Genomic DNA, 122173 nt, shown 5'->3' with positions numbered 1-122173 from the left:
TGACAGAAAGGCAGTCAAAAAGACAGCAGACTACAACCTGAATTTTTTATTAGACTAGGAAATATAATTTATTTCATAAAAATTAATTTTGTTACAATAGGAATGCTAAATGTTATTTACAGGTTGTAGTACAGAATAAACAGAGGTGGGACTGGGGCCAGCCCGGCAGCCCTCGGGCATATAACCATGTCCACTGCCCAGGCGGGTGGTACAGCCCTTGGCCCGCAGGAGAGCTGCTCCCTGCACCCAGGCTCCTGGTCACCTCTCCCCAGAGGGCCTGTTACGGGAACTGGCTCAGCTGCCTGGTTGCTGGGGGAAGGAGACCAGAGGGCCCTGGAGCATCCAGGAGAGGGGAGGGCCCCTCTGGAGCCCAGAACCCTGCGAGAGAAGGCAGAGGAGAGGCACGTAGAAGAGACACCGACTGACCCTGTGTACTCAGAGGGCAACCTCCAGGCGGCCCAGTGGACTCGAGTAGGGCACACACGCACACACGGGTGGGGGCACGTTCCCGGAGAGGCACGCTGATGTGCCCACAGATAGAAGCACATGCATACACGCACAGATGTGCCAGCACACCCCAGAGACAAGAGACGTCAACACAGCACGTAGGCCCTGCAGCGGCACTTAATCTGTGGCTCTCAAGGTACTCGGGCTGCGTGGGGCTGCCTCTCAGGCCTGAATAAGCCGAGAGACCTCCATGCCACCCCGAGGCGGGCAGTCTGCAGACACAGTCACAGTAGCCCAAGCAGATTGATGGTGCCAGCAAATCCTTTCCAGGCTTTTCTTACAAAGCTGGACAGTTTGAGCCCTCCCAGGAGGCTTTAGCCAATTGGTTCTGTGCTCCAGGCCCTGGTACACAATTTCTGGAAATCAGGTCAGAAATGGCACCTGGGTGGCTGGCCTGGCCTCATCCAACAAGAGCTCCGGTCCTGGGGCTAAGGAAGCAGGTTTCTCAGGGTAGGGCAGGGAGGAGGGGCAGGGAGAGAGGAGAGGAAGGGAGGAGAGGAGGGAAGGGAGGGAGGAGGGGCAGGGAGGAGGTACAGGCAAGAGAGGAGGGAAGGGAGGGAAGAGGGGCAGGGAGGAGAGGAGGGAAGGGAGGGAGGAGGGGCAGGGAGGAGGGCCATGGCAGACCACAGTCAACTTCAACCCACCAGGATTCACCTCAGAAGCCTAGAATGATGTATCAGAGACCAAAGGGCCTCAGACAGCAGTTGTGGAGCCTTCTGGGTCTAAAAAGGAAAAGAGGCCTTGAGAAGGCAGTCAGATGCCTTAAGTCACAGAGAGGCCTCATAGCAAAGCTGGAGCTTGAATGCTGGTCCTTCGACTCCAGACTGCCCTCATGTGACCACACAGGCCCACACAGCTCAGACTAGGAGTGGGCAGGGAGACTGAGCCCGAGGCGGACAGCCCCTTCGGCAGGGAAGGCTCGCTGCTTTTGTTGAGGCAACGTCCACACAGGCACTGGGATAAAAGTAAAAGGCTGTGGTCTCAGCCTCAGGGGCTTGAGCCTGATGCAGGCCTGGCCCCTTGAGCAGCCTTGATAAAAAGGAACCTCTCTCAAACCCAGCAGGCCCTCGATGGCCGGCCGGCAGCCTGATCCCCAGGGCGCTGGGGGGTGGTAAAAATCTCACTGTCCCCACATGCCCCCGAGTACATGGCTGGGATGCCAGGCTTAGGACACTGGCTGGGACTACAGCCCCCTAACCTGCTTTTCTCCCAGGAGATCAGACTTTCAAAGGCCAGGATATGCCCAGGCTGGTGCCAGCAGCTGCTCCTGGACCTGCTGGGGCAAGCCCTGGGGTGAGTGCCCAGAGCTGGCACTTGCTTTGGCCTGGGTGCCAAGGAGGAAAGGCCTTTGATGTGGCCTCTGTGCCAGCTCAAGAGTCTGGTTCCACCTATCACCAGACGGCTGGAAAGGGACCTTGATGGCCCCTCGGAACCTCCTGGAACAGGCAGGCTGGAGAGGGGGTGCCACACCCCCCCCACCCCGCTGGTCAAAGCTTCTTTCAGACTCTCCCAGACAGCAGAAGGTGTGAGAAGAGGGTTGCAGGGAAGTGCCTGGGGAGATCAGAGCTGGGAAAATGGCCCTCCACCCCTCCTCCTCCACTCCGGGCAGGTGTGCAAAGTACAGCCAGACCAGCCGCCTCCCTGCCTCCCACGCCACCCACAGGGCTGGCTGCTCACATGTTCCTCAAAGCCACACCAACCCCAGGAGCTCAGGCTTCTGAAGCAGGAGAGCCTGTCCTATCCTCCCCTTCTGTTTTACAGAAGGGGAAATGGAAGGGAATCTGCTAGGGAAGGGCAGATCCTGGATTCCTGGGCATTAAGAGAAGGCCCACCTGCTCCAGCCCACCTGGTCTAGAGGCTGGGGTGTCCCAGCTGGCCCCGCCTTGGGGTAGGGGAAGAGAGGTGTCCACAGGGGATTCTCATCCCTGACTCCTTTCTCTGTGAGGACCCTCTCTGGGCCATGCCCCCTCTCCAGGAGCCCCCAGATCATAGTACTCCCTGGCTGGGCTGGCCCACCCACATTTTCCATCCCAGGTCCTTTTAATCTGGATTCCTGGGAACCTGAAGGAGCCATGGGGGCACCTGCCTGGGGCTGTGAGAGGGAGGCAGGACCCCACCCCACACCAGACCTCAGGCCTCCTTGGCTTTACTGATTCAGCATCTGTTTAAGATTTCAGAAACACGGGACCACGGCTCAGACCTCATCTGACCCTGTAGAAGTACGGAAGCTGAGGGCTTGTTAGAATTTAGTCTAAGATGGAATCATTAGCAGCAAAGGGTTTCCTATTCAGTCTCTCTCTCCCTGATTCTCTCTCTCTCTTACACACATACACACGCACAGGCTGCTGGCCAGAATCAGAAGCACGCCCACACCCACACTCAAGAAAAGCGTTTTCTATTTTTGTGTGTTATTTTTTCATTTTCTTTTTTTTCTTAAAAAGAACTTATCCAAATATCTGGATAATAAATCATTTGCGTTTCCTAAGAAACTGGGTTTTCTTTTCCCTTGTGGTTTTGGTGTTTTTCTTTTTTTTTTTTTTTGAGCCTTACTAGTGGTTGGAAGCTTTCTTTCTTTCCTTTTCCTTTTCACGTATGGACAGGAGAAAGCAGTTTCTCTGAATTGTACTTGACTCTTCAAAGAGGAAAACGGTGTGAATGGAGATGGAGGAGGGAGAATCAATGACTGAGGAAGAGAATAAAGAACACAACTAAAACAGATGCCCCGAGACTTCCCGGGGCTGAGGCTGGGAGGGCCACCTCCTTGCTCCCCTAGCTGCCTCCAGAGGGCCTGGCCCCTCCCGCTTCCTGCACAGAGGTCTGAGGTCAGGAGAGACAGCATGGGGTGGAGAAGGACCGCTGAGTCCTCCCAACAACGAAGTCCATGGATCTCCTAAGGCTGGTTGTGGTCTGCAGGTGGGGCAAGGAGCGGGGGAGGAGGAGGAGAGGCGACTCTGGCTGTGAGCTCGGGGGCAGAGGAGGCCCAATGGCCCCCCAGGAGGCTTCCCCGGGCCTGCCTGTGCCCGCCTCCTGCTGGTCCCTCCCAGCCCGCAGGTGCAGGTCAGCTCAGCACTCCCCGTCGGTGGCCATGGCCACCAGCATCTCGCTCTTGCCCATCTCCTCCAAGGCACTCGCCAGGCTGTTGAGGTCCCCGTCGTCCTGCTGCAGAGCTTCCCAAAGGTCCAGGATCACACCCGTGGGGCTTGCTTTGGTGGCAAAGTAGTTCAGGTACCTGACGGAGGGAAGGAGAAGAACCCTGGGCTCCCCAGACGCTCAGCCCCTCCCAGGGCCGGTGGGTTGAGGGGCTCCTGGGAGGACCTCCCCAGAGCACCGGGACTGTGGGCTCTGGACCCCGACAATCCTGGGTCTGAGTCCCAGCCCCTCTGCTTGCAGGCTGTATGGCCCCAGGCCATACACTGCTCCTCTTTGAGCCCCAGTGAGGATGATTATTGCCATTATATTTATCCAGCATTTTAAGCTCTCCAGAAGAGTTCTGACACCAGGATGGATTCTGTCACCCAGCAAGCATTTCCAGAACACCTGATGTCCTGGGCACAAGGCTGCTGCTGCTGATCACACCTGGCTGGTATCCTGGCTCCACCTGTTCTCACGGGCTGGCATCTGAGCATGATGCTCTTCAAGGAACTACTATCAGGCTGCCTGCCCCGTGGGGACACCGGGAGGGGGGCGGCTGTGGTCCCAGCCTGGTAGACCATCCCCACACTCACCGGTCCATGGACAGCTTCTGTGCCAATAGCCGCCAGTCATTGCCACGTGAGTTGGGGGCATCTAGGCTGTTGCATATCTTCTGGCGGATGGACAGGGGTATCTTGAAGGCGTAGGGTCCCAGTTGGGTGGTGACCACACTGCTGGGGGCAGAGCAGAGGGCGTCTAGGGAGCCAGCAGGCGTCTGGAAGGACAGGGAGCAAGGGTGAGATGGGCAGAGGGCTCCCTGTGTGCGATGCCACTGGGCATCTGTCCCTCCAGCCTCCCTGCCCAGGGACTGTGAGCTCGGGTAGACTCTGGCATCTCTCTGTGCTCTGGGTGGGTTCCAGCTGCTCAAAGGCCCCTGGAAGGTGAGCTCTCCAGGACCGCGGTGGCACACCCTTCCCCAGCCTCAGGGCACATGTTAATGCATGGCCCCAGCCAATTCTCATGCTGTCTCGTGATTACAAAGCCACGAGGGCCTCAGCCACAGTCTCACCCACGTGGACCCACTTTTACACAAGCAAAAATGAAGTCTAGAAAGGGGAAGTGACTATCCATGGTCACGTGGTGAGTCAGTGACAGGGCTGGGTCTAGACTGCATCCAGCACCCTCTCCACTGCACTGCAGGGAGGCCCGGCACTGTCCCCCGGGTGCCTCGGGTTTTATAAACCTCAGTCTGGGTTATAGTGCTGGAGAACTGCAATCTGGGTTATCATGGAGATACAAGAGCCACGATCCCTGCCCGCCATTAAATCTTTTTTCTCATCTCCCAGGTGGGGATCCTCGTATCTGTCTCCCTGGTGGTTGTGAAGATCTGGTGAGATTTGGTACAGGTCAGGCCCAGGCTTGCACTCAGTAAGTCACAGCTGTTGGCCAAGAGTGAGCACATTCCAGCTCAGACATGGGAGGTGAGGGGTTTCCCAGGTGGTGCCAGTGGTAAAGAACCCACCTGCCAATGCAGGAGACATAAGAGATGCGGGTTCAATCCCTGGGCTGGGAAGATCCCCTGGAGGAGGGCATGACAACCCACTCCAGTATTCTTGCCTGGAGAATCCCATAGACCGAGGAGCCTGGCAGGCTACAGTCCATGGGGTCACAAAGAGTCAGACACGACTGAAGCGACTGAGCACGCACGTTGGCCAAAAATGAGCACGTCCCAGCTCAGACATGGGAGGTGAGGGCACAGTTCTGTGGGAGGTGGCCCTTCCCCCAGATGAGGGGGAGCCTCGGGTCTGCGCCCTGCAGCGCCCAGCCCCACGGGGTGTCCGAGCTCTGGCCCTCACCTCTGCCAGCGTGGTATGCAGCTGGAATATCTGGCCCTCCCCCTCCACCTGCCGCACGCAGATCTTGCAGGTGAGCTCCGTGGAGGCCAGGCTGTGCCTCTCCAGCGTGAAGGTGCAGTGCAGGGCCTTCTGGCTGCCACTCCAAATGTGACAGAAGGGGATCTCCTGGGGGAGGCAGCCAGGGTTAAGGAGGTGAGGCCAGCTGGCCCTGCCCTCAGGGAATGGAGGCGTGGGCAGGGAAGGGGGCCAGCTCAGGGAAGGCTAGGACCTTCCCATCCAGGTAGGCAGAGAAGAGGAGCTGGGCAAGGGCCCTCCAACTGAGAAAGGGAGCATACAGGCAAGAAGGCACGAGTCTGAGTATATGACTCTGTGTGTGTGTGTGTGTGTGTGTGTGTGTGTGAAGGCACGAGTCTGAGTATATGACTGTGTGTGTGTGTGTGTGTGTGTGTGTGTGTGTGTGAAGGCACGAGTCTGAGTATATGACTGTGTGTGTGTGTGTGTGTGTGTGTGTGTGTGTGTACTTATGTGTGTATGACTCTGTGGGACTGGGAAGCCTTGTGGATTCAATAGTTTCACACAGATGGGCATGGGCAGAGGGATGTGACCATCAGAGATTAGTCTGGACAATCTGGCAGGCATGAATGCTCTTAGAGATGGTACGACCTCTTTAAAGATAATGTATACAGATAGTGTGTGTGGGAGTGTATGACCGGGGTACCAGGGGAGAAAGAGAGAGACACAAGGGTGGGTGTGGGGACCAAGGCTGCGGACAGAGAGGGAAGGTGGGGAGATGGGATAGGTCATCTCTGGGCAGCCCCCGCCCCAGCCCCACCCCTCCCCCTCCTTTGGCCCAGCCCTCACCTGGTACTTGGCCAGCAGCTTGCTCCTCCAGTGGGCATGGGGGATGTCGTGGAGGGAGAGGCGCAGGTTATGGTAACTGTCCTTAAACAGCAAGGGTTTTGGCTCCTCCACTAGGTAGCCACCCAGGGTCCGTTCCAGCTCGAGTACCTCCTGTGGGCCAGGGAGCAATGAGAAAGGGGAGCCCATCACATTGGGCCAACAGGCTCTTTCTCGCTGCAGGTTTGAGACTTGGGGACACATGCGGACAGAGGGAACCAGGCTGTAACATTGAGAGCAGGGTCCATCTGAGGCACAGGACTGGACATTTGGTAAGTGCTCAAAGAAAACTTACTGAGTGGGTGGATGTATGGGTGGATAGACAGAAAAATGGATTAATAAATGGACAGATAGTGGGACAAGTGGATGGATGAATGGATTTATAGGTGACCAAATAGACACATGGATGGCTCAATAGACGGACTGACAAATGGATGGGTGGATAGATACAGACAGACAAAATGATGTTTAGATGAAAACACAAATGGATGGGTGTGTAAACAGAAGGTCAGATGGAAGAAAAGATAAATGGATGGGTGAGTGATGGCTGGATGACTGCATGGATGGACAGAGACTGAATAAACAAAGAATGACATCAAACCAACATGGGCCACTTCCCCCTTGATCTCCATCCTATTCTCTGACCATAACTGGATGTTAGCCAGTGCCCTAGTACCAAGAGATCCAGGCCCTCTAACCCATTATGGGCCTCCTGGAATTTCAGGTCAGCCTGGTCTCAGGAGGACACTCTCTCCCACGAGGCCTTTGCACCTGTGTTGCATCAGTCCGCAACTTGGAGTCTGAGACAAGTCACATGAGACCGGGAAGCTAAGGAGCTGGAAGAGCCCACAGACCAGGGGTGGAAGAAAGCCACAGGAAGGGAGGAGGCTTCACAGAGCCGGGAGACGGAAAGATGGAAAAGGAAGAGGGGTTGAAACAGGGCCAAGCGTCTGTGCTCTCCCACTGTTTGTCAGGATGAGACAGAAGTCCTGGGAGCCGGCGGGAGCGTGAGCAGAGAATGGACAGGGTCTTAGAGGCTCAGGAAACAGGGAGGTACCAACACCTGCTGTTATCAGGTTGCAGGTGCTAAAATCCTTCTCTCTCTACCTGCCCTGAACCCCTCCTCATCTGCCATGGCCCCCCCTCACTCAGGGGCACTATCCACAGTTCTGCACACACTAGGAGCTTGGTTGTCAGTCCTGACCCTTCCTTACTTCCCCTTACTCTTTCCATTGGTCACTGCTTCTGTCCATTCTACTAAAAACTAAACAGAGTTTAGCCCCCTTGCCTGCCTGTTGTCCGGGGTCCAGCTCAAGGTCTGGCTGCAGCCTCCCAGTCGTTTGTCTATCCATCCCCACAGCGTAGCTTTCAAGAGAGCCCCTGTGAATAGGTGTCCACCAGGTCTCTGCCCCCACCCACTGGCTGGCTTCCAAATTCCTTGGCATGACCCCAAGGCTGTCGGGAGGCCGAGCCCTGCCATCTCTCGAGCCCCGCCTCTCACACCCCAGCACGCTTTGGCACACAGACCACCACACTTGCCTCTGCATAAACGTCTCCGTCTCCCGGAATGCCCTTCTCCCTTCTCTGCCTGGAGCTCCCACCTGTCCTTGGGAGCTTAGGGCTAAGGTCAGCTCTGAGAAGGCCCCAACGACCAAGCCCCGCCAGCCCGCATCCCCAGGCTGATGCTCCCGCAGCCCTGCATCAGTGATCCTCAGGTCTGGCTCCACCTCTAGCCCACAGCTTGGTGAGGGCAGAACTGTGCCCGACTCATCTCTGTATCGCCAGGCTCTGATGCCATTTCAATGTTTGAGGAATGAAGGAATGACTGGATGAGGCTGAGGGTGGTGGAGGGTGCCTGGCAGGTGCCATGATCCCGGGGAGGGAGTACTGGAAGGTACCATGCATGGGCTGGCTGTGGGCGAGGCACCCGCAGTGTGTGGGCCTGTGCTGGCGTCCATGGTCTGGCCTTACCTTCAGTGCTACAGGCGTGTCCTCTAGGCAGTAGACTCTGAGGCTGTACTCCAGCGAGGTGCAGAGGGCCGGGGCAAAGATGGCCAGCTGGAGCCGCTTGACTGCCGAGCGGGAGTAAGACTCACCCGTGAACACGTAGGTGCCCAGCTGGTCCAGCAGGATGTGGCAGGACCTGGCCTCCAGCTGGCAGTAGCAAGGGGTATTCAGGGTCTCCTCATCCAGGGTCACCACTTCCTGTAGGGTCACGGAGAGGGGGCGGTGAAGTGGCGGGTCAGCCAAGGCCCTGGAGGGGGTCCATCCAGGTTGGGCCAGGATGAAAGGGGCTTTCAGATCCCAAGGTCCCCCAGCCTTGCCTCCTCACCTCCCAGTGGCCCTGGTGGGCCTGGGTCTTGAGCTGGAAAATCCAGTTGCCGGCACTGACTTCTGCGCAGTGGGGCACCGTGAGGATGACGGGGCGGCATAGCAGGAGGCCCGTGGGCCCGCAGGTCACTGCGGGGCTCAATACTGTCTGGGTCCCTTCTGAAAGCGGGCTGGGGCAAGGTGGAGGGGAGAGGGAGGCAGTGAGGAAGTGGGGCTGGGCTCCCCCCGCCCTGGCTGCTGGGGTGAGAGAAGGCAGTTCTGTACCCCTGGGGCTCCCAGAGTTAAGGAAAAATGGCACAGGCCTTGAAATCGTTTCTATATTTTTGCTATTACATCACAACATTCTCGTAGCCAAATCTTTGCTCCCATTTTCAAAGGTTCTGCACTCTGCAGATGCTGTGCATAGGTACTGCTAAAAAGCCCTCTGGAAAACTGGTACCCATCCACACTCCCACCAACGCGCCATGGGAAGGCTGTGTTCCCACACTCTTGCCAGCATGAAGGTACTATGGCATTTGAAAATATCTTTGCAAATTCATGAGCAGGGAAACTTCCGGTGCCTCATAGCTCTTTCTTTTACTATTTCTTTGATTTCAAATTAAGTCAAACATTTTCTCATAACCTACTGGCCACTGTGTGACTGCGTGCATGGATCTGTATGTATGACAGTGTGTGTGTGAATCACTCGTTCATATCCTTTGCCCATTTTTGTACTGAGATATTCAGTTTTTCTTACTGGTCTCCCAAACCTCTTCATATAGTTAGGATATTAGCTCTCTGTCATATTGTAGCCAGCTGGTCATCTGGCTTTCAGCTTTATGAATTGTTGAGCTGGTTTTGCATGACTTAAATGGGAACAAATATCGAGCAATGTCTTCCTTGGAGAACTGTCTCTGGTCTTGGCACTGGGCTTAGAAGGGGATATACTTGAGCCCAAGGTGGGCAAGCAGCAGGGAGACAGGCCAAGCAGGGGGCAGCCAGGCTGGGGCTGGGTCTGTCTACTCACAGGGTGTTTTCTGCCTTGTTGATGAGGAGGTACATCTCGTAGAACTTGCCCTGGGGGATGGCTCCATTGGGCACCAGCAGGCTGACCCCTAGCGGGAGAGAGAGGTCAGTAGGGAGGGGCTAGGAGTCCAGGAGCTTAGCACAGGGGATGGGGGGTTGGCCTCCCGCTTGGAATAGGGAAAAAAAGACATCTTCTGAGATCCTGGTGGTCACCAGCAGGGCATGGGGAGAGCGGTTGGGTGCCAGGAAAGGCCAGATCACTGGCCACGGCAGGGCTGTCCAGAGGGACCGCACAGGGGAGGCATTGCAATGGGATATAGAGATAGGCCAAAGTCCTGGAGGCTGAAAGGGTGGTTCCAGCCCCAGCCTAGCTCAGGGTATGACACGGGGAAACTCATCTGCTGGCTGTGCAACCTGAGCTGGGCGGCCCTGTCTTTTCAACAGCACCCTTTGGTTTCTTGACTACATGGCAGTATTCTTTCCCACTTACTCGAGAGTGAAATTGAGGTTTAGAGAGTTCCCCTCCCCTAGCGAGGCAGAGGCAGGCCTGGACCCCAGGTCTTCATTTTATCATCACTTTATCCCTTTGGGCCTCACTTCCCATGTCTGTGAAATGGGACCAGGAAGTCCTATTTTCAGCTGGGTGAGTGTTGGACTACCTAGAGGGGAACATGCCGAGGCCAGGCTGACAGGCAAGCAGAGCAGGGACCCACCTGTGCCGGGGATGCTGAGCCTCCCGCCCAGGCAGCCAAAGGTGCCGCTGACACTGCTCCCCGGGTCACGGGGCAGGCCCAGGAGCTGCTGGGAGCCGAGGCTGGCACTGCGCAGGTGCAGGAAGTGGGTGTCCCGGGCAAAGTCACCAGGGTACGTGCCGGGAGGCAGGACTCCCAGCAGGTCAGCCCCGTCTGCCAGGCCTGGCCCAGAGCCAGTGGTGCCGGAGCTGTAGACCTTGATCTTGAGGTTGGGCAGTGGGTCCAGCAGTGGCGAGTTGGTCATGGGGATCTTGTCGGCTGAGTCCTGCAGGGCATACTTTGGCCCGCGGTAGATGCTGGCGCTGGCAGTGAGGTCAGGAGGCACGGATGGGTGCAGGAGCTGTGGGTTGTCTGCAGGGCGGGGCTGCAGTCAGACTCAGCCTGCGGTGCCTCCCTGGCCCCATCCCACCCTCTGCTACTGTTGGGGGCCCTTCTTTTACAAAATCCCACCCAAATTCCAGCTCTGAAAGGTTCCACTGCCAACTAAGGCAGGAAGCTTAGGGACTTGCCACCTGAGTTATTTCTTCTCTTTCCTGCATCGCTCTCATCCATACTTGTCCAATGTTCCTTATTAAAAAAAACTCTAGAGAAACCTCAGGAGGGAATCAGGCACCTCTGCTCTGGTCTGGCTGCCAAGCCCCCTGGGGACCCTGCCCGCACCCACCACCCCAGGTGTCCCCAGGTCCTTACTGGGCCTTGCAGTCTTGAAGTTGACTGGGTGGAAGCCGCCGGTGAGGGCGGCGGATGAGTCGGTGATGTCGGTGTCAAAGTCCCGGCAGTTGCGGCGGTACACCACCACCGCCACCACTATGAGGACGGCCACCACCACGAAGATGGACACCACGAGGCCCGCATACAGCGCCATGTCCCCCGAGGTCTCCAGGACTGTGGGGACAGGAGGGCTGAGTGAGGGGCAGGGGGCAGAGACCCAGGCCTTGGGGGAGCCAGAGACTCCCTTGGTCCCCGGGGAGAGGCAGGGCCTGGGATAGACTGGCGCTGTCCTGGGTTTAAATCTTAGCTCTGCCAGACAGGCTGGCGACCTCAGGCAAGCCTTGAACCTCTCTGAGCATCAGTCTCTATAAGTTTACCGATCTAAATGCCCCTGTCCCCATGCTCTGCTTCCTTCCCAGTGTAGTAAGGAGAGGCACAGGCACTCTTGAGGTGGACACTTCCAAGAGTGAAGTCACTGCTCTCTGCTCAGGAGGTGACAGGGCCTGTGGCTCAAAATCAGGAGGCCACAGAGTGTCCTGTCCAAGGTGGGAGTAAACCCAGGGCCTCACTTGCAGCCTGCAGCAATCTCCGTAGGACCCAAGGTCCTGGTTCCCAGAAATCTCTGCAAGTAGCCACTCTGAGCTCATTTCCATTCTGGGCTGAGGGCGGGAGGGGGAGGGAAAGCAGGAGGAGGAGAATGAGATGCATGGTAATGGATGGAGAGGAGGGAAGGGAAGGGAGAGCTAGAAGGGAAGGAAGGGGCTCAGGGAGGCAACCCCAGGTTACACTCCCCACCCCAGACAGGCTGCTAGGCTGGAGGACACCCCGCCCTGGACAGTGGGCAGGGCAGGCTGCTGCACAGCTCGAATCAGCTCCACACGGCCAGGCAGAGAGGTGTTCTGTCCAGCAGAACTTTCTAGGAAGATGGTGAATCCCATGTCTATGCTGTTTTCCATGACAGCTGCCAGCCACGTGCGGTTATTAAACAACTAAAATGTGGCTGGCTGGGCTGAGGAAAAGTTTTTGGACATATTTATTTTCAGCTAAGATAAATAGAATTTTCAAGCCACACACGTCTAGCGGCTACTATGCTGGACAGCGCAGTAGAGCCAAGACGGCTGCCCCCACCCCACCCCATTTCCTCTGGGAGCTCGGGGAAGGCCCTGTCTACTCTCCCCCAACCCCCAGGGGCCCTCAGAGAGGGAGGCCAGCTTTCCTGCCTGAACTGGCGGGAGGCCTGAGCTTCAGCAAGGTCAGGCAGGGCCCTCAGCCCTGAGGTTTGGCTGATTCCATCACCTGCTAGACCTCCATCTCTCCTCATTCTTGGGCTCCCATCTCTCTGGGGACTCTGCCTCATCACGTCATCACTATCATGGGGGGTGGTCACTTGCCTGGTGATTTACAATATCTAATCAGTCACCAGTCTGCCCCCGCTGTGAGCTGCATTCAGGGCCTCACTACTGATTTTATAATTCTGGAATTATTTGGAAATTGTGGCTTAATTACCACAGGCCAATCTGCCCAAGCTGCAGCACAGCCCCGGGGGGCTGACGCAGGGCAGCGGGTGTCCCAGGGACCCAGGAGGTGTCCGTTGGCTGCTGGGGGGAACAGTGAGAGGCACTGGGAGGGGTAGGTGTGGGCTTGCCTGCTGGCCCCACCCCGCAGAGGAAAACCGAGGGGTGGGGCTAGGAGCAGAAGCTCTAGCCAAATATTTAGGTTCCAATCCTAACTGGATCCTTGGGTAAGTCCCTTCTCTCTGAGACTCAGTTTCTTCTCCTAAATGGGAAGGCCAAGACAGTCCCTGGGGGCCCTTCTTTCAGCTTAGGGTCTGCCTGTCTGACGGTGATGGAGACCATGCCACATGCAGGGTTGGGCGCCGGGAACCCCACAGAGCTTGTAGGGGGGCACCTTCAACTCTCCCTGCCCCTTGCCCTGCCCTGCACTCCACCCCTTGAAAAAACCGGTCAAGGAAAACCAGGGGTCCCCCCAGAGGAAAGAGGACAGCCATGAAATGGGACTTACGGTGGCTTTTGGGGTCACTTAGAGTTTTCTTATCTGTCGAGGGAAATAAAGGGAAAGAAAGACAATGACACAGATGACGGAGAGGGTGGTAGAGAGGGTGCTGGGGAGATGCGTGGATGAGATGAGAGCCTGGCGGGCGGGCAGGGCCCCAAGGGACTGCTTCACTGCAGGCCAGGCGGTGGGGGCTGGGCGGGGGGCTTCTCTGGCTCCAGAGCCACCACCCTGGGCCCCGCCCTCTGAAGACTCACTTTGTACGCACAGCCCATCAGTGCAGTTCTTGGAGTCGAGCAGGGTCCCGCTGCAGTCCCGGCCTCCGTTCTGGGGTGGGGGTGCCATGCACTCGCGGCTGCGCCAGTGCGCACACTCGGTGCTACAGGCTGACCACTTGCTCCACTCCGTCCACCCGCCGTCGACTGTGGGGACACAGCGTGTGGTCCATGGGGACGTGGGCACGCACGGGCGCCTGCACACACGATTACATGTGCACAACACAGCAGAGCATGCACACACAGAGTACAGCAGGGGAAGAGGAGTCCAAGACATACACAGGCCGTCCGGAGAAATCACACCACGGGCCAGATGAGAGTCAGGGAGCTCAGGTGGGCAACGGTAGCTCCAGACACACACATAAGATCACCGGCGCAGACTTGCACAGGGTTCAGCAGAGGCACAAACCCAGGTGAAAAACACCACACATTCACATAAACACGCCACCAGAGAGAGAGAGCACAGACCCACTGATGGGGATACAGAGCGAGACACAAGGAAAAGAGGACTGCAGCAAGATGGCGGTCAGCGGCCAGGTGTGCCGAGCAGTCAAGGGCAGGAGCACAGGCACTCTGACGCCGGGTGCCTCTGGGACCCTGGCCTGGGGGCTGACACGGAGAACCCCCAGCCCAGAGGGCAGGGAGCCTACCCCCAAGAGCCTCTGCCTCCGTCTCTCCCACAGCACAGGGCGGAACAAGAGGTCAGAGGTCACAGCACCTGGTCCAGCAGGGTCAGCCAGCCGTGGGTCCCAGGACAAGCCCAGAAGGGGAGAAGTCAGTGGTCCTGACTCTGTGACCCCACAGCACAGAAGGCAGGGCTGGGCGCGAGTGCGGTGCCACCTGGCTTGTGGCCTTACCTGGGCACACGGTGGTGCAGGCAGTCTTCTGGAAGGCCTGGCCCTCGCAGAAGGCACCTCCGTTGAGCGGGGCAGGGTTGGTGCAGGTCCGCGTGCGCTTCTGCCAGCCGCGGCCACAGCGGTTAGAGCAGGGCGACCACTCTGCCCAGCTGGACCAGCCACCATTCACTGCGAGGGTAGTAGGTGTCACCCAGCTGGCCTGGCTCTTCACCCTGTGGGGCCCCCAGGCCCCATCCCACAGCCCTGAGGAGGCCCCTCTGCTGGGGACTGGCCCTCTGGAGTTGGACCCCCTCTGCCATCAAGGCTGGGGACTCAGACACCGGAGGGCAGACCTGGGTTGCATTCAGCACCAGATGGCAACCAATGACTCCCTGCCTTTCTGTACAATGGCAAGTAGAGGTCCAGAGAGGGCTGGCACCCTGGGTCTCCCCGTGAGGAATAGGGGGAGGTCTATAACTGGAGCTACAACACTCATCTCAGCCATGGCTCCGCCCTCCCACCCACGGGGACAGCAAGGAATTGCTGAGCGGCCCAAGCAGCAGTCCCGAACTCTGCTAGAATAATACGCTTGGGGATGGGGATCCCAAGTGGGCCCTGCCTCAGCCCCGACTCCCAGAGAACTGGGTCTTCTTCAGGGACAAGCAAAGGGCTTGAGAAGGGGCGAGTGCTCCTGGCTGGGGGCCCAGGAGTGCCTGGCCTCACCACTAAATTTGCTGTGTGACCTTGGAGAAGCTACCTCTCCTCTCTTGGGCCTCCTCCTCCCCACCTGTTCACCAGGTGCTGGCTTTTGGGTAGAACAGGGTCAGGTGGGCTATACCGCCCCAGGTCCCCGCCCACCTCCACCACGTGTCCCCTCCCCACCGCCCACTCTGGGCCACACCGTAGACAATGACGGTGGCCGTGGTGCTGCGGCGCTTTGCCACGATGTTCTTGGCCACGCAGGTGTAGTTGGCCGTGTCCGACAGGCGGGCCTGGCGGATGATGAGGTTGTGGTCGATGGTGAGCAGGAAGTTGGTGTCCTGGGTGGGGTCGATGACGTCCTCATTCTTGAGCCATTCCACCTGCAGGGGAGGGGTTGGGGATGTGAGGGCCCAGTGCGTGATCCCTGCACCCCAGAGTGTGGGCCCTCTGCAGGGGGTTGGTGGGGAAGGCCGAGCTAAACAGGACAGTTCTGTCCCTGTCCAAGCTTGGTGGTGACCCAGGATGCAGGGCCTCTACAGGCCAGGCACTGTGCTGGGCACTGCAGAACACAGTGGTTAAGATGACCACCCACCAGCTGGCAGCCTTGGGAAGGGACTTCCACTCAGCCCCAGTTTCATCAACTATAAGTTGATATTCAGTAGCACTATCCAAAGGGCTACTGTGAGGATGAAATGAATCCGTATGTAGAAAGTGTGGAGCACATGCCTGGCTCACAGTAAGTACTAAATAAATGCGTGTCTTCATCATTAACTCTGTAAACCGACTCCCTTAGTCAGGGTAAGAGATCTGGCAGGTGATTAAAAACAGGGTCCCCATTTTAGCAGCTCTGGGTGTGCAAATCCCAGCTCCGCCACTCACTAGCTGGGTGACCCTGGTTGACCGCTTCCCTTGGCCCAGTGCTGTGCTCCCAGCCATAAGATGGGATGACGTGGTTGCCATGAGGACTATTCTGCCAGGTGCTGGGCACATGTGGGAGCCCCACGAGGCTACCTGTCATGAAGGGAGTCTGAGCTCATTTCCAGATGGAGGCCTGGGCTGGGGGCAGTGACTAGAGCCAAGATTCTGATGTCTGATTCTGAGCTGGAAGTCCAGGGGACCATCTTCCCCAACCCTGTGCTACTAAGGTCCCTGGCGGCAAAGCTGAGATGTTTCCCCATGCCCTGCTCTGACTCCAGGACCACCAGTACGGCCAGTGGGAGAGAGGAAGCAGGTCTGGGATACAAGCAGGGCAGTGAGGGGACAGGAGGGCATCACCCAGGGACGCACATGTGGTACCAGAAGGTGTGATGAGCTCAGACACACGCATTGTGAGACTCTTTGGTCTCCATAAAGCTGGGTTCTTGGGTTCTGGGAGACGGTGTGTGCAGCCACTTCCCTTGCAGGAGACCGAGCCTGGGGTCAGCCCAAGGAGTCCTGGGGGTTCCTTCCCCAGTTCTGCCCCATCCATGAGGTTAGATGATGCCTGGGGAGGGCCCAGCTGGGATCTGGGATGTGCCGAGTTCTAAAGAGATGGCAGTTCTTTCCTCTGTAAAATGGGAGGGCTCTGGGAGGCTGAGTTACCATGGCTGGTGGTAAATACCACACCTGGGTGGCCTCTGCCATGCCCAGTATTCCCCATGTCCTCACTCACCTCAGCCACAGGCACCCCCTCTGGTGGGCGGCACTGCAGGAGAACTTCATGGTCCAGGGGCACTTCCTTGCCCAGAGGCTCCTGATCAAAGTTCTTGCGCAGGTCTGGGAGAAGGGAAAGGGTTCCAAGGCACCGTCAGGCCAGGGCCGGGAGGAGGCCAGTCAGGCAGAGCTGGATCCTGAAGTGTTCCCTTCTAGCCACGAGGTGGCAGTGCACACCAAGGAAATTTTACCAGGACTCCTGGCCTTTACCAGGGGAATCTCTTCTTCAAGACAGGGGCCTTACCAGGTGGACTGAGGGGAACAAAGTTCCCTCCCTAGCTCTGGGATCCTATGCACATGATGACTAGGGAAGCTGATGGGTTTGTTATATAAATAAGTAGGTAAAAAGGGGCCATTAGAAATTCTGGCACCAAAGGTGGCACAGGCTCTGGGTCTTGGAGCCTTCTTCTGAGCTGGTGGCCCCTGTGCCCTCATGTCTATGTGTAGAACTCTCCCTCCAGGATCCATGGGGAAAGGGGAAAGGGCCCAAGGGAACGGGGTTGGGGCGTCCGGGCAGCGTACATGCGATGCGGACGTAGGCCCGGCGACTCTTGGTGGTGCCTGCAGAGCTCCAGGCTACACACTGGCACCAGTAATCCTCCAGCCCGAACAGCTCCTCTACCTGCTGCCGCGACACCTCGATCTGCACCTCTCGCACCTGCAGGCCTGGGAGGAGGAGAGAGATTCCGTTGGTGGGGGGGCAGGAGACACAGGATATGGGACCATGATATCCTGTGTCCTTTTCACCCCTCCCCACCCTCCAGTCCTGGGGGCTCCTCTCCCACTGCCTCCCGTTTCCCTTTTTCTCATCTCTTCTGCTTTGAGCCTGGCCCAAGCCACCACCACAGCTCACCTGGAAACAATAATGGCTAACCCAAGCCCTCTGCCCTCATTCAATCCACTTGCCACCCTGCAGACAATGTGTGCTCTTTGAAAGGTCCAAGTGGCATCCATCCCCCTGCTATGTCCCTGTCATCCTGGTGTAAAGACCCCGACCCTCCACGTGGCCTCCAGGCCCTGTAAGATCTATCCACTGCAGCCTCACTGGGCGTCTCTGAGGGCCTCATGCTCCCCCAGCCTCTCTAGTCACAGGGCCTTTGCACATGCAGTCCTTTGCCTGGGACTCTTCTTCTGTCCTTTCTGCGTCCAGTGAACTCCCAGTGACCATCCGCTTTGCGCTAGGTCTCGCTTCGGAGGGCAGCCCCTCAATGCTGGCCCACCCCCACCAGCTCTCAGAGAGCCACTCAGCACTCCCATAGGTGCACTGGACACTGGTCTGCAGAGTTATCACTCCCCACCCAGCCCGATTCCCTCATGGCACTACCATGGTCTGAAACTGCATTATTTATTGCCATGTTCATGTAGGAACTGCATCTCCTGCAGGAGAATGAGGTGGGGTTTTGCCCTGTTCACTGCTGTGGCCCAGGGTCTGAGACAGTCAGCGAGCTCAACCAATACGAGGTAAGCGTGTGATCTCTGGCCATTGCTCAGGAGACTGTAGGGCTGAAGCTAAGAGGAGGCCCCTTTTCCTGGGAACCCTCCAACCTCTCAATGGCTCCTTGTTGGGGCCCGAGGGGTTCCCTGGATAACTGGGTGCACTAGCACACACAAAAGGAACCATTTACTCTTTTGCCTTCACTCCCTCAATGACAAAATGCTCTACGTTCAAGTAAGGGATGAAGCCTCCTGGATGAGGGTGTCCATCTGAAGCTCCTCCCAAAGCCTGTGAAAGAACTGAGACTGCCTCCTCCAGGAAGCCCTCCCTGACTGCCCTGTCTCTCCTCCTTGACATCAGGTATCTCAGTTCATCCTCTCCTGGTTGCACGTGGGTTCTGATAAGCCCCTCGAGGGCAGGAATGTTGAGTGTACACCTCGTGGTACCATGGCATGCTGGTTAGGTGGAGGACTGGACAGGTTCTGGACAGGTTTGAATCCTAGCCCCACCCTCACTCCCCATCTGTGTGACCTTAGTTAAGTTATGGATACTTAGCCTCTCCAAACCTTGGTTCCCTCATCAGAGTAAAACACTCAAGGTAAATTCTAAATGAGTCATGGCAATTACAGCACCCAGACCATGCTGGACACACATCTACTCTGGCAGCTCATATGGATCTCATTCAATTCTAGGGAGAACTTGAAACGCAGAGATGGTAGGTGGCAGGCCCAAAGTCCCACAGCAAGTTGCCAGCAAAGCTGAGATCAGCTACTAGGCATCTTGCCCCAGTTAGAGCTCTGCCTGGTAATAAATGATACCTCTCTGGACCTCTCCCGGTGAAATCATTGCCTTAACTCTCCTGCATCCTAAGCGAGGGGGGCCCTTACACTGGGAGTTGAGGCAGTAAGGAATCCCCTCCTGATGGCAGGGGATCTAAGTTGGGGGTGGGGGCTGGGAGTTTGCTAGCAGGGAGCACCAGGAGGGAAGAGGCTTCTTGCAGAAGGTTTTGTGGGGGGTGGGGGTGGGGTGCGGTGCCTGGCCCACAAGCAGCAGGGGCTGCCTGGAGTGCTTGCTCCCGAGAGATGCTGCATGGTCTGGGGTAGGACAGTGGGCTCTGCCCTTTACTTGCCAGGCTGTGAGCCTGGAGGAATGGCCTCTCTCAAGGGGGCCATCCATCCAGAAGGTTTCGGGAGCACCACCTTGGCAGTGGTCACCAGCAGGCAGACAGGAGGCTAGGGCCTTCAGTCTTTCCGGACTTGGGCCCAGATGAGGTGTCCCCCAGCGCAACAGACAGTGCCTGACCAGGACACCCAGGGTTGGGCTGCCTGCCTCGATCTGGAGTGAGCTAATGGGTGGGCTTGCCCTGCCTCTGTCGGCCCCCTCTGTCATCCTCTGTGTTTCCAGGGCTTCAGAGAGGGCCAGGGAGGGCCAGGGGTGGGAGCAGGAGGAACCAGCCGCAGTGCTGCCAAGGGTGTGGCCTGCTGGACCATTGTCCATTCTTTGTAGCTAACGGGGACAACGGTGCCTTGATTTCTAGGATGGGCAGGGCTTGTGTGCCTGGCAGCCGGGGACTAAGAGCCACCCTGTTACCAGCAGTCACAGGGTCTGAGAGGGGCCCCAGCAGGATACGCTGTCTCCTTGCTCTTCAGGGCCAGAGCGGGTCGGGGGACAGAGGAGTAACAACAAGTTTCCAGAGGAAAGAGGCCAACAAAAACCCAGAAGGAAGATGGAGGGAATGGGCATTTATTAAGCACCCGCCGAGCCCCGGCAGCGTGCTCAATGCTGTGCAGGCACCACCTTGCTCCAGCCTCACTAGGACCTTCTGTTAATATCCCAGTTTATCAGGAGAGGAACTGAGGCACAGAGAGGTTGAATGACTTCCTCATGGTCACACAGCCAGAGAGCATGGAGGCAGCTGGGACACAGGTTATTTTTGCTTTTTAAAAATTCTTCTTCTAACTTTAAGATTTTGGGTGAGAATGGGATTCCAAATCTAACTTTTTAAATTCTTGAGATTCTTTAAAAAATTTTGGTAAAATATACATAACCTACAACTTACCATTTTAACCAATTTTTAGGATATAGTGTTGAGTGGCATGAAGTACATTCTGGGGTATGATTTTAAGCCTGAATGGTTCTGAAATGTCAGCTTTTCATAGAAAAATAGAAGTTGAAAAAGGAGAGAGAACGAAAGAGAGTATGTCAGGGGAGAGACACAAGAATGAAAAAAGAGAGAGACACAAAAAAAGAGAGAGGCATAAAGAAAAAAGACAATGTGTAAAATATAGAACTAACGAGAATCTGTAGTACAGCTCAGGGAGCTCTACTCAGTGCTCTGTGGTGACCTAAATGGGAAGGAAATCCAAAAAAGAGGGGATATATGTATACATATAACTGATTCACTTTGCTATACAGTAGAAACTAACACATTATAAAGCAACTATACTCCAATAAAAGTTAGTTAAAGAAGAAAAGGCAGACACAAAAGGAGACAGGGATGAGAAGGGAGAGGCAGAAGAGACAGAAGGAAGGAGGGAAGGGATGAATAAGGAGGAGAAAGAAAAGGTCAGGGAAGAGAGGTTAAAAATGAAATCAAAGACAAGGCAGGATCTGGGGTGAAGGAACCACCTGGAGGCTGGGGTTGGCTGGGATTGCACAAAGCCGGCTGCCCACAGGTGACCAGAGTAGACGGCCCCCATTGCTGGCCTGAGTCTGGGAAAGGCTTTCCACTCCCAAGGGTCCTGTACTGTAAACAGAGGCTGGACTCGTGAGATGAGAGGAGCCCGGGGCGCTGCCTCCTGCCTGGAGTTGGGGGTTGCCCGGGGAACCGCACACACCTCACTCTTCCTCCTTGTTTCCCACGCTTCTGTCACCCTCCCTTCCTGCAGGACTCGGGTGAGTCCTAGCACCACCTCTATGGTTATTTACTTAGTATTATTAACCTGTTTGTTTGTTTGTTTGTTTATTGAAGGATAATTGCTTTACAGAATTTTGTTCTTTTCTGTTGAACCTCAGCATGAATCAGCCATAGGTATATATATACCCCCTCTTTTTTGAAGCTCCCTCCCATCTCCCGCCCCATCCCACCCCTCTAGGTTGATACACAGCCCCCATTTGAGTTTGCTGAGTCATACAGCAAATTCCCGTGGCCATCTATTTTCCATATGGTAATGCAAGTTTCCATGTTACTCTTTCCATACATCTCACCCTCTCCTCCCCTCTCCACATGACCATAAGTCTATTCTCTACGTCTGTTTCTCCATTGCTGCCCTGTAAATAAGTTCTTCAGTACCATTTTTCTAGATTCCGTTTATATGCATTAGAATACGATATTTATCTTTCTCTTTCTGACTCACTTCACTCTGTACAACAGATTCTAGGTTCATCCACCTCATCAGAACTGACTCAACTGTGTTCCTTTGTATGACTGAGCAATATTCCACTGTGTGTATGTACCACAACTTCTTTATCCACTTATCTGTTGATGAACATCTAGGTTGCCTCCATGTTCTGGCTATTGTAACTAGTGCTTCAGTGAACAATGGGATACATGTGTCTTTTTCAATTTTGGTTTCCTCAGGTACATGCCTGGGAGTGGGATTGCTGGGTCATATGGTGGTTTTATTCCTAGTTTTTTAAGGAGTCTCTATACCGTCTTCCATAGTGGCTGTATCGATTTACATTCCCACCAACAGTGCAAGAGCGTTCCCTTTTCTCCAGCATGTATTGTTTGTAGACTTTTTGATGATGGCCATTCTGACCAGTGTGAGGTGTTATCTCGTTGTGGTTTTGATTTGCATTTCTCTAATAATGAGGGATGTTGAGCATCTTTTCATGTGTTTGTTAGCCATCTGTATGTCTTCTTTGGAGAAATGTCTGTTTAGGTCTTTTTCCCACTTTTTGATTGGGTTGTTTTGAATGGGCAATATACAATTGCCCCATTGTATATTCTTGCCTCCTTTGTCGAAAATAAGGTACCCATAGGTGCATGGGTTCATTTCTGGGCTTTCTATCTTGTTCCATTGGTCTCTATTTCTGTTTTTGTGCCAGGACCATACTGTCTTGATGACTGTAGTTTTGCCTATTTCCTCATTGAGTTGTACGAGCTGCTTGTATATTTTGGAAATTAATCCTTTGTCAGTAGCTTCATTTGCTCTTATTTTCTCCCATTCGGAGGGTTGTCTTTTCACCTTGCTTACAGTTTCCTTTGCTGTGCAAAAGCTTTTAATCAGGTCCCACTTGTTTACTTTTGTTTTTATTTCCCTTACCCTAGGAGGTGGGTCATAGACGATCTTGCTTTATGTCATCGAGTGTTCTGTCTATGTTTTCCTCTAAGAGTTTTATAGTTTCTGGTCTTCCATTTAGGTCTTTAGTCCATTTTGAGTTTATCTTTGTGTGTGGTGTTTGGAAGTGTTCTAACTTCATTCTTTTACATGTAGCTGTCCAGATTTCCCAGCACCATTTATTGAAGAGGCTGTCTTTGTCCCATTGTATATTCTTGCCTCCTTTGTCGAAAATAAGGTACCCATAGGAGCATGGGTTCATTTCTGGGCTTTCTATCTTGTTCCATTGGTCTCTACTCCTGTTTTTTTGCCAGTACCATGCTGTCTTGATGACTGTAGTTTTGCCTATTTCCTCTTCATTTATTTGGATTCTCTGTTTCTAGTTTGTTCCTTCATTTGTGTAGTATTTCTCTGCCTTTTCATTATTTTTTTTAACTTATTGTGTTTGAGGTCTCCTTTTCCCAGGCTTCAAGGTTGAATTCTTTCTTCCTTTTGGCTTCTGCCCTCCTAAGGTTGGTCCGGTGGTTTGTGTGAGCTTAGGGTGAGATTTGTGCTGAGTGTTGGTTTGTTTTTCCTCTGATGGGCAGGGCTGAGTGAGGTGGTGATCCTGTCTGCTGATGATTGGGTTTGTATTTTTGTTTTGTTTGTGGTTTAGCACCCTGGCATCCTGCACAGGGAGCTACTGGTGGTTGGGTGATGCCTGGTCTTGTATTCAAGTGGTTTCCACTGTGTGAGTTCTCATTATCTGATACTCCCTAGGGTTAGTTCTCCGGAGAAGGCAATGGCACCCCACTCCAGTACTCTCGCCTGGAGAATCCCATGGACGGAGGAGCCTGGTGGGCTGCAGTCCATGGGGTCGATAAGAGTCGGGCACGACTGAGCAACTTCACTTTCACTTTTCATGCATTGGAGAAGGAAATGGCAATCCACTCCAGTGTTCTTGCCTGGAGAATCCCAGGGACGGGGAAGCCTGGTGGGCTGCCGTCTATGGGGTCGCACAGAGTCGGACACGACTGAAGCGATTTAGCAGTAGCAGTAGTCTAGGGTCTTGGAGTCAGTGCTCCCACTCTAAAGGCTCAGGGCTTGATCTCCTTAATTTTCCCTTCTCCTCCTCTTTCACTTCCTGCTACCCTTTTACCTAAGGACACCTGCACCACTGCACTTGCCAGGCCTCTCTGCGCCTAACCTGTTTTTTTTTTTTTAAAAAAAACCCTAAACCAATTAATTTCTATGAATGAAGTACTGCATCATTATCATGAAAAGAAAACACTATCACTTCTCACAGACCCAGAGGACCTGGTCGAGAATTTTGGTTGGGGCTGGGGGCAGGGCTGTGAGATAGGACCAGCTCCTCTCTCTCGACAGGGAGCAGAGCAGGTGCCGGGGAGAGGGGGGAAGAACCTGTGCTGGACTGGACCTGCCCTCTGATGCAAGCAGAGGATGGAAAGAAACTGGGAAAGGGAACAAGCACGCAGAAAGCGATGTGGTGCTGTTTCACCCGGTCACCCAAAGTCAGACGGGGCAAGAGGCCAAGTCTTGGGAAGACACTGATCCAGGGTGAACCCGAGGGGAAACTGAGGCCCTGGGGGGACCATGGCTGTGTGAGGGCTCACACAGAGCCAGTGTGGAGCCAGGCCCAGAGCCCTCTGGGCTCGGAGTGACCTGGGGGTGCGGGTGGGGGTGGGGTGGCGTGGGCTCACCGGTGGCCTCGTCCAGGCCCTCTTGGGTGACGTGGTCACTCTGGCTGACCCACTCGCCGTTGCACTTGAAGTAGATCTGTGTGGCAGGGAAGGCACGGCAGCCCAGCTCCACGGGCTTGTTCTTCACGATGTAGGCGTCCTGTGGCTCCTGCAGGAAGTGGGGCAGCGTCTCTGCTGGAGCCGATGGGAAGGAGTCGGGGAGCTCTTCCCTGCCCGAGTCAGTGCCTGTGGAGAGTGGAGGGCTCTGTGAGGCCACGGGTGGGAGGTCCCAGGTCCTTTCCATCCCCTGGGGGCTGTGACAAAGAGAGGAGGTCGGGGGAGGCAGAGGGGTGGGCAGCTGGAGGAGACCTGCCAGGACACTTGCTGTGACCTAGGCAAGGCCTGGCACTTCTGGGGCCTCAGTTTCCCCACTGTGCCCTGCTTTTAGGATTTTGTATTTTGGAGCCAGTCCCAGCTCTATGATGCTATGCGAGTCTACTTCTTTACAGATGGAGGAGGCAGGGGAGCCCAGGGAGGTGAGGCAATCCAGCAGGGCAAGGACACTCCTCTCCAGTCCTCTCCAGGATCCCCTGCACTGGCCTTCCAGGGCCTCCCTCCAGTTTCCCGTGGTGATGCCACAGCATGTGAAGAGCTGGAAATGGGCCTGAGGCTGGAGCACAAACTCGGCCAGCTCTGCCCTGAAGCCACAGTTGCCCTTTGCAGCCCCAGCCTGGCAGGCTGATGGACATGGGAAGACGAGCCAGGTCCCACAGGGGTGAGGTGAGGTGGCAACGTCAGGCTGGGCTCCCCAAAGCTCACTCCCAGAGGGCCTCCTCTTCCCGGAAGTCCAAGGCAGGCAGCAACGTGGAAGGGCAGACCACGTTCGCTGCAGCCTCCCCCCCAGCCCCTCCCCTCCCCTGGTCTGTGGCTCTGATCCACCCACTTCAGCCAAATCCACACCCTTGGCCTATGGATGAGGACACGGGGAGGCTGGGAAGTCAGTGAGGCTGTGCTGGCAGCCATCTCCTCCCCCAAAGGGGCCAAATGGAAACCCGGGCCCTGCCCGCGTCCCTGGAAAGAACAGCACCTCAGGAGGCGAGACAAACAGGAAGAGAGAGGGGCCTGGCCACCACCAGCGTGGGGAGGGAGGGAAACCAGGCCGGGCCAGGCTACTGGTTTACAATCCACTTAGGAAAATTGACTTTCCAGTGCCAAGCGCCAAACAATCAGTTGGCTGGGGACAAGCGGTGGGGGGGCTTGTCCTCCTCTGCTAACTGCTCCCGAGGAAACAGCAAATTAAGCTGCAAGGGTGTGTGTCTGCCTAGCCCCTTGCCAGCCTTCCGCACGCTTGTCCCTGTCCCAGCGCTCCAGTCCCTCAAGTGCAGCTGGGGTCCCAGGAGGCCAAGGGTGGGACACACTCTAGGGAGTCCCCCTATGGGTAGAGGTGCCAAAGGGACACCTAGTTCTTCAAGAGCAGAATGAACAACATATGTCCGCCATGTCATCTCCTGGGGAACCATGAGCTCCTGCTAAGATGTGGGCTCTGAGAAAACGCACAGGTTGTCACTGGCTCTCAGCTCTGGGCCCTGGGCAGGGTGTGTGTGCATGGCCTGGGGGAGCGAAGGGGAAGCCAGCAAGGAGGAGGAGGACTCCAGCTCCATCTGGCATGTTCTGTGTGACCCAAGGAGAGACTGTATTACTCTGTCTCTGAAGTGAACGGACAAATGGACACACTTCCTCTCTCTGGGCTCTTTTGAGGATCACGGGAGATAAATGAGCATGAGCGCCTCGGAGAGGTCTAGCACCATACAAGTTGCTGCATCAAAATAGCAACGAATGCTTCTCTGGAATTAGCTGCTATGTTTTCAGTTACACAGTTAACTTACCGAATTCTTGCAACAACTTTGTAAGGTATGATATATTGGTCCCCAGTTTACTGATGGGGGAAGCTGAGGTTCAGAGCACTTAAGCAACCTGCCCAAGGTCACACAGTTAGTGAGAGGCAGAGCCAAGGTCTGAACCCAGGAAATCAGACTTCAATGTTTGGGATGCTGCCTATCCCAAACAGGGATAGGCAAAACAGGACTCCACACTGCCTATCCCTGGAGTAGCTTCATAACACTCTAAGTGTCCCCACACCTGAGAATCCTAATAGACCCTGACACTGGCCAGGTCTCTACAATTATGGGACTCTCTCACAAAAAGACTGGGCTTCTCCAGTGGCTCAGCGGTGAAGAATCCACCTGCAATGCAGGAGACACAGGTTTGATGTCCGGGTCAGGAAGATCCCCTGGAGGAAGGCATGGCAACCCACTCCAGTATTCTCGCCTGGAGAAATCCATGGACAGAGGAGCCTCGTGGGCTACTGTCCATAACATTGCACAGAGTCGGATGCAACTGGGCATGCACACATGCACACCAAAGGGCTAGTAAGGCTAGGACTTGTTTTTCTTGTTTCAAAGCTGGGGAAATTGAAGTCCATCCAAACTAATGTATGGTCACTTGGTTAGTGGGCATCTAAGCTGTGGATTCCGAAGGCCAGGCCAGGACTCCCCCACACCTGCTTCCCTCTGCCAGACAGGGAGACACCTTCTTTGTAGGTAAACTGGCAGTCTAGGGTCTAGGAGTGTGAACATCTGATGGTGAGATGACACAGTGCCCAGGGAGCTGGACACTGTGGCCCTTCCACCAGGCCAGGCAGTTTTAGGGAGAGCAGGGTGGAGCCAAGAGGACTCCACACCCACCTCAGGCCACAGCATTCTGCATCAGTCTTGGGACTGAGGAGTGTAGGACAGGGCTCAGGCTTCAGACCCAGACACCCCTTGGTCTCAACCAGTCCTTACTGGCCTCAGGCACCTCATCTGTGAAATGGGGGGAATGGGCCTCCCTCTGGGGATGGTGGCCACAAGGGCAGCTCATGGGTGCAGTTACAGACTTGCCCTACCTTCTAACCAGGCAGCCCCCAGCCTCCAGGTGACAGAGCCCTGACTCTAGGTGGCACTGTGGGGTGCATTTATGACTTTGTTTTATAACCCTAATGCAGCTCATTTATAAAGCAGGTGCAGACTCGACTGAGGAAGTAAACATAAGCGATCCATTAGGGCAGCAGGCCTGAGTCTGGTGGCCCTGGGCCCCCGCCCTGCCTGCCCCACCCCTCCTGTCAACCCTGGCTCCAAGACTCCGCTCTAGTCTCGGCAGGAGGATGCCTGGGTTTTCTCGTTACTGCCTCCCAGTCATTCAGGGCAGTGCCAGCGACGTAGCCGCTGCCCACTTGTCAAGGTCCCTAGCCCCCAGGCGTCCTGCAGGAGACAAAGAAGAACCAAGGGCAACCTGAGATTCCTACCCCCAGGGCCCCATCAGCAGACTAGGTGCTGGCTGGCACACAGCAGGTGCTCAGTGAACACAAATGAAAGGGGTGTGTGTGGGGGGTGCTGCCAGCCCCGGGTAGTGGCTGAGTTGGGCCCCAGTCCCGACCAGTGGACACATCACCTCCTCCTTGGCCCTGGCTTGGGCCAAGGGCTTGTTGGCCCTTAGTGGCTGAGGAAGGCTCCTTAGGGGTCCTCGGGAGGGCCACCTGAGCCTGCCCTCTCCAGCTTAGAGGGAAAAGAAGAATAAAGTCTTGGAGCTCCTGGGTGCTTCCTCTACCAGAGGCTTTTAGAAGGTATTTTCAATTAACTTACCGAGCCCCTCAACAATCCTAGACAGCACTTCCCAAACTTTTTTGGGAAGTTCTGTGTTTTGATCATTTTTCAGTGTTTTGGTCATTTTTACCCAGTAATTTTATCCCAAAGCCAAAAGAAATTCCTAATGGTTCTGTTTATTAAGTAGTTAAATCCAACCAGCTTACGTGTCTGTGTGAGGGTGTGATCTCCTAATAACTCAGTAGCATTGGCAGGCGGATTCTTTACCACTAATGCCACCTGGGAAGCCTATTAGAAAAAATAATACTCATAAATTAAAAGCAAAAATAATATTAGTATTCCATTTCTAAATGGCCACACTGACTTATAATGAGGATGTATGTGTGCCTGTTGGACGTGGCACAATACCTCAAATCTTAGAATCACAGCGGACACTGCTACCCTCATAATTTGCCTTGGGGTACTCCCAAATGCCAAAATTCCCAGCTTTGCAAAGGCATGGTGCCATGGAAAGGAAAGAAGTGTGATGTGGTGCTAAAATTGTAAGCTATCTTGAGCTAGTAGTCGTTGCAGTACCTGGCAGCTGTCCAGCATTGCTGTGTTTCTTTGAAGATTAAAAATAGCCCACAGTACCCCTGTGAATTTGCTGTACCATCCTAAGGTGCCTAAGCACACGATTTGAGAACCACATCCCTATGGTAATTACATCTCTATCAGATAGGTACTATTATTATCCCCATACTACAGATGAGGAAACTGAGACCAAGAGAGTTTATAAGTAACTGGCACAGGGCTGTAAAACTATATAGCTGAGTTGGGAAGCACATTCAGGCAGCTGGATACCTGAATCTGACTTCTACACTGGGAACTGGCATTTATGTCCACTATTTGGGGGATGTTGCAAATAGTTTTGGAGAAGGCAATGGCATCCCACTCCAATACTCTTGCCTGGAAAATCCCATGGATGGAGGAGCCTGGTAGGCTGCAGTCCATGGGGTCTCGAAGAATTGGACATGACTGAGCGACTTCACTTTCACTTTTCACTTTTATGCATTGGAGAAGGAAATGGCAACCCACTCCAATGTTCTTGCCTGGAGAATCCCAGGGATGGGAAAGCCTGGTGGGCTGCCGCCTGTGGGGTTGCACAGAGTCGGACACGACTGAAGCGACTTAGCAGCAGCAGCAAATAGTTTGCCTAGGTGAGCATTATCTTCCCGTGTTACAGATGAAGACATGGGGCATCAGGGACTTGCCTGAGTCACCTGGTCAGTGGGAGGAAGCCACTGCTGCAGGCTCAGAGCCGTGGCCTTTGGTCACCATCTCCCTGGCTTCACTACCTCTCTCCCCACTGCCCCATCTTCACAGGGGAGAATAAAACACCTTTAAGAGGAGGCCCCTGAGGAGGAGGCTTTGCCACTGCCAGGCCCCTGAGGAGGAGGCTTTGCCACTGCCAGGCCAGATCTGAATTTCCTCCTGGTGGGAAAACGACTCATAAAGTGTAGTTTTCTAATAGCAGAACGCATTTGAACCTACAGTTGCAGAAGTGCAACCTGTGTACAGCTGCATCCACAAATGGCCCAGCCGATCCAAAACGAAGGTATGCAAGAGGAAGCATCCTTACACAGATGTAACCAGAGACAGCCAGACACAGGACAAGAAAAACCACCGAAGTCAGGAGCCCTGGGTTTGCAGCCCAGCTGGGGACTGGCACTGCCACGTGGCCTTCCTCTCAGGCCTCAGGAGCCCCGTCTGTAAAATCAGGAAGTTGGTTGAGTCCACTTCCTGAGTTGCAATCTGGTTCCCACATTTTGATATTTGAAGATGGCCTGATGGGGAATCTGTTAATGGAGGACACGGCCCTGTTGGGTAAAGTTTTTCTCATGAAGCAAATTTGCTTAAAGTGGGGTCAACTTTCTTGCCGTTGTTATTCCGGCTCAAAGACCCAGCACCTACTGGGGCCCTAAGGCACAATGTTGTGGGGAGGCCAGGGAGGGAGGAGGAGGAACTATTTGTTGGTGGTGGGTACCGTTCAAACCCCCACTTCTCATTTACCTGTTCCTGCCTACATGGGATCTCCTGTCAGTTAGTCTCACTTGGATGTACTGATTCACAGGGATAGAGGTTACTCCAAGGGCTGTCTTGTACAACACCCACCCCACCCCCATCAATTCTGTATCCAACCTTGACTCACATACCTCCAGGGACAGAGACCTCAGCACTGCCTTTCTCAGCCAGGTTCTCCTTTAGACAGATCTAACAGAAAAGTCTTCCTTACTTTCACCTGAAATTTGCTGGTGGAGGTTCCAGCCATCGCTATAATTTCAACCTCTGAGGTCACGCAAAACAGTGCACTTCCTCTTCCCCATGATGGCATCCCAGCCTCTGCCTACTTGCCCTAGCCTTCTTGTCTTTCTCTCAAATATTCACAAGGCACCATTCTGCATGCCTTCGTTACCAATCTGGCTTCCTCGTGGGCAAGTTCCATTTTGCTCACAATCTGCTTAAAACATAGGAAGAGGAGGTGACGAGGATGGGGGTCTGGTGGCACCTTGCTCTGGGCAGCTCGAAAGTTCCTTGGGAGAGGTGGATGGCTGCTTCTAGGAAGCAGGGAGCACGTCACACTGTTCTTGGTGTCCCCCATGATGTTCAGGACAGGGTACCTATGCCCTGGGAGGGGAGTGGAGCTTGCAGGACACAGGAGTCTAAGCTTGGTCTCTGCCTGCCAGCAGGATCCATGCCAGGCTGCATGCTCCTTCCCAGGGCTGGGCTTGGGCAGTGCCCAGTGTGGAGACACACCTGGCAAGTGGGAGGTTTGATGGGGTGGAAGTCAAGGCCCTGGGCTTATTTAAGAGGTATCAGAATCTAAGCCATTAGAATAAACAGAGTCTGGGGGCCTTAAAGATGAAGGAAGGTACTTTAGGACAAAGGTAAATTAAAGACCCTGATGGCAGGAGGAGGAGAAGGTGACAGAGGATGAGATGGTTGGATGGCATCCAACCAATGGACCAACTCAATGGACATGAGTTTGCGCAAACTCCAGGAGATAGTGAAGGACAGGGAGGCCTGGCGTGCTGCAGTCCATGGGGTTGCAAAGTGTCAGACATGACTTAGTGACTGAACAATAACAAAGAAACCATATTTACCAGAGCTACACCTGGGAGGAAGGGGGAAGGGACTAAAACTACAGTGTTCAGACATCCCTGGAGGGGAGACTGCCACCAGTTGCTAGGGGAGACCAGAGGGGTTGCGCTTCCCTTATGGTGACCCTGAGCAGGGGGTCCAGCTTGGATGGGCACACGGTGGAATGGCTTGGCCTGACAGCCAGCAAACCAGCTCACTCACCCTGCCACTGAGACCTTGGGAAGGCCTCAGTTTCTCCATCTATGAGAAAGGGACTAACAAGTACTGCCCTGTCAGTTCTGAGGTGTGGTGGTGAAGGTCAGCTGAGCATACAGATGCAAATGTGCTGTAGCAACTGGGAAGAGCTCATGCCAGCCACATGGAGAAGTGCCAGGCAGGAAGGATTCTCCAGCTGAGCCCTGTACGGGGAGTCCTGAAACCTGTTCTACCAGCTCAGAGAAGGGAAGTGACCAATGCCACATCACACAGCAAATTAACAGCCAAGCTGGACCAGAGCCCCATTTCTGATTCAGGGCTGAGGGAGATAGCACAGCATGGCATGGCTATGGGTAGAAGTTTGGGTTCCGTATGGCCCATGCCTGGGATGGAAACTCACTGTGTCCGTCTTAGCCAGGTCCATCCTGCCCAATAGGACTGAGACCTCAGAGGCTGCAATGATTTAGTATAGGGGGCCCTGATGCCTTCGCCCCCTGGTTTCTGTCCCCATTTGGGTGACAAGGTCTGGCCTGGGTCCTTCAGGCTCAACTGCAGGGGACAGGCATCTGTAGCTGAGCAGGGCTGGCTGGTGCGGGATGGTGCCCACAATGGGGGGCAGGACTGGGAATGGAGAATGGGGGGCAGGCGGGAGGTGAAGGAGAAAGAAACACTCCATGCTGGGCACATTTATCATCAGCAATCACAGTCTTTCTCTAGCCCCTGGACACCGGCTAATTCTCACCAGACTTGACCTCCCACTGCATGGAAAATCTCTTCCATTCAGTGCGAGGTGGATGTGCTCAGTGGGGTGTGGGGAGAGTTGTTGGGGGAGAGGAGCCCGCTTATTATTATGTTTTAAAACACACAAACCCCATATGCAAGGACCCCTCCCTGGACACAAAGCCCTTTTTCCATCTGGCTCTGGCCTCTGGCGGCTGTGGGGTTCAGGCCGGGGCTCCCCTCAGAGGTGGCTACAATGGCTGTTACTGATGACGGATGGGGGCTGATGGGCTTGGGGGGCGCCAAGTTCTTCCTAACAAAGGAGGCCGCTTGCACAGTTCTTTTCCCATACCCTCTGCAGACCTGCCTGTGCCCATGATATCATTTCCTCTGCTGGCTACAGGAAATAGCCTCACCAAGATGGCCAGCTGGGGCAGGAGCCTGCATCCTAAAGGGGTGTCTGGCTGATCCTGAGAAATCTTTCCCCTGGAAGGACTTGGGGCAAGTAAAGAATCTCATGGGAGGCTGGGGACAAGCCCCAGGGCAGGCAGAGTCCTGGCATGAAGCCTAGGGTCACACAGCTTCCAAAACAGAGAGAGGACACTTCAACTCCCCGGTCACTGGTCTGCCCTAGGCTCTCAGTGGTACCGAGGAAGCTGTACTCCACACCCATGGGCCCAGAACACCTCCTCTCCCCCAGACCCTTCCTTTGGCTCCTGGGCTTCCTGGCCTGGGCCTTGGCCCCTCTGGGGCTAATTTTCAGTTCCCCTTCCAAGTACTGGACTTCCCTGGTGGCTCAGACAGTAAATTGTCTGTCTACAATGCGAGAGACCTGGGTTCGATCCCTGGGTTGGGAAGATTCCCTGGAGAAGGAAATGGCAACCCACTCCAGTACTCTTGCCTGGAAAATCCCATGGACAGAGGAGCTTGGTGCAGGCTACTGTCCATGGGGTCGAGAAGAGTCAAGCATGACTGAGCGACTTCACTTTCACTTCCAAGTCCTAGTCACTGTGCCTAGAAGTCTGGGCCTGGAGCAGGGGGCATTCTGCTTCCACTTCCTCTCTTAGACAAGGAACGCAAAACCCTCTCATCCTTCACCCTCCAGATAATAACCACTTACCCAGTACACAATGGGATAATAAACATCATCAATATAATAATCCTGTGAAGCAGGCATTCCATTTCACAGAGAAAACTGAGGCTCATCACTTCTCATCACTGAGAAGTGAAAAGGCAAGCTCAGGCTCTCAGCTACCAAGAAACAAAGTTCTTCCCATTAAATCACAGGCCTCCTCTGGCTGACAATACCCGCTGAAGGATCCTTGGGCAGCAGCTGAGTCCACGAGCTTGCTGGAAGGGAAGAGGGCCTCAACTTCCTAACTCCAGCACTTGGCCCCCTTTCCTGTCTGGGCCTGACAAGTTTGGGACTTGTATGGGGTCCCCCAACCAGAGATTTAGCCTAGCCTGGGAAGGGCCCGCTGATAGCCTGCTGCCAGCCCCCAGGATGTCACACTCAGACACATATGCAGCACACCAGCAGAACCGCCCACGCCTCGCCCAGGGTCACAAGCCTCAACCATCTCCCCTGGACACCCAGAGAGCCCCAGCCAGGCTGGGACCGTGGCTCCTTTCTCAGGGCTGCTGACATCTACTTTAAGGCAATGGCAGTGACTTTGGCCTGTGAGGAACCTCCTATTTTATTTGGTCATCTCTCCCCCATCCAGAGTTAGATGGAGTGAGTTTGAGTTGCAATACCAGATTCCATCAAACACCTAATAGCTTGGGTCCCACATAGGGAGTCCCCTCCTTCTCTGGGTTGGATATGTACGCACTGCTATATTTTAAATGGGCAACCAACAAGGACTTACTGTATAGCACAGGGAGTTCTGCTCAGTGTTATCCAGCAGCCTGGATGGGAAGGGGGTTTAGGGGAGAATGGATACATGTAAATGTATGGCTAAGTCCCTTCACCGCTCACTTGAAACCATCACATTGTTAATCGGCTATATCCCAACATAAAATAAAGTTTGTTTGTTTGTTTGTTTTTAAAAAGAAAAAGATTTGCTTCAAACTGCATGACAAGCCTCCTACAGTCTCCAAGCCCACATCTTCCAGCCCAGATCCTGCCTCACTGTGTTCCCCTTTTTCCCCTCTTGCTCCCTCAAATCCACTCTCCTCACAACAGCTAGGGCAATCTTACAAAATGCAAATAGATCACTCCCCAGCTCACACCCTCCAATGGCTTCCATTTGCACCTGGAATGAAGTCTGAACCCCTACCAAACCCCCAGACTTCAAAGGTTCCAGGCCACCCAAGGGTGCTTCCTGCCATTGAACGTGCTTGGTTTACTATCATGTAAGGACCTCCACTGCTCTCTCCTTCTGAAAACACCCCTCCTCTCCTGTCTCCTGATACTCCTATGGCTGCCTCCTGTCACGGACATCTCAGTTCAAGTGCTACCTGCCACCTCCCCAGTGAGGCCTTCCCTGATCACCCAATGGAAATTCATTCACTCTCGCTGATGCTATCTCCACACTGTCCTGTTTGTTTTTCTTGACAGTATTCATCTCTCTCTGGAATCACCTTCTCTGTGTATTTGATTGATTGATGTCTGTCTGGACAGGTCTACTCTCTGAAAGGCAAGCTTCTTGAGAGCCTGGAAATCCTGTTTGCTTGTTTAGCTGGGTTCACTGAGGATACAAGATTTTCTCCAGCTACGCTGCCCAGCCTCTCCAGAGATACCTAAGGTGGAAGGTGAGGGTGGGAGGGAGCAGCCAGAGGTGGTGGACACAGGCTGGGCTAACCTGGGCCGTGGGAGCCAGTCCCTCTGGAAACTCCATCCTGTAGGATGCCACCAACTGATAGAACCTCAGAGACCATCTGATTACTGTTCTCTAGGACAGAAACCAGAGGGGGCATGTGCTAGTCTTAGATCACACAGCATCTGAGCAGCTGGTGCTGCTGCTGCTAAGTCGCTTCAGTCGTGTCTGACTCTGTGCGACCCCATGGACGGCAGCCCACCAGGCTTCCCCGTCCCTGGGATTCTCCAGGCAAGAACACTGGAGTGGGTTGCCATTTCCTTCTCCAGTGCATGAAAGTGAAAAGTGAAAGTCAAGTCTCTCAGTCGTGTCCGACTCTTAGCGACCCCATGGACTGCAGCCCACCAGGCTCCTCCGTCCATGGGATTTTCCAGGCAAGAGTACTGGAGTGGGGTGCCATTGCCTGAGCAGCAGAATCAGTCAAAGAAACTGGGCTCTAGATTCCTGAGGGAGTAGGACTCTATTTTAAAAATGCTTTTTTTTTTCCTGATGAAAGTACTTTTCTTGGCCTTTTCTGTCTACAATTTAGGAAAAAATGATGATGAAGATAAAAATCACCCATTCGCAGCTCCAGCTGAGCAGAATTAACACTGGACATTGGTCTTAACATGTTTTCTTAGATGTGCACATGTTTTGTGACCTGCAAGGTCTCACCATACACAGCCTGTATCCTACTTTCTTTCAAGGCTGTTAACTGAAGACTTTTAAACCTTTTAACCAAGCAAAGTGCACCAGGCATCCCTCTCTCCCTCTCCCAGTCACACACATCACACGGGGTGCTTGCCAGCTCGGCTGACTGCCCCTGCGTGGCATTCCAGGTAGTTGGAGGAGCTGCAGGATGCAGAGCTGGTGCAGGCAGCCGCTGGACAGCTGACATCAGGATCTCTCTGCATGCTTGGGCGCTGGGGAGAAAGACGCCAGTATCCTGTACCCATGTTCCAGAAAAGTCAAAACGCCCAGGCGTACAGACTCTGGCCCTGGGGCTGCCTGATGGGTTATGTCCACGCTGCCCTTCCAGGCAAAGTGTCCCCATGCCACCCTGGAAAGCTCAGAGTCGGGACTGTTCTTGGAGTGCCCCAAGGCACAAAGTTCCCCTGCCTTCCCAGCATCTTGTTCTAGGCTGCCAAAACATTGCAAAGTGGAAAAACTGTGAACTGTTGCCCGCTGCCATCAGCACCGTCACCACGCCTGGCCAGACCCCACCCCAGGGCTGGCTGTGGGCACCCAGGCGGTACTAGGAGGTGGCTCAGACCCCTGGGCTGTGGGGCCCTTACAAATTCCAAGGGCTTGGAAGTCCAAGCCCTTCACTTCCAGAGGGGGGCCTGAGGCCAGAGGGGAGCTATGGCTTGTCCAGTGCAAAAGGCCAGTCAGTGGCTGTAGCACCACTGGTATCTCGGCATCACACTGGCACAAAGAGAACTGCAACCAGGAGAGACAAAGAGGGTTGCCTGGATTCTGGCCTTTGTCAATCTGTGCGATGGGGTGTTGGATAAGCTGGGCGAGGTGAAGAGAGAGGTAGAGACGGAGTCACAGTGAGAGGGACAGAGAGAGAGAAGTTTGAGAGCACCCAGCAGTTGGGGATGGGGGTAGGAGAGGCTGTGTGGGGGCTTCTTGTACTTTTCTGAACCTGGAATCCACTTGGGCTCCTACTTGGGCCCCAGGGGCAGGGGAGGAAGGTGGCTACCGATCTCCAACCTTCCACCACACTCTGCTCTGCCTCTTCCACAAGGCTGGCACTGAGCTAAGGCTCCACGGGCCCCAGGGAAGGCACCCCTTACACACTTGGCTCCCGGGAATTCCCTGTGGACCAGAGGTGGGGAGCTTCTGGTCTCAGGTCACACAGAGGGTTGAAAGCAAAGTTAGGACTGGAATGTGGGTATCCGGGCACTCAGCCAAAAGCTACTGCCCTGGCCTCCCTCTGGTTCCGACACTCTAGCCCTGAGCTCAGGTGAGCAGCTGAGCTGTCAGGGGTGGAGACATGGGAAGATGGGTGGCACTGGCCCAGAGGAAGGCCTAGATGGCCGGGCAGGTGCACTTTGAGGCAGGCAAGGGAGGGCCTCACCTCCATTCTTCCATTCATTCATCAAATATTTCCTGAGTGCTTCCCCTCCATCATGCCTATAGCAGGGTGTGGAGAGCAATGATCAAGCTTCACCTCCATCAACAGGGAGCTCACAACAAAGGGTCAAAGTTAGGACCCAGACACCCTGACTCTCAGGCTCATGTTCAGTCACTTCCAGCCTAGCCCCACAGTCATGTGACGGTCCTTCTGCCTGCTGACCCACCATCAGTGTAGAAGCAAATCTACAGCTTTGTCTGTAGCTCTCTCCTTCTATAAAGGAGTCAGTCCACCTCCACCAGGAAGTAGGCTTTGACTACTTCTGTCTTGATGACTATAGGGACTTCTCATCCTTCAGGCTCCTAAAATCCTTCGTATTTCTTGGGCTGAAGCACACAGGTGTTTCCACTGGCTCATGAGGTGATATTGGGTAAACCACTTCCCTCTGGACCATAATCTCTCCTTCTGGGAAACGGAGCCACTTTGACTTGCTTTACCTTCAGGGTTGTTGGGAACATCAAGGTCAGAAGTGTGACACTGTTTTGCCAGCTGGGCTGCCTTGTGTGTTTGCTAATTTTTATGATTTCTCTGTGTAGTGAGAAATAACAGGCATACCTTCTCAGGGCTGGCAGGGGCACTGGCTGGCATCTTGAACAACAGCTCCAGGGTCTTCCTTTACCTTCCAGGGCTGGCCAGGTGTCCCACTCCCCACCCCCTACCTGGCTTGCTCTCCCAGCTGCTGCCCAGCCCACTCAGCGATGACACGGAGCTGCAAAAGGCTGATGCAAGCTGGAAGGACGGAATGAAACAGACTTGAGTGGGGCGGATAGAGCTCCACCCCCAGCCCCGTGGGATGCTGGGCCCGGCCCCTGCCTGCTTGTTTGCACCTGCTGATGTAATTGCTGGGCCTCCTTGGCTCACGGCTCAGCCTGCTCACCTCGGCTTTCGGAGCCAGAGAAAGGGTGTGAGGTTACAGCTGCATGCACCACGAAAGGGCCCTTCTCTAGGGAGGGGCGCCTCTGGGTGCCCTCTGTGCCCCAGAGAGGGAAGGAGGAGGAAAAGCTAGAAGAACAGCATGGAAAAGAGCATGGTTCAGAGGTAAACAGGATCTGGGTCAACCCAACTTTGTTACTGTGTCACTTCAAGGGAGGGAGGGGGTCCCGTGTCTCTGAGTCTGGACAGGCACTCAACTTGTCACTGTTTTCCAGGGATGTCTCAAGGGGGATGAAGTAGTCTGAGAGGGGAAAAGAGAAAGGATGGAAGCATGGCTCTGTTGAATGAAAACACTAGGACAGACCAGGGCTGGCCACCAGCTCATTTCCTGGGGCCACACGCTTGTTGATCTGTAAAATGGGCACATCTCTGTGGGCCACCTCACAGAGACAGCTGGGGGCAAAGGTATGAAAGTGTGACATGACACTAAAGTCTGTGGATAGCTCGGGTGGTGGCAGGGGGCTGGGGATAGTCGAGAGAGGTTCTTGCCAGGAGCCTGGGGCTCCCAGAGGCTGGGAGGGAGGTGGGACTGTCAGCTGTGTACTCTGCCTGGCCTGGCCCCAGGAGCCTCCCCTTGGGGAGAAAAGCATGGAGGGCAGCACACGTCACCCCAGAGGCCTCTAAGGAACCATCAAAAGCGCACGGGTGATGAGGACAAGAGCCAGGACCTACGCCTGGAAAATGCAAGGCCACTGGCATGGAGCTGCGGGTGTCCCCGATCTCGGGAGTCCAGGGTCTGAGGATTACCCTGTCTCTAGACTGTAATTCTCCAAGCTGGTTTCCCTGGAGATGACTTTGCTCTTTCCCTGAGAAAGTGGGGGGCAGGGAGGAAGGAAAGAGCCGCACAGAGTTCACGTGTCTTTTTGGTTGACACTGAAGGCAAAAAGACAGGGACCAGCCAGGCGGGGAGGAGACGTCCATCTCAGCCATGCCCACCTCCTCAGTCTGGGAGAGGGCTACCTTTCCTAACTGGGCCCTCAGTTCTGCCTGACTGCGCTGGACAGGGGAGCTGCACTCCAGCTGGAACTCAAGCACTTCCCTGGCCACAGAGACCCACCTTCCCTTTGACCAGCAACAGCTACTGTTTTCAGACTAACCCACTCCCAGGCACTGCACAAATCACTCAGTGTGCGTACATCACCTACCTGAATCCTTCCAAGAACCATCAAGGCAGGTACTCTAAATCTGATCCCCAGATTGCGGGTAAGGAAACTGCGAAAGAGAGGTTAAGTAACTTGCCCAAGGTCACAGAACAGGGTTGTCAGCACTTCAACCTGGATCTCCCTGACCCTAAGACCATACTTGTTAACCTCTGTGCCAGCGGTTCTGAAACTGCAGCATGTCCCAGGATTAGCTGGAGGCTTGGTAAAAACCTCTTAGCAGGTCTTGAGAATGTATCCCGTCTAACGAGTTCCTAGGTGCTGCCGCTGGTCCGCTGCTCGTTGCTCCCGTGCCTCCTGACAGAAACATAAAACACTCAGCACACATAATGGTGCTTAATGCAGGTCAGCTCCTTCCCCTGAGCACGTCTACGATTCAGCTGGAGACCTTTCAAGAGGAATAGTGGAATTACATGGCAGCACGGTGCCGGCTGCTTTTGCTTGAATCAGGCCCCAGCGTGTGGTAATCAAGATTACGATAGCCATCACCTGCACCTCTGTTCTTGCAAATTACTTAGCCTCTCTGGGCCTCAGCTTCTTTATCTGCAAAATGGGAGTAATAACACTTCTAGGAAATACACTATCCATGCAAGTTGCTTAGAGCAGTGCCTGGCACATCCAAAGGGTTTATTGAGTATAAGCTGTATTATAGTTTTTCTTTTTAATTACCATTGTTACTATCTACTTCATCTATGTTATATTTCCAACAACCCTATCCACCTCCACTGTTTACATACAGTCGGTCAGGGGATAAGTAACTGGCCCAACTCACACAGTCACTAAGTGGCAGAGGGAAGATTCTAAGCCAGGTTTGGGACTTCGGTGGTAGAAACCGTCTACCACGAGCAAAGACAGAAGCCTACTCTGGCTGCTTTTCTTCCGGAAAGGATGAAAAGTTATTTTCTTATGTTTCCTGTGCTTTCTTCTAGACCCCTGAGCTTAGCTCAGGGTTCCATCAGGTCATCAGCAGGGAAGCAGAGGCTGTGTCAGCCACCCACACTTGGTGACCATGAATGGCCAGACTCCTGCCCCCTATGTCTGCCCAACTACCCCCTGCCTGCTCCTCCTTACTGGGCACCCTCAAGGTATGAGGGCTGGCCGGGCCTTGGCTAGTCCAGATCCTGGGAGAGGAGACACTTACTGCTTATCCGGAGACTCCCTGCCCCCACACCCCCTGGGATCCCCAGTTCAAAACAATGGAGGCTTCAGGGTTCCCTTGATGTAAAGGTTCAGTAGGTGGCTAATTTTAGCTGAAAAATACTCGGCATTTTCCCAGCCGCCGTCACTGCCGCACTCTGTGCTGGACAAATGGCCTAGGTTTTCCTCCCCAATTGTTCTCGGCTGGGGGGCTAGGGGCTGACTCCAGCTCAGGACAATGCCCTTTGTGTCTGCTTCCGGGTGGCTCTTAATAACTCGTGGGGACAGCCTGGAGCTCTCAGGCCCCCACCCCCACCCAGGCTGCAGGGCCCCTGGCTTCACCATCAGGGCATCTCAAAACAGAGCACTGAAATAGGACTGGCTGCTCAGTCTCCTCACCTCCTCAGGGGTGGAGGCAGAGAGGACTTGTGGTCTGATTCAGGGGCCTCGTGTGGACAGATGGGCAAGCCAAGGCGCAAAGAGGGTGTGACTGGCCTGAGGTCACACGACACTGGCAGATAGAGGCCTGGACTGCAAGTCTAGAGACACAAAGTCCAGCACTCTCGGCACCACATGCAGGGGAAATCCCTGCTCTGTCCAGGCTGCCCCCCAGCATGGGCGCACCTCAGAGGAGGAGGTCCCAGACTGCAGGCCTCCATGCTCCTGGCCTCCAGTGGACACACCTACCCTCTCCTCCACCCCCAATGGCTGAATCCCTCCATCCTCAGGTCTTACATTGAAGGTCACCTCCTCAGAGAGCCCGGCCCTGTCTGCACCCTCCCAACCACAATGGGGCCCTGGCTCTTCGTCTGGTATTTCTTTTCCTTATTACCCTCATCACCTTTTTAAGTTATATACTCATTTTTAAGTTATATTTCCTTATTTAACGCCAGGTCCCCACCAGACTCTGGGGTCTCAGGGGCAGACATATGTAATCACCTTTGTGGGCCCTGGGCCAGGGTCCCAGAGCTCCTGCTGTACTAAGGGAGGCTGGGGGTCCCAGGAGAGTGACTAGGGGCATTCAAGGCTCAGGATAGGTAGTGTATTCAGCTGTTCTCAGCAGCAGGACAGCACTTTCTGCCTGGATGCCATCCCTGGCTGGATGGCACCTGTGCACCCACTGATGACCCCCAGTGCCAGCCTGGCATGCAGCAGATGGTCAATAAATGCTTCTTACATCAATGAATGAACCTTCTGGGCTCCTTTGGTTCCTCTTCTCCCTGAAAGAGGACCCCAGATTCAACCTATGCCCTACCCTTCCCATGGACGGCTCTGGAAGCAAGAGAAATGAGGAGACTTAGGGAAGGCACCTAGGGCCCAGGGTGGCTCCATCCACAAGGGCTGTTTGTTGGTCACGCAGCCCCCAGCTCTGCATAGCCCCCCACCGCCCCAGCCGAGACCCAGCATGCTATAATTAGAGTCCTCCTTCCAGGCTCCAGTAATGAGGGGTGTTGGGTGCCAGCTGTAATTACAGCCTGGTTAAAACGAACAGGAGCCGCCCCCAAGCCAAATTACAAAGTCTGCAGCCGGACTCCCTCCTGCCCCGCTCCCTTTTTATGGGGCTGGTTACAGGGAGGGACTGGGAGTTTACAGAGAAGCCAGCTCAGGCTGGAGCTGCGGTTTCAGAAGAGTGGAGAGCCGAGGAGAGCCAAAAGTCTGGCCTGTGCTGCTTTGAAACTGTCCTCAAACTTCCCCTGGCCCCACCCTCATCAGAAATGCCCGTCCAAAGCCGAGGTCAGGAATGGGCAAAGAAACCAGCTGAGGTTGCTCCTGCAGTCCTTTCATCAGCAACCCCATCTCGGCGCTGAGCTCTCTGCCAGGCCCGGCTAATGGCTGTGCACAGTCGTATTTCATGGGCATAGCCAACATCAACCCTGTGTTACTGAGGTTTGGTGCTCAACTAACTGCCCCAGATCACACAGCCAGTTAAGAGGCAGACCCCAGGCTTGAGCCAGGCCCACACAGGGAGAAGGTTCTGGAGTGTAGGTACATTCCATCTTGTGCCCCTCACTGCACTGGGCACAGGGTGGAGGACAAGGAAGGGCTCAGCGAGTCCCGAGAACAATGTGTTTTTCAGATCAAGGCATGAGAGGTCTAGCTGAGTCCTCTTGTCCCTTTTAGAGATGGAGAAATCAGGATTCTGATTTCCACTGGCATCTCAGGATCCAGAGGCAGAGCCAGGATGTGGGTGGCCTTATTAGTCTCAGAATCTCAGATGTTAGCCGGTGAGACCTCTAAAGAAAATCTCGTTCAGGGGCAATCATACAGCAGCCTGGCCCACCTCAAGGCTGTGCAGACATCACTAACTGATCATCGATCATGGCAGGTCTGGGCGAGGCCTCAGAGTCCTTCTCAGCCCAGGACCACACAGCCATTACCAATCAAGCAATGAAGACGATTCCATCGTCCCTGATCTGATTAATTCCCACTCACTCTCACTTACCCAAGGGGAATATGAAGCCCAGAGAGTTGGGGTGACTTGCCCCAGTAATGGAGTGGCTCTTAATCCTTAATGGCCCAGCCTTTGTGGATGCCAACACACCACTCCCACTGTGCCCTCAGCCCAGCCCTGTTAACTCGGGGCTTCCTGTGTGGAAAAGACTTCCTTAAGGCTCCCTGTAGGCCCTGCAGTATTGACCCAGCTGGCTGATCTGCAGCCCTGACCAGAAGGAGGGTTTCATAAGGGGCTGTGGGGAAGCAGGCTTGCTCACCGGAGGAGGGGCCCCAGCAGCAGCAACCTCCTCACACGACCCCCAGCTGCCCACATGCCCCTTCCTGGGCCTCTTGACTGGGCTCACCTCCCAGCCCAAAAAGCTGGCTCCAGCCACCCGCTGCCCACTCACCACAATTGGCCTGTGGTGACTCAGTCTCCTCATTACCCGCCCCCCCACTTCTCCTCCCCACGTCTTCTGCCCTCGGTGGCCCCGCTCTGACAAGCCTCTTCAATAGCGCCTTTGATCCAGGCTCTCCAGCCTCTTACACAAGGATGGCCCGCAGCCTTCAGCAAGGGGTGTTGGAAAGAGGTGGTTCTGGGAGGACAGGACCATGACAGGACAGGCACCACCCGGAGGTCCTCGCTTTCCACGTGACCCCGCCCCCTAACCCCCATCCCGATCCTCACTAGGATGACCAGAGGCCCTGAGCTCAGAGGCCCTCCAGGGAAGGTGTGAAAGCCGCTGAGCTTTCTGGGAGGTGCCTCTGCCTCACCCAGCAGTTCCAGGCCTGGACCGGAGGGCATTTTCAAAAGGACACTTTAATTAGGGAACAGGGCGGCCAGCCAGCGGGATTACAGGCCACACCCAGAGCCATCCGAGGCCTCTAAACTCCCAGGCCCAGCCTTCAGCTCCAGCCTCCACCTATATATTGCCACCTCCTCCCCAGGACTGTGGGGAGGGGAGAGCCCTGAGAACCCCCGTGTGCTGCCGCCATGGTGGGGCCCTGAGAAAGGAACACTGGCTGTGTCAGGGGTGGCTTCTTGAGCTGAGGTTTGGGTCTCAGGCATGAAAACAAGGGCAATGAAGACTAGCATGACTGGAGAAGCCATCCTCAGGCAGGAAGAGGGAGCAGTGGCCGCCCCTATGCTGGGTCACAAAAAGGACTGGGCTCGGGACAGCCCACCCCTGGCCCTCCGTGCCCTCACCTCTCCCCACAAGTACAGACAGTGACAAAGGTCTGTCTGTCTCCTAGCAGCTCTGGCTTAAACCCAAACCATGCTGTTCCAGGCGTCCTCCCCAGCAGACAGTGTTCTCCCACATCGAAGGTGGGCAGCCTCAGAGGTGCCCAGGGCTGTCTGCCCCTAAAGGTCAGGAGTGGGACAGAGGGCCCAGGCCCACTGCCCTGGCTGAATCAGGCTGTGGCTGAGGCCCTGTGTCCACAGGTTTTTCTATATGCCCTAAGTTCTTTCTCTATAAAATGGGGAGAGCCACAGGAAACTCCTAGGCCCATCGTTCAGGGTAAACAGTCATGAATGTGAAAGAAATCAGCACAGGACCTGGCTGGGCGCTCAGAAAACTCATGCCCAACTTGGTTTATGTTGAAGTCCTGTCCATATACTAAATTCACCTCTCTGGGCCTCGGTTTCTTAGTCTTCAGATGGGGTGAACAGTGCATTCTTCTTAGAGATATGAAAAGTGCTTTATAACCTATAAAAGGCTGTCCACCGCTAAGATTACTCATTATGATTTTTCTAACAAACAGCTATACTTACCCTCCCTCCACCCTGCCCACAAGGTGAGGCTAGCCCGTTTCTAACCCAGCTCGCCTGTGCGAATGTGGTGACATCTGGCTCACCTGGCCCCATGCAGCCACCTGCCCTGAGGCTCGGGCTATTTTTCTTATCTGCCAGGAGCCTCTTGGACAGGGAGGTGACTGGGGGGTCCTGGGCAGGGAGGATGGATAGAGGCTTTGGATGCTCGGTTCTCAGGGGAAAAAGTCTTTAACCATCAGGTGAATCCTCTGCCCAGCTGGGCGTCAACTCCGAGAGAAAAGGCAATGTTGGGCCAGGACTGGGGTGGGGACACTGGGGGCAGACGGGCATGGGTGGGAGCCTGCTGGGCAAAGCCCATGCTTGGTTCCTCCTGCCCTTTCTCTGAGGGAGCTTCAGAAAGATTCCCTGGAATGCCCCTGCTGTGTAACCTTGGACAAGTTCCTCCTCTTTCTGGAAGTACTTCTTCTTCTGAAAGGAGACCTGTCAAGTACACGGCTCGTCCTGCTGCTCTTGGGTTGGCAGGAGTGGGGGGTCCTGGGAAAGGCACGAGGGAAGCCAGCCCTTCCTCACAGCTCAGTGAGGGGCCAGGTGTCCTGGAGGGGCCTGGTCTGGAGGGACATGGGGTGGCCTCTGGACACTCTGGAAGCAAGAGTGGTTGAGACCACGAGGGCTGCACCCCCGCCCTGCTGGTGTTCAGAGACCAGCATGAGGTAGTGCACAGGTTCCTCCAGCCTAGATGGAGAAGTGGGGAGCCCTGGCTGGAGCTGAGGCGTGGGGAAGGTGAGGCCCTTGCTCTGGGTGGGAAGAGCCAGACACACTCAGGAGAGACGCAGCATCAGCAGCCGTGGGATTTTAGGCACGAGACTTGACCTCTCTGGGCCTTGATTTCTTCCCCTGTGTCAGCCCCAGCCTAGAGTATAACTGGGAGGAATGAGTGGGACCACGTGTGGAATACTTAGTACAACAACAGTTCCCCAGTGAAGCAGTGCTGGCCTTGGACGTGTCGCTTCAAGTCCCCGGCCTCTGATTTTTGGTCTGTAAATTGGGTATCAGGATCTCGCCAACCTTCGATGGATCACACGTATGAGAGGCTCTAGCAGAGGCCTGGTGCACAGTAGGCTTGCTAGGTGTCTGGTGAAAGCTGCCATAGGCAGGTGATCTGGCAGACTCTCCCAGACACCTGGCCACAGCCCATCCTAGTTCCAGGGAGGGGACCGAGCCTCATCCCAGCCCTGCAACAGGCGTGGGTTGTTTTCTCAGCCTTGGTTGTCAAGTCCCAGATGGCTGCTGGGCCCCCAGCCAGGGGCAACACCTTCCAAACCCACGCACCCCTCTGTGAAGCACCTGGCATGAGGAGGCAGGAGCTCACCTCTCAGCCGGGGATGCTTTCCTGCCAGGGACTGGAGGGGAGCCGGGAGCCCAGGTAGATGGCTTGATTCTGCCCATTTCACATATTGGACCCATTTCACAGAGTCACTCGCCACTAGGAGACTGGTCTGGGTAAGCCTGGAAGGGGATGGGGTCCAAGGGGGCACTGAGGGTCCTTAGACCCCTGACATGAGGCCAGCACTTCCTTGTCACTTAGACTTCCTCTTAGCCCAAACTGCCCAATTCACTCTCTCCTTGGGCAAAATGGTCCCATTTAACAGATAAGGAAACAGAGGGTCAAGAGAGGTGAATGGTGGGCCTGGCTCACAGGCTGAGCTGGGGCTCAGGTGGCAAAGCTGGGGCTCAACCTCAGGGCTTTTCTCTGCCAACTAGGAGGGCAAGCACATTGGCTGGCAGATTCCAGCAGAAACAAGGCAAGATCTAGAGGTACCATTGCCTCTTGCCCCTCAGTGCTAGGCAAAGAACCTCTGGGACACTTGCTAATTAACAGAGGGGTCCATCAGGGTGTGGCTTTCCAGGGTCCCTCCTAGACTTGCCCCTGCCAGGATGGAGGACACTAGCCCCCCTTCCCCTCCTACTCATGCGGCTGTCCCAGTCATCCTTCTTAGTAAACTTGCTCAATCCACATGTCCCTCCTTCTCCCTGGACCCTGACTGCACCCTACCAACTCCACAATCTCTGCTTCGCCTCACCCTGTCTGCCTTCTTCATGGTCTTCCTTTCTACCCTACTAGGCTCCACACTGGCTGGAGTGTTCTTGTGACATCCCAAGGAGGCAGGGAGCCTGGGTTCTTGTCTCAGCTCAGGAATCGACTGCTGTGTGACCTTGGACAAGTCCCTGACCCTCTCTGGGCCCCTGCTTGTCCCTCTGCCATTGAGAGTTTAGGTGAGAAGTTCTGATGCTCTATGAATATCCAAGCCCACTGAATGTTCAGACTGATGTGCTGGTGGGCATCTGGGACCTTGGGCTCCTGGATCACCTCTTGGCTCCCCCCTTGGGGCCTTGGAGAAGCTGGTCCAGGAACTGGGCTGCCAGACAGTACCGCCCTCTGCACCCCCGAGTCCCTGTCTGGCTCCATCTGTTTTCTCCGAGCCTTCCATGTGCCTCTGTCTCTGGCCTCTGCCTGAGTTCCCTCTGTTCCCTGTCCAGTCCTCACCCCATGGCAATGGTGGTTGCCCCTGTCACTGGACTCAGCTCCGGGCAGAATTATTTCCTTCTGGGCTGGGCTTCCATTAGTCAGTCAGTACACCGGCCCGAGCAGGGCACTGGGGGAGGAGGTGGCCATAAATTACCATGGCTCCCTCTCTCCCAGCCTGGCTGCTGACAGCCTGGAAGCTCTGCTGGCTCAGCTGAGTCTCCCTTCCTAGAGGAGCTGGGGCCAGGCCTGGAGGGGCTGTGTGAGGGGCAGTGGTATGGGGCGTGGCCATCACCCAGCCGTTCATGCTGTCACCTCTGAGGTATGACACTGTGAGCAGGAACCACAGGTGCCTGCACAGAGTGTCATCCGGTGATCACTCAAGGAAAGGGACATGGTAGGGACCTTGGCAAGTCACTGTGACCCTGAGCCTCAGTTTCTTGGTCTGTAAAATGGGGTGATAATACACCAACCCCACAGAGTTCATGGGAGGATTACCTGAGACCCATCCACACAGAACGCAAAAATGCCACAGAGTATGACTCAGTAATTAATCACCTGCCTTCCCTCTATGGGGGCTCAGAGTTGGGAGTGCTTGCCCACCTTTAGAGCCAACATCTTTTTTGTTTTAATTAACTTATTTTATAAAGCCAACATCTGTAACACTGTACTCTTCCCTCTTGTAGCTGGACAGGGACAGAGCTTTTGCTTGAAATCTAGTCTGCCAGAGGCAAAACAATGTTCTGCAGAGCTGCTGGAATCAGACCCACTGTTTGGAGAGGGTGAGAACTCAGCCCAGGAGCCTCTGGCATCCGGTGAACAAAGTTTGGTTGAGAAAATTAAATGAGATCACAGGGGTGATATTAAAAGAGCAAATTGCTTTAAAGGGCTTCCGCTTACTGCAGATCTGACTGCAGATGGATGGTGCTAATTACCAAAAAGGAGTGGCCCGCTCTGTAAGACAGGTCCCTGGGGGCCCTGTGTTTCTAAGTTAGGGACTCTGGACGCGGGAGCCCTGAACTTCTTGTGTCTCCGATTCACATTCCCTGCCCCTATAACTAGGAGCACCTGGTGAAGTCTGGGAGTCTGCACTGTCTGGGAAACACCTGTTACCACCTCCTGTGCCCATACACACCTGCCAGGACTTAGGTCAAACTGAGGATAACATTGCTCCACATCTACTGACCAATACAGACAAATTCCACTTCTGGGATGCATAGAGATGTTCACTGCGGTGTTATTTACCAGGCTAAAATATTCAACAGAGGGGGAGGGATGTGAATAAATTAAAGATGGGAGGGGGCGAACAAAGTACATCGGCAGTGTGAATGATTCTCAGGTATCACGGTGCTATGTGTGAAGTCTATTGACGGCACAAGATCCATGAAACCACGTGAAGTAAGGAGGCCAGGGTGTGAAGGGAAGCATTAACTTGTATTATACCATGAAACAAACCTGGACAAACCTGGGCCTGAGCCTAAAAGGAGACATACTAATGTGCAAATAGCAATTGAGTCTGGGTGGCAGTATTATGTCAGATTATCTTTCAGACCTTTGTTTCCCATTATCTGGGGCAATAGGCAACACTATTTGGACTTATAAACAAATAATTGCCTCTCAGAACCACAGGTACTGGAGAGAGGGCCAGAGAGCCCCTGGTGTTCTTTCAAAGGGCCCCAGGGATTCTAGCAAGTGACCTTCAGGCTGCATTCTGGAAGCAGAACTAGGATCCTCAAATGCCTAAAAGCCGAGGGGCTGGGAGCTTGTGGAGGCCAGTGGCCATTCTCCCTACCCTCTGCACCTGTCGCCCCAGGAAGGCCGCTTAGGGATGCCCCATTGTTCCCTGGCCAGGAAGAAGGTGGGGGCAGGGAGAATGGCTGGTTCCAAAGCCAGGAAATAAATCTTCTCCCGCAACCCAGCCTCTCCATTCAGGCTGGCTTATTGATGGGGACCCAGGGGGCCTGGGGAGAACGAGCTCCCTTCCCAGGATGCGTGAGAAAACTTCCCTGTGCTGAGCCCACGGCGTCTTGCAGACTCTGGGGGCCCATCCTGGAGGCTTCCTCTGGCTGTTTCCTGGCGTCGTCGGACTCACAGCCGGAGAACGCCAGGTACTCACAGTCCCAGAGCCAGAGCCGACTTGCACTCCTCTCCTATCACCATAGTCCGCTGGGACCCTGGCCTTGGGGTGGGTAGGATGATCCACTTGCCTTATCAGATCTGACAGTCTATGAAGGGAGAAGATCCCCATCACCCCCTAGGAAGTGCACCCCCCACTCCGGCTCCTAGGTGTAGAGAGCCACATCTATTTACATATAATTTACATTGATTTGCATAACCACCTGCTATAGTGGAAAGAGCATTGAACTGAAGAGTCAGAAACCCTGGAGTCTAGTCCCAACACCACTGCTTACTCAATGTGACCTTGAGCAAATCCTGTCCTCTCTTGGCACCAGTCTCCCATCTGCTGAACGGCAGATGGCACTGTACGGTGGGCAGGAAAGACCCACATGGTGCAGGGAGGAGGTCCCAGGGACCGCCCCCTCCCAGCCAGAGACCCCTACCTAGGACAGGTGCTCCCTGAACACCTCCTGAAAGACATCCCTGAGCCATCACTCTGACCACCTGGGCCGCCCCTGGAGAATCCCCAAGCTGAGATGTCCCTGGGGAGGGAGAGTGCTCATGGCCCTGCCCAGCTCTCCTGCCCCTCCTCCCCTTGGCAGCCTTTGGGAACCCAACAGCTCTGACATCCTAGAAATGCTTTGAGCCAGGTGCCAGGGAGATTGGCAGGGTCCCAGCAAGAAGGAGGCAAGCCCCAGGCTGTCCAGGGAAAGACCCAAACAGTGCCACTCCTGACATGTGCCACCTTGGCCTTCCCCACAAGCCTGCCCACCTGTTGCAGGGAAAATGGAAAAGGAGGTGGTGGAAGGAAAACCTCATTCCTGGGAAGCTCAGCCATTGCTTCTCCTTGCATCAGGATCTCTGGGGCATGGTGTTGGAGAAAGGACAGGCAGCATGCCAAAACTCAGGGAACTGTCTATTCTGCACTTGTGCCTTGCTGATGGGGTGCCTAGGATGGCCGCATTGGGGGTGTGGCCCTTCTGATACTCAATGCTGGGAAGGGCTGGGCCTTTGGGGGGGGTCCCTTGAGGCTGGAGGAGATGTAAGAGCTACAGGTTTGATCCCTGGGTTGGGAAGATCTTCTGGAGGAGGGCATGGCATCCCACTCCAGTATTCTTGCCTGGAGAATCCCATGGACTGAGGAGCCTGAAAGGCTACAGTCCACAGGGTCACACAGAGTCGGACACAACTAAAGTGACATAGCATTTAGCACAAGGCTGGAGTCTACAGTGAGCAAGTGTTGGGGACAGGGGGCACAGGTTCAGAGCCCATAGTTGATGAGAGATTGGGGGCAGCGGGTCAGGAGGAGGAGTTAAAGGTCTGAGCCTCCAAGAGGCAAAGAACTAAGAGGGACAGGGTGGGCTGAGCTTAGACTCTGGGGCCCTGGCGCTTATGCCTTGCTATCCTCCTACTCTTTAACTTCTCCAGGAAAGCCTTCTCTGCTCTCTTGACCTCAACTGCCTTCCCCGCCACTTCCTCCCCCATCTCTGGGTGTTACTTTAATGCCTCAAGCCCCACAGGTGCTGTCTACTGAGGCAAGTCCCATGAAATGGTCTGGCCTTGGGCAAATCACTTCACCACTCTGAACCCATTTCCTCCACTGCAAAATGGGAAAGATGACGCCTACTTCTTGCATTGTTCTGAGGACTAAATGGAGGTAATATAATACAAGCTTAGCACAGTGCCATGCACATAATAAAAGCTGGAAAACTGCTAGTGGCTTTTATTATTAGCAACCTCTTGGAGCCTTGGTTTCCTCTTTACTATAATGTGACACAAGTCCCACCTTCACAGGGTGACCGTGAGATTAGAAAGAGATGAGAGAGGTGAACGGTTATCAGTGCTCTGGGACTGATGCTGGGCCCCTTATAGCAGCAGGTCAAACCCTGTGCTGCCCTGAAACTTGGCCACAGAAGGGAGCTGCCTGCTGTAGCCTGTTCTGTCATTGATGGCCCAAAGTCATCCCATCTGATGGATGAAAAACTGAGGACCAGAGAAGACTCTGGAGAGTCCCTTGGACAACAAGGGGATCAAACCAGTTAATCCTAAAGGAAATCAACCCTAAATACTAATTGGAAGGACTGATGTTGAAGCTGAAGCTCCAATACTCTGGCTACCTGATGTGAACAGCTGACTCACTGGAAAAGACCCTGATGCTGGGAAAGATTGAGGGCAGAAGAGGGTGACAGAGGATGAAATGGCTGGATGGCATCACTGATTCAATGGACATGAACTTGAAACTCTGAACTTGAAACTTTCTCCCATGAAACTCTGGGAGGTGGTGGGGAACAGGGAGGCCTGGTGTGCTGCAGTCCATGGCATCTCAAAGAGTCGGACATGACTCAGCAACAACAGAGAGGGCAACAGAGCAGCCGACAGTCACATAGCACAGCGAGTAAGCAACTCTGAAGGAACTAGACCCAGAGAGATGGAACTCAAGATTCAGACCCGCTGGAGACAGCATTGGACAGAGAGTACAGACACTAGGGAAATATTGTAATATACATGGTAATTATTTTAACCCAGATCTCAAGTCACTTTTTTGTCGTTGAGGGAGAAAAAAAAAAGCACTATATCTCACTTCCTTTACTTATAAAAACTGGCATACCTGATATACCTGAAGATGCAAAGTCCCAGAAAAGTAAGGTCAATACGAGGGCAAATGAAATGACTGGCTTGAAATATCCATTCCCAGCCTATGGATTTTTTTTTTAAAGAAATGAAAAAACTTGAAGAAATATAAATAATCCCCACCTCTTCCCCACCTGTGAACCACTCTGCAACCGTGAGATTCTCCCAGGACAGGAGTTATTCCTTGGTTCGTTCATTCCTTTTTTTGCCCAGGACTGACAGTGGGGCAGGAGGTTCAGAGAGGGATGGAGCTGATGTAAGGACCATGCAACTTCCATCACTTGGTGGGCACAAGCGAAAGGATCTGGAGAGACGGTATTTAAAAGCAAACTTATTGAAGTGCAGGCCACCCTCACTATGCACCAGCACATGCTGGATTCTCCTTTCCCATTGAAGGGCAAATGGAAAATCACTCTTGCACACAAGGAGGGGCTCTGCGGCCTGCGAGTCTGAAGTCCAGGACAGTGGCCAGAAGAAAAATTCAATTCATCTTTAAATGCCATTTACAGAGTGTTTCTATCATACCAACCACCCACAATATCAAAGGGAAAAAGGGAAAAGTGTAAAAACTGCAGGAAGTCTTATGAAGACTGGGGACCAGCCTCAGATAGACACATTGTCGTCAATGTGTCTGTCCTGGCTTCCTTGGGCTGTTGCTGTGTCCTGCTCACCAGCTGAGAAAGGATGAGGTTTGCCAGGTGATAAGGCAGAATGTGTGTGTGTTTGTATGTATTAATGTATATGTGTATGTTATATGTATATGTGTATGTAAGGTATATGTTAATGTATGTGGATACATTTGGGAGTACTGCATACATGAGTATACATGAGTGCATGTGTTTCTGGGACAAGGTGAGTATGTAAGCACAGTGGAAATTTATGAGCATGTGCTGGAAAAGTTCCTTTCCTTACCTTGACTCCCTTAGCAGGAGCCAGGATTCTCTAATCACACAACCAAGCAAAGGGATGACCTCTGACAGGTAACCCCTTCCTGGGTCCTAGTTTCCTCATCAGTCTATTTGGAAGACTGAAATAAAACAGAGACAGCAATGCTGTGGGCTTCCCTGGTAGCTCAGCTGGTAAAGAATCTGCCTGCAATGCAGGAGGCCCCAGTTCGATTCCTGGGTCAGGAGGATCCCCTGGAGAAGGGAGAGGCTGCCCGCTCCAATATTCTTGGGTTCCCTGGTGGCTCAGAAGGTAAAGAATCCACCTGCCATCCAGAAGCCCTGGGTTCAATCCCTGGGCTAGGAAGATCCCCTGGAGGAGGGCATGGCTATCCACTGCAGTATTCTTGCCGGGAGAAGCCTATGGACAGAGGAGCGTGGTGGGCTACAGTCCATGGGGCTGCAAAGAGTCAGACATGACTGAGCGACTAAGCACAGCACAGCAATACTGTAGTACTACTGCCTTCATGGCTGAGCCCGTGGCAGACATCACTAATCAACTGTGACACTTTCTGATGGAGCCTGATCTTAGCCTTGGAACAAGCCCAGCTCCTGAAAATCATTATTGCTTGTTCACAGTTGGTAGGCAAGAGGAAACCTATTTGACATCCCTGAACTCGATCGTCTCTGGAGGTCCTTCCACCTCTAGAATGCTATAGGTATTGCTCTCTTCAATTTCTTCGTATACCTGGACCTATGTTAGAATCTGTGGGAAACAGAGATGTATGCTCTGCACACATGAAAAGTTATCCTCTATATTGGGTCCTGGGAGTCAGGAGGGAGATAGGATGACCCTTCATGAAACCACTAGAGTAATAACGAGACTTTGGGCTTTAGCCCTGATCTGTGATGGCAAACACGTGGCATTAGTACCACCACAGTCCAATCCTGGGCCCACAGCAGACATGACCAACTGATGATGACCTTTACAAATGAGTTTGGATGCGATCCTGGAATTCGCCTCAGCATAACACACCACATAGTCACCCTCAGGTTTTCAAAACAGCCATCTGAGATGCACCATTTTTGGGGGGGCCACTGCTGCCCTAGATTTTGAGAAACGGGCTAAACAGTTTCGGGGAAGCTGGGGTTATCAAGAAAGACTTCTTGGGAGAGGCAGGAATTAAACTGGGACTTGTGGAAGCATCCAGACACCCAAGCAAGACTAGAGGGATGTGTGAGAGGGAGGCTGGGACTGGGGAGGTGCCATGGCAGGGATTCCCAGGAAGACCTGCTGCTGCTGCTGCTAAGTCACTTCAGTCATGTCCGACTCTGTGCGACCCCTGAGACGGCAGCCCACCAGGCTCCCCCATCCCTGGGATTCTCCAGGTAAGAATACTGGAGTGGGTTGCCATTTCCTTCTCCAATGCATGAAAGTGAAAAGTAAAAGTGAAGTCGCTCAGTCGTGTCCGACTCTGAGCAACCCCATAGGCTGCAGCTACCGGGGTCTTCCATCCATGGGATTTTCCAGGCAAGAGTACTGGAGTGGGGTGCCATTGCCTGCTCTGCAGGAAGACCTGAGGGCATGCCAACCAAGGAAGGGCATCCTGTTTGGATCCAATAGAACCGCTGGAGGGTCCGGATCATTCCTGGGGACCAGGTAAAATGGGCTCTGAAGTCTGCCCCACTGGCACTGCCCCCTGACTAAAGACATTCTGGGGAGTAGGGCCTGGGGTCCCCACAGGGTGAAAGGCCTTCAGCAGCCAGGAAGCCCAGGTCCAGCAGGCCCACAGATTCCCAGTGGCCCTTCCCTGCTCAGAAGTGCCAGGAGCTTATGCCTTGATAGACCTGGAGGGGGGCAAGGAGACGGGCACCTGTGGCCCACACATTTTTCCACCTGGCTCCCCTGGGCTGCTCTCCTGGGCCTGGACAGGTGCTTGGGAAGGAACTACATCCATACCCCATCCCAAGCAGCAGGGCCGCCACAGCCTGAGTACCAGTATGAGGAGAAAGAAACCTGGGCTCCAAAAGGCCCCACTGACACTGGGACATGTGGCCAGAATCCTTTAAAAGAGACCTTTTGAGGGGCCTCTCTAAGTACTCTGTCCTGTGGCATCACCTCCTATAGCCTTGGTTTTTGCCTCTGTATAATGGGTCATCTCATCAATTGTATGTGTGAAATGCCCACTGGGCTACCTGGCTCCTTGCCATCTTGTGCTTTGGGGACCATGGGGGAGGCATGGGGGATGATGTGAGGGAGGGGCGAGGAGCCACACTGGGGGCTTTCCTGAAGTTAGGGATGAGAGCTGGGAAGCCAACCTCAAGGACAGCTCTGAATCCTAAGAGCCTGGCCTGGAGAGCATGGTCTCAGCAGAGGTACAAGGTGCCCTCCCACAGGGCTCAGGGCCCACCTCAGCTGCCACCGAGCTGGGAAACACACACACACACACACACATACATAAAGGATGTTACTCTCTGTCACTGCTGCATTCACTCCCTGAGGAGCCCCCAGCCCTTGCACGCTGGCACTGGGGCAGCCAGACCGGGACTCAAGGGCAGTCGGGAGCTGGCAATCCTGAAAGCACTCCTCTTGGCAGCTTGGCTGTGTCAGGGCAAGAGCTCAGGCTGCCGGAGCCCAGGCTGCAAGGCTCTGCTGCCAAGGCCAGGTGGGCAGCATGCCTCAGATGCCCAGGAGGAGTTTGGAGCTGGTGCCAGCCCATGACATGTGAGCGGGCTGGAGACATGGCTATGCTCATGTTCTCACCTGTGCATCCTGCCCTGGGGTCACTCAAGGAGGGATGGAAAACCAGCACACAGAATGGCCCACCTGAACACCATCTGGGGACCACTGCCGCCCCCCTCCCCCTGCCCCCAGCCTCTTTGCCAGAAGGAGCTATGTTTGGGACCACCTGGCCAACTCAACTGATGGATATCCAGGCCTATGTGTACATCACTGCCTGGAGGAGAAAGTAAGAATGTACAGGTGGAGTGGAGACGGCAGGGCATTGGGTTCTGTGTTTTATTTCTTTGCGTGTGTGTGTGTGGGTGTGTATAAAACCTGCTTCCTCTGCCTCAGTGTGTGTGTGTGTGCAAGAGGGTGTATGTTCATACTGGCTGTGAGTTCAGGCTTCCTCCTGTGTGCACCTGTGAACACGTGCACAGGCCTGTATAAACATGCATGTATAGGAGCGCTTTTAAAACAAAGACCCTGGGCTGCAAAGGAAAATGATGAGATTCTTAAGAACAGCAAGTACAGCAGATACTAGCCGGTCTACTGGGGGCTGTTAGACTAACCGCGTGTCCATTCTGCCTAATACATAAATTACTAATGTAAAGGATAATTGAAGCCCTTTAGGCCCAAATATTTAACAGGCAGTCAGGAATGGGAGGAAAAAGGGAGGAAGAGCCTGAGTTTAACACCCAGAGGAAAAACTGCCAACTCAGGGGGGGAAGGGGAGGGTGGGCCTCCCCACTGGTTCATTTCTCTGGGATGGGGTGAGGATGTGCCGGCTCCCAGTGGAGCCCAGGGAGGGGAGGGCCCCTCCTGCTCCAGGACTCCTCTCCCTGGGCTCTGTCTGTATTGTCTGCCTCCCTCTGTTCCTTCCTCCCCTTTGGCTGTAGCCTCCCAGGGCATTCCTGCTTGGGTAAGCACTGCTGAGGCCAGAGGCAAGGCTGCCCATCCAGGGCGGTGGTTGAGGAAACCTAACGGTCTTCTGCTTCTCAAAGTCTCTGTCACGAGGAGCTGTGAGCTTGTCCAGGGGCCCAGGACCCACAGAGAAGTCCTCCGGGTGGAGCCGGATCTTTATCCCTGAGACATCACACATGCGGCAAGCCAATCCTGGAAGAGGGGTTCAGGGGCCGCTGAGTCCACCTCTCATCTCACAGAGGAGGAAGACAAAGGCATGCAGGAGGAAGGCGATCCCAGCAAGCTAATGGCATGTGTCGTAGTCCCCATCTCTTATCCTATTCTTGGAGGTCTCAAAAGAGGTCTCCCAGAAGCAAGCTGGTCTCCAAATCACTAAGGGCAGCCTTACGTCCTCTGGCATCAGACCCCAGGGCAAACCAAAGGAAGCATGTCTTTCTTCAGGCCCTCTGTCTAACGCCTATGGAACTTGCTGCCTGGCTTCTCATAGACCCCGGTGGCACAAAACTCCCAAGCTTGCACGGGTTCCAGTTTGGGGAATATAGGTACTGCTCACAATTGCCAGGGCAGGGGAGTGGGGGATGCAGAGAGAGGCCTGGACTTGGGTCTCTGAAACACTTATGCTGGACTGGGGAGTCAGTATCACGTTAGACATGCAAAGGTCAGGGATAGGAAGCTCACAGAGGGCAAGGTCCCCAGCTGATAGTATCTGCAAGGTATGGGAGCTCATCCAAGAGTAGAGCCCTCAGTGGGCGCGACAGAAACAAGACAGGCCTGCTGACTGACCTCTTCTCTCTTCTCCGGCACGATACCCAGCCAGGGCGGTGGGGAACTGTTGGCCAGGCTGGCCAGATGGGACAGCACCTTCTCCAGATCCTCCCCAGGCTCAGCTCCAATGGCATCTGCCCCCAAAGCCTTTCCTACGTGCCAGGGACCTTCACGCCACAGCCCAAGCTGCTGTGTGCACACCTCTGTGTGACCTCTCTGTTCCCAGATACCATATGCACCTTTGCCGCAGGAACAGACCTTTACTGTCCTTCCTGTCTCAAGGAACCAGCACCAAACAGCTGGTGCTCAATAAATGTTCAGTGATGAGCTTTCTGGATAGCCCTGCTGGACCCTGACCTGCCTCAGGTGGACAGTCCGGGCCATGGACTTTCTCACTGGGTTTGCGCTGGCATCTGGGGAAAGGCTGGTGTCGGCACACTCCAAGCAGCAGGAACAGGACCAGACAGACGGGTTGTGGATGGCCTGCAGGCTGGGTCCCTGGTCGTACAGGGAACAGGCAAGGGAGCGTGGACGAGTCAGTGCCAAGCCCGCCTTGCAGCGGGGAGCACAAGGAAACTCTTCACGGGGGGCTGCTGCTGGTCAGGTGGCTGCCGGCTTCCCCTTCCTGGGCCTGGGTCTTAGTCTTATTGATCCTGTCTATGGAGAAATACTGTGGCTTTTCCCCCCTCAGAGGGCAAGTATGGGGTCAAAAGGATGGCGGATGTGAAAGGGTTGTGACAAATGCAGAAGGTTGGGATGGCTAACCTTCTCTTCCCTCCCTTCCTTCCTGCCTTCCCCCCCTCCCTCCCACCCATTCGTCCATCCATTCCTCCCTCTCTCCCTCCTGTCACTCACGTACTCATTTATCTTCCAATTATCAATGAAGAAATATTTACTGTGTACCTACTCTGTCATGTGACTTGGTCACCTTCTGTAGTGAAGGATCTCAGAGTGCACACAAGGGCATTCCCTGTCTGGACTCCACTTCTGTCAAGCAAGGACTCCTCTACCATCCTGACCCCCACCCCAAGAGGACCTCACCTTCCTGGGCTTGGAGAACCACAAAGCCATCCCTCTGGAAGAAGCTCTCTGGGATCCTCTCCCTCTGGGGTCTCCACCTTGCCAGGAGCTCACCACATCCCTCGCTCCCCTCAGAATCTCACCCCTCCCAGCTTGCAGCAACCCCTTCCCACCTTATCCATGAAGGAACTCCTGTCAGCTCTATCCTTGCTTGAGGGCGCAGCCTTTGCTCTCTGGGAGTCTCCTGCACTGGGGTTCTGATTTTTCCTTAACCTTCCAAAGGTAAGAGTCTTGTTTCCCTGGTTAAGCTACCAGCTTAACCAGCTGAGGTCAAGCCCAAGCCTGGGTCTCAGGCCTCTCTGAACATCTGTGTCCATCCTGAGCCAGTCATGCCATGGCTCTGCAAACCCTTACTGAAAGATGGAGAGGAGGGGAGACAGAAACACAGGGCAGGTGTCAGGTCTGACAGTTGATGGGGCAGTCACAGACACAAGTTCCTCAGGTCCCCATGAGGCAAGTGGAGTCCACCGTGCATGCTCAGTCACTCAGTCATGTCCAACTCTTTGTGACCCTATGGACTGTAACCTGCCAGGCTCCTCTGTCCATGGAATTTTCTAGGCAAGAATAGGTTGCCATTTCCTCCTCCAGGGCAACCCAGAGATGGAACCTGTGTATCCTGCATCTCTTACATTGGCAGATGCGTTCTTAAACATGCGCCCCCTGGAAAGCTCAGAGCTGACCTTACTCTCTCTGTTTTCACAGGACCACAAACCAGGCCACACAGGGACAGGAGAATACCTGAGATGGGGGAGTGATCCCACAGGTCACTTGGGGACAGAGCAGGGACAAACAGAGCCCAATAAACAGAGGGCAGGGCTGGCCGGAAACCAATCTTCCATGCTGCGTGGCCAGAGAGCACTTAGCCTGCTGCCCTCCTGGCTGCCAGGGCTGGGATGACATTTGGGAGAAGAATCTGCCTGCCTGGCTCCCCCGACCAGGGGCTCCCTGGGCTGCCTCTGCCCTTGGCCCACCCAGGCTCCAACTGCTGGGAGCTCAGAGCCTATTAGTCTATACCACCAGACCCTAAGTGGGTTGTGCTAAGGAAGGTCTGATGTCAGGGCCCTCCACCCCAGAGTCAGCCCCCATTCCTCATCAACAAGGCCTGGGCCCAGATCACCTCTTCTTGAATTTGAAGTAGGTATGAATCAGCTGAGACTTTGTGGAAATGTAGACTCTGATGCAGGAGATCTGGGGTAGGGCTGAGACTTTACTTTTCTAACAAGCTCCCAGGGGATGCGGGTCCAGGGACCACACTTTGAATAGCAGAGCTCTAACAGGTTCCCTCTCTGCTCCAGCTTCCCCCTTCTCTTCACCCAGCCCCAGCTTCCCAGAGAATCAGCATCACAGAGAGGAGATACGTCATGTAGAATAAAAAGAAATCTTTTCAAAAGTGGTCCCAGGGGGTGGGGAGGTGGGGAGTAGAGGTCAAAAAGAAGAGAGCCTGGGGACAATAGTGAATAGAGTTGGGATTATTTCCTGAACTCTGACTCCTCGTGGGAACGGGGTTATGAAAAGCTTTTCTTAAAATGGTTATTATTTAGTGGGCTGTCCAAAATAAACACACACATGCACTGCACGGAGCCAGGCAGGAAGTGAGAAACATCTGGGAGACATCTGTCTCCCGGAGCACAGGGAGGAGGGTTGGGGAGGGCAAGAGGGAGGGAGACAGTCTATGTGCCGTGGTCACCCACAGGCACACGCTGCCACGGCAGCAAGCCCCGGGTCGGCTGGCCAACGTGGAGCGTCACACACACGCGCACACGGGGCAGTCCCAGTGACCCGCAGGATCCTGAGTCACAGTGGGACTGAGAACACAGGCTCTCGGAAGCGGACATCCTTGCTCTCAACATCCGGCTGCCCTCCTCCCCACTCTGGGATGTTATTATATTGATGACTTGCCCCTCTGAGTACGTAAGCTGAGTGTTTTCCTTCCACCTGCTCCCTGGTTATCCTAGAAAAGCAGCCGCAGAAGTCAGACAGAGCCTGGAGATGGCGTCAGGAGAGTGGGAGGCCACCCTGCTCTGCTTTGAGCAGGGGTATGAACAGGGGTGACTCTTGAGGCTCCTCCAGGTCTCAGTTTCCTCTGGAAAATGAGAGATGTGATTCTCCCGCCTGGCTCACTGGAGGGAGAACATTAGAGAACATCCATCCAGCTATTTACTTTGAGCCAGAAAACTGCCCGGTGCTGGGTATCATTTTAAGAGATTAAGATTCAAAGTTCAGCATCCAGGTTTAGGGTGTAGCCATAATGCCTGAGTGGTCCCAGGGCAGGAAGCCAGGCTACAGGGACAGACCCGCCACACTCCGTGAAGGCTGGGCTCAGACACTCCTGCTGATGGGGCACTGGGCCCCCCTTTACTGTTTCTGTACAGGGAGTGATGTGTGAAGGAGACTTGGAGGGCAGGGACCTTGCCTGTGCAATTCTTGTCCCCAAAGATGCCTGGCCTAGTGCTGGCCACAGCAGAATAGCAGAGGGTAAACAAACATGGAATTGTGAAAAGAACACAGACTCTGGAGACAGACACACCCAAGGGCAGATCCTGATCACACTAGCTGTGTGACCTTGGGCAAGCTGCTTCACCTCTCTGGGCCTCCGTGTCCTCAACTACAAATTGGGAAGAGCAATGCTTAGCTCCAAGGGCTAAGCAGCATGACATGTCCAGCAATTGACACAGTATCTGGTGCTTGATTTGCACCCAACAAATGTTATTATTACAAGGCACAGGAGAAGTTGCCCCACATGATCAGCATTGCCATGGTTATTATTTCCCTCTCTGTTGCAGAAAGCCCTGAGATAAGCAGGGAGCCTTCCAGTCCACCCCAGACTCTCTGGTCCTCTTGGCTTGGCCATTCAGGTGAGGTGGTCTGGGAGGAGCCCCTTGGGGGAGGACGGAAGGGGACCAGCCCTGACTGAGTGCCTACTGGACAAATGGATCTTCCCAGAACCTTCAGAGCTGTGCTATCCAACACGGCTGCCTCATGTGGCTATTGAATCTTGAATTAATTAAAATGAAAAATCCAGTTCCTAAGTTGCACAGCCATAATTCCAGTGCTCAACAGCCACCTGCAGCTGTGCTACCGTCCTGGAGAGTAGAGAACATTCCCACCCTGCAGGAAGGTCCGCTGGACAGCGCTGCTCTAGAGGAGGGTGTGAGGGTGCCCTGCACAGACAGGGAAACCCAGCCTGAAGCCCAGGCCCTTCCTGCTCGGCCGAGGGCTGTCTCCCCAGGCTCCTCAGTGGAAGGGCTGTATCCTCATGAGGTGCTCCACAGTCCCATCTGCTGCTCTGCTGCTGGTAGGGCCAAGCCCAGGGCAGAGCGGGTAGCACACTTGGCCAGCTCTCCCTCCCCCAGGCCTCCCTGAGGTGCTATGTGTGTGTAAAGGGGGGCGGGGGTTCCGGGAGCCCCTAAGAGCTCAGATCCAGGGGTCTGCAGGGAACAGACGTGGCAGGAGGGGGCCGTGGGCACTCGTGACCTGTAGGCTAAAGCCCCAGCCCTCTTCCCGGGGCAGAGGTCTCATGGGAGGCAATGGATATACAAGGGCCTGAGAGGCATTCTCGCCATGCCCCAGCAGCAAAGCTGGTACCCGCACATTTCATCTGTCACTCTCAGGGGGTGGGCAGGGCAGATAGCAGGCCCTCTGCACTCACCCCTTGCACCCCAGGCAGAAGAGGGGGTGTCCCGACCAGATGATGCAGGAACCAGATGAAGATACTATCGCCCCTCAGAAGCCCAGGGTGGTCTCCCCTCTCCCTCATCAGGCTTCCTCTTGTGGCGGCAGTAACTCGGGGACCTCGCAGCACCTCTGCATCAATTTCACTTGTCTCTGGCCTTGTCACGTGGGGCACCCTGAGCCTCATCGGCACCAAGGTGATCATCTCGCCTGTAGCAGGATCAGATGAACTCCTGTGTGTGAGCACCAAGCACAGGGCCTGGCACATGGTCAGGGAGGCCACATGGGAAGGGAGACAGGGAGGGACAAGACCAAACTGGCCCCCTGAACTGGGCCCTCCCCACTCTATTCTATGGCACTGGCTGTGGTTAGTCCAGGAAGAAGGTGCTTGAGACCTCAGCGAAGCAGATAAGCGTGATGGGCTTCTCTGCAGCCTCCTGGAGCACCAGAGCCCCTGTGAGCATTCCACTAGTGCCAGGGACTCCCGGGCACTCCTCTCTGGGCTGTAACCCAGGCCAGCCCCACATTCTCTCTGGGCTGTAATCTCACTGGAGGTGAGGTACAGGATAACACAGCAGTGGCCTGGGCTCTGATTATGCCCATTGTTAGAAGTTTGCTATTAAGACTAACCTGGCTTTAACCCACTCCAGGAGCACCATGATGATGTTGTGTCCTTGGTCGGCACTTGAAGACTCTGGGCCTGGACTTGGGCAATGGTAATGGGAGGTTCCTTCCAGCTCTGAAAGCCTGTGATTTAAAGATAGAGATCTCCTGGGGAGGTGCCAGGCTAAGAAGAAGATGGGCCTCTGGCTTGGTGCCAGTTACTACTGTTACCATTCAAGTCCAGGCCATGTTCAAGGGACAAAGCCAGATATACCCAATAAGCACACTTCCCCTCTTTCCCGGCCTTCCCCCACTCAGATAATATGGGGTTCCCTGCAAGGTGCTCAGCAGGAGGCGGTCAGGACGGGGAAGGACAGCAAGGCCACCCTCAAGGGCATCTCTAGGGCTCACATGCTCTCTGTGGCCTCTGGCTCATTTCCTGCACAGATCAGGTCACTGGGGCCAGCACGAACCTTGGTCGTGGTTAGCCACCAGGTTCCATGACAGAGCTGGTTCTCTGACTCCAGAGGGCTGAGCTGCAGTACAGATGTGGAATATCTGAGGAAGGCTTTGAGCAAGGCTTCAAAAGCCTTTGCAACGAGCCAAGGCAACGTGGAGGATATGTGGCGGGACCTCTCACTGCTGCCATGCGGTTGGTAAGTCTCTCTAGGGAGTCCCTTGGGCATCTGTGACCCCTCAGGCTTCTTGGGGAGGCCTGGGAAACCTCTCCCCAGAGTTCCAAGACATAGGCTTTGAGAGCTGTAGAAGGCAGCCAGGCAGAGTGGAGGCAACGGCGGGAGTGTGGTGATTATGGGGGTGGGGTCTGCAGGTGTGCTGCCGGAGTATGAGATGCTCTGCTTCTCTGAAGATGGAGACAGAGTTCCCACCTAAGGAGGCCTTCAGAAGCAATGGGGTCATTGTACACAGAGAGCACAGAACTGTTACTGCCACACATGGAAGCTACCAAGATGATGGACTCTTAGAAACATCAAGCCTTGAAGCAAAAAAAAAAAAAAAAAAATCATAGAATCCCAGACTCCCAGGCTGCTAAGTGAAAAGAAGCCAAGCAGGCCATCCTGAACTCCGCTCCCAGCAGGAATTCCCGCCAAAGGCTTCCCTGACCCTTGGGGCCTGGTTCCAAGGAGCTGCTCCTCTTACTTCTAAGGGCTGTCCAAGGACCCTGCTTCCATTTCCTCAGCCACAGGTGTCCTCAGGATGGAAGAGCAGCCAGAAATATCAAATATGCCTTCTGCTTTCTCCTGCCGCTAGAGGGGCACTGGGGGACGTACGGGGCAGGCAGGGGCACAGAGGGTGGGTCTTTGTCTTGGTCAGAGAGGAGACAGCCGTCCACCAGGCAGGGAGGAAATCATTGCTGCTGGTCTCTGCTTGGCCGTGACCCTAACAGGAAGCGATGGTGTGGGCCCCTCGGAAGGCTGGAGTCTGAGGACACAAAATGCAGGACAAGGAATGGAGGCTGGAAGATCCCTGCTCCCATGTTGGAGCCTAGCAGAGGAGGACCACAGGTATTACCATCACCTCCACGGCTGGCTCTTGTGGGCACTGCCCATGCCCTGAGAGCCTTCATTCCTTTCTAGGGTTATTGGGGTCCTGGGGGAAGGTAAGACTCAGGGACTCAGGAGGTTACATTAGCAGAGGAACTATTGCTTCCTTAGTGGCAAGTGGCTGGCCCAGGGCCAGAGAGTGGAAGCCAAAGGAGGCAGATTTAGGCTTGATATCAACAGCTGTTCAAGCCATCCCCAAACCGTAGGAGGGCACCGGCAGAAGAGTGATGGTGTCACTCGGGGAGAGAAACAGAGGTTGGCACAAAGCTCTGGGGCTCTTTGCAGGGGGTGGGGAGTGGGGTGGGGGCAGAGCCTCTGGCAGGGAGGAGAGATGAAGGGGTAGGGACGCAGGCTCAGAAGGGACAGAATCTCATGTGCCACCCTCTAGCCCTGTCTGAAGTCCCTGGAACCCAGCTGCTCCAAGCAGCTCTCATGGGACAGCTGTTCATTTCTCTAGGAGTCCAAGGTCGGTCTCCCCCCTCGAAGCAGGCAACCCCTGGAGGGCAACTCTATGTACAGGGTGCACCTGTGAAAACAGGGCAGAACCCTGTGAAGCTGACCTGAGAAATCTGGGCTTTGGGCTCACCCAGGAACTGTCTGGTACTCACGACCACCCATAGCCCAGAAGCCTGCTGCCCACCACCTACCTGAGGAGCCCTGCTCTTGTGCTGCTGAACAGAGAATGGGGTGGGATGGGGTGGAATCCAGCTTAGCACCAAATACTAGTATTAGCACCGGGAGAGGCATGGCGTACACTTCTGAGCACTAACAATTAATTTACCAGCCCTGAGCTGGACACTTCTCAGGAATCCTCAGTCACCCTCAGGCTCCGATGTGGTAGCAACAAGGACAGTGGGGGTGCAAGTGTAGTGATCAGGCAGCCTGGTGACTCACAGTGGATGGAGGGAGGAGCTCCTCACTGCTCAGCAGGATGGGGACTCTCAGTCTGCTGTCCCTTGTCCCAATGCCCTGCTGACAAGATGGCTACAGTCAGCCTCATTCAAGCTGCTGTTGCTTCAGCACCCCTCCCCCATGACTAGGCTCAACCGGGGGGGCGGGGTGGGAGGGTCTCTGTTGACCCTACATTATGGAACATGGTTTCCCTTCCCAAGCTGCAGCTAAAACCCACCCTGGTGGTAGTGGTTTAGTTGCTCAGTCATGTATGCCTCTTTGCAACCCCAAGGACTCACCAGTTCCTCTGTCCATGGGGCTTCCAAGGCAAGAATACTGGAGTGGGTTGCCATTCCCTTCTCCAGGGGATCTTCCCAACCCAGGGATCAAACCCAGGTCTCCTGCATTGCAGGCAGATTCTTTACTGACTGAGCCACCAGGGAAGCCCAAAACCTACTCTACTACCCCTGAAGTCATCACTGCCCTGTGAACCCCGGTCTGCTAGGTGTCTGCAAGGTGAGAGGAAGCTCCTCCTGGATTATAGCCACCTTGGGAACAGAGAGTGGGGTTTGGGGTGCCTGGCGGACAGGCCACTCAAATTTGAACCCACCCTCTCCCCTACTAGTGACCATCCAGGGCAGCTCAAGGGCAGGGAAATAAGTTATCAGGTCTCAGTTTCTAAGTCTGAGCTGGAGGAGTCCCAGTTGGAGACTGAAGATGCATGGGGAGGGGAGAGGTGGAGCTGGCAAGGTCAAGGTGGGTAGAGCAGGGGTAGTGAAAGAGTGGAGATGCAAAGCCTGGGGTCACTGGAAGCCCAGGGAAGACAAAAGCAGCTGTGGAAGTGACCCACCGACAGTTTTGCCCCGCTGCTCCCCGGGCAGGGACGAGGAGGGTGTCCGCACCTTTCCGTAGCAGTCAGAACTCTCCACAACAGTCTATCCCTCAGCTTCCTGAGCAGTCCCTTCCCAGGAATCCAAATGGCCCCAAGACTGGGGTTTCCAGCAGGAAGCAGATTTTCCACCGGGGTGGGGGTCCCCCGTGCCGTCTTGTTTTTAATGATCACTCCCCTATTTATTTAGTTTCTGAACAGCCCCTGATTTCTGCCTGAGGGAGTTACAGGGCAGTTGGGCTATTTGTGGTGAAGTTAATGAGGCGACGAAGCAGTGGAAGCCAGGTCTCTCCCAGCCCCCTGTGGGAAAATACAGGAGGCCCCTCCGTCCTCAATTACCTGCCCGACAGGGGCCTCTCCCCACCTTCCCCAGCCTAACCAGCTCAGGTTACCAACCCTCCTCCCCCAGCCCCCTTGCCACAAACCAGGGAAATGGACTGGCTGGCATTTTACAGTTTTCAACTTGCCTTAGGGTAAGCATTAAATGTTTCTTAAGAAAGAAAAAAGGACTTAAGAAGCCCTGGTAAAGATCATTCCTGCTCCCAATAAAGCTGTCCCTTCCTGAACCTATAGGCTGAGTAAGGCTGGAGGCAGGGGCTCCCAACACACTTGACCCTGTGTCTACTCTGCACCAGCTGCTGCGGACACACCGTGCCTGTTAACAGCTAACATCAAATCTTCACTACTCTCACCCCCGTTTCACAAATAGGAGAACTGGGGCCTCGAGAGGGGAACTAACCACCAAGGTGACATGGCTGGTAAGAGGCAGAACTGAGTTTGTGATCCAGTCTACCAGACTCCAAAGACCCCTGGCCACTGAGACAAGATTCCTCTTCTATAAGCTCTCATTTAAACGTTATGACGATGGTTTGGGTCGTCATTATGGAGTGGATCACTCTTAATTCCATTTCAAGGTTGAAGATGCGTCTCAGATAAGCTAACTTGTTCCAGGGCACATGGCTAAGGAGTGGAGAAGGTGGCAGTGGAGCCTAGTCTGTTGCCGGAACCTGTCCACACAGGCACAAGTTGTCAGGGCATCCTCAGCGGATGCGTTCACAAAGCTCCCCGGAGCCCCAAGTCCAGATGTTGGCTCTTTGGCCTCTGCCTCAACTCTGAGCTGTGCTTCACCGCATTTGCCCCCACACACCTGCTTCCTCAAGGAAGCCTTCCTGCATCCCGGCCTTGGAGACACTCTTCCTCTGAGCTACAGAAAATGTGAGCTCTCTCTTTCCAGGCATCCATCTTCTTTCCCTAACTGCAATTTTGAGAGCTCCTTGGGGCAGGTTCTGGGTCCACTTAGGCTAGGCACAGAGAAGGGAATTAGAAATAATGGGGGTTTCCCTGTTCTCAGGAGGAGAAATGCAGACCTCTTGAAATCTCCACTGACCTGCAAAGAGCCCCAGGGACCCCTGAGCCTGGGCCTCGCCATCCATCTCCCCAGACTTCCTGTGCACAGAGGAAAAACCAAGACACAGCTACTGGTGGGAGTGACTGGTGAGTTTAAATGGGGACTTGGGCAGAGGGAGCCCAGCACACTCAGAAGAGGAGACCACTGCCCATCAGGGCGAGGTGGGAGAGACCTGGGCCAGCTCTGAGTAGCTCTGAGAAATGCTTTACGACTTTCTAAGTGGGCAATCCGCTGACAGCTTAACAGCCAGCTCCTCCCAGCCCTGGGCTTCATATTTATGAGCTGAAGGCTCCAAGAGGGGAGGCTCAGGAATCCAGCCCACACCACCCAATCCTCAGCCCTCTGGCTCTGGGGCCAGGAAGCCATAAAAAATGATCTTGCATCGCTTCCCCTCCCCCAGATGGTTTTAGGGGTGTGGGGGAGGGGATGGCAAGTGGAGGCTGGGGGCAGGGAAGGTGTGGGGCCTTTTCCAAAGCCTGCACAAGCAAATACTCATGAAGAGAGAGAGCTGGCCCCTCAGCCTCCTGACACTCCACAGCCCAGGCTCCTGCAGCAGCTGTGCCAGTCCTGGGTTTCCCAGCCTGTGCTACTAACAGCTGGCCATCCTTGTATTTAGGGAGCACCTACTCCAAGCCAGGGTATTACCTCCTACATCTCATTCAGTCTTCACAAGAACCCTTGGAGGTCTGACAAGGCTTAGAGAGGCGATGTCTGTGAACCCAGGCCTCTGCTGTCCTCTCCCGTTCCCACTGAGAGAAGGCTGTGTGTCCTCATTCCACATAGGCTGCCTCCTCGGTTTATAGTGGAAGAATGTTAAGGCCCAGAAAGGGAAAGGAACTTGCCCAAGTTCATACAGTATGTTAGCAGTAAAGTGTAGGCTCCCAAATCCCAGTAAGTGGGGCCCACAATGCAGACTCCTGATGCCTGGAAGATGGAATCGCATCTGACTTGCTAGAGGGTGAGATGAGCCCAATCCCTTCTCTTTCTGAATGGTCTCCTTGTCTGGACACTGCTTGATATAACCGGATGTTCTCCAGGGAAGCCCTGGCCAGAGAAGGCTGGGCTTCTGTGATGGTGCTCAGTCATGTCCAGCTCTTTGCGACCCCATGGTCTATAGCTGGACAGGCTCCTCTGTCCACAGAATCCTCTACGTAAGAATACTGGAGTGGGTTGCCATTTCCAGGGGATCTTCCTGACCCAGGGATCGAACCTGGATCTCCTGCACTGTAGGCAGATTCTTCACCATCTGAGCCACCAGGGAAGCGGGATGCCTCTCCTCTTCAGGCTGAGGCCAGGGGGCCATCTAGCCTGGCTGTTCTCTGACACCAGTCCCCGGAGCTGGAGGCTGGGCTCTGGGAGCCCTCCAGCACCCTCCCTCTCCTGTCCCTAAGTGTCCTCAGACCCTGTCTGGCCTGGGAAGGGCCAGCGTCTCCCACAGGATGTGGCCGTCTGGCTGGCTGCAGCCTCCACCACATCCCCTCTGGGTATTGTCCAGGCCCAATGCTGAGGAACGCTGACCACGGCAGTGACCCCACCCTCGGTCCCCATCCTGGGCCCTAGCTCGCATACCCCTTCTTTCCACTCAAGTGGGTCACTCCACCCAGAAAAAGCAGTCCTCAGCTCTCCGCTGAGCTGGGTGCTCAGGTTGCAGTGGGGGGTTAGTCAATGGCTGCCACGACCCCAGATGGGTGGCTGCGGGCCTCCTGGTTCCCTCGACCCCCATGCCTTTCTCTCTGCTCTGAGCCCCCTCCCAGGTGGCCCCCCTAGTGAGGGGCTGTCTGCAGATAATCAGGGAACAGATTCGGAAAGCAGGAGAAAAAAAGCACTCAGGCGCCAGACAGGATCCTTATCTTCTGGGGCGGAATGTCAGAGGCAGCAGCAGCAGCAGGGCAGGAGTCCTGCAGCAGAGGGGCCCTGAAGCTGCAGCAGGAGGGGAGGGGCGGGCGCCCTGGGCACTGGGGAGGGAAGGGGCCGTGCAGGTCTGGTCTGGGCCAGCAGAGACTGAATCAATGGGAATCTGGCCTTGCCTGGGAGCAGGTCTAGAACCAAGTCTTCCCCCATCTAGCCTGGCTCTTAAGCCCTACTTGTTCAGACTGGCCCTGGGACCTCCCCGAGAGAACAGGAAAGGGGCATTGAGGTGAGTCCCTAGACCCTGCAGCCCAGAACTGGCTGGATCGTAAGACTCCCACCAAGTTCCTGACTGGCTGTGCCTCGGTGCTCTCCCCTGTAGAATGGGGATGAAAAGCCCCACCGCCTCTTGCACGGCACTACTGGCATCCTCCGTAGACATGTCTGTGGAAACCTGCAAGGGCCATGCGAAAGGGGGCTGTGTTCTGTCTGGTCTCTCCACCCAGGAGGCTTCCCTACTGGTTCTCACACAGCTTGGAATCCCAAAGAAACCCCATGCAAGAGGTTTTGCTTCTTAGCACTGGCTCCCCACATGCAGCGGTCCCTCTGCTAGAGTGGAAAGCAGGTTTTCTGATGGTGCAATGTTTTCCCAGAGTAGGCCATAAACCAAGTATATAGTACCAAGAAGCCCTGATGGCCTGGCCTGGACTTTCTCCCCTGGGGCTGGGCTAAATCCCAAAGATGAGATGTCATCTTTGTGGGGCCCCAACGAAGGCCCCTGGAGAAGGGCAATCAGTGGGGTTAAGGGCAGAGACCCTAGCTGTGGGTTCAAATCCAGGCTCTATCACGTGTCTGGGTAGGTGTGACCCTGGGTAGGTGTCCTCACCATCCAGTCACTACCTTGAGACCTCAGTTTCCTTCTCTATAAAATGAGGGAGACGCCTTTTTTGCTTTAATATGCCGTAACTTGACACTTGACCCAACAGGTGGGAGTCAGGAAACACTCATACACACATCAGAGAAACATCAAACCAAGTGTGAGCCATCTATCTGGAAACACCCTGGGGCCACCTATGTGCGCTCTGGTCCTAATATCCTGGTGGCCTCAGCCAGAAGTAGTGAGTGGACCAGCCTCCTATCGGGTTCTGGCTAGTCCATCTCCCAGGGTGGGGGCCAGACATGCCAGGGAGTATCCACAAAGAAAGGCTTCTGGCTGGCACTGGGGATTAAAGGCACGCTCCCCTGTGTACTCCTGACCCCAGCCCCAGGAGGGCCTGGCTGGCCTGTCCCCCAGCTGTCATCTTCAGGACCTGGTCCTCATTAGCCGCTGCGGCAGCTGGGGGTGGGGTGGGGTAGGGGGCAGGCCAAGAGCTGAAGCCAGTTTGGGACAATGCCCGCCTTTGGGGCTGGAGTGAGTGATGGACAAGGGAGGGGGAAGGGGAGGCACAAAGGCACAGCCAGTGGGAGGGGCGAAGGTGAGAGCTGGCTGGAGCCCCAGCATTTTCCGGGCTGTTATTCTGGGCAACTTTTTATTTATTCAGAGGCTGGGGATGCGGCTTAGCATCTGTCAACTCAATATTTACTGCCAGCACACTGGCCTTGTACCACGGACCCCATGACAGGGCCACCGCAGGACCTTCTCCCCACATCTCCCCCTGCCAGGGCACATGAACACCTGCAAGGAAAAGCTGAAGGGCAGCACCTTCCCAAGAGACCACCTTTTCCAATTCTTTTGGTTCACTTTTGGGGAAACTGAGGCCCAGAGGGAAAAGCAGCCTTGCTCAAGGGCACAGGGCACTCTGCTACCGGAGCCTTGGTCTGTCAGCTTTCACGCCACCAGAACAAGCAAACACCACTGGATTAAAAACACCACGGACCACTGAGATGCGACAGCACCCTGTCCTGCTCTCCAGCCCCCCTCCAGGTGCAGGCAGAGCAGAGAAGTATCTATGGCACAAGGTCACAGCTTTGCTTTTTTGAGGTACTCAAACTCCCCACCCTCGCCTCAGTTTCTTCCCCTGCGTAAGCAAGGTGATCACACCCACCTTACAGAGCAGCTGGGAAGACTGCATGGAAAAAACCCCGGAAATGTTTAAGTGCTGTGCAACTGGAATTTGTTTATTGATTTAGATGCTGCATAGTCTGGGCTGAGAAGGGAGGCAGGATGGCCATGGGGGAGGGGTGGTATCTGACAGTGGCCACCAAACCCCTTCCTTATCCCAGTCTTTGAGGCAAGAAGGGAGGCAGCTGACACGTCAACAGCAAGAGCAACCAATGGAAGACACATAAATGACCCTGAGCAGACCTGTGGGCACCAGTTGGCAGAGCGGGTGTGGACATGACATTCCCTCCTCACCCCCCAGCAGCCATGAGGTCAGCTTGCAGAGTGGTGGCACCTCCCCCACCCATCGCGTGGAGCCCAGAGGAGCATGGCACTGCCAGGGCTGGGGCGGGCGCCAGCTCGGATTCCCTGGGTTCCTCCTTCCTCCTGCACCCCTCTGCAGTAGCTTCTCCTCCTCCAGCCCCGCTTGATTGCGTCCCAGAGCATTTCCCCCACGAACACAAGATTGCTGCTTCTCATATAACACATAAGCTGTGGTGTGAACTTCTGGTAAATGAAGATCTTATTTAAAACTGTGTGCTATCAGGGGAGAGGAAGAGACAGGTTCCAACACAGCTCAGCCGAAATCTTGCCAGGAAAAGGAGGTGGGACAGTGCAGAGAGCCACCAGTCGCTCCCGGGAAGTCACTGGAGAGGGGCTGTGGGACCCCCGCAGTGCTCCCAACTCATCCACGAGGGTCAAGCAGGATTATCACTTTCTTCATCTGTGCAGGAGGGTAGGACAAGGAGCTGACCCCCACTGGAGGTTTGGAAGAAAGTGCGGCTTAACCTTGCAGGGCTTTCCAAGAATCGCGGACCTTTGGCTCCGGGAGGCCTCGGAGAAAATAGGGTTCTGAGACCTTTACGTTACCAATAAAACAGAACAAATGGAATCGCTTTTAAAGCACAAAATGGCCAGGCCAGATTCTAAGTCCAGTTAAGTCAGAATCTCTGGGTGAGAACCAGGCAGCAGTGATCCCACTGATGAGCCAAGGCTAAGAACCAGCAGGTTCTTCTCTTTTTAACAAGAGGTGTGCATCTGAATCACCTGGGGTGCTCTGTCTAAATTCATGTGCCCAGACTTCCTGAGCCAGCGCCGCTAGGGGCAAAGGCCACACGTGTAAATTTTGAAAAAAACCTCTAGGCGACTCTTAGGTACAACCCCAGTTATTCATTCACTGGGCACCTGGACATCAAGGGTGCAGTCTGTGCCAGGCACTGTCCCGGATCTGGAGGGCACAGTACCAAGAGAGAGGCACGGCCCTTCCCTCATGGAGTTGACGTGCTGGGGGATGCCAGACGATGAACCAGCAAGCACGTAAGTGCATACACAAAACCTAATTCCCAGTGGTAACAAGCGCTAAGAAAAAGTAAACGAGGCAGAGAGCGGCAGTACGGAGGGACGCTCTGAGCAAGGGACATCCCAGCTGGGACCCAGACGACGGGAAGGAGCACGCCATATGGCTGTCAGTGGCGAGAGCACCCTGTACAAAGGCACGTTTACTGACGTGGGAGCTGCGTCTCCCGTCAGCTGCAGACCCACGCTCTCATCAAAACCCCTGTTTACATGACCTGTTCAGACAGGAAATGCTGAGGGGAGGCTAGCGGTGTCACAACTGCCTTCTTTGGGTCCTCAGGAAATTCAGCAGGTGGCTGGAGTGGACAGATTTTAGAAAACGTACGCCTGAAAGCTGACAGGGTCCTCTGAGTTCCCTGGTCCAGCCCCCTTAGTTGACAGATGGGGAAACTGTGGCTTAGCGAGAGGTAGCAACTGGTGTGGTATCTCAGTTCACAAAGGGTTAAACGGGACCATGACTCCAACATGAGTCACTGTCAGGCTTAGAGTCCACCCTTCCCCCCCAGTTCCCTGCTGCTCTTTTTCTCTGTTATCAACAACCTGTGTGTTCCAGCCACAGTACAAGGTCATGACACACTGTGGGGTCGGGGGGAGAGGGTCAGGTAGGTGGGGTGGGCTTGGGTGGTAGGAAAGTGGACCCCCCCCATTGTCTCTCTGAGGGTAGGGAGGTCCTTCCTCCCACACCAGGAAGCCCATCAAAAGGTCAGAAAGAATGCTGCCAGATAAGGTGGTGGAATTTAGAATTTAGTGGGATCTGGAATTTCCCCTATGTGGAAGGCTGATCTCTGCTGTCCACCCTTGGTGAACATACAAGGGAAGATACAGTATGTCCTGGGCAGTGGGTGGGTAGCCCAGGCACTCAGGATCAGAGGCGGGATGTCAAGGGAAGGGCAATGTGGGCAGAGAGAAGGTGGCTGGCTGTTTCTGGAACATCCCTGCCCTGGAGAGGCAAGCTGGGTCACCGAGTCACTCTGTGGACACAGCACTGAAAGCAGCCACTGCCTGTTCTTGCTCAGGCCTCATTCCCACCTTTGAAAGGCCAGGGCCTGTGTCAGCAGCTTCCCTCCCAGCCCATGCAGTGAAGAGTGAGGAGAGTTCCTGTTTCCTGAACAGCTTGTACCCACTACCCTCTTGGGCCAACTAGAGCTAAAGCACTGATATTGTTATTTAGTTGCTAAGTCATGTCCGACTCTTTGCGACTCCATAGACTGCAATGGTTAGATAGCATCACCGACTCAATGGACATGAGCAAACTCCAGGAGATAGTGAAGGACCAGGGAAGCCTGGCATGCTGCTAAAGCCCTGATAGCTCCTCTTGATCTCCTGCTGAATTTCCTGGGCTAAAACCTGGAGGTAAGACAGGTTTTTGCCCTGGAAGGACAATCTAGAAGAATCTAGAATGCCTGTTAATCTTTCTCAGCCACGTTAAGAGTGGAGAAGGGCTGGTAAGGGTGGAAAATCAGGCAGCAACCAAGCCAGTCCAGAGATGACATGGGCATGTTAACCCCCTCCCTCTGCCTCAGATCCCCCAGCTGTAAGCCAGGAGTGCAAGCACTCAGCCTGATGACATCCTGGGGTTGTTGAGGAGCTCAGCTTCGTTTGTGAAGGTGCTTTTTGCATGCAGTGCTCCACACCTGTGGGCAACGGACACCATATTGACATGTGGTGGGCTGGAGAGCCGAAAATAGCACACGACTGATTCATACCACCAGCTCCTGCTCAAGCTAAGGGGACACTGGGCCCTCATGAGACCCTTTCTAAGGTCTACCAGGGTGTGGTTCCTAAGACTGTACCCTTCCTGAAAGCACTACAATTCCTGTAAAGGAGCCTTGGAAAGGAAGTCCAGGGCAGTGAGATGGAGATGCCCAAGTACCTGGAAACTTTCAGCCAGCTTTCTTCAGCAGTGATCAGGGTGCCTGAGGGCTTGGGCAGCCGCTCTGGTCCAGTGGCTGTGATGAGGAGACGGGAGGATGGTTTAATTCTGGCTCCCAGCAGCCCCTTTCCCTGGAGAGGCCAGACTCTCTGCTGGCCTTGCCCTTCCCTCTGCAAGCACCCAGGGTGGGGCAGAGGAACATGCTGTCAAGGGCATAATAAACGACTTATTGATTGGCAAGCAGAGTTCTCAGGGCTCGGACCATGACCTTCCGGCAATTACGCCCTCCACTGCCTGCCCAAAGCCCCTCCTGCTCTGCAGAGACTGATGTCTGGCTTGGCCCCTTCCCCCCAGACCACTGGACCTGCAGGGGCCTAAGGAGCACAGACAACCCCCTGCAGGCTCCTCCCCATGCTACCATATGAACATATGACTACATGCTGCATGGGGAGGAACATGTAAGAAAAGCCCTTTTAGTGAGGCCAGAATCACATGGCTGGAAGGTTCTGCATTTCACAAAGCAGCTCCAAGTTCTGTCCACTCACCAATCACTCCACAAATTATCATCAAGCAGCCAGCACTCACTGGGACATCCAGGGAAGTACACAGAGGATAAAACCTGGACCCAGCCCTGGAAAGTGGATGCAGAGAGGGATCCTGGAAGAAGCACTAGACTTGGAGTCCAGAGGCTAAGGTTAGATCTAGACTAGGCTCTGACTCCAAAGCTGGGAGATTAGCAGGGATCACTTCACTTCTCCAAGCCCCATTTTGCTCCTTTGCTAGGGTCTTCCTCCCAGAGACGTTCAGTTCAGTTACTCAGTCGTGTCCAACTCTTTGCAACCCCATTGACTGCAGCACACCAGGCTTCCCTGTCCATCACCATCTCCTGGAGCTTGCTCAAACTCAGGTCCATCGAGTCGGTGATGCCATCCAACTATCTCAGCCTCTGTCATCCCCTTTTCCTCCTGCCTTCAATCTTTAAGAACTAAATAGCCCATTGGGTTCAAATTGGCCAATATGGGCACAAGAGCAGGCCCAAGAGCAGGAGGGAGGCCGGGGGCCCAGAGGGCCTGAAACACACGTGATGGGCAGTGGAGAGTATGTGGATGGGACCCTCACAGGTAAAGGAAACAACAAATTAAGCAACCACCTCCGCATCTTCCACAGCTCTGAATGGAGGTGTACAGTACAGAATGGAGTGTGTGTGCGTGCACAGGTATGTCACAAGGGACTGGAAAGGAGGATCTAATACCCACCTGAGCCCCAAGGAGCAAGGTACAGAGCCTTATGTAAGTAGATAATAAATAACATATTCCACATTATGCAAAGCCCTTTGCATACATGAATAATTATGATGTTGGTCCCACCTCCTGCCTGTGTAGCCAATGGTGTAGGATTCATTATCCCCCATTCAGTAGAAGAGGAAAGTGAGTCCCAGGAGGCTGCAGGACCACATGGATCCAGGAGTTACAATTCAGGTGACTTCTGGGTCCTGCCCCTCTCCTCTCTATCTTCCTCGAGAACAGCACAGGAAATCTGTCTCCCCACGCAGGGATCACTGCCCAGACCTTTAAGCAGACCAGAACTGGTCATTTGATGAGCAAACAGAACGTTGTCAAGAAGCCATGAAAAAAGGAGGAGAAAAGAGGTCTGGGGAAAAGAGGTCTGGGTCCAGCCTGGTCTTATACCTACTTCTTTCTTACATGAAAGGTAGCGGCCTTTAGATACTATTTTGTGGTTTGCTTCTTTTACTTGTCAGTATGTCCTAGGAATCTCACCATCTCAGTTCTTAGAGAGTTTTAGGGTCACTTTTCACAGCTGCATAGTACTCCAACGTGTGGTTGTATCATAGTTTATTCAGCTCCTCTACCAGCGTGTTCAGGTTACTTCCAATATTTTGGAATTACAAATAATGTTGTAATCATTCACCACGAGCATAAGTATTTTTATATTGATAAAAGTGTACTTTAACGGTAGATTTCTAGAAGTAGGACTGTTCGGCCAAATAATAAAGCATATATGAAGTTTGTCAAGTATTGCTATATTAGCTCTCCAAAGGACTGTACCAATTTGCATTTCCAACAGCAGTGTCTGAAAGTGCCTGTTCCCCACTGCCTCCCCAGTGGAATGTTTGGTCACAATTTTTAATTTTTTCTAGTCTTGTAAGAAGTGGTATCTCAGAGTTGTTTTAATTTGCTTCTAAATATGAATGAGTTGTAACATCTTTTTTCATGTTTGAGTGTCACTGTTAATATATTATTTTGTGAATTATTTGTTCATGGCTTTTCCCACTTTTAAAAAAAAATTATTTTTATTTATTTTTATTGCCCCTGGTCTTAGTTGTGGGATCTTTAGTTGTAGAATGTGGGATCTAGTTCCCTGACCATGGATCAAACCTGCGCCCCCAATGTTGGGAGTCAGCCACTGCAATACCAGGGAAGTCCCCTTTTCCTACTTTATAATCAAGTTTTTTGGTCCTCAATATTTAAGAGTGTTTTAATGTATTAGGGATATTAGTCTTTTGTCTGTGGCATGTATTATGGACATTTCCTCCTCGTTTGTCAAGTATTTGTATTTGACTTTCCTTAGTACTCCTGCCTGGAAAATCCCATGGGCGGAGGAGCCTGGTAGGCTGTAGTCCATGGGGTTGCGAAGAGTCGGACACAACTGAGCGACTTGACTTTCACTTTTCACTTTCATGCATTGGAGAAGGAAATGGCAACCCACTCCAGTGTTCTTGCCTGGAGAATCCCAGGGACGGGAAGCCTGGTGGGCTGCCATCTATGGGGTCACACAGAGTCAGACACGACTGAAGCGACTTAGCAGCAGCAGCAGCAGGGTGCTTTATTGTAAATTTTTTAAAATTTTTATATAATAAAAATTAGCAAGTTTTAATTTTATTGTCTCTGGATTTTGAGTCATAGAAAGCCTTCCCCTACCCCAACACTGGGCTTCCCGGGTGGCTCAGTGGTAAAGAATCTGCCTGCCAACACAGGATATGCAGTTTCAACCCCTGGGTGGGGAAAATCCCTGGAGGAGAGCGTGGCAACCCATTCCAGTATTCTTGCCTGGAGAATCCCCATGGGCAGAGGAGCCTGGCAGGCTACAGTACATAGGGTCAAAAAGAGTCAGACACAACTGAGCATGCACACATCCATACACCCCAACATTAAAGAGAATTCACCTGAGTTTCCATCTAGTACTACCTGTATGATACCTCTGTTTACATTTAGATTCCTAATCCATTTAAAGTTTGTTTTTCTGTTTGGTGTAAAATATGAATCAAAGATTATCATTTTCTAAATGGCAACTCAGTTGTCCAAGCAGCATTTATTTAAAAGTCTGTCTTTAGCCCAGTGATCTGGGATGTCACCTCTGTATATACTATATTTTCATATGCATACGGGTCTAATTTTGGGCTTTCTCTTATTTTCGACTGGTTTATCTGCCAATTCAGGCAACCAGTTTCACATTATTTTAATTATACAGGGATTATAGTATGTTTTAATATCAGTAGGGACAGTTTTACTTCTTTATCCATTCTTGGGCCTCTAATTGATCTCTCTTGTTTAATTACATTGGCTAATACTTATAGCAGTGTTGGATGTAAGAAAAATGGTGGGTGTCCATGTTTTATACTGATCTTAATCGAAATGGTTTTAGTGTTTTCTCATTAAACAAGATACTGGCTTTAGGATCAGGATATATATATATGGGTCTTCCCTGGTGGCTCAGTGGTAAAGAATCCACCCACAATGCAGGAGACATGGGTTCGATCCCTGGGTGGGGAAGATCCCCTAGAGAAGGGAATAGCAACCTACTCCAGTATTCTTGCCTGGGAAATCCCATGGACAGAAGCCTGGCAGGCCACAGTACATGAGGCTACAAAAGAGTAGGACACAACTTAGCTAAACAACAGCAACATATCAGTATATATTATACTAAAAACTATTCTTTCTTTCATTCCGATTTTCTTGAATGTTTATATCATGAATAAGTGTTGAATTTTGTCCAAGGCATTTTCAGCATTTATAGATATAATCACATGATTTTGTTTCCTTAGATTCATTAATATGGTATACGATACTAATTTGGCACATGTTATTAATATTAATGGATTAGTCTTGAATCAACTTTGCTCTTCTAGAATAAAAAAGATTTAGTCATTATATATCATTTTCTTCAAAAAGGCTGGAATTGGATACCAATGACGACAGCTACCACTTATTGAACGCTTTCTCTGTCCTCTACATGCATTATTGTCTGATTTGATCCTCAGGATATTGATGTGAACCCATTTATCATTCAGTGATGAGTGAACAAATTGGTTTATCATTCCCATTTCATAGATGAGGAAACTGGGCCAACATTGGTGAAGCTGCCTTACCGACATCACACAGCTAGCAAATAAGAGAGACAGGATTGAATTTTGGGTCTCAGTGATTACAAAGGCCATAGCAATACATGGGTAGCATTATTTAGCTGTTATTTAGATACAATTAAAATGCTTAATATTTGATAAGGTGTTAGAAGAGGAACACCTCTGTAGGAACTGGGGGGAGGGTCTGCCCCTACTTTCCTGAACCCTGAGCTGCCCTCCTCAGTCTATTCTGCCTGAGCTCAGCAGAGGAAAGATGTGAGAGGCTGTGAGGACCGCTCCCGCAGGCTGCCCCCAGGCCAGGCGGCAGCCCTCAAGGACTGCCTCGTCCCCTTCCAATCTCAGCCTGGCTCAGTCCCAGCATTTATGTCTCAGGCTCTGGACAGTGTGGAAACAACTCGGAGAATGAAGACGGGTCCAGGAAGGTGGTGGGCTATGAGGGAACAAAGTGTAGGGAAGAAAACTAACCTCCACTCTCTGCTGGTCCTGCCTGCCCTGTTTTCTAAGAACAGGCAGTCAGCCGAGGGATTATGTAACTTCTGGTGGGCATGGCAGATGGCGTGCTGGCTCGGACACATCAAACCCAGCACTGACACTAACCTTCCCTGACGTGGAACCCCAGCCTCCCCTTCTCTGGGGTGTGGAGCAGAGAGGGATGGGAAGCGACCCAAACTCTTGTCATCCAGCTCAATAGCCAGGGCCAGCCAGGCCACAGGGAGAAGCCAGGGCCCACCCGCAGCGGGAGGTTCCAGCCAGGGAAGTGGAAACACGGGCCCTCTCCTACCTGCCCCACAGTGAGCAGCTCCCGGGACGTACTGCACAGCCCCTGGGGATAGACCTTGCTGTGTGGGCCTCCTTCCTACTCAGATCAGCAACCCCTGGGGTTTGGAGAAGTTTCCAAAGCACCTGTCCAAGCATTTTCTCCCTGAGCCCTGCCTGCATTTTATTCCTTTTGCTGATGGGTAAACTGAGGCTCAGAGTGGGCTAGTGATTTGGTTGTCACACAAAGATAGAGTTGGTCTCAGGGCTGTAGCTTCCAGACTCCTAGTCCAGTGCTCTTTCCAAATGCGTATGACAATGCAGGCTTCCCCTCTTGATGTAACCCCCAGGCAGATCATCAGGTCATCCTGTGGGCCATCCTGAACCTTAAGTCTAATACTTGGTGTGTCAATAGGGTAATATTGGAAAGAAAGGAGGAGTGTAAATCAGTGGTTTGCAGATTGCTTTCCTCTCAGGTAGAAACAAAAAGGAGCTGACCTTTACTGACCATGCCCCATCTCGTTTCATCCTCCCAACAACAACCAATCAGGCCCCGATTCACAGTGAGGTGATGCAGGCTCGGGGAGTTATAGTTAGTTGTCGGAGCCAGGACTTGAACTCAGTTTACTGATTCTAGGGCAGACCATCTTCCACTGGACAGATGAAGACACTGAGGCCCAGAGAGGGAATGGGATTAGCTCAATGACACACAGCAGATTAGCTGCATGGCTAGGATTAGATCCTGATCCTCAACTGTGAGTTCTTTTTGTATGTATGCGTCTGTACAGAGCCGGGTGCACCAGCAGGAAAAAGTGGGGCCAGATCAGATGTGCAGATCAGCTCTGGCTATCTCGTGCTGCCAGGCAGGAGCTCCAGATCAGTGTTGGGGACTCCTGGCAAGAGCCAGCAGGTGCCCAGCTGTGAGGGTGGCAGTGGGGCTCGGACTACTGCTGCCTCGGCTAAGCGCCTGGGGGTATTTAATCTCCTAGGGATGCTCTCTGAATGTTAACATTGGATGTAGTGCTGGGGGAGCCTGCCTTAGCCAGACTCTGCAGCCAAAACTGCTCCCCTGCATCAAACCCAGCTCTTGCCAAGATGCTGGTGGCAGCTGTTCTGGAGGGCTGAGGTCTTTGGGCAGACCCTGCCAACAAACTTTCAGATATACTGTCTCAGCCCTTGCCTACTCCCAGGTCTCAGGACCAGTGTATCTGGAATGGACATTGTCTTGAGCCGCTAGACAGCAGGGTAGAGGGGACTGATCAATGGGTTTGGGGCTGCAAACTGGAAACAAACATCTTCAAAGGCCCTGGACCAGCCAGATGGGCCTCGTGAAGGCCACCTTGCAGCTACGTACAGCGTTCACCTGCCAGTCTGCTTCCTCTGAGCACAGGCACAAGGGCACGCGACTGCAGTCCTTGATCAGTTCTTTGTGGCTCCACTGGATTTCATGAATAAATTCTTTCCTACCTCAGGGTTCTGACCGATGAAGACTTGGCTCTGATTTCCATGGTACCCCATGCACAGTACGTGGTCAAAGATGGAAAGCAGGAGAAAATGAAGGGAGAGAAGCAGGCAAAGCGGGGGTGGGGTGGGGGCTATAAGCCAAGCAGTCAGACTCTTCTAAAACAGGAGCAAGTCCGACGTGTGGCGGGGAGTGAGCCACAGCAACCTCCTGAGCGAGGAAGGCCTGCACGAATTCCTCCTTCATCTGCCCTCCAAGTGTTTATCAAGCTCTCTCTTTGTGCCTGGGATGGTGCTGTGTACCAGGGACATGTGACTGAGCAAAATCAGCCAAATCATACCCAGTCTCCCTAGGCATGGAGTGTCACAGCTGCTGTCCCATCACATCGTTGTTTCAACCTCAGCCTGCCTCCACTCACTGACCCTGCCTCCTCACCCCCAGGCCCCTGGCTTGAATGACAAGGAAAATGAAGGGTGGGAAGCTGCTCCATAAGGCATTCCCCACTCTACCCCATGTCACACCTGAGTCCTGTCTCTGAGTCTCACTCTGTCCTGCAGAGTGTCACAGAATGAGCAAAGGTGGGATGGGGAGGAAGCCAGGAACAGCATTCCTAGAACCCCCGCTCAACTTCTTGTAAGCTCTTCATCCTCCATGGGTGCCCAGGCCCAGGCTGGGCAGGCGGGCGCCTCTGATCGCATTACAGAGCTGCCTGCCTTCAGCTCCGTCTCCTGATGCCAGTAATGCCTCTAGACGCTACTCAAGGCCTCTGGGGGTTGCAGGCTTCTGGTTGATCTCAGCAGAAGACGTTCCTCCCAGACCTTAGGGATATCTCTTGATATCCACCAGGCCTACCTAGGTAGGTCTCAGGGACAGAAAAGGTGGCCTCCTTCTTCTTGCCCCTCTCCCTGACTCTCTGGCCTACCAGGAAGCTGCCACCAGGAACCCTCTGACCCCTGCTTTTCTGCCCAGAGATGTACAGGGAGAGAAGCAGGGCCCAGGCCCAGCCAGGGGGAGACCAGACTGGGGACGGGCGGTGGGGGGAGGCAAGCAGGAGGGAGGCCATGAGAAATCAATGGAACCTGCTCTGTGCCAGGGCCACATGTCTATCTCACATCACATCACCATCCCGGGAAGGCAGGGGGGTCGTCCCCACCCCACAGATGGAGATACTAGGGTACATGGAGGTTCAGCCACACAGCCCTACCACTCAGTAAGAGTCAAATCCTTCTAATTCCAAAGCCTTGGCTCTTTCCACCAGGAAGGGACCCCTGGCTCCCGAAGTCTTGTTTTATCAGATGATCAGATGGCTGAATTCAAAATCCATTTCATGGGTGGATATGTCAGACATTCCCACCCCACGCTTTAATATACACACCCTGTACCAAGAATGCCCTTTTTGTTCACCTGAGCTCTGCTTATCCTTCAAGGCCAGTTAAGTACCACCCTTCCCTCCTCCAGGAAGCCTTCCTTAACCAACCACCTGGGTCCACAAGAGCCTTCTCTCAACACCTGAAGGACTTCCTGTTGTATCACTCGATACTTGGCACCAACAGCAATGAGGAGGAGGAGGACTGAGTGTTACTGAGTGCTTTAGAATGTGCAGAGCACTTGCATACATCATTTCATTCATCCCCACAAGGATCTGATGAGATTGGCACTGTTACCACTTCTCCTTTACAAATGAAGAAACTCAAGCTCAGAGAGGGTAGGTAACTTGCTCCAGGATACACAGCCAAATGCCAGAATAGCCAGGATGTGAACCCAAGGAGTCTGACTGCACAGCCCACCCTCTAAACATCATGCCAGACCCCACTCCAGCACCACAAGCCTGGCACATGACTCACGATTCAGGAAGCAACACAAATCAATCCAAGGGTCAGGCCAGTGCTTTGCCCACCTCTGACCCAGTACCTCCTCATATCAAATGAACGTCCATGTGTACCAAGTTTTAGGGCTGAGTGTATTTGTGTTCCAATGCCTGGTGTGGGGACAGGATTCTTAATCCCCCAATCCTGAGTTCAACGACACTCTACCCCTGGAAATGAAACAGTGAGTGGGATGGCCAGGTCTGGACAGTGTCTGCCTACTGCACCCCACACAGGGCCTCCCTGAGCCTTGGTGGGGGTGGCAGGGTCAGGGGAGCAAGTACCTCTTTGTTCATATGCTCAGGGTGCCTTTGCCAGTGGGGGCCTTCTCTGCCTCCCCAGCCCTGCTTAGCATCTGGTGTTCTCCATCTATGAGGCAGGAGATGCTTATGAAACAGGAAAAAGGGACTGAGGTCCCAGAGGGTGATTTATAGCTTGAGAGAGAGAGAGACCCAGGGCGCATAATGCTCACAAGGGCATTCTGGTCAATATATTGACTTTCGAGAGGGGCCTCTGTAAACACAGTGGTTCTGGGCCTTGGTCACCTCTGTCTCTTGCTGGGGCCTCTTCAGATGAAACCAGATCAAAAATCCTAGAGCCCTTAAGGATGGTTCATCCTTCCACCTTTCCCACATCCTGAATTTACAGAGGGGACCCAGAGAAGGAAATCACTTGCCTAAGGTCACACAGCAGAGAAAGAGTACAAGCCAGAACCTCCCAACTCCCAGGGCAGGAGTTGCCCAGGTTCAGGCCCTGAACCTCCTGGCCTTCTGGAGGGGGTCGTCTCTGGCATTGCAGGGCTGTGCCTGAGTGCTCCCTGAGCTCATTGTGTGCCAGGCCCTGGGCTAAGTGGTTTATCATATATGAGGTCATGTGAGCCCCAAAACAACCCTGTGAGGACAAAACTATCATTACCCCCATTTTACAGGTGAGGAAACTGAGGCAAAGAAGAGTTCCGTGAGCTGCCCAAGGCCATAGGGTTAGTAAGTAGCAATGCTGGCAATATTAATCTACTCAGAACCTCAGTTGGCCACACCACGCACCTGCAGCTGAGGTCCTGAGGGTCCTCTGTGAGGAGAGGGGTTGGAGGGGCTGGGGGTTCCTAGAGGTGTTGACAGTTGAGCTTGTCCTCTCTAGCTAGCTCGTGGCAGTAGCTGGGCTGAGGATTCCGTCCTTCGCTTGTACTCCACTCTGTGTTTTCTGGTGGGGGCCTGGCAGAAGGCAACACAGTATACCTTCCCACACCTCCATCCCCAGCAGAATCCCTATCATTGCTTAAAAAGTGTTTTCTGGGCTCACTCCATCTTCAAGAACCACAGAGAGCGAATCAAAGAATAAGAAATCTTTTCCTCTCAAGTGCCAGCCCCAAGCTGCAACTCCTCAGAGGTAGTTGAGAGAGGCACCACCCCTTCAGCTGAACCTGGGAGGGCCAGGATGGAAATATGGCTGAAAGCTGGCCCACCAAGGACTGGTGTCCACACAGGATGGAGCCCTTGCAGATGCTGGCAGGGCCAACTTCTCAAGATTTGGAGAAGTCTCAGGTGGGCACCCCTGTCCCCATCTTGTCTCCTCTTCAGCAATGCTCTTAGAAAGACCCAAAAAAGAGAGTCAAGGTCTGGCTCACATCACCCTCTCCAGGAAGCCCCAAGGCTCTCTTCCCTGAATAGACAGTTGACCGTTGAACAACTCGGCCTTGAACTGTGTGGGTCCACGTAAAAGTAGATATTTTTTCAATGAACTTTGTACCCATATTTTCATTTTATAGATGTTTAAGCTTGGGGACGAGTTTATGTTTGATTAGAGATTACAATATGGCACCCCACTCCAGTACTCTTGCCTGGAAAATCCCATAGGCTGAGGAGCCTGGTAGGCAGCAATCCATGGGGTCCCGAAGAGTCAGACACGACTGAGCGACTTCACTTTCACTTTTCACTTTCATGTATTGGAGAAGAAAATGGCAACCCACTCTGGTGTTCTTGCCTGGAGAATCCCAGGGACGGGGGAGCCTGGTGGGCTGCAGTCTGTGGGGTCGCACAGAGTCGGACACGACTGAAGCGACTCAGCAGTAGCAGAGATTACAATATGTGGAATCAAAAGAACTGTTTTGAGTCCTGATTCTATCCAAACCATTTCAGCTTCCTGCTCTTGGGTGAGTCATTTGTCAATTTCTTTATTTTTAAGGCTGATGTAGCAAAGATATATTTTCAACTGCTGGGGAGTCAGCGCCCCTGACCCCCACATTATTCAAAGGTCAGCTGCAGTGTCATTGGTCTCATTTGCCACAGAGGCTGTTGGAATGTCACTTACCAATCTTTGGAGTGGACATCAGCATCCCTCACACACGGTAACCACCTTGAGGGCTGGGGCCAGGACTGCTCTGGTTCTGAGCCAGGTCTGAAGTGCGCATCCTAAGTGGCACCCACCTCCCCAGTGGGGTTCTTACAAGGACCAACTGAGGTCTTACATATGAGAGGGTTTTATAATCTGTTAAACAGTAAGTTTATCTGTGGGACTATGATTTTCCTAAAGGTCTCTCTAGTCTACAACAGCACACCTTACCCTAGAGTTAAGGACGGCAGGGGAGCCCTGTGTGACCAAGGAAATGAGGAACAGTGGAGTCCAGGGCTCATGTATGTGTCTCTGTGTCTGCATCCTCTTTTACATCCACGGAGAGTCCCAGGCCCAGCCATGCCCGCCCATGTTGCTCTCCATGGGCGATGCCACTCACCCGAGCTCAGCTTGCTTCTTCCCTGGCAAATTCCCGAGGACCCCACTCCTCCTGGAGGGCTGAAGCAGGAACCTGACCCAGAGCAGAGAGCAGATCTTCAAACCACAGGACCTGCCACTGTTTTAGGAAAGCAGACTGCAGGGGACCCCAGGACTCGGACTCTTGTCCTCCTGGGAGGAGTCACCCAAGCTCCTGGTCTAGCTAGCTATAGGGCCTGTCTGTGGCCAATCCGTTCCACCTGCCCTCAAGTGAGGGCGCTTCTTGCCCTTCCAACTCCACAACCTGGCATGCAGACCAAATGGATCAAATCTCCCTCACCTGGGTGAGTCCCACCTCCTAAGAACACCGGAGCTTCCCTAGTATGGTGGTGACTCACTGTCCCCATGCTACACACACCTGTTTACACACAAACACACCACAGCGGCACCCACTTGCATTACCCACCCCAACCCAAACACATGCACCGCCATCCCCTATGCAAAAGGCACAACTCAAGACACGCCCCCTATCCCTCCTGCACACTTCACCCCACACACACCTAGCACCACACCTACCCTCACCTCCCCTGCACACTCCCACCTCCGCCCACCTCCTTCATACACATTCTCACCCCCACCCCGCCCCGCTCTTCCACGCACACTTTCACACCACAGCCTGCCTTTCTCGAAAAGAGCCGCGCAGCAGCAGGCGGGGAAGCTGTGAGGCGCTGGGGTCAGCCAGTTCTCGGAGGTGAGAAGGCAGCTCCGCGAACTCACTCCTTAACCGTGGCCGAGAGCTGCCCCGGCTCCTCGGCAGGGGACGGGGTAGAGGGGGCTGGTGAGGGGGCCGAGGAGGACCAGGGGGAAGCAGGAGAGGAAGCGAAGGGGAGCGGTGGGTGTCGGTGCCGAGATACGTGCGACCCCCAGGTACCCGCGAACTGAATCAGCCCCGCCAGCGCCAGCCTCGGAGATGCTATCCGGGCCGCTTTGTCCGCAAGGGTAAATTCGGGAGCGTCCAGCAACCCAGGGCTTCGGAAGATAAAGAAGAGGGAACAAAGCGGGTAGGGTCGAGGGAGCGGGGAGGTGGCTGATTTATGCCTTCACTTCAGCAAATGTTTTCGCTGCCATTAGCCTCGCCGAAGTGGAGGGTCGGAGAGACAGGGGCGCGGCAAGGACTCGCCTGCCCTGAGGGGGCGCAGTGACTGGAGCTGTTGCTGCTGGCCGCCGGCGTTCGAATCCTGCGCAATCCAGCCGCCCGCCCAACTCCCAGCGGGAAGCCAGGCTTCTCTCAAAAAACACAGAGGAGGGGCTCACCTGGCCCTCGGTCACCTGGTCAGGTTGGGGATAAACTCCCCAAGCTCCAGCGGCACCCGGCTGAGCGCAGGCCCATGGTGGGGCAGGAGGTGGCGCCCCATCCCCAACTTCAGGACCAAATCAAAAGGAGGACACACGTTCCCTCCACCCACCTGAAACTGCCCTTCCTCATATTATTCTAATTACGATATTTTAAGTTTTCCTTAAAAAAAAAAAGGAAAGTAACAGAAAAGCACAGAACACACTTGTTTGGTTTCATTTTGCCTTCACAGTTTTAAACAGATTCCATTTGTGGAAGCTGTTTAGGAAACTGGGGAGGAGGAGGAAGAGGCCAAAAGCGCCAGCCCTGGTCTTAGTGTCTGAATCCTTCTCTCCCTGCCTTGAGAGTAGTTTCTCCCTACAACCAACCCCACAGGCAACCCCTAAATCCCAGCCTATGATCCCTGTTCCTTAACCCTTTCCTCCAGGCCTCAGGGGGCTCCAAGATAGTTCCTTGCTACCCTAATCCCAGCCATAAGGTTCAAATGACCATATGTTTGGCCAGCAGGCCCGGGAGGAGGCTCCAGGATGGGCCATTCAGAAATACCAACCAAGCACTTGGAATGTAAGAAATCCACCTCCCCTTCAGCCTCATCGCCAAAGTCCAAACCCTCCTTAGAAGATACTGCAGGTAAGGAAGTGGTAGGCAGACCCGAGCGCCTGCTCTGCCAGCCAGGAACAGGTCACAGGACCTCAGTCCAGGGAAAATTCAACAACAAAACGGGTGCAGGAGATGAGCCCCTAAAGCTTCAAAATAAAAATGTAAACACCTATTTCACCTCCAGCTATACAAATGAGTGTCCAACGCCTTGTGACCCCATGGACTGTAGCCTGCCAGGCTCCTCTGTCCATGGGATTTTCCAGGCAAGGATACTGGAGTAGGTTGCCATTTCCTTCTCCAAGGGATCTTTCCCACCCAGGGATCGAACCCTCTGCTCCTGAATTGCAGACAGATTCTTTACCATTGAGCCATCAGGGAAGCCTCCATACACATCAGTACAGAGCTTTAAAATGCTAACATGTAGTCCTGCAGACCAAGGGAGCCTGGATTGTGATTTTTCTCATGGGGCTCTTACTGAGAGGATCAGTGTTGGAAGACCAGGGATGAAGCTACTTTTGGGCACTTGCTGGTCTCAGGGTCTCACCTTAACCTTTGGCCCAGCCCTGTTCCATCTCTCCCAGCTCCATGCTCCCTGCAAGTTTTGCCCCTGCAAGTCCCAGTCCAACTCAGTTACCAAACCAACTCCATCTTTAGCTGCCTGCCTTAGCCAGGCCTTGATTTTAAAATCTCAATCCCAGACCCATGCGGACAGTCTGCAGCCCAAGTGGAATAAAGGAGCCCTGAGTGCAAATCTCAGATCTCTCCCTGAGTCCAAGTGTAGTCCTGGGCAGGTCAGGGCCCGTCCCAAAGCTTCAGCAGTTAAATAAGTGGATTGGAAGAGAGGGGAATTAATTTGTCCTATGGAATTCCCAGTTTGTGGGGTGGGGAGAGAAATTACATACAGAATTCCTCCCCTGCAGTGGTACTCTCACTTTAATGAGAAAAAGAATTAAGACACTCTTGATTTTCCATTTGTTTAAGTGAACTTGGCATTTAGTATAGTGTACAGGAAGACAAGGACAGGCCACCACCAACATACACACACACACACAGAGCAAAAACACTAGGAAAACTCCAATTTTAACCGCACCTTAAAAAGAAGCGTTATCATGACACCTTGGTTCCTTCTCAGCCATCCCAGCCACAGGCCAAGGAAAGGCTCATTAATAGCTCTAGGAAAGGCTGAGGGATAGGTAGGAGGAGATTCCCAGGGCTAACCTCAGCTTTTAAAGTGTCCACTCTGGCCAGTCACTTGCTGACATCTCCTTCTAAGAGTCTGGAGCTTATGGTTCTGGGTTTGATTTCTCCACCATCAAATTTTATGGCTTAAAAAAAATTCTCAGTGCTGTAAAGGGAACTCATTTCCAGATCCACTGGGAATAGGAGTAGGGGAAAGGACAGAGAGGTGCCTGCCCATTCAGGAGAGCTTGGAGACGCCCAAGAAAGACCGTGGATGGGACCGTAAGCAGAAATTCAAAGTGGACTGAATCAGCCTGGCCATTGAACAGGAGCCTTGGATACAATCTGCAATCTGTGGTCAAGAGAAGGTAAGATTTGAGGAAACGCAACATCTTGGCCCTTTTTCCCCATCTGTGCAGTGGAGCTCATGGGGGATCGCTGGGAAGACCTAATGAATATTCTGAAAGTTGCTCTGTACATTAGAGTACAAGGGCTGTGTAGGAGGAAGGGGCATGTTCTCTGTCTTAAAGGCAGGCTTCTAAGGGCAAAAAGCAGGCTGATCCCACCGGCTGGCCCCTCTCCAGGCTGGTGGGCAGGCAACCCCTGCTGCGCTGAGTAATGAGCACAATTCCAACGCCAGTTCTACTCTGCTAGTGAGAAATCAAAGCCCAGTATTAGAGGCCATTTCTGGCTGGGCACCGATCGTGCCCAAATCCATCAAAGCCCTGGGCCTGGGGTTTCTTTTGGGGAAGGTGGAGGCCGGATGCTTTGTTAAGCAGGCAAGGCGGACCACCCCCAGCCTCCCAAGGGAGCCTACTCTGCAGCTCTGGAGAACTCCAGGCCAATCAGTCTTGTCTTTCTCCTGCCTACCCAGCCCCCCACCCTCAGTAATCTCGGTATTTATTCCTTATATCCTTGCCCTGCTGGTCAAAGACAGCTTCCCAAGACCCAATCCTGCCCGTGTGCCATTTACAGAGACTTCACCAAACCCTTCAATCACGTCCCCTCAGACACCCCAAAACCAGAAACCAACACCCCAGCCCAGCACCTCCCACATCCAACTGCCACTCTTTAAAACAAAGTTGGTCATTCAGCAGCCTGCCCCCTCCCCCATCATTACCTTCCAACTTCAAAACACTGCTTTAAATACCAGAGTCTGCCCAAATCATAATTAACGTGGATCAAATGATTGTGTCGTAACTTTACAACATAGGGCTAGGGGAAAAAAGGAGGCGGGGGGGATGTGCTAAAACCAAGTCCTCACTTGGGCCTGGGCCGTGGGAATCATTAATTCCGGAGTGAAGAATCTTTGACTGCAAGTTGCGGGGGCGGGGAGGCGGGGGTGGGAAGGTCGCGGGGCGGGGGCGGGGGGGGGCAGGAGGACGGCGGACGTCAACACCTCAGCGGAAGGTGGCGGGGGTGGGGGGGGGACGGCTGCGTCATCTGTCCACTTTCTGCACCAATTTTCCTGCCCCATTCTCAGCCTCAACTCAGAGGGCTCTGCAGGATGCTGCCCTTCCCCACCCTACCTCGAAAGCCCGGTGCTTCGGTTCCGGAGAGAGAGCGAGAGAGGTGGATGGCTCCGGTGCGTCCACCCTGCTCCCCAGGAAGACTCAGCCCAGTCAGCCGCGCCGGACCCAGCTACAGACCAGCGAGACGTGTACACATCCACGGCGGAAGAGGCGGAATAGGAGCTTTAATTTTTAGTAGCCCACCGACTCCCTTAAGGCACCTTGGTGGGTCCAGAGTAGGAGCCTGGCGAGCGCACCCAGCCGACTCCCCAGACGGGGAGAATGTCAGTGATTGATTTAAAAAGAAACCAGGCAGATCGCTACGTACTCCTCTCCTCAACCACCAACACACAGTAAAAAAAAATTCTTCTAGACCCGCGAATCCCAAGATCTCGGGGAAAACTGTACGTGCAAGACTCAGCCCTATTCTCCTCGGTAACCAAACCGCTGCAAGCTGGCCTCATCCAGCTCGTGGAGCGGACCAGTGCTTCCCGTGCTCCCCAGGTTTCTCGCTCCCTCCTTCTAGTCTGCGGATTCCGGTCGGTGCCGCGCTAGGAGCTTGGGCGAGCCGGGACCTGGACTAGGAAGTTGCCAGCGAACCGGGAGCGAGCGCACACCTGGCCTGTGCAGCGACTGGGGGATTTTTTTTTTTTTTTTTTACCAGCCGCTGCCAAGCACGCGCGGAACTAGGGGTCCCGTGGAGGCCGGTCCTCCAGGAGGCGCACACCCCGACTCGGATACCATTCCAGGGAAAAGAAGCGACCGACCCCTCCTTTCCAAGTAGGAGCTAGAGGGCCTGCGCACCCCGCGCGAGATGGCTGCACCAATCGCCCACTTTGGTGGGGCAGAGAAATCTACCTTCGAACTTGGGCGCCCTTGCCTCTTTCCCTGCGCGCACTAACAGAGCGATGGACCACCTCAACTTCGGGGCAGAGTGAGGCGCCAGGGTTCCCTTGCCCCCACTCTCCCATGCCCGATAGCTCCCTACCTGCTTGGCTCAGCCTCAGATCCCAGCAGAGCAGCAGCGCCAGCAGCAGCGCGCCCCGCGCTCCGCTCCGGGCCCACATGCTCCCTCGGCCCGGCTCGGGCGCCTCTCCCCCGGGGCTCTCTCCCTGGCCCCAGCCTCGCCGCCGCCGTCTCCGCCGCCGCCGCCTCCTCCTCGCCGTCCTCCCCGGCGCCCGGTCGCGCCAGCTCGTGCCCTCCGTTGGGGCAGAGGCAGCCACGCTTCGCAGAGGGCTGCCGGGCGCTCGGAGCGCGGCGGGTGCCTGGCGTCCGCTCTCCAGTCAGGCTCCGGCGCGCCCCTCTCTGCACTCCCCCGGCTCCGAGACTCGAGCGCTCTCTGGGTTCTCACGTCCTGGCTACGAAGTTGCACGACTGAAGGTTAGAGCGCTCAGCGGCGCTCGCAGCGGCTGACGCCGCGCGGTCCCAACCCCAGTAAGCGCCTTCCTGCGCCCAGTTGCTACCCGCGGCTCCGGCGTCTTCGCCGGCCCCAGCCTCCAGCCACGACGCCGAGCGCTGCCGCTCGCTCACCCTAGTGCGTCTTTGAGCTGAGGAGGACCAAGCATAGCCGGGGCGGGGCGGGGCCTTGGGTGGGCAGGGGCGGAGCCGGCGGCGGGGGGCCTTTCGAGGGGGTGACCGACGGTTCCTTGGGCGCGGCCTCAGCGAAGCTGGGGGCCCTTCAGGGAGGTCCTCGAGAGACGCTGGACCCGGAGCATTGGAAAACTCGGCCTCTGGATCGAAACTGGAAGCGGAGTCTGCCCAGTTTTCCTTTCCAGAAACTAAGGAAGTGTATTTTTGCACTTCCATTTGGCTTGGCTGTGTTAGCTTTCTCCTCTGATTAAACTCAGGACTCTGTCGTTTTTGGTTCCCTGATCTGTACTACTTAAAATCTATGTCCTCTACATGGGAATGGGGTCGGGGTGGGAGTTCTTTCCCAGAAAATGCTCCTTAAATGAGAAAAATCTCAAACTCTCAAGTCCCGGGTTAAGTTGGAACTTACAGCTCTGTGAACTTGACTGTGGATCTGGATCATCCTGGTTAGCCCTACTTGTTGGCATGACCCTGGGCAGAACTGTTTGACCAGACCTGGCTGACCCTCCTGTAGCACCCAGCGCCTAGGATATTACCCCATCCCAACTGACAATGGGGCACTGGGGAGCCATTGTTGGCTTGGTGTAAATTTGGGCTCTGCCCCTTGCCTGCTGTGTGACCTTGAACAAGTTACTTAACCATTCTGATACTTCATCATCTCCAAAATGGAGAAAAATGATAATACCAATTTTATAAGAGGGTGTAGAACTGTAGGGCTTCCCGGGTAGCCCTAGTGGTAAAGCACCCGCTTGCCAATGCAGGAGACAAAAGAAACATGGGTTTGATCCCTGGGTCAGGAAGATCCCCTGGAGGAGGGCATGACAACCCACTCCAGTATTCTTGCCTGGAGAGTCCCATGGACAGAGGAGCCTGGTGGGCTACAGTCCATAAGGGTCACAAAGAGTCGGACACACTGAAATGACATGGCACAGCACGGCAGAATTGAATTTTTAAAATATGTATGGAGGGAATTTCCTGGTAGTTCAGTGGTTAGGATTCTGTGCTTCCACTGCAGGGACGTGGGTTCAATCCCTGGTCTGGATAAGACCCTACAAGCAGTGCAGCGTGCCTCCCAGGCCAAAGTACAGAAACTGCAGTACAAATGTCAATAATCTCTCCATCTTTCTTTCCAAGATCTCGCCTCTCAGTCAATCTGATTCCTGGTGGAAAATCCTGACCACCCAAGAGTGAGCTTTGGGGCATGAGGAGCCAGGTGGAGTTTGGGGGTTAGGCAGTATCTTGAGATTGAAACCCAGTGACACTAGAAGGGGTGGATCAGCTAATGCCCACAAGGTCCTTCTATGGCCAGGCACCAGGTTAAGCTCTTCATATGCATCGCTTCAGTTAATGCTCACAAGTCTGGGAGGTCAGTACCATTTGTAATCTCATTTTACCTATGAAGAAATGGAGGCACAGAGACATGAAGGCATTTGCCCGAGATCACACAGCTTTGAGTGAATGAGTGGATGAGTCAAAGGGCAAGAGAGATAGGACTGGAAAGAAATGCTGAGCTGGGGATCCTCCACCCTCCTACCTCTTCTGGGGCTGGTGGGTGAGAAAGGACTGGCAGCCAGCAGGAATGCCCCTTCCTCTAGTCCTGGTCTGTTCACTACTTGGGGTTTTTCCAGAGCTGGGATCTGGAATCACTCCTCCAATACAGAGGCAGTGGCTGCTTCAAGAAGGGGTAAAGGAAGGCAGAGGGAGGTCCAGCCAGGCCAGTAGGGGGTAGGCTGGAATATGGTCAGTGCTCCCAGGATCAATTCCTAGATTAGCAGTGAAAGAACTTGGAGGCCAGAACTACAGGTTGGAAAGGGATTTTTTTGGGTGGGGGCAGGTAGAGAAGAAACAAGGGCCTGCCTCAGCTGTTTCCCCAGAGAACAGAGAAGGGCAGGACTGCCCAGGACTCCTGTCCATACAGACTGCCTCCACAGCTTGGGTCTGGAACATGTAAGGAAGGGGGTCGGTGGATCAGTTCACCTCCCCAGCCCTTCTTGGCCAGGCCCCCAGGATCAGAAGGGTGGGTATGGGGAAGTAGGACTCCCTGGGAAGAACTTAGGCCAACTAAGAAAGGCCCCCATGTGCAAAGACAGGTTGGTTATTTTTAGCTTGGCCCAGGCAAGGGCAGTAGGTGAGGGAGTCAATAGCTCTTCACACCCAGCCAGCCCCACCTAACCACAGAAGTACAAGCACACATACACACACCCACCCCTAGACAGTTACAGGCACACCTACAAAGATACACACACAAGCAAACATACAATGAAAATAATCAAGTGCAAAATGACCCAGAAACATCACAAAGGCACCCACCTGCAGAGAGGCCCACATACTTAAAACATAAGATTTTAAAAAGTACACGCATTCACCTTGTCACAGACACACACACAGGCGTGCAAATCCAAAAGTACAAATACATTCTTAGGCAGATGACACTAAAGACAGATAGATAGTTAGATACTTAACTTCCACCAGGCAACACATATAGGTACATGTACTGAGGCTCAGCATCTGACTGTCAACCCCTGGCACAGGCACAAGGTCAAGTACATTTTGCTAGATAACTCAGCGGGAACCTCAGTAGAGCCTTGGCAGGCACGGACCACAGGACAGGCATGCTCTCTCTTAAGCAGAAGACCAATATGATATTGGACATTTTTCAAAAAAGTTCCAGTGCACAGGACTCCGCTGTTTAGACAGTAATTGCACCAGGCAGGCCCTTCTAGTCCTGGTGTCAAATTTCATGACTTTAATTCCTAACTGGAGGGAAGGGGTCTTGGAGATGGGGGTTGGGCAAGCAAAAGGAGAGCAGTCCATTCCTCTTATTCTGTTGATCCTCATCCCATTTCCCCTGATCCTAGAAATATGCCCATTGGAGGTCCTGGACCCTTCTTTGCTTCCAGGACTCCTGCATGGGGGTAGGAGACTTACCACATTGGGATTCCTCCATAACTCCTCTGTACCCGCTCCCCTGCCGTTCCAGTGTCTGGGAGAATGTCCCTTCCCCAGACACCTGCAGTTAAATAACCACTGGGGGTGTGGCTTCCCCCCCCCCCACCCCGCCTGGGCATCTTCAAGTGCCAGCCCTCAACTGGGGGGCAGCAAAAAGACTTCAGAGGGAGTCACACTACCCTGAGCTCACACCTTTCCCCAGAATGGGTGAAGAATGGGTAAGGTCCTGGCCCTGGGATGACACATTGGAATATCTGGATTAACACCAGGGTGTTCCCAAACCCAGTTCCGTCAGACTCACAGTGAAGAGGTCTTGTTGTGAGTTAAGAAAGAGGGTGAGGAACTTCCCTGGTGGTCCAGTGGTTAAGACTCTATGCTTTCAATGCATGGGGCCCGGGTTGGACCCCTGGTTGGGGAAATAAAATCCCACATGGCATGGCCAATAAATAAGTAAATAAATAAAAGAGGCTTGGAGGCCAGAGCCCCCTTTTCTTGCTCACCATGATATATCCAGCACCTCAGACTCCTGCATGTATATAAACATGCATAAATATTGGTTGAGTGGATGCATCAGTGAGGCTGGGGAAGGGTTACTGGTTAAAGGGCCCACAGCTTTGCCAGATGAGCCCTGGAAGGAGCCTCCCACCGCCCCTCCATTTCCTAGGGGGTTCTACAGGGCCTAAGGTTGGAGGTGGGGCAGACATTGGGCAATGCAGTTGCTTTGAAATCGGTCTCAGAGCTAGTTTTGACCCTCAGCGGGGTCTGTAGTGCTTCCTTGGGTTACCCTCATTTATCCCAAATCAGGAGAGAGCATCAGAGACAGTTCTGGAATCTGGAGCTGAGCTGATGGATGAACACCAGACAGGGGGCTGCTCTTTTTACCTGCTGGGAGAACTGGGGTTGGCTGCTGAGCCTTTCCAAGCATCAGTTCCATCAGTTTTAAAATGGGAACAATAACTAGCTCGTGGGATTAAAAAGAATATACAGAAAGCCCCTAATCTGGCTGAATACATGCCACCTATTTTATAATAAGGAGCAGCTGTCCGGGGTTCCCTGCAGGCGTGGCTAGTGGCTTTGGTTGGCGGCTTCCCCAGGCGGCCGGTACCGCTGTGCTCCAAGGCGCCACTAGGCGGCGCGCTGCAGCTCACACCGCCTCCGTAGCTGCTTTGGCTTGCTTCCTAAAGCGATGGGTCTGGAATGGAGATGCGCTCTGGCTTCCACCTTGGGGCCGCCCAAGAGTGGGTTTCCATTCCAGGGTGTCTGGGGAGGGGGCTCTCAGACCACTCTGTTTGCAAAATTTTAGGTGGGAAGTCTTGGGGATGAGTTCATAATCCCTCCCCTGACCCTTCAAGGCCGGGATGGACTCCAAACGCCTGGATCTTGCTGACAACAACCTTATGAGCTAGGGACTGTTCCTACCTCATTTATCAGATGAGGGAAATGAGGCACAGAGAGGTAATTTGCCCGAGGTAGCAGACAGCTAGTAAACGGGACCCTGGAGATTCAAATCCAGGCAGACTGGATCTCAAGCTTGTACTATATTTTTTTTAAATCAAGGTAACATAACATTTACGATTTTAACTATTTAAAGTGTACAATGTAGTATCTTTTATATCTTCACATTGTTAGGCAGTGATCACCACCATTTCATCACCCCAAAAAGAAACCACATACCATTAAGCAGTCACTCCCTATGCTCCCCTCCCTTTCCCCTGCCCCTGGCAACCGGACAACCAGACTTTCTGGCAACCAGACTTTCTGTCTCTATGGATTTTCCTGTTCTGGGAATTTGATATAAATGCAATCATACGCTATACAGGACTTCCCTGTAGTTCAGATGGTAATGAATCTGCCTGCAATGCAGGAGATCTGGGTTCAATCCCTGGGTCAGGAAGATCCCCTGGAGAAATGGCAACCCACTCCAGTATTCTTGCCTGGAAAATCCCATGGATAGAGGAGCCTGGTGGGCTACAGTCCGTGGGGTTGCAAAGAGTCAGACACGACTGAGCGACTAACGCACGCACACACTATTTGGCCTGAGTCATCAAGACTGGGCTCTTAACCTCTCTACTGAATACCGTGACAACCCTCCACCTCCTCCCTCACTCCATATGCATCTTTTCTCTTACCTCTAGGAGAGAGCCTTCTCCCTGGAATTCAAGCAGTGTAAGCAGTCATGCACAAAAGCTTTAGGGTCAGACAGATTCGGATTCAAATCCTGGCTCTGTCTTGCACAATTTTCTCCACTATTGCCTTCTCAAAATTCTTTGTTATTGTTACTTAAAAAAAAAAAATCAAAATTTTAGAACAGTTTTAGATTTATGAAAAATTACATAGCACAGAAAGTTCCCATAGTCCTTCATCCCTCTTTCCCCTAATATTAATAACTTACGTTAGTGTGGTGGATTTGCTATAATTAATGAACCAATATTGAAATACTATTATGAACTAAGATTCATTTAGATTTCCTTAGCGTTTACCTAATGTCCATTTTCTGTCCTAGGATCCCACATTACACATAGTAGTCAGGACTCGAAGGGATCCTCTAAGAGTTTCTTAGGTTTTCTTTGTTTTTGATGATCTTGACAGTTTTGAGTATTATTCATCAGGTATTTTGCAGAATATCCCTCAGTTGGGATTTGTCTGTCTTGAAGTTCTTAATAATTTTTGAATGAGGACCCCTGTTCCAAATAACTCTGCATTGGGTCCAGTAAATTGTGCAGTATGTCCTGCTTGTGGGTTATGGGGCATAGAAAAAGCAGGTGAAGACAGAGCTGGAACAGGCTGCTGACTGAGACTACCATGCCTGGGGTCTGCCTGCAGTGGTGGAGGGGGTTTCCTTAGTGTTCTGAAGGGGTCGTGTTGGGGATTAGACCCGGGGGTGAGAAGGAAAAGGTAAACATGAAAGACGAATGCCTTCTAGGCAGAGGGAGCATGGTGAGCGAGGCCTAGGATCAGGAATGTGGACGGTGTGTTTGGGAGTAGCTGGGTCCAGGTGCTGATGTGGTGAGTCAGAGGTGCCTGTGGAGTTCCCAGTACATAGCTGTGACCGCAGCACCAACCAGTCCTTACAGGAGGGGTTGCCGTCTTGAAAAGTAAAAAGGCCAGCTAATGAAATTGCAGCAAGCCAGACACCGTGCCAAGGGTACTGCGTGAATTGGTTCCTTCAATCTCCATGATAACCAGTGAGTTGATGCAATGATTATCCCCACTTTAACAGGAAAAGTGTGACAGGTTTTCCTGCTTAGCTAGAGATGGAGGCCAGATTCAAACCCAGGAAGCCTGGTGCCAGAGCCTGCATGCCCAACACATCTCCTGGATGTAGTTTTTTGTTTGTTTTTAAATCTTAACAACATAATTTTTCATTGTTCATTTCTATTTTTCTTGGAGGTAGGTGTTAAACATGGGCCCATTAAATGGAAACTGGGGCTCTGAAAGGGAAAGGGACATGCCTAAGGTCAGCTGGTAAGTACTGACTCTGAGCTTTAAACCCACATTATTATGACCAGGCCATGCTACCAGCCTCTTCCAGTTCTTCTCTGGAATTTCAGTAGGAAATTATCCATACAGAGGGAAGAGGGTACAGTCTAACAGGGTATAGACTAAAATAGCAAGATAGACCTTTTAAACTTTCTCATACTCTTTTTTTTTTTAATAAACATTCCAATTTAAATGTATTCAGGTAAGCACCAAGGTACTTTGCCTAAGAAAAACATCAAGGCACTTCATATTTGTTTTAAAACTATGGAATACAGCCCTTGGCATATAAAAATGCCTTTTGCTATTTCAAAGATGTCTAATTTCCCATACAGATGGCCAATAGGCACATGAAAAGATGCCTAACATCGCTGATTACCAGGGAAATGCCAATCAAAACTGCAATGAGGTACTGTCTCACACTGGTCAGGATGGCTGTCATCAAAAAGTCTACAAATAACAAATGCTGCAGAGGGTGTGGAGAAAAGGGAACCCTCCCACACTGTTGGTAGCCATGTAAACTGCTGCAGCCGCTATGGAAAACAGTATGGAGGTTCTTCAAAACACAAAAATAGAGCTACCATATGATCCAGCAATCCTAATCCTGGACATATATCCTGACAAAACTATAATTTAAAAAGATACATGCACTCCTCTGTTCATAGCAGCACGATTTACAATAGCCAAGACAAGGAAACAACATAAAGATCCAACAACAGATGAATGGATAGAGAGGATATGGAATACATATACAATGGGATATTATGCAGCCATAGAAAGAATGAAATAATGCCATTTGCAGCAACACGGATGGACCTAGAGATTACAATACTAAGTGATGTAAGTCAGAAAGAGAAAGATAAACACCATGTAATATCACTTATATGCAGAATCTAAAATACGACACAAATGAACACGTCTATGAAACAGAAAATCACAGACATAGAGAGCAGACTTGTGGGTGCCAAGGGGGAGAGGGCCGGGAGAGGGGAGGACTGGGAGTCTGGATTAGCGGCAGCAAACTCTTACATACAGGATGGATAAGCAGCTAGGTGCTACTGTATAGCACAGGAAACGATATCCAATAGCCTGTGATAAGCCATAATGGAAAAGAATATGGAAAAGAATGTATATGTGTATAACTGAATCACTTTGCTGTATAGCAGAAATGAACACATTATAAATCAACTATATTTCACTAAAAATTAAAAAAATAAGAAACCCCAAATAGTCTAATTTCAGAATTGCTCATATAATAAGGACAGTTAACCAAATTAAACACAATATTTAAACTATCTAGAAATTACAATATAACGTAAATAATTCACTCACTGAGATTAATATTCTAGAGAATAGCAAGGAGAGATAAGAAGGCCTTCTTAACTGAACAAGGCAAAGAAATAGAAGAAAACAATAGAATGGGAAAGACTAGAGATCTCTTCAGGGAAATTGGAGATATTGAGGGAATATTTCATGAAAGGATGGGCATGATAAAGGATAGAAGTGGTAAGGACCTAAGAGGAGCAGAAGAGATTAAGCAGAGGTGGCACGAAAACACAGAAGAACTGTACCAAAAAGGTCTAAATGACCAAGATACCCACGATGGTGTGATCACTCACCTAGAGCCAGACATCCTGGAATGCAAAGTCAAGTGGGCCTTAAGAAGCATTACTACGGACAAAGCTAGTGGAGGTGATAGCATTCCAGTGGAGCTATTTCAAATCCTAAAAGATGATGCTGTGAAAGTGCTACACTCAATATGCCAGCAAGTTTGGAAAACTCAGCAATGGCCACAGGACTGGAAAAGGTCAGTTTTTATTCCAATCCCAAAGAAAGGCAATGCCAAAGAATGTTCCAACTACTGTACAATTGTGCTCATTTCATACAAAAATCCTTCAAGTTAGGCTTCAGCAGTACATGAACTGGGAAATTCCAGATATACAAGCTGGATTTAGAAAAGGCAGAGGAACCAGAGGTCAAATTGCCAACATTCATTGGATCATAGAGAAAGCAAGGGAATTCCAGGAAAAAAAACTAATTCTGCTTCATTGACTATGCTAAAACCTTTGACTGTGTGAATCGCAATGAACTGTGGAAAATCCTTAGAGATGGGAATACCAGACCACCTGACCTGGCTCCTGAGAAACCTGTATGCTGGTCAAGAAGCAACAATTAGAACTGGACATGGAACAATGGACTGGTTCAATACTGGGAAAGGAGTACGACAGAGCTGTATATTGTCATCCTGCTTATTTAACTTCCATGCAGAGTACATCATGCAAAATGCTGGGCTGGATGAATCACAAACTGGAATCAAGATTGCCGGGAGAAATATCAACAACCTCAGATATGCAGATGATACCACACTAATGGCAGAAAATGAAGAGGAACTAAAGAGCCTCTTGATGAAAGTGAAAGAGGGGAGTGAAAAAGCTGGCTTTAAGCTCAACATTCAAACACCTAAGATCATGACATCCTGTTCCCTCACTTCATGGCAAATAGATGGAGAAAAAACAGAAATAGTGACAGATTTTATTTTCTTGGGTTCCAAAATCACTGTGGAAGGTGACTGCAGCCATGAAATTTAAAGATACTTGCTCTTTGGAAGAAAAGCTATGACAAACCTAAACAGTGTATCAAAAAGCAGAGACATCACTTTGTCTACAAAGGTCAGTATAGTCAAAGCTATGGTTTTCCCAGTAGTCTGGTACACATGTGAGAGTTGCAACATAAAGAAGGCTGAGCACTGGAGAACTGATGCTTTCAAATTATGGTGCTGGAGAAGTCCTTTGGGCAGCAAGGAGATCAAACCAGTCAATCCTAAAGGAAATCAACCCTGAATATTCATTGGAAGGACTGTTGCTAAAGCTTTAATATTAATACTTTGGCCACCTGATGTGAAGAGCTGACTAATTGGAAAAGACCCTAATGCAGGGAAGGATTGAAGGCAAAAGGAGAAGGGAGTGGCAGAGGATGAGGTCAGATAGCATCACCGACTCAACAGACATGAGTTTGAGCAAACTCTGGGAGATAATGAAGGATAGGGAAGCCTAGCATGCTGCAGTCCATGGGGTCACAAAGAGCTGGACATGACTTAGTGACTGAATGACAACAACTTTATTTACAACACACCATCTTGATACTTGTAATTCTGTAAAGCTTTCATTTGGGCAAAAGTAAGACCACTTAAGTTATAGCAGTTTCTTAAACTAAGACTGAGGGAGAATTCAAAATGAACTTGGAAGAGAGACAAAAATCCCTGTTTCTTGCTGTGGTTTTGAATTTTTAGGAGCAGTTTCCTTTGAAGCCTGAAGATAACTCACTATTGTTTTCGGGACATACACCAAAGAAACTCTTCAGTGGAAAGGATTCTTGAGGTTTAGTATACAAGCTTCCCCAGGAGCGGGAAGAAGAGGTACCTGAGTTGTGAACTCTGTCCCCTGGGATGTATTGACAAGAAAGATCTTAATTGGAGGGGGAAGCAAAGAAAGGAAAGCCCATAGGAAAGGAGAGGGTGTATAAAAGGGAAGGGGTAGTGAAAATCTTTCCTTATGAGGAGCATTCCTTGTCAGATCCTCTAATCCTCTGCTCTTCCTGCAATATCAGCCATCAACTCTTCTGGTCCCCTCTGTTCTGCATTTTTGCTATAAAATCGATTTCACTCTGAACTATGAAGTTGGACCTATTAGCTTTTCATTGTTTGCTTCTAGAGTTGCTGTTCCTGATTTTTTTTAATTTAAATGTATTTATTTTAATTGGAGGCTAATTACTTTACAATATTGCATTGGTTTTGCCATACATCCACATGGTTCCTGATGATTCTTCATCATTGCTGACATCTTTTAGCAGGACTTGAGGCTGTCAGTGGGAAGGCCTACACATATTCTATCTCAACATGGCTAAGCTTTTTGAGAATTTTACCTTTTCTTTCTCACAGCATAATAACCGAGATTCATTCCAGGGTGCTGTGGTGCTGTGGTAATGGAAGTTCATTCCCTGTGATGGTTGAAGAGGATTAATTATTTGAACACTCTCTAATTTGTTTGTCCATTCACTTATGATGTACATTTGGATTGTTTCCCATTTTAGTCTAGTATGAATAATGCTGCTAAAAATATTCTTCAGCAGTTATTTCATGGACATATATTTTTATTTTTCAGCAGGAAATGTATAGGAGTGAAATTGTTGGATCATCAGGTAAGTATATGTATAGTTGTATACAAAACTGCCAAAGCAGTTTTCCAAAATTACTGTAACATTTTATATTCCTACTTTCAATGGATGAGAGTTCCAGCTGTCCTTCACCAGCATTTGATACTGTCTGGCTTTCTAGCGTTAGCCAGTGGGTGTGAAGTGGCATTTCAGGTTGGTTTTAATTGGCACTTTCCTGAGGATTAGTGATGCTAATCACTTTTTTATGTGCTTACTAACTCTTTGTATATTTTCTTTCATGAAGGATCTGTTCAAACTGATTGCTCAAGTTTTATTGAGATGTCTGTCTTTTTATTACTGATTTGTAGGAGTTCTTTAAACATTCTCCGTACACATCTTTTGTCAGGCATATGTGTTCTGAGTACTTTTTCCCAGCCTATAGCTGCTTTCTCATTTTGTAAAATGTGTTTCAGAGAGCCAATGTTTTAAATTCATAAAGATCAATTCTATACTTTTTGTTTTCTTTTATGGTTACTACCTTTTGTGGCATAAAGATATTCTGTTTCCTTTCAGAAGTTTTATAGTAATTAGCCTTTTTGTTTAAGTCTGTCCATATCCAATTTTTAAAAATGTATAATGTGAGGTTGCGGTTGAGCTTCACTTTTTTTTTCTTGTATGATTCTCCAGTTGTGCCAGCACCATCCTTTTGAAAAGACTTTCCTTTTCCCATTGAATTGCTTTGCCCCTTTTATCAAAATCAAGGGACTGTATAAATGTGAATCTATTTCTAGATCCTTTATTCTGTTTCATTAATCCATTTGCCTATCCTTACCCTAATATCACACCATCTTTAGCACTATAAGCTTATAGTTAATCTTTAAGCCCTCTAGCCCTGTTCACCGGAGAAGGCAATGGCACCCCACTCCAGTACTCCTGCCTGGAAAAATCCCATGGACGGAGGACCTGGAAGGCTGCAGTCCATGGGGTCGCTGAGGGTCGGACACGACTGAGCGACTTCACTTTCACTTTTCACTTTCATGCATTGGAGAAGGGAATGGCAACCCACTCCAGTGCTCTTGCCTGGAGAATCCCAGGGATGGGGGAGCCTGGTGGGCTTCCGTCTATGAGGTCACAGAGTCGGACACAACTGAAGTGACTTAGCAGCAGCAGCAGCAGCAGCAGCAGCAGCAGCCCTGTTCACATTTTCCAATATGATTTTGGTCTTCTAGATCTTTAGCATTTCATTTAGAGTCACCTTGCTAATTTCTGTACCAAAGCCATTGGGATTTTTGAATATATAGATCAATTTAAAGGGAACTGACATCTTGATACTGAGTTTTCCAATCCACAAACAGGCATATCTCTCTATTTTCTTAATTTCTTTCAGCATTGTTTTATAGTTTTCAGTGTAGAGGCTTTGTACATTTTTATTAAATATCTTTCTATATATTTTATGGATTTTTGGCTATTAAAATATTTTAAATCTCATTTTTATTTCATTTTCTAATTGTTTGGTTAAAAATACGATTGACTGGATAACCACAATTGTGTGACCATTCACCTAGAGCCAGACATCCTGGAGTATGAAGTCAAATGGGAGAAGCATTACTATGAATAAAACTAATGGAGGTGATGGAATTCCAGCTGAACTATTTCACATCCTAAAAAATTATGCTGTTAAAGTGCTGCACACAATATGCCAGCAAGTTTGGAAAATTCAGCAATGACCACGGGACTGGAAAAGGTCTGTTTTCATTCCAATCCCAAAGAAAGGCAATGCCGAAGAATGCTCAAACTACTGAACAATTGTACTCATTTCACATGCTAGCAAGATAATGCTCAAAATCCTTCAAGCTGGGTTTCAGCAGTACATGAACTGAGGGTTTCCAGATGTACAAGCTGGATTTAGGAAAGGCAGAGGAAGCAGAGATCAAATTGCCAATATCTGTAGGATCAGAGAAAAAGCAAGGGGATTCCAGAAAAACATCTACTTCTGCTTCATTGACTACGCTAAAGCCTTTGACTGGGTGGATCTGAACAAACTGTGGAAAATTCTTAAAGAGATGGAAATACCAGACCACCTTACCTGTCTCTTGAGAAACCTGTATGCAGGACAAGAAGCAACAGTTAGAACTGGACATGGAACAAAGGACTGGTTCAAAATTGGGAAAGAAATACATCAAGGCTTTATATTGTCACCATGCTTATTTAACTTCTATGCAGAATGCATCATGTGAAATACCAGAATGGATGAATCACAGGCTGGAATCAAGATTTCTGGGAGAAATATCAGTAACCTCAGATACGCAGGTGACACCACTCTAATAGCAGAAAGCGAAGGGAACTAAAGAGCTTCTTGATGAAGGTGAAAAGAGGAGAGTGAAAAGGCTGGCTTAAAACTCAACATTCAAAAAATTAAGATCACGGCATCCAGTCCCATCACTTCATGGCAAAAAGATGGGGGGAAAAAAGGAAACAGTGACAGACTTTATTTTCTTGGGCTCCAAAATCATTGAGGATGGTGACTGCAGCCATGAATTAAAAGATACTTGCTCCTTGGAAGAAAAACTATGACACACCTAGACAGTGTATTAAAAAGCACAGATATCACTTTGCCAACCAAAGTCCATATAGTCAAAGCTATGGTTTTCCCAATAGTCTTTCTTGTACAGATGTGAGAATTGGACCATAAAGAAAGCTGATCCCTGAAGAATTGATGCTTTCAAACTGTGGTCTAGAGAAGACCCTTGAGAGTCCCTTGGACAGCAAGGAAATCAAACCAGTCAATCCTAAAGGAAATCAACCCTGAATATTCACTGGGAGGATGGATGCTGAAGCTGAAGCTCCAATATTTTGGCTACCTATGTGGAGAGCCAACTCATTGGAAAAGACCCTGATGCTGGGAAAGACTGAAGGCAGGAGGAGAAGAGTATGGCAGAGGATGAGATGGTTGGATGGCATCACTGATTCAATGGACATGAGTTTGAGCAAACTCAGGGTGATCGTGAAGCACAGGGAAGCCTGGCGTGCTGCAGTCCATGGGGTTGCACAGAGTCGGACATGACTGAGCATCTGAACAATAGCAACCACTGACTTCGTATGTTGATTTGTGACTTACTAAATTGACTCATTTGAACTCATTGTTCTCTTCTCAATTCCTCTGTATTCTGTACATACACATACTGCATGTGTGCTAAGTCGCTTTAGTCATGTCCAACTCTTTGCAACTCTATGGACTGTAGCCCACCAGGCTCCTCTGTTCATGGGTTTCTCCAGGCAAGAATACTGTAGTGGGTTGCCATACGCTTCTCCGGGGGATCTTCCGAACCCAGGGATCGAACCCGTGTCTCTTATGTCTCCTGCATTGGAAGGTGGGGTCTTTACCTCTACCGCCACCTGGGAAGCCCACAGAAACATATTTATTATCTATGAATAAAAAGCATTTTATTCATTCCTTTCCAGTATTTATGAGTTGTATTTATTTCTCTTGTCTTATTGTACTGGCTAAAATCTACAGTACAATGTTAAGCAGAAGCGGTGTGATGGACAAGTTTACAGAGGAACTGAGCAATGCATCAGCCAATAGGATCTGATCGATATTGTAAAATAGTAGCATATTATATAGGTAGATGGTAAAACACTCCATCTCAAACAGTAAAATACACATTCTTTGAAGTGTTCATGGAAAATTCACAAAAATATACCATATCCTAGACTATAAAATTAATCTCAATGAAAAGAATTGAAATCATAAAGAGTCTGAAATCTGACCACAATGGAATCGAACTGGAAATCAATAACAAGAAAAAAAAAAAACAGGAAAATCTCCTAACACTTGCAAATTAAATAATTACATAATATGTGGTTCAGTCAGGAAGTTTCAAAATAAATTTTAAAAGGACTTAGAACTGTGATAAGGAAAGTACACAATATCAAAATTTCTGAAATGCATCTTAGTGTTGAGAAGGAAATTCATCATACTGAACGCTTACATTGGTAGAAAGAAAAGGTTCTCAAATCAATTTCATTTAGTTCAAAACATTGTCTAATTTCCCATGGGATTATTCTTTGACCCATGAATTATTTATGTGTGCTGTTTAATTTCCAAATATGCAGTGTTTTCCAGATACCTTTTGTCATTAATGTTTAATTTACTCAAATGTGGTCACAGAGCAAACTTTTCATGGTTTCAATCCTTTAAAATTTATTAGAATTTGTTTTCTGGATGATCTATCATGATGAATATGCTATATGCATTTGTAAATAATGTGCATTCTGTGATTGTTAACTGTAATATTCTAAAAATGTCAATTAGGTAGTGTTAGTTGAAAACAACTAACAAATTGATAATTTTGTTTGAATCTATATCCTTACAAAAATTTTAATCTCATTATTCCATCAAATGGTGAAAGAATAGTGTTAAAATATTCTTATATAATTTCTCTACTTCTTCCTTTAATTTTGTGAATATTTGCTTCATGTCTCTTGAAGCTCTATTATTAAGAACCTAGACATTTAGTAGTATCATGTCTTCTTGATGACTGACCATTTATCTTAATGTAATATCTCTCTTTATTGCTGATAATAGTTTTTGTTTTGAAGGCTATTTATCTGATATGAATATCAGTTCAGTTCAGTCGCTCAGTCGTGTCCAACTCTTTATGACCCCATGAATTGCAGCACGCCAGTCCTCCCTGTCCATCATCAACTCCCGGAGTTCACCTTAATTCATGTCTGTCAAGCTGGTGATGCCATCCAGTCATCTCATCCTCTGTCGTCCCCTTCTCCTCCTGCCCCCAATCCCTCCCAGCATCAGAGTCTTTTCCAATGAGTCAACTCTTCGCATGAGGTGGCTAAAGTACTGGAGTTTCAGCTGTAGCATCATTCCTTCCAATGTACACCCAGGACTGGTCTCCTTTAGGATGGACTGGTTGGATCTCCTTGCAATCCAAGGGACTCTCAAGAGTCTTCTCCAACACCACAGTTCAAAAGCATCAATTCTTTGGCACTCAGCTTTCTTCACAGTCCAACTCTCACATCTATACATGACCACTGGAAAAACCATAGCCTTGACTAGACGGACCTTTGTTGGCAAAGTAATGTCTCTGCTCTTGAAAATACTATCTAGGCTGGTCATAACTTTTCTTCCAAGGAGTAAGCGTCTTTTAATTTCATGGCTGCAATCACCATCTACAGTGATTTTGGAGCCCCCCAAAATAAAGTCTGACACTGTTTCCACTGTTTCCCCATCTATTTGCCATGAAGTGATGGGACCAGATGCCATGATCTTAGTTTTCTGAATGTTGAGCTTTAAGCCAACTTTTTCACTCTCCTCTTTCACTTTCATCAAGAGGCTTTTTAGTTCCTCTTCACTTTCTGCCATAAGGGTGGTGTCATCTGCATAGCAACAATAATTTTTCTTACATGTTAAGAAAACTTGTTTTATATGGTAGAGTACAAAATTGATAATAAAAAAGTTACATTTGAGCAATAAGAGAAAAGGCAAATAAATCAATGTGAATTTAGATTCATTGTACATATGGATCATAGCATATAGTTAAAAAATTTAGATGGCTTTACTGAAATATGATTGATATATAATAAACTTCATTTTTAAAAACTACATCTAGTTGACATATAAAAATGTATTCATTCTGGAGAGATATATGTGAAGCCCACATTATAATCAGGATTGTAACTCTATCCATCACTCCTGAAAGTGTCCTCATGTGACTTTGTAATCTTCTCCGCCCACCCTACTCTGTCCTCTCTATCACTGCCAAGCAAACACCAATTTGTTTTCTGTCACTGCAAGTTAGTGTGAAGTTTCTACAGTTTTATAAACATGGAATCATACAATATATACTCTTCTTTTGTCTGGTTTCTTTCATTCTGCATACTTATTTTGAGATTCATCCATGTGTTGAATATATCAATCGCGTATTCCTTTTTATTTCTGAGTAGTATTATGTTGTACGGATTTACCACAATTTATTTATCCAACCACCTGCTGATGGGCACTTGGGTTGTTTCCAATTTGGGGCTTTTACAAATAAAATTTCCATGAACATTTGTGTCCAAGTCTTCATATTTAATATATGCTTTTATTTTCTCTTGGGTAAATATTTTGGAATGGAATACCTGGATTATACTATTGGTGAATATTAAACTTTTAAGATATCGACAAACTGTTAGTTTTCCAAAGTGGTTGCACCATTTTACATTCCCATCAGCAGTGCATGAGTGTTCCAGTTCCTTCACATTCTTGCCAATGTTTGGTATGGTCAGCCTCTTGAAGTTTAGCCATTTTAACAGGTATGTAGTAATATGTCATTGTGCGATTAATTTTTATTTCTCTAATGACTAATGATATTGAGCATCTTTTCATGTACTTTTTGTATCATCTTTGATGAAAGATCTGTTTAAATCTTTCATCCATTTTTCAGTTGGTTATTTCTTTTTTTTATTGTTGAGATTTGATATTCTGGGTATTAAGTCCTTTATCAAGTATAAACTTGAAAATTTTATTATCAGAATTTTATTATTAACAAAACTGCCTTTTGTTTCTTCTTGCCTGATTTTACTGGAAAGAATCTGTATAATATTTTTCTCCTCCAAGCTTTATCGAGATACCATTGATATAAAGCATTGTGTACGTTTAAGGTGTATAACATATTAATTGATACCTTTATGCATTACAAAATGATAACCACCTCCATCATGTCACATAGTTACCATTTCTTTTTGTAGTGGAACATTTAAGAGCTATTGAGCAATTTTTAAGTATATAATACTGTATTAGGAACTATAATCACCATGTTAGACATTAGATCTCCAGAACTTATTTGTCTTATAACTGGAAGGTTGCACCCTTTGACCAACATCTCTCCATTCCCTCCGCCCCATGTCCCCTGGCGACCACCACTCTTCTTTGTTTCTATGAGTTTGGCTTAATTAGTTTCCACATATAAGTGAGGTCATAAAACATCTGTCTGACTGGCTTATTTCACTTAGCATAATAGCCTTAAGATTCATCCACATTGTCACAAATGGCAGGATTTCCTTTTTCTCGTGACTGAATAACATTCCATCATATATACATATAAGGGTTCCCTTTTCTCCACATCATTGTCAGTACTTGTTATCTTGTCTTTTTGACAATAGCCATTCTAACAGGTGTGGGGTGATAGCTCACTGTGATTTTGATTTGCATTTCTTTCATAATTAGTAATGTTGAACACCTTTTTATGTACTGATTGACTATAGTCTTCTTTAGGGGCTCCCCTGGTGGATCAATCATAAAGAATCCTCCTGCAATGCCAGAGACTGTAATGCAGGAGATCCAGGTTCGATTCGTGGGTCGGGAAGGTCCCCTAGAGAAAGACATGACAACCCACTCCAATATTCTTGCTAGGGAAATACCATGGGCAGAGGAGCTTGGTGGGCTACAGTCCATGGGGTTGCAAGAGTCGGACACAATTTAACAATAAAACCATCACTACCCCCACCACCATGTCTTCTTTAGAAAACTGTCTATTTGGTTTCTCTGCCCGTTTTTAAATTGTGGTTTTTTGTTTTTTTTTTTTGCTATTGAGTTATATGAGTTCTTTTTATATTTTAGCTACTAACCTCTTCTCAGATATATGATTTTCAAATATTTTCTCACATTTCATAAGTTGTCTTTTCATTTTGTTGATTTCTTTCTTTTGCTGTGCAGAAGCTTTTTAGTTTGATGTACTTAATGTAGTCACACTTATTTTTGCTTTTGTGGCTTGTGCTTTTGGTCTCACACCATAAAAGTCATTGCCTGGCCTGTGTCGAGGAGCTCTTCCCCTGAGTTTCCTTCTAGGAGTTTCAGTTTGGGTTCTTATATTCAAGTCTTAATGCATTTTGAGTTAATTTTTGCGAGTGGTATAAGAGAGGGGTCCAATTTCATTCTTCTGCATGCAGTTACCTAGTTTTCCTAACACCATTTATTTATTACTCACAACTCTATTTCTTTTACAGATGAATTTCTCATACAATTGTCTTTCCTTCTACCATCATTCCTATTAGTCTGAAGAGTATCCTCTTACTATTTCTCTTAATGTGCATAAAATGACTATGAAAAATGCTTTATTTTGTTGTAATTTTTGAAGACTGCTTTTGCCGAATAGTGACTTGTAGGTTGACAGGATTGTTTTCCCCCAACCACTGTAAAAATCTTGTTCCATTATCCTCTAGCTTTCATTGTTTCTTTTTAGAAGTCAGTGTTCCTTTTGTTCCTCTGAATATAATGTGTCATTTTTCTCTATCTGCTCTAAGACTTTCTTTTTGCATTCATTATTTATTGCTATGTAACAAATTACCCCCAAACTTAGTGTTTTACAACAGTGAACATTAATTTTTTCATAATTTCTGTGGGCCGGGAATTTGGGAGCAAGTTCATTCATGTTTTTTGCTTCATATCTTTCACGAGATTGCTGTCAGGATGTTGCCCAGAACTACAGTTTATCTTTAGATGCACATGTCATGAGCAGGAGCGATTATACCGCTATTTGGCAGAAGGCCCCAGTTTCTCACCATGTGGACCTCTCCATGGGTCTGCTGCAGTCTCCTCAGACCGTGGCATCTGACTTCCCCCGGAGTGAGTGATCCAATAGTGAGCATCACCTCCCATGACCTAGTCTTGACAGACACACTCTCCTTCTGCCATATTGTTTGTTAGAAGGGAGGCACTAAGCCAGTCAGTTTTTCTTTCTTTCTTTCTTTTGCCTGATTGCTCTGGCTAGGTCTTCCACGACTATGCTGAATGAGAGTGGTGAGAGTGGGCACCCTCATCTTGTTCCTGATCTCAGCCCTGTGTGACATTTAGGCACCGTTCCTTCAAATCATGTTGGTTGGTTCCTACCCTGGCCTCAGGTAGTTTCCTCAGATGAATTTGCTGATCAGTGCTCTGCTGAATACTCAAAGGGCAATATCTGCAGATAACTCTCTTCCTGTATCATCTTCCTCTCTCTAGTGCTAGTGCTCTGTCTTGTGAATTCTAGATGACTTAATCTCTCCAGACTCACAACTCTGTGCCCTCAACTTAGGATATCTTCCAGGCTTTACCTGAAATACCCCTCCTTGCACTGTAGCCTAGAAGTATTTTCAAGACAGTAAGCTGAGGAAATCATCAGATATACCTCATTTATTTCCCATATCTCAAGAATCACTGTCCATCTTCTTTTAATTATTTTTATTATTTTTTATTTGGCTGCACTGGGCTTTAACTGCAACATGTGGGATCTTTTAGTTGCAGCACACGGAATCTTTAGTTGTGGCATGCGAACTCCTAGTTAGGCATGGGGGAACTCGCTCCCCGGCCAGAGATTGAACCTGGACCCCTTGTATCAGAAGTGTGGAGTCTTAGCCACTGAAACACCAGGGAACCCCCGTCCTTCATTTTTTTGATGTCTGGTGTCTTGAAAACCATATTTCATGTATTTTGTCATTGTCAACATTTCAAGGGGCGAGAAATTAGGCATAACCTCCTGCAGGGAAGGACTTCCCTGGTGGCTCAGACGATAAAGCATCTGCCTACAATGCAGGAGACCCAGGTTCAATCCCTGGGTTGGGAAGATCTCCTGGAGAAGGAAATGGCAATCCACTCCAGTATTCTTGCCTGGAAAATCCCATGGATGGAGGAGCCCTACAGTTGCAAAGAGTCAGACACGACTGAGTGACTTCACTTTCACTTTCCTGCAGGGAAGGGCATCAGAGAATTTGTAGACATGTTATAAAACTACCATACTTTTCATTTTTTATTTTCATCAATTTGACTATGATATACCTAGGCTGTGTGAGTTGTTTTGTTTGGTTGTATTTTTTTCTCCTTGTTTATTTGCTTATTCCACTTAGGATTCATTGAGCACCTTACATTTCTGAGTTAATATTTCTCATCATTTAATCATTATTTTTTCAAACAAAATGTTTTTTGTCCCATTATCTATCTTTTCCTTCTGGGACTCCAAATACATATCAGACAACTTAATATTATCTCACAGGTTATTGAGGCTCCATTCATTATTTTTATATCAGTTTTATTTCTCTGTTCTTATTTGGATAATTGTCATCTAACTTCAAGTTTCACTTATCTCTTCTTTTACAGTGTTTAAGTCTATAAGTGAATTATTTCATATACATTTTTTCTATTATTTCTGTTTTAGAGTTACTATTTCTTCCTGAAATACTCCACCTATTCACCTGCTATGCCCATCTTTCCCTATACATAGTCTCTAAAGTGAATTTGTAACAATTCTGTTAACATCCGATTCCTCTTATTCCAATAACTAGGTCATCTGTGGATCTGCTTGTAGTGACTGTTTTCTTCTTGATTATGGATCATATTTGCAGTGGTATAAATGTTAAACAACCAGCTCTCTGAAGAAGGAGAAGGAAAAGGAGGGTGGGGACGTGGAAAAAAAAGACATAGCAGCAGCAGTCATTATTTGTGGGGTTTGCCAGTTTTCATTGTGTGAATACTCCCATTAGGCCTGAGTTCAAGTTACCAACATATCATAACTGAACACAGAGTTATAAAAAATATGTGTACACTAGGCTCTCAAGGGCAGAGCTAGCTCCAGCACACCACTGCAGATTTTCTGATTTCCTCATATGTACAATTGTTCTAATGACTACTATCTAGAAAAAATAAATGTGGGACTGAAATGTAATTTTGCTTTCTTTGCTTATGTTTTTCACACAGAGTATAAACTCTTTCCTCTGTCCGTGGTAAGCAGCAGATCAATCAGATTCTTCCTGGGTTGAGTTGATTGGTGTTGGGCTTCAGCTTTAATTAGATCGAGTCACCTATAATTAGCTCTATTGGCAACCTCAACTGCCACGAGCAGGTTTTCAATCCCGTTACTGAGCTGGGAATGGGTTTGGCTGCAGTTTCAGGTGGTCTTTTGGCTTAACCTTTGGATCCAAGTCTGGCAGGACCTTGGAATTCAAGGGCTTGAGGAAGGCAGAGCACCACATGATTCTCTCTCTCAGAGCGAACATAACTTAGTGGTGGAACCCAGAGGGGATGGAGTCAGACTGCTTGGATTGGGATCTAAGCTCCCGTCCTTGACAGTTGTGTGCATTTGAACACGACCCCTTGCTTGTCTCAATCTCAGTTTCCTAACTGGGAAATTGGCATGATTCCTACCTGGGAAAGAGTTCTCATGGGGCAGCTGGGAGGAGGAAGTGAATGAGCTATGTGACTTGACTAGTACAGTGCCTGACACCCAGTCCTTCCCCTTGAGCACTATTATTCCAGTCTGAGGTCACAGTACTCACCTCTCCTGGACGGGCTACCTTAGACCTCTCTCTTACCAGTGGCAACAACAAAGGGGGCCTGGCAGGAGCTTTAGTCCCTTCATGATGCTATTCCGTCTTTCCTCCGCGCCATCACTTAAATAATATTGCTTGATATGGGTGGGCCCTAATCCAATAAGACTGGTGTTGTTACAAGAAAGGGACATTTGGACAGAGACACACACAGACAGAAGATGACATGAAGATACACAGGGAGAAGGCCACGTGAAGACATAGGCTTGGACTGATGCAGCTGTGAGTCAAGAAGCTCCAAGGACTGCCGACCAGGAAGCTAAGAAAAGGCGAGGAGGGATCTGCCCAGCATCAGAGGGAGCACAGCCCTGCTGACACCTCATTTTAGACTTCTAGCGTCCAGACTGTGAGACAATAAATGTCTACTGTTTTAAGCCACCTCATTTGTGACATTTTGTTGTTGCAGCCCTAGGAAATGAAACAAGCTCCTTTAGAAAGAGGTACTCTAATGACCCTAATATACAACAAGCAAGTCTGCTACACCCCTCTCTGCACTCCCTTAATATCTGAGTTTCTTCCTCGAAGTCCCTCCTAACTGAGGCTCTACTGCCCCTGCCCCACCCAGAGAAGAAACTACTGGTTCCCCCAACCCTCCTCCTTTTGCCCCCCACTGCCCCAGTCCCATCCTGCCCTCACCTTCCAGGAATCACCTCTGCCCTCATGCTCCAAAGTGGGGACCTGGACCCTCAGAGGGGCAAACAAGTCTTGAGCCTCTCCTGGGCTCTGCAATACTCGGTCCCTTGGGATTCTTGCAGCCCTACTCCCACAAGAAAGATGCTGCCAGCCCTGTGTTTTATAAAGACACTGAGGCTCATAGTCATTGGGGAAAAGCGGACTCAAGAGGGGAATGTCAGGAATCAGGCTCAGTGGTCACTCCAAAGCCTTTGTTTTTGCACTGCCGGAGGCAGTGGCCAGTGCGTTGGCCCCCAACTGGGCCTCTGTTCTCCCTGGGGCTCTCCCAGTCTGGGCAGGCTGAAGGACTCTCCTGCAGTCTTTGGGGAATTCTTGCTAGACAAGCAAACTCCCTTCCTCATGGCTCTAGTTGGGCCAGAGGGCTTCCCCAGGCAGGGGTGGCCTTTCCTGTTCAATAGTAATTTATTGTGTCTCCCACTGAGCTCACTTCAGGGAAAAACATGCTGGGAAGCAGTAGCAGCTTGGGAAGACAGTGCATCCTCTTAGGCACTTTCCTTTTTTTTTTAAAATCACTATCCTGACGTTAGTCAATTGCATAACATCCTATTAGTTTTTTGTCCAGTCTCCATTGTCTAATCTGCAAACTCCATTGCTAGCTGACAGGATCTTAGTGGGTGTGGGCAGGGCACTGGAGGCTTGGGGTCCAGTCCTGGCTTCTCTGTTTGCTTCCTGTGTGACCTGGGTCAGCTCACCCAGATGATGATGGCCATAATAATGACTCTGTTTACTGAGCATTTACTATACTGAGGGCTTCTCTGGTGCCCCAGTGGTAAAGAATCTGCCTGCAGAGCCCAAAGCCAGTGCTCTGTGACAACCTAGAGGGGTGGGACGGAGGCTTAAGAGAGAGGGGACATGTGCGTGCTTGAGACTGACTCATATTGATGTATGGAAGAAACCATCACTATATCGTAATTATCCTCCAGTTTAAAACAAAATTTTAAAAAGAACTCACCTGCCACATGTCCTATGTCTGTTTTTGGTACAAGAGTAGAGTTGAGTAGAAACCATATAATACACAAAGTCAAAAAGATTTACCATCTGGCTCTTCACAGAAAGAGTTTCAATCCATGGTCTAAAAATAATGAAACTCCTATTCCATTACCCACAGAACAACAGGTTTAACAATTTAAGTCAAAATAGGCCAGTTTGTTTCATTTTTGTGATAAGACCACTAGAGAGAATTTTAAAGACTATCAATTTGGGATTCCCTGGTGGTCCAGTAACTAAGACTCTGTGCTTCCAGTTCAAGGGCAATGGGTTCAATCCCTTGTTAGGGAACAAAGATCCCACACGCTGCCTGGCATGGCCAAGAAAATAATAAAAAATTTTTAAAAGACTACAAAAAAAAAACCACAAAAACCCATGTGCAATGCAGGAGATGCAAGATACTCAGGTTCTATCCCTGGTTTGGGAAGATACCCTGAAGTAGGAAATGGCAACCCACTCCAGTATTCTTGTCTAGAGAATCCCATGGACAGGGGAGCTTGGCAGGCTACAGTCTACGGGGTGGCAAAAGAGTTGGACACGACTTAGTGACTAAACAACAACTCTGCTCTGGGCTCTTTGCACAAATCACCTCATCCAGACTCATAGGCCCTTCCGAGGCAGAATGGGGGCTGTACTACCAGATGCGGGAGGTGAGGCTCAGAGAGGCTGAGGAGCTCCAATGAGGCCACCCAGAGAATGATGTCAAGGTCAGGGTTTAGGATGAGACCAGTCAGCCTAGATCGTCTTCACTACACCAGGCTGCTGCCACTTCCCCCTTTGGACAAGATGTCCCCAGTTAGACAAGATGGCTATTAGGCCCATTTACAGCTTCCTGGGCAAATGTGTCCCTTCTTGTCTTCATAAAAATCCCTTCTCCATCCAGTGGCCAGTGACCCTTTAAAGCATAAACCAGATCATACCATTTGCACAATCTGCTAGGGACTGGTTTGTATATTGTGTGCCTTCGTCTGAGGGCAGGGGCCTGGTCTGTCCTCTAAAGGATGAGCCCCTCCCAAGGAACAGTGCATGGTGCACGGCAGGTCCTCAGAGAGTGGCTGCTGGTGGAGTTAATTCAGCACAGCATGGGGCCTGGGTGGGAGGTGAGTTTGTAGGGAAGTTTGGCTGCCCTGGGTTGACCCTGAGGTTGCTTAAAATCTCAAGTTTGTCTGTTGGAGTATCTGTTGGTAAAAATGATGGTGGTGGTGAAGTTGGTCTTTGATATTGGGCTGACCTCCTTGACTGTCATTCCAAGCCCACCTCTGCCAGATGCCAGTTCATCTTCTCCAAGGTCTTAGCTGACGAGCTGTTTCTGTCTCTTATATACATTATTGTTTTTTAGTCACTAAGTCATGTCCAACTCTTTGCCACAACATGGACTGTAGCCTGCCAGGCTCCTCTGTCCATGTGATTTCTCAGGCAAGAATACTGGAGTGGGTTGCCATTTCCTTCTCCAGGGATCATTCTGACCCAGGGATCAAACCTCCGTCTCTTGTGTTTCCTGCATTGTTAGACAGATTCTTTACTACTGAGCCACTGGGGAAATCCTTCTCTCATATATAGCTTCTATGACAGAGAGATCTGAATGAAACACAAAACACTAGGGATCCAAAGAGATGCAATTTGCTAATGGTGGAATTTTAGACATTGTGAAAGATTTGAGGAGATGTATTTTGGGGCAGTTAGTGTCTTTGCTGGAGAAGGAAATGGCAACCCACTCCAGTAATCTTGCCTGGAGAGTCCCGTGGACAGAGGAGCCTGGTGGGCTGCCATCTATGGGGTCGCACAGAGTCGGACACGACTGAAGCGACTTAGCAGCAGCAGCAATGTCTTTGTAGGACCTCAAAACTTTCTCGTATGCAGTGACTCAATCCAGAGCGTGGACTGCCATCTGAAGAGATGCGGCTGCTCTCAGGTTGCCTGTTTCAGGACGGGTGGGACACTGTCTCACTTATGCTCATGGTATCCTTCCCTCTTTTCCCCATGTAGGGTTATGCCCACCTTTTCAGATTCACCCTCCTCACCCTTCTCATCTGACTAAAACGGACCTGAAGCCCAAAGAGGGCAGTAACTTGCCTGAAGCCACACAGCAAGACCATGACTTGTGCTGTATAGCCCAATTCTTCTGACTCCTAATCTTTTCTCCACCTTGGTGATTTTCAGTCTGTGTTCTAGGGAGTCTTGGGGTTCTGCACAGGTATTGAAGAGGCTGCCACAGCATCGAGTCGGGGAGAATGGATGTTGGGTAGGTGGATTCCACAACCCTACCCCCTCCTTCAGTGTAGCTGATTTACACATTGGGGTCTATTCAAAGCAAAGGTTTAATTACTAAAAGAAAAATGTTTGGAAACCTCAGTGATCCTGGGTAATGGGCATGAGTGTGTAGAGACTTTGGAAAGAGAGAAGAGGCAGTGGATAGCCCCTTCCTAAGGCTGTAGAGCCATCATCTGCATCGTCCCTGGGACAGTTTGGTCCAGGGAGGGAATATTCAGTAGGTGATAGTTCCTCCAGGAAGAACGTAGTCTATGGGGAACAGTGTGCTCAGTCCTTGGTGTAAAAGAAGATGATGATGATTGATGATAATAATAATATATTTTAGTGGACTTTTAGCATTGTTCATAATGTCAATATTATATTGATGTTTGTTGAGTGAAGAAATGAATAAGATGGGCCTATTTCTGTACAGGGAGGCAGATGTCCTAAGTGTTCAGAGAGAGAGAGGAGCCTTTAAAGAGAAATGGGGAAGCACAGTGTTTGCAGCCTTTACTTAATGAACTGACTTGCAAACCCAGCTTTCCATAAAGGCAGCCCCTTCTTCTTGGGTATTGGTTCTGTGACTGAATCTCCCATCTCTACATGCCTGCACATATACAACTCATCCTAGCTTTCCTTCCTGCTGTAAAGGTTTGATTGATGTCAGGTGTAGGATATCATACGGGATTCTAGGACAGTCTTCCCATTCAGGCAAATAAGCACAGAGAAGCAAAGTGACCCTCCGCAAGCAGCATAGCAATTCCAGTCTAGTATGGAGGCCCCTAGAAACTGCCTTGGCCAGAATTTTGGCCTCTGATTCTCTCCCTATGACAAAGACCAAGTCAAAGGTGATTTCAAGGACTGGGTGAAAACCTGCCCTATAAAAAAGTTCCAGGGAAACTAAGGAGAAAGAGCAAACTAACAGGCCAGGCCAGCTGATCTGGTTTCTCCCTTGGCCTGGAGAGGACGTGGCCCAGCCTCCTGTCCCTTCTGGCTAGGGAGTTTCCCACAGGCCTGGGAGCCTGGGAGTACCTTGTGAGCTGGTGGCCCAGGCCCAGACAATGCAAGGCAGCAACCGGGGTCATATTTCACTGGCCCGTGTATCCCTTCTACAGCATCAGAGCTGACAGCTCTGATGTGTCACGGTGTGCTCCCTCTGGGAGCCCCCTGCCAGCAGCCAGCCACAGGAGCCTGCAGAGGCCTGGGCTGACAGCGCCTGTCCTGGGCCTGTCTGTGCTGCTGTTAGGCTACAGGCGGGGATGCGGGAGGGGTAGGAGATGCCTGCTTTTCATGCCTGGCTGGATTTAGGACACTGGGCTTGTGCCTGCTGACAGCTTGGGTGGGCTGGGGGGCAGCAAAGCCTAGGAGCAGAACCCCAACTCACTCACAGAGTCACAGACTCTGAACTTAAATAGAATACACTAATAAAGCCTTAGAGTCATAGTGCTTTCTTTATGTTGAAATGGATACGAGTGCTCTGGAAGCCCACAGAAGGGGCCCTACTCATTCTTGGGCAGCAAGGAAGACTTCCCAGGGCCACTCACATCTGAGCCACCTAATGGATAGCGCATATTCTAAAGCTAAATTTAGGCCAGTGATCAAGACCTTCAGCTCTGTCTAGTTGAAATATAACTCAAGTCACATATGTAATTTAAAATTTTCTAGTGGCTACATTAAAAAAAATTTTAATTGAATTAATTTGGATATATTTAACTGAATGTGCCTCAAATATTTCAATACATAACCCTGTAATCAATATAAAATTTATTAATAATACTACATTCTTTTTCTTAATACTAAGTCTTCAAAATCTGGTATGTATTTGACGCTTAAAGCGTCTCTTAATTGGATGCTACACTTTGATCATAAACACTTGATCAGTATTTACATTTCATAAAATTCACGCAGAAAAGTATCCATGTTGTTCTAAACATACTAAAGCTTTCCAGTAAGTGAATCGAGTGTCAGTTTTAAAATTAAAAATCTTAATTTTAGATTTAAATGAATTAAAATTAAAACTTTTAAAATGAATTCCAATTTAAAAATGAAAACTGAAATCTCAGTTCCTCAGTCACTCCAGCCACACCTCAAGTGCTCAGTAGGCAGTCGCTGCCAGTGGCTGCGACAGAGGACAACACAGACATAGGCCACCTTTTGAATTATCCTCCAGCTTCAAGCTCATGCTCCCTTTACCTCCATCCTCTCCTGAACACACCTGGTTACTGTGTTTCTGTTTCTTCACACAGGTGTCCTCTTCTCTAGTCCACACCTCTAAACACCGCCCCTTCCCCAGATATCACCCGGTTCACCTTCCCCAGCAGAGGGTGTCAGGGATGAGCCCTCTCACCCTGCCAGTCCCTGGCTCTCACCGTGGTCTGTCCTTTCCTGTCCCCGTAGCCCGTGAAGGCCATCTGTCACAACGTGGAAAACTGGCAGCAGAACTGATACCCGGATCTGCCCTGCACCCTGGTCCTACAGCCAGGATCTGCCCTCTTGCCTGTGGGAGGGGGAGGACCCACGGAGGCCTGCTCCCCTTCTTCAGAAGGCTGAACTCAGGAGTAGGGAGAGGGGAGTTTGGGTTGGGGATGGGGGCCATCGCAGGCACTGAGGCTCACCCAGAGAGGGCGTAGTTACCTCAGGACAGCCCCTGTCTTGATTCTAACTCTGGGCCCCCTATCTCTCTGAGCCTCAGTTTTTGCTTCTGACCAATGGGATCTTCTTATTCTTTGAAGACAGTGACCTCTGAGCATGGTGAGCTCACCAAATCCAGCACACGCCTGCAAGCTGCCCCCTATGAACACCTCAGCTTCACTCAGCCATGCCTCAAACCTACTCCTATAGATGCCACGTTCAATCCAAAGGGGCTCTGAGGCCCCCTGAGATCACTGTTGTTGTGGTTCGGTTGCTAGGTCGTGTCTGACTCATTATGAACTGCAGCATGCCAGGCTTCCCTGTCTTCACTATCGCCCAGAGTCTGCTCAAACTCACGTACCTTAGATCATATGGGCCCCCGTATCACCATCAGCTCTTCCTTTGTCAGTCACCCATCCAAAAATGGACCAGCTCTCTCTGGCCCTCAGTTTCTTCCCCTCGGGAGACCTTTTGCCACATTCTGGCTCATAAGCTTGGATGGTGTACTGCAAGCTCCCAGCACTGTATATGGGTCAGGGTCTCCAACCCCTTCAAGGAAGCACTTACACTCCCTCTCTGTCTCCTATGACACCTGTCAGCCAAGATCTCTTCGAACCTAACTTTCTGTAGTTGGTTTGCAAAAACAGTAGTTTTTTTTGTTACATATGCATTTCCAAATTGGACAGGTCTACCCCATCCCTGGCTGTTCTTCTATCTGTCCCATTCTTCCTCCCAGACAGTAGTTACACAGCCATGTCAAGACAGGGAAGTGGAGGCACCCAGCATAAGGCCTGGCACTTCTCAGGGGCTTGATGAGTTGAAAGGACATATAGACTTATCCTATGAGTGGGTCAGTGGTCTCTGTCATCAGCTGGATCCTTGAGGGCACACGGTGGCAATGTGATAGAAGGATCCAGGGAGGGAGCTGGGCACATAGGAAGTGCCTGACATAACTACTGAATCAATGAATGGATCTTCCCAGAGCCAAGGTCAGTTCTGCAAAGAAGCCCAGAGCCACCTATGGTGACCAGTGGCCGGCCGTTGACAAAGGTATGCCTGACACTCCCTGGAGTGGAACCCTGCTCTGAGGCATAAACACTGGGGCACACGTTCCCCAGTCACAGGATCGCTAGTTGTCGTTAGAGCCTGGAGGCATGAATGTGCCCACCACATGTAGCTCTTTTTTAAAGTCGTATCTATTATGGTAGGTTTATCACTTCTCCTTTTGGGACTAGTACACAGGATGTGTTCATTTCCTCCTGGCTGCCCTTAGTCACTGCAGACAAACAACCTCCTGACCTCTGTTAACAGTCTCCTGGTGAATGCCTCAATTAAGTCCTAAGATTATATAGTGGTGTCAGTTTATATCAACAGGGTTAAAATATATTGGAGAAAGAAAAATGGGTATATGCTTTACACTGGAGTGCAACTTGCTTTCCCCTTAACATAATTATGGTGATGTTATTGGAGGTCAACAGACAAAGATCTCCATCACTCTTTTCAATGCTTATATGGTGTTTTGTAGAATGAATACATCATGATTTTGTCAGCCAGTTATCCATCCATCAGTGGACACTTGAGTTGTTTTCAGCAGTGTGTATGTATGGGAACATAAGCAATGCTTCTCCAATAAGACATATAGATGGCCAAAAAGCACACGAAAAGATGCTCAACATTGCTAATTATTAGAGAAATGCAAATAAAAACTACAACAAGGTCTCACCTCACACCACTCAGAATGGTCAAGAAGTCTATAAATAGTAAATGCTGGAGAGGATGTGGAGAAAGGGAACTCTCCAACACGAAGGGGGTGGCAGATGGTTGGATGACATCACTAACTTAATGAACATGAATTTGAGCAAACTGCAGGAGACAGAGGACAGGGAAGCTTGGCGTGCTGTAGCCCATGGGGTCACAAAGAGTCAGACACAACAGAGCGACTGAACAACGACAACCATGGAGAACAGTATGGAAGTTCTTCGAAAAACTAAAAATAGAGTTGCCATATGACTTAGCAATTCTACTCCTGGGCATATATCCAGAGAAAACTATAACTTGAAAAGATATACACACCCCTATGTTCATAGCAGAACTATTTATAATAGCCAAGACATGGAAACAAGCTACATGTCAATTGACAGAGGAAGGGACAAAGAAGATGTCATTCCATATACACAATAGAATACTACTCAGCCGTAGAAAGAATGAAATAATGCCATTTGCAGCAACATGGATAGCCCTAG

General features: G+C 51.3%; 1 protein-coding gene across 2 annotated transcripts; it reads right to left on the bottom strand.

The window, feature by feature from the left end:
• Positions 1-3027: 3027 nt before the first annotated feature.
• On the bottom strand, positions 3028-91381 carry UNC5B (unc-5 netrin receptor B). 2 transcript variants are annotated; one of them, NM_001099029.2, is given in 17 exon segments: positions 3051-3736; positions 4233-4414; positions 5496-5660; positions 6357-6506; positions 8364-8597; positions 8725-8893; positions 9730-9817; positions 10442-10831; positions 11171-11365; positions 13214-13246; positions 13462-13626; positions 14337-14504; positions 15217-15397; positions 16669-16772; positions 17232-17375; positions 24128-24352; positions 90832-91375. In NM_001099029.2, coding segments are annotated over 17 exon segments (2838 nt in total). In that variant the 5' UTR covers positions 90911-91375; the 3' UTR covers positions 3051-3570.
• Between the last annotated feature and the right edge of the window lie 30792 nt (positions 91382-122173).

This window comes from Bos taurus, chromosome 28 (assembly GCF_002263795.3).
Source record: "Bos taurus isolate L1 Dominette 01449 registration number 42190680 breed Hereford chromosome 28, ARS-UCD2.0, whole genome shotgun sequence".
NCBI classification, from domain to species: domain Eukaryota; kingdom Metazoa; phylum Chordata; class Mammalia; order Artiodactyla; family Bovidae; genus Bos; species Bos taurus.
This window is presented reverse-complemented; position numbering and strand designations above follow the sequence as displayed.

Coding starts and splice junctions, on each gene's coding strand:
- UNC5B (XM_005226402.5), bottom strand. CDS start 90,910: ATGTGGGCCCGGAGCGGAGCGCGGGGCGCGCTGCTGCTGGCGCTGCTG. Junction 13,627..14,336: donor CTGCACCACCGTGTGCCCAG/GTAAGGCCACAA, acceptor GTGTCCCCACAG/TCGACGGCGGGTGGACGGAG. Junction 8,598..8,724: donor CCCACCAGGGCCACTGGGAG/GTGAGGAGGCAA, acceptor GTGACCCTACAG/GAAGTGGTGACCCTGGATGA.